General features: G+C 40.5%; 3 protein-coding genes across 6 annotated transcripts; 2 read left to right on the forward strand and 1 right to left on the reverse strand.

The window, feature by feature from the left end:
- Nucleotides 1-5,460: 5,460 nt before the first annotated feature.
- Nucleotides 5,461-61,330, forward strand: znf462 (zinc finger protein 462). 2 transcript variants are annotated; one of them, XM_075455907.1, is made up of 13 exons: nt 5,461-5,748; nt 32,734-32,984; nt 33,218-38,400; nt 38,959-39,093; nt 43,624-44,036; nt 45,193-45,311; nt 46,189-46,386; nt 49,971-50,226; nt 50,353-50,492; nt 52,019-52,242; nt 53,264-53,621; nt 54,292-54,427; nt 57,612-61,330. In XM_075455907.1, exons 2-13 carry the CDS (start codon nt 32,774-32,776, stop codon nt 57,829-57,831), a joined length of 7,593 nt encoding a protein of 2,530 aa, XP_075312022.1. In that variant the 5' UTR covers nt 5,461-5,748; nt 32,734-32,773; the 3' UTR covers nt 57,832-61,330. The 2 variants fall into 2 exon arrangements, with proteins under 2 accessions (XP_075312022.1, XP_075312023.1); XM_075455908.1 differs by lacking the exon at nt 5,461-5,748 and adding an exon at nt 6,634-6,715.
- A 5,325-nt stretch (nt 61,331-66,655) lies between these two features.
- Nucleotides 66,656-75,917, forward strand: rad23b (RAD23 homolog B, nucleotide excision repair protein). 3 transcript variants are annotated; one of them, XM_075456479.1, is made up of 10 exons: nt 66,656-66,859; nt 67,553-67,634; nt 68,061-68,140; nt 69,284-69,465; nt 69,554-69,609; nt 70,084-70,211; nt 71,607-71,733; nt 71,829-71,956; nt 74,080-74,298; nt 74,512-75,917. In XM_075456479.1, the coding sequence occupies exons 1-10, from the start codon at nt 66,794-66,796 to the stop codon at nt 74,623-74,625; spliced, it is 1,182 nt and encodes a 393-aa protein (XP_075312594.1). In that variant the 5' UTR covers nt 66,656-66,793; the 3' UTR covers nt 74,626-75,917. The 3 variants fall into 3 exon arrangements, with proteins under 3 accessions (XP_075312594.1, XP_075312595.1, XP_075312596.1); XM_075456480.1 differs by having other exon boundaries at nt 69,557-69,609; XM_075456481.1 differs by having other exon boundaries at nt 69,311-69,465.
- A 1,933-nt stretch (nt 75,918-77,850) lies between these two features.
- Nucleotides 77,851-82,215, reverse strand: klf4 (Kruppel like factor 4). The gene is made up of 5 exons (XM_075456478.1): nt 81,939-82,215; nt 81,707-81,818; nt 80,052-80,925; nt 79,328-79,498; nt 77,851-78,894 (listed from the first exon to the last, which is right to left on the reverse strand). The coding sequence occupies exons 1-5, from the start codon at nt 81,941-81,943 to the stop codon at nt 78,719-78,721; spliced, it is 1,338 nt and encodes a 445-aa protein (XP_075312593.1). The 5' UTR covers nt 81,944-82,215; the 3' UTR covers nt 77,851-78,718.
- Nucleotides 82,216-144,179: the final 61,964 nt, after the last annotated feature.

Here is a 144,179-nt window from a genome sequence, read left to right on the forward strand (position 1 = left end):
GTAGAGATGCCCTTGGCTGCTGATTGTTGGGGCAAGGTTTTAGTTTTACATTGTGCATCACCTGGCCTTTCCCAATGATGATTGTGAATTAGCCATAGCTTTAATAAACTAAATAAGGTCCAAGGCCTTGGCGTAAGTTATTTCAAAGCTCACATCTATCAAGATATCCAAACTTTTGCTTGGTGCTTGTTTTCTCTTTTTTACCGTAAAACTGTGCTAGTAAAACTGTACAATATGAAAATAACTAGGGCTGGGCGTGTTAACTCATTATTATCGCGTTAACTCGTTGATTATTTAACGCCGATAAATATTTTATCGCGCATTAGTGCAGGTTTTATTATTTATTTTATTATTGTAAAAGTCTGTTGCTCACAGGCTTTTATTTGGTAAAAGTCTGTTGCTGTCTGCTGCCGAACCGGAAAAGAAAGTAATTGGAGGATCCACCAAACATGGAGAAGGGTACAGAACTTTTACTCGGCCATTTTCATTTTAAAGTTCTTCCAGACGGCGGACTCGACAGAACCAAAGTCATCTGTAAACACTGCCAAGTTGAATTGTCTTATCACCGTGGTAGTTCCAGTCTAAAATATCACTTAAAGGCAAAACACACAATGGATAGCAGCAAGTCATTCAAGGAAACAGACAGTGGAGCGAGGCTTCTACATAAAAACTACATAGAAATGCTGATGTTAAAAGTGTGTTGGCACAACAAATGTTATGGCACTTTCATTCATATGGCAGCACATTTAAAATAAAACTAAATGCTAAAAGCTATACACTACTTTTGATTAAATTTTTGGATTTGGATTTGGAAATGCAATTAATCGTGATTAATCAGGGAAATCATGTGATTAATTAGATTCAAAATTTGAATTGTTGCCCAGCCCTAAAAATAACACACTATTTTGCTTGAAATGTTGAGTTCAAAAAGTGGATAATGTGTTAACTCACAGAAACTGAATTTGACCCAAACTTTTTCATGCCAATCTACATGTCTTCTTTGTGATCGATTGGTTTTGTTTGTGTTTTTAAAAGAAAATATGTAATAAAGAGCCAAAAACAGCAGTTTAATCAGACTTTTAATTAAAGGCATTCTCGCACTGTCACAGCAGCAGCCATTTCATGTTCTTTTGTCTCCTGTGTTCCTTCTCTGTAGGCGTGTAGGTGAGACCTCTACTGATGTTTGTTGACCCATACCGGACTCCACTGTGTCTCAATTACAATCTTATGAACTTTTCAAGAGGGTTTTTCTTCATTATATGACATTTTTGCTGTTCTTTACATATGCAAAAAGCTGCAGGCCACTGGTCACCTTCTAAATCTGCATGGCACCCACTCTTCTCCCACTCTCCCACTGCTAAGACCATCTGAATCCCTGACTATGTGTCTGTTTTTAGTCGTGCCGGGTGGAGGTCTGGCACAGTGTGAGGGGGAGGCCGGACCAGTGGGGATGTCCTGTTGCAGTCTGTCCTACACTGTACACTGGACTCCTGGCCATCCCATATTAATCAGATTTGCCGCAGCAGCCATATGTCCAAGCAGCGTGATAAACCCCGGCTGCTACCTGGCACCCTCAGAACGCACTGTCAACACAGTGTGCATGTGTCTACATTACATGCAACGTTCCTCCAGAGACATTCCTCCAAAGATGATGAGACATCAAATATGTTTGAAATGAATATCTGAAGGATTTTTAATTCATTCTGAATTTATTCTCCAAGATGCTTTGGGTTAAAAAAAAAGACAACAGCATGGCATCAGAGGTAAACCTGAAAGAGGAGGAAGTCACTTTTGGGCCAAGTGATCATTTGCCACATTGTTTGGGAAATACATGGGGTTATGTACGTCACTGCAACAGGAGAACTGGCACTATGGAAGTGCATTAACAAAGCCTCATTCCTCTTCCATCTGTCACCTTATGCTTATCAAGACATTATATATTTCATATTCTTACACGTTCAGCTCCAAAGGTGTCATATTGTAGACACTGTTTATATCAGCATTGCACGGCACATCTTTGAGTGTTACTCTTAATGTGGCATAGAGAGCTTGCTGTTAATACAAAAATGTTATTTTTCCATCTATAGCTTTCTATTAGATTGGCCAAAAATATGCATTCCACAATCCATAATTCATAACGGAACCTTGCAAGGGGCAAAACCGACACTTGTCAAACACGATTAACTGCATCTGTATCTTACACAAATTTAATTTTCTTTGTGTGTCCGCCTGAAAATCAGACGACAATCACCAGAGAGCCCGCTCACAAGATTTATGGCTGAGGTCTTTCATGAGGCACAAGCAGAAAAGGACAAAGTTACAGGCATCTAAAAAATATCTTTCTGTCTTAGATCACACAAAACTGCCTTCGTCTTTGTTTGAATAATCAGGGTAGATGTTATTGCCATCTTCTGTCTGTAAACGACAAGGTAAAAAAAAGCATCTCAAGTTGTGTACTGCAATCATTCATTGGGCGAATTATGAGTAAGCATCAAAAAGTAAAGTAATCAGCCTTGAAAAGATAAAATGCAAAATATCAATGTTTCCTAAAGATTACGTCTACAAAAATATGTCCCTGAATTGATAACATCCAATGAAACCGAATTTGAAATGTACTGAATTGTAGAAACATAAAATGTTCCAATTCACACAGTACTATGAGGGAGGCCTGCGATCATTCCAAATTATTAATACAGCCAGAGTCCTACAGAACTATCTTCAGCAACAAAAGGACCAAGAAGTCCTGCAACAGATGGCATTTTCCCTCCACCCTTCCCAATCCCCCGAGGGCCCTCAAATCAACAACATGGAGTCAGTCTGGGATTACATGAAGAAGCGGAAGCCAGTGGGACAGCCAAAATCTTCAGAAGAAATCTGGCAAGTTTTTCAATATGTCTTGAACAAACAACCTGCCAAGCACCTGAGAGCATAGACTCTCAGCCTGGTGGTCTGGACCCCAAAGGCTTTGTGGAGGGAAAAAAAGAAATAACAACATGAAAATAAAACATTTTAGAACGGTGAATGATTTATACATAACATTACCCATGCAAGTGATACTGTTTGTGTTGATAAAGACTTTGTTCGATCTCTTTAGGGCACAGAGTGGACTGCTTACTGCAACCTGATTATTCTGGTAGGGGTTGTGACTTGAAAAGGTTGAGAATCGCTGTCTTAAAGGATTTGGTTTTGATCTAAAGATGAAGAGATGCCACCCCAAATAGTGACCTGCTTTACAGAGAGTTTGTGAACCCTCTAGAATTTTTCTTTATCGCAGACCTAAAACATCAGGTTCAGTTTGGAAGCTCTACATGTGGACAACAATAACCAAATTAAACTAATGAAAAGTCTATTGTACTTTTTTTATTAGTTTAGTGAGGAATTTGGTCCAATTTAACTGTACATAGAAGAGGTAAAAGTATGTCAGCGTCAACCTCAAGTGTGTGGTGTGACACTTGTGCAGCTATAACTGCAACCAATTGTTTTCAACAACTACTGATGAGCCCTGCCCTCCAGCTTGGAGGAAATTTAGCTCAATCCCCCTTCGACAACAGCTTGAAATTTTAGATTAAGGTCAGGAATTTGACGTGGCCTTTCCAAAACATTAACGTTGTTCTTGTTTAACTAGTCTTTGGAATAACTATTTATAGGCTACAGGGTTGTTGCCTTTTGCCGGTATGACTCCAAATTCATTGCTCCATACACGATGAGAAACTGTCCCAGCCCATGTTGCAGAATATGGTCACTTGTTACACCCACCACCAGATGGGATGAATCTCTCCTGCTGGAATGGAGCCTTTTTCCTTTCCCCAAACATGAAACATTTAAAGCAGAAAGTCCTGCTTCGGTCTCGTCTGTCCACATTTTTCCTTCAGACTTTTGGTTTGTCACAGAAAACAAAATGCAAATGGGCAGCATTGAACTGCGACACTCTCCCTGCAGCCCTTCACACGCACACTTTTTCTCAGTGTTCCTCTGACGGTGGACTCGTGAACATTGATATGAGTTGACGTGAGAGAGGCCTTTTGTTCCTTAAAACTTACACTGGCTTCTGTTTCGACTTTGTAGACAAGTACTCAGTTTGGTCTCGGAATCATCTTTGCTTTCAGAACAACAGTCTTGAATTTCCTACATTTGAGCAAAATCTCTTCCCACTTGATTGTTATCCCATTGACTGAAAATACATGAACCTAATATAACTCTTGAACTAACTGCCAATTTCTAGAGGTTCATTTATTTATTGTCGGATCATCATCTTCATGAATGAATGACCAAGTAAAATACTTTGACTAATTTTTTTAATTGGATTCTCATCATGTACTGTTTGTGTGAAAACGTGACGATGTTTTAGGTCAAATGTATGCAAAAAAGGATTACAAATTTTTTTGCTTCACTGTTTGTTTTTGTTTGTTTTTCCTCTCTTGACTTGCAGCTCTTTTTTAACGTAAGAACCCTGGGTGGCATTTTAATCATTTCTACAGATTCTTGAAACCTTGGTACGGCGAAGCTGCAAAAAGAAGAAAACTGATAAAAGGGAGATTTTCAACACGTAATGCGTTCAGTTTTCGAGTCTCAAGACAGTTGGGAGTGTTTCTACATAAACTGTTTCAAAATAAGACGGGTATTTCTCAAGAATGGTCATCCCATCAGTGATATTTTGTGACGATATAATGCTAAATACTACCAAAAAAAGTGACGATTTAAAGACACACATTTCAGTTCAACATGAGCAACACACAAGTATGTTTCAAGCATATGCCATCCTGCTCCCAGATATTACACTGTAGTTGCTCAATCATGCAAGGTAGGTAGGCTACTCTTCTCCTCACTACTCGCCCACCCATCCATGCATGCCCCCTTCTTGCAGCTCAGCCCCCTGGGCACCCACCCCATCCTTTATGCTGACATACATCTGAGCAGGACCCTGCACCTTTTGTGTTGGGCTCCCTCTTTGTTAGCAGCTGCTGGACAGAGCTGCAGCCTGCACTAAGTGTGTAATGACATCAGCCATGTTTTTTTATGAGTGGAGTGAGCACAAAACAAAACGAGGACTGAGCTTTGGGGAAATGTTGCTTTTTTATTTGAAGAAAGACAATAAACCTTTTGGGAACTGTGATCGGGGGTTGTGGAAATTCTCATAAAAAGAGGTGAAAAGGACAGGTCCATTTAATAATATATGTTATTATATATTTATTCTCTTGTTGAAATGTTTGTGAAAACCAATCTATCTATCTATCTATCTATCTATCTATCTATCTATCTATCTATCTATCTATCTGGTTGAGGTGTGAAGCACCATCATCACCACCAAAGTGAACTGCAAATAACCTCATGACGTGGCAGACATAGTGTGCCAGCCTATATAAAATTCACTGCGGCCGCATGTATCTGCTGGTGCTTTGAGCCGCTCATAAGGCTTTGCAGATCATCTGACTTCAGTCTAGATGAAGGATGAGCTTCTCAGGCATAGACGTTGTCCATGCTGCTGATGCTCCCTCGTCTCATCGCAAACTCTTGTGCACCCTCTGGTGCTTGCTAGTCTCCCAAACTTCTTTGTGTAGCCTGCTTTGCAGATTGTCTTCCTTGTCTGTGTGGTTGCTCATTATTCAGAGACAGACGGATCTCAGGTCATCTGCAGCTGCAGCAAAGGAGAAGCAGGAAAGATGGCGATCATCCATTAGACCGACCGGGCGCACGTATGAAATACGAGGACAACTTTTGGGAGGATCGCTTGAGGAGAAGCTTGTACCAGTGAGTTTTTGCCTCTTGCTCTATATTTCCAGTTTTCGTCAAGATTTCGGCTGGGCTTTCAAGGTCTGTGAGAACGTCGGTATGGTAGATCATGGGTTATAATTTGGAGAGCGCCTCGTGAATGACCTGGAAAGAGCTGGCTTCTCGCTTTAGTCCAGGTCCAGACGAGGAAGTCGGGGCGAGAATTTTAGTCGCCGTGACTGGGACCCAAGCAACCCAAAGTCAAGTGGGTCTTCTCGCTTCCCAGTTTATATCCTAACCACACCGCTTCCTCGCTATGTCGCCTCTCGGTTTGTTGTCAAAGTGACACAAGGAAATGGACGCGGCGGCGTTAAAGAGGCTCGCCTGCGTGTTTGAGAAGCAGCGGAGCGGAGTGTTTCGTTATTCCGGCATGTCTGGTCAGGGGAATTACTGGCCACGGCCGTGCGTCCCTTCTCCTGCTGCGCGTGTTGTTGCGCGCTAGCTTCATGGAGAAGCCATTGCACGGATTGCTCTCCTCTCCCAAGCAGACTCCATTAGCGACACAGAGGAGCTGGCATAGCCGCTGATCCAGTCACACACACACACACACACACACTCACACTCACCATGAAAGCCATGTCCAGCGTGAGGAGGCTATACGTGCTCCCCCTCCTCTGCTTCTCTCATTTATTTTGAAAAAGCAACCTTATCTTTTGAGTTGGTTCTCCACGGCGCTGAAGCTCGATATCTTGATGGTCGTGAAATGAATGCAAAAGCGCAGTTTTGGCCGTTAATGTTTTTATTCTGAGCTTGTGTTCAGGGTGCTTATTGCTACATTGTTATCCCCCCCCCCCCCTTGCACTGCTTGGTCGTCTGTTTGCTGTCACTGGTCTCAAGTCAGGTATGACATACTAGTAGGGCTTCACCATAAAATGGAGGAAAGCAGATGAGTCTCCAAGGAGAGCCCTGGAGTCAGGCAGGCAGGATCCCTCACGCCAGAACAAAGGTTGAGTTTGAAAAAAAAATGCTCGGCCACCTCCTCTTCCTCCTCTTCTTCTGCTTCTTTTTCTGCCTTTTCAGCTCGGAAGTTTAGCCTGCCAGAGGAAGCAGAAGAACTCTTAAAAAGTGGGCTTGGACCTTTTAGTGGTGCTTACAAGGTTAACTTCTCGGTTCCAACTCCTTGAGCTTGCTGCTGTAATACACATGAAGAAAAAAAAAAGAGAAGAAAGAAGCAGAGCCTGTAAAAAATGTGCGGGTTGGTTTGAAGGATCTGCAGCTGAGACTTTTTTGGGGAAAATCTTGTGATTGTTGGTTGGCTGAAGGACATGTGGATGAGACAGGAATTTTAATGCAGAGTAGGGCCGTGTTTTGGCCGTGCAGGTAGTTAATGTTCAACGAAGTGGTGTCAGCATAGACACACACTAATCTGCCTGCGTGTGCATGTGTGTGTGTGGGTGAAGAAATAACTGTTGCAGGCAGTTTCTTATAGGAAGTTCTCAAGATGATTCTTGTTTTGGATGAGTTTCTTGGTTCATCCGCTGTTATCTGCACCCTGTAGTGGCTTTAAATCCAAAAAAAATGAAAGTAGTTCTTTATAACTTACTGTTTGGACAGGGGACAGTGGGCATCTGGGCCACACATGTTCGTGTTATTACATGATTACATTAATTTACCTGGTTTTTAAAGTACTTTCAAAGTTATTTAGAATAATGGATTTGGTTATTTGTCATTTATTAACAGGCTCTGTGTTGCAGTGCTCCCTGTGTCCACTGCATAGCCTTAGGTGTCTTCTCACACATACTATCCTAAAGGTGTCCAGGCTGCTAGGAAAGTGAAAGAAGAGTGTTTGCTAGCTGTTGTGTGTGTGTGCAGTTGTGCTCGGCTCTGCAGTTCCCCTGGCCACTGTGTGAAATCTTGCTGACAAGGAGACTGTGAGCTTGACACACTGTGCTGCGACAATGCTGGGGATGAGAAGAGCAATCAAAATGGTGGCGACGCTCCTTCTCCCTGGCGTGGCAGGGCAGACAGGTTCTCAAGGAGGAGCTGATAGAGGACGACCGGGCAGGAATCTGCTACCGTCAACACATTTGTCTGGCAGACGGGTGCAGTGGATCCAGTCTGCTGGATATTGTGCAAATGAGCTCAGTAATTTCCAAGCTGGAAGTGATTGGGATGTTTGAGTTGAGAAAGCTCTTGACTCTCTACACAGGTTGTCTCTGTGATACTGTGTGCTCTCGTTGCACTTCCAGCTCTTGCAGTAACTTTCACAAGTCTTCAACACATTCTTTATCTGTTCTTACAAAACATGCAGGTGGTCCGTAGTGTTTTACCCAGGGGCCCAAGAGTCTCTGAGGTCCACAATTTCTCTGTGCGTCAATTTCTTTTCTTTTAATTAGACAAACTGCAGATCTGTGTGGTAACAGGCCCCACTAATGGGGTGTGAAGCACATTTTCATCAGTTGTCTCCTGCATTTATATGCAGTGTTGAAGCATTGTGTCTTACCTATGATCCTGATCAGTTCGTTAACCAGTTATCTGAAATTAATTAAAAATCACCTCAAAGTGAAATGTATTATATTTATTTTAAGGTTTTTTTCATTGAATATAGCTGGTTTTTAGATAGCTAAAGCACATTAATTGATTAATTGATTTGAAACACACATTAGGTAGAAGTTAGCCTGACACATGTTGCATGGTTAACACATAGCAAACATTAGTCTAAACATCTAGTAGTATAACATGTAGAACAGAATACTGACAGAACATATTTAGGTGTGTAACTACTACATTTACCTTTGTACTACTACTTTTTTGCTGATAACATCTGCATGTATTTACAAAAGTTAAGTTAAAACTGTATTTTTACATTTTGGAATGACTGGAGTAAAACCTCCATCACAGTTTATTACACTTTAAGACAAGAGGGAATTATCAAAACTACCTTGCAGGGCACTGAAATTAAATCACAAAACATTTAAATCTATTTTCGCATCGACCACTGTCGGGTTAATTGTGATTTAATGGTCCAAAAATCTGTGAATATCCAAACATTTACAAACCGCTCAATCTACCCAGTTAAGACGGTTTGAATTGGACTTCTGCGTGAAACATTTAGTGCAGCAGTTGAGCTTTAAGGTGACAGGGTAGAACTGAAGCGTGTCAGATAAAAAAGAAAAAAATTACATAACTGGATTTTTGCAAGAAAAAAAAAAAAGAAGAAGCTTGATAGGGAGGTCAGGGGATCAAACAAGAGAGACCTCTGTGATGGTTTGAATGCTGGAAGGAAGTCGTGGTGAAGCTCGTCACTCACCCTGTTACTCTGTCTCTTGCTCTCACACACACACACACACACACACACACACACACACACACACACACACACACACACACACACACACACCAGCTCCCCCCCACTCCCCCACTCAGCCACACTGGGTGATGCACTGCTCCATTCTTCTCTACCTGGGGCACTGGAGAAGGCCAGGGAGACACACAAAAGCAAATTGAAATGCTCCAGTGAGTGCTTTCTTGACATGATGCATGGCTCATGAGATGCAGCCTGGCCCTGCTGCTACACTTGCAAGTGTGCTGAAACACCCCGATCCAAAGCACTGACCATGACGCTACAGCAGAAACCTCCCCACCGTTTCTTGCATCATACTGCTTTTCCGTCTTTGCATGGTCACAAAACTCAAGTCTGTAAAGTCGTGTTAAAGCTATGACCCATGTTGTTGTTGTTGTTTTTTTTAAGGCTATCTTAGATGTTCTGGGCATTTGATAAACTAAAGTTCACCATCATGTTAGGGTTTAAGTGGAACAAGGAAGTTGCATGGTATTCCAGTTTCTCTCGTCAGTTGCCACGTTACACTGCTGTTAAACTGGTTCCTCCTCTCTGCTTTCCACCAGAACATCAACAGTTGAACACTGCGTTTCCCTTCCTGGAAAAAAAAAAAAAAAAAAAAAAAAAGCTTGTTGCTCAGTGAAGCTTACAGTTGTGTCTCCTTTCAGCATGCATGTAACTGCATGGGACTAGTTTTACTGAAATCAAAGGTATAAAGCAGCATATCGATGAGACAGTTTGCCCAAAAGGATAAATGAGGCCATTTGCACAGTGTCCTCAGGTTTCTGGCCTAAATTCAGGATTTTATATCCTTCGATAATAAGACACAGTGAACCAACTCTGTCAGTCTGAAGCTGCCTGTGGTGGAAAAAAAAAAAAAATCTGAATTCTTTGGAGACGCCCGTTCCTTGGGCAGTGTGGTGCCACCAGACAAGGCCTTCATTGAGCAGGAACAGGAGTGGTCTTGTAGATGGGATCCACACTGACTCGGCCTCCGAAGCAACAGAGCTGTCCAAGGACGATTAAATATTTAACAGCTTGGAAAGGAGGTCTCAGTGGTAAGTTAATATTGATGGGTCTCTCATCTTTCCCTTCTCAAACTTGTTGAGTTGCCTCTAGGGGTCAGTTTGGTGGATCTGGAGAGGAACCTCGCCTCTTCTCTTCTTAGACACTTGGTCGCTTTAAGAGATTGGAAATACAGTTTTTGTTCCAAAACCGTCTCGAGTAAACCATGCTGATTTTGAATTTGGAACTCGTTTTTTTACTGCTTCTTGAGTCCTCTCATGGTCACTCTGAAATACTCAATTCTCACCGTCATGTAACCTCACCCACACACTGTAACTGTAGTAACTGCCATGTCAGGCTTACAAGGAAGTCAGCATTGCAGTGTTGTCTGGCAGTAGTCCACTGAGCACCACTCACACGAGTTTCAGTCCATCTTGCAGCCTTTTCTTGCGCTCTTTAGTGTTTTTCTCTAATAGTGTGAGTGGGGAGTCAGATGCAGCTGATGGCATTTTAATAGTGAAAGGAATAACAGGGAAAATAAATCAGTTTTGATTGAGATGTGTTAAGAGTCTTATGTGAGGAATGGTGAGTGATCACATTTGCTAGTGTGATATGGTGCCCCCAGAGCTGACCTTGTAGTTTGTTCAGTGTTTCTTCTGCTTTCAGATATAATACAGAATTTATTTAAGACAGCAGCATATTGATTTATGTCAGGAAATGGTTTCCTAGGAGAGATGAACTTCAAGGCTGCATGGAATGTAAGGTTTCCTGGAGTAATTGTCCTTGTGGAAAAACACTTCCTGGTTTCTCTCCAAGATCTGTCCTTCACTTGCCTGACTCTCCTCAGTGGGTTTATTTTAGCCTACCAACTTACGTGTTTCAGTTTTGGAAGCTATGACTCAACCCATATGTCTGACTGTGGATATGTTCTCTTTACACTTGTATGTTGTGGGTTTCTGTTTGTTTGTTTGTTTCTTTTTAAAATAGAACAATTTTTCTCTGAATTTGTCTCTTTTAGCTCAAGGGAAGAAACCCTTTGAGAACATCAAACATATCCACCTATTCCTTCCCTTATAAAACTGTATAAATAATCACGCCTGAGGCTATTAATTAAATTGTGCACTTAATCATTTCTGGATAGAATATGTAATCGTGTTTCTGAGGGTTGTCCAAGTTTTTTCCCCTCACGCTTTCCATGCTTTTCTCATCGAAGCATTAAAAATATGATGGGTCACCTATATTTGATGGTATTTACAGACGCTTCCACATATCTTCTGAAAGGTTTTGGATGACGGGATGATTGAAAGCTTCGTATTTAGAGGCACGGTGTGTTCAGCTTTTTGATGCTGTCTTCGTCTTGTGACGAACAGCAAAGCCACACTCATGGGGAGCCATCTTTGCTGTGAACAAAACCACACATCTCACTTCTGCTTTCTGCTGCCTGCTATGACAGTCTGCAGAGGAACCGGCAGGAAGGGAAGCTGCTCGCTCAGGTCTCTTAAAGTTAAACACTTCCATCTGTGTAACAAGATAGCTGAGCTAGCGAGCTCCACTCTGCTGAGCAGGACAGTCAAAGACCTTGAGGAGCACAAAATGGTGGATGGCCATGCCACTGATACTCCAGTGTGATTGGCTGTGTCTCCTTGGACACTGTGTGGCTGCCTGTGTGAAATGGAGTCCTCTGTGCAGAGCGTTGGCCCAGCCTCAGCTCTGATGCAGAAGATAATTCTGTCAGCCCCGAGAGGGAGAGACGACAGAGCAGCCAAGTGAGGTGACTATACTAAAAGAAGGCTTAGCAGCAGACTTTCAGAGGTCTCAAGCTTCTCTGCTTGCTCCCCACCTCTAATCTTTATTCTTGTTAGTAGCAATCATCATTTGGTGCTTTTTGCATTGAATAGACAAGCAGTAGCTGGAAAAAGGATCAGCTAAGACAAAAAAAAGTTTACTTTTGGTTTTGTAGACAGCAATGAAGAGTGATATGTAAGAGCATGTATGATCTAACCTTCATAACCAGGAGTGTCTCACAGAGAGATTCACCAGCCCCCTTGTCTAGTTGCTTTGTGAAAATGTCTGCTTTGAAGGTCACATAAATATCTTTGAGGCTTTGACTGAACGCAGGAGATTAAAAGACTGTCAGCATCACATTTTGCATTTTTCCTTCTTTTTTTTCTTCTTCGGGTGGTGAGTTTTCACCATGACAACCTAAAGACAGTAACCACACAGAAGATGGCCATTAATGCCTACCTACCCCTAATCTGCTTGGTCATTATCATCTGTGCAAAAGAGGCCAAATGTTGCTAGCGAGCGCTCTCTGTTGCAGCCGTCCCCCTTTTTAGAAGGAACAATCTGAGCCCTTTTGCTGAGCACAAAGGCTACCCTTGGAGCAAGGTTATGTGTTTCAAGGTGGCCAGCTTCTTTCTTTCTTTTTCTCTCAGTGCAGCTTTCGAAAGACACATGGAATCAGCGTGCTGGATGTCTTTGAAAAAAAAAATGTCTTGGTTTGCAAAGGAAAAAAAAGAAGAGGAGATTGAGTGCACTGATCTGACTGCATGGGTTATGCCAGGTAACCATCTGTCATAGATAGACAGGCCGACACAGGCACTGTTTGACTTTGCAGTATTTGTGACCCAGACGTTGAATAGAAAACGATCATCTCTTGGATGAGTATTCGGATGAGTATTTAGCAGCCAGTGGCCATGCTCAAGACATTCCTATCTCCCTCCCTCTTCCAGTTTCTCTCTTTGTTTTTTATTTGAGGACTTGCTTGAAGGCCTCAGTCAGCAGAATACTTTCAGGTCCAAAGATCAAAATGGCTCTCCTAGCTGTCCTCCATTACATGTTCACATTGTGTAATGCATTAACTTGGGCCGAGCATGATACTGCTATGGAAATCAGTTTTAAGAACACACCGTGAACTCAGTTGGAAGGTAGTAAACCTGGTCTTCTCTCTCCTTTTCTTTCAGTGCTTAAGGGTTGCTGAGCCTGCTGTCATGAGTTGTTTCTTTTTTACACCCTCTGAATGTGACACTTGTGAAGGTCAGGCAGCAGACAGATCAGCAAGGCAAGTTGGATTGCAGCGCCTGAAATGCTCCGCACCTGTATTTACACGCCCTCTGAGACCCACTGGGATCATGGAGCTTGTGACAACTGTCGGTCTATGCTAAGAATGGAGTTTAGATTGCAGATTTTACATAAAGGTTTAATTAATTGGAATGAAAATCATGTGTGATCTAATTTGGCTTAAACTGATGCCAATCAGATAAAACATAACTTGATTTTTCGTACATGTACAGTTATGAAAATGGACAGTAGGGAGCCAAACGAGACATTTTAAAGATTTTCAACTGGTTTGAAATTAGATCTAAGACCTTCAAAGTGAATCTTCAAACGTAGTGACATCAAGAAAATGCCAAGAAATGGCTAAATGAAGACCATATCTAGATCAGGTCATCTTTCTGTGATGGATGGTCATATGAAGCGGAAGCACTAAAGGAAAAAGTACCAAGAGGCCAACAGCAAAGCTAAAAATAACTGACGGACTGTACAGTAAAGTCTGTCCACAACATGTACTCATCAGGAGTTTTATGTGCTCTGCACACTTCTAAGCTCAACAGCATAAAGGCATCTTCTAGCTGAGAGGCACATTTTCGGTTTGCAAGCATGTGGTTAATGCCAATTACAGGAAATAGGTCTTGTGGTCCGATGGAATTAACAGAACGTTTTGATCTTTGTTTCCAAATGTAAAGGAATGGCACTAACACCACAGGTCAACACCTAGCTGTTAAGTTGGTGGGTAATAAAATATACCCTTGTATTTTGAGGTAGAATCTAATCAGGAAGGTCAAAATTTATTGTGGCTGGAAAGTATGGTCCTAAATCCAGGTTTTCATAGTTTAAGAACCGCTTCAGCTTGTGCAAAGGCAGCTAACCGTTGTCAAAACTGAGAAGTGTCTTAAACCGGATCTAAAAAGGAAAGCATGCCTGTATGGAACGTGGATCTATCCTCGAAGTGTAACATAAAAATAATAATTATGACGATACCTTTAAATTCTATATTAAAAGTGACCTTGTTTAACCTTGTTCATTCAGGGCATAAAAGTGACTTTTGAAGTTAGCCTGCTAACATAAACAAACCTCTGAATTGATTAAAGATGTGTTTTACTGAAAGAGTTGAACTTTTGCCTTGTAAGAGGAACCATGAGTCATTTTTCCTTTCGGAACTTGCATTAATAGAAAGTATTTTACTTGAAGTCAGGCCTAGCAGACGTTTGATGAAGGGGTGCAAGAAGAATGTCTCTAGTCAAGGCTGTGCTTGCTGGTTGCTGGTTGACCTACTTTCCTGGATGCCATATGTCTCCTGAAACAGATTTGTTGCCAGATTAATGTCAGTATTTTTAGTCAGGTGGCTGATAATATTTCAGGACAATGGTGATGATTCCAGCCGGTCTCAAAGACATTTTGGACTGGCCACAGATCGCTGGCTCGTTGTGGACATCACATGGCCTCAGCATTGCTAAGACCAGGATCCAGAGCTGAATAGGTGGTGGTTCGGCTAATCCTTCTCAACATGCACGTTTTTATTCAGCATATCGTAATGACTCCACAGAACAAAAACAGAAGTACTGTTTGCCTTTTGGAAAGATAATTACAATCAAAATAATGAGTTCAAACTTTGTTCAAGGAGTTATGTGATGGAATTGTTGATGTATTTTCTGCCCCGTCGTGCTCTTTTTTTTGTGCATTTTATGCCATTTCCATCATTTTTATTTGATTCCAGCTGTCTTCTGATGAATGTTATGACAAAAAATGTTCATGCTGAACAATACTGATTACTCGCGTCTCCTCTGAAAAGACCTGGCTCATTGATTGGGCAGGTGGGATCGATGTTTCATCTCTGTGTTTTCAGACTTCCTCAAATGAGCAGCACCATGTGATCGCATAATTTAAGGAAGCTCTGGGCTCTGATCACAGGCAGACAGGAATAAGGTCAGCGACCAGCTATCTGGTCTTATCACACACGAGCTGAAATGCTGCCGTAATCAGACAGATATGCTCATCAAGTGTTCATCACTAAGAAGATGAATATCTCTCAGTGTCAGGTGGTTATTTTTCACTTCGTATTATTAACACACTATTATATTAGTGTAGGATTTCAGGATTTTTTGCTTGTTTGAATTCTCATCCATCTTGTGATGCCATCGTGAAATGTCCGATGAGTTCCAAAATCTGTTGTGCGGCTCCCGAAACGCACAGCAAAGTATCTTCAGCAACAAGAAGAAAAAGGAGCTCTGCAACAGATGGTGCTCTGAGCTCACCCCACCCCCACGCTCTCCTGAGTCCAGATCTCAACAACATTGAGTCAGTCTGGGATTATAAAGAGGCAGAAACAATTGAAACATCCTAAATCCACAGAAAAATTTTAAAGGTTGCCAAGTTGCGTAGAGTTACCAGAATGGACTATTGTTGCTTTTTTCTAAGCCAAACTGTAGTCAAACTATTTTCTGATGTTGTTACTTGTATGAATTGAACTGATGAATGAAAACTACTCACAGCAGTAGCTCTAAAAGAATATGCTCAGTCAGTCACTGAAGTTGTTTGGAGTTTTAATATGGGCATTATGTTTAACAGATTGTATGGCAATCTGTTTGGTAAGTGCAAAGCACATAAAAACAACAGAAGAAGAGTCTGAATTCATCTATTTTTCATCAATTAAACTGTGAAAACGTATATCAGCGCTCTCTCAGGGCCTCTTTACACTCTCTACTTTACAAGGTTTCATATGCAGTAGGAGACCACCAGGCTGTGTTGTAGCTGCATCTGCCAATATGTTGTTCTTCTGTCATGGGATGAGGTACAGTATTGGAATAGGAAAGTCAGTCGGGTCAGACCGGTGTTTCTGTTTTGAACAAGTGTTGTTATCTGCTACAGTGCCCACAGATAACAGCCAAACTATGAGCCAGCATAAGTGTAAGCTGCACGCAGATGAATTGCTTCAAACCGGACACTTTTTTTTTTTTTGTCTGGGATTCATTTTAGGACACCCTTCCCTCCTGTACCAAAATAACTTTCTAATCATGTATTAAAAAAGTCTTGCAGATCCTTTTCAAGGAATAATGCTCTGTGCCATATTCAGAACCTATGGGTTTAGTGCCTGCTCTGAGACCTTCAGGTGAGGCTCAGCCTTGATCCAAAACAAGCTGATGCTGGAACTCTGCTTTGTGTATATTTGAGGTTGCAATGATGCTCAGTGACTGTGTGCATGTAATCTCTGTCGACTGTTGTGTTTGCAAGGCAAGGAATTTAGACACATATGGGTGCGTGTTAGTTGACAGTGCAAACGTTACTTACACTTCCCGGCTACCCTTTGGCTGTAGTTTCGAGGCCTGTAACACCCTGTGTCTGTTCACCATAAAATAATAGATTGCATAATACATGTATGGCCTCATCACAGTATTAACAGCACCACCATATTTGAGTTCACTGCTTTATTAATAATCTTGTGAACACAGCACTGGCATGTCATCACCTTTTAAGTTGATGTGACAAACTGTTAGCAAAATGTGGCTTGTTTGCACTTTCAGCAGTTCCATTGGAGTCACATTTCGAGCCGCCTACTAACTGCAAGTCTAATCGTCACTTTCTTTTAACTCTGTTTTTGCTTTCTAACATCTCCTGTGGGAAATATCTGGCTCTTTAACTGCTAAATGCTCCACAGTGTCCACAGACAGACGTTTAAGCTCCATTCAGTCATTCACTCATCTCTGTTAATATGACAACTGCTGAATGTGTTATTGAACACCCCATTCACCAATTTGCAACTGCAATCTCAGAGTAAGAGAAAGAGTAGGCATTTTTGTTCCCAACTCTTGAGCCAAATTAACAAAAAAAAAAACAGTATTCTGAATGGTCTCTGCTGCATTTTGAGCTCATTTTAATGGAAGCACTGCAGCTTTTCCTGTCTGTGAGAAACGCACACAGCAAAGAGGAAGCATTGCAGACAGCGACCTCAGGTGAAGTGAAAGATAACTATACTCATTACTTTAAGTGCAATAAAGTAAGAAGCAAATAGGAGTCACGCCACCTGTTCAGCAAGTTTAAGCATGTAGAAAAGTGATAGAGTTGACTGCTTCGGTCCATTTCCAGTATGTTTTACTCAGCCACGGAGCTCTTCTCAGGTTGATGTAAACATGATATGTTCAAGTAAGAAAAATGACCTGATAAACTGTCCAATTTGTTCTTTGCTTGAACAGATTCAGGAAACATTTAGTATTACATATTCCACATGTGTCTGAGTTGCTATTTGGAGATGATATTACACATTTGTAATGGTGACAGTTTGCATGCACCTGAATGTTACTGTAAAGCAGGGCTCCAGAGTGCGACCAATTTGGTCGCATATGCGACCTATTTTCTCAATGGTGCGCCTGAAAAAAATCTCAGGGTGCACCGGTGCAACCACCCGTTCGAGGAAAAAAAAAAAAAAAAGTCTACGCGACTCTGAAAGTCTCCCTGTGGTTCAACAACAGACACACGTTAGACCCATATCGTGGTCTAAACCAATCAGAGATAGTGAAGGGCGGGACCCCGCTCTGATTGGCCCGTGTACGTGTCCGTTTGAACACGTGCTTGCTGTAGTCAGACAGAGAGGTGATGAACCTCGGCTCGTCAGATAAGCAGTGGATGTAACCGCGGGTGATAAGATGAAAAGAACGATTGACAACTTTTTGGTTAAGTTAAGGCCTGATTCGTCCGAAAATAATCACAACCAATGCTCTGACACGGAGCCATCAACCTCCCACGTTATGTCAGGCCCTGCTCCGGAGCTAGCATCAGATAATGAGCTAGCATCCGAAGCTAACATCAGATAATGAGCCACATACGATCGACTCAGAGCCAGAACCAACTGAAATTAAAAGGGGTAAAGTGTATACACTTCTAAGAGAGTGGCTTGACCAGTTTACCTGGTGAAGATGCAGTAAAGCCGATAATATAATGCACTGCATTTACTTTAAAGTGTGGCAATAGTGCATTTGTGACTGGTTCTAATACATTTCGAATTGAAACGCTGAAAAAGCACAACACATCTATGAAACACATTACCTGCTCAGTGTCCCCTCTCCCCGCTGCCTTTCAGCGGCAGGCAGCAGCTGAAAGCACCTGAACGTTCAGGAATGCGTCAGTGTGTTCGGCCGTATCTTGAGGAGAGGAAGACCGGTGAATATACTGATATAGGCCTATATATTTAACCCAACTACAGGAGTTGGCCATCCGAGGGGCATGTGACTGCAATGGAGGATAGTCCATAAGACATTGAGCCATTAGATGTTCAGTTTGAAGCCCTTAAAACACTTGCAATTTTAATTTAGATTTTCTTTTTATTTAATTTATCTTGAGATGTTTTAATTTTAAATTTCAGGTCAGTGAAGCACTTTAAGCACCAACCACCTTTTTCAGTAAGTTTCAGTAAGTAGTTAGTAAGTTAAGTTCAGTAAGTTTGTAGAATTGTGCTTCAAATAAAGAAATTTATTTTGACCAGATTGCTAGTTAATAGACATATATGGACAGCGATTGTAAAATAAATAAATAAATAAAGTGAACCTGTAAAACTGCAGTGTTAAATGCAATGCGTTTGAAAATTTGGGTGCACCTAACTTTTGTGCTGGTGCACCTAAGAAAAAAAGTTAGGCGCACCAGTGCAACCAGTGTAAAAAGTTAGTCTGGAGCCCTGCTGTAAAGGGAACAGCAGGGACTTCATTTACCGACGAGTTGATCATCAGAAACAAACTTGAAATTCTTTAAAGTGCCTCGAGATGACTTTGGTTGTAGTTTGCACTTTGTCAATAAATTTAATTGAATGGATGGAATGTGTTTTTCACAGATACAGTGCAAGCGCAGATGTACCAAAATGTAAAAACAACTAACACACAGACACCGGATGGTTATTAAGGACACTTGGAATAATGGTTTAGCTGTTGCGAGTGACCAAACGGAAATCAGGAGATGAGATATTTTTCTGTGAGGTAAAGTTGAGTAAGTTTAACAGAAAGAGTGGACTAAAATCCCACACAGATGTGGAAGGAGTGACTCAGTGGTCCTCCAGTCATTTCTGTGGTGGCTCTATTTGCGACTCAGGGCAGCCTTGATGGTGGAGTCACCTTGTCTGTATAACTATGTGCACCTTATGAGTGAGCCTCTCTTCAATCTGTTTTTTTTTTTTTTAAAGTTTTGAATAACATTGTTCGAGTCCTGTGTAGTCTCAAATATAGTCTGTTGTTTTGGTCTCATTGATGATAGAGCAGTAATAGAGAAGGGGTGCACGGGGTCACTCGAATAAGAAAAAATGCTGAATATGAATATGTTTTACAGAAAAGAGGCTACTTAAAATACTTTTGAGAAGCCAGTGCATCCTCATCCCAATTGGCCTCATCCAACAGCTCCAACCAACCAAGGTGTGGACTCCACAAGACCTGAAGGTACCCTGTGGTATCTAGCACCAAGATGTTAGCAGCAGATCCTTTAAGTCCTGTATGTTGAGTTGCGGCAGCTGTGGATCACACTTGTTCCAGTAAATCCCCCCAACACCCTGCTGCAGGTTCATGGTTTGTGGGTCAGTTCTCACCACTGCTGCAACCCATCTTTTTGCAGAAGCACCCTAACCTGACCACAACGAGGTGCTCAGAACTTCCCATTTCCGTCTTTCCCCCATATCCCCCATGTCTTAGCTTCAACTGTTCTTTATATCTGAAATAATAAGGTGCCCATCACCGTTTCTGTAAAGCCAAATGTGCCACCTTCAGCCTGTTTACACAACTTTATTATTTATTCAGTTATTACAATAGTTGCTTGTAATTTTCTATTCATCAGACGGTTCCAGGTAATAGTATTAAGAGCTTCAGATTACTACATATCTTCAACTATTCATCACCTCGTTAGACAACAGTTTAATTGAATATTATCATCAAACTGCTAGACTTCATTAAACAAGTACGCATTAGTACTTAAACTGGACAGATTTGCTCCTTTTTGTGTGACTACTGCAGTTTGTCTACAAAACAACTGTTTATGAAGTTACTGACAAGCTCTTTATATTCACATCTGTCATTCATCTAATGATGCAGTCACCAGGTGTAGGATGAGGAGGAAAAATGAAATCAAGCAAACTCTGTCTTTGAAACTGCAGCCTTGCATCAGCTTTTTCTGTTTTCAAAGTCTTTTAGTTTTATGTGGCAAAGAGAATGATTAAAGGTTAGGTGCCACAATAAATACGTCTTACTGATGCTTGACTTGGCCCGTGCTTGCATCAGGAGATGCTTGATTTCAGGACGATGATTTGACCCTTCACATTCAATTAGTGTACAGAGGTTTTTCATTCGGAGATAAAGGATTTTTTTTTTGTTTCAAATTATCGATGAAAATCCCCCCCTCATTCCTTTTTTCACCATTCATTAAGAAAGAAAGCTGAAAAGATGTACCATTACTGTGTTGGAAAACATGCCACAACAAGGTAATGATGAAAATACGAGAAACAATTGGTTTAAGATGTGTTTTGTAAATGAGTTGCTTGCTTGGAAAGACAACACCACGTAAAGGATCCTTTGAAAGAATGCTTGTTTATTGGGGGTTGAGCTGATCAGCAACCAAAGTCAATCAGAAATCAATAAAGTATAAAGCATTGCCATTTCCATATCCGTGGCCTGTGACTCCCTTTGAAGCATTTGTTAATGTTCATGTATTGTCACTCTTTATGCCAGGAACTGAAAGAGCTGTATTGACTTGTTAGGACGTGTAAAGAAAGTCTTAAAAATTGATATTAGGAGTTGTCAACTGATTTCAGCTCCCAAGCCAATGAATGTCAAACTTTTAAAACTTTACAGTAGCATTCACCTATAGTTTTCTGCCAGTTTGACTCAAGGCATGAAAGGGAAGCTGTCTAAAGCCCAGAAAGCAGGGAAATAACATAAGAGGATATCCTGCTTTCATTTTTGAGTATTTGAATCATCTGGAAAACATGACAGGTGAGGGCAACTGCAGAAGTCAAGACTAAATCCAAGCTAAGGCGAACTCAAATCTGTTCTGCAAAGCACCCGCTGGAAGGTTTAGCTGACTCAGGAGTGGTTGGGCTTTGTTCTACCATGCAAAAACAGGTTTTACATGGGAATGTCATAAGAACGAGACCATGTGTGCCAAAGTTACATACAGCCGTTTTTTTAGAATAAGTGGAGAAATCAAGTTTAAACTAGAAAGCTGCAAGCAGCCTTGAGCGGGACCGAGATGTGCGTACGTTGGGGCATGCGCTGGACGTTGTAGTCGCGCAGCTCTGCCCATACGCACGATACCCTCTGCGTACGTACGAGGACATATTAACCCCAATGTGGAGGGGTTTTTGAAAATTTCTAGGGGGCGCCACTGAGCCATTTTGCTCCGCCCACACACGATACCCTTTACATACGTACGAGGTCGTCAGGGTGGACGTGTGTGCCAAGTTTCATGACCTTGAGATTACGATAAGGCTTTCAAATCACAAACGCCATCACACGATTTTCACCGCCTGGCCACGCCCACACCGTTCAGAGTTTGGAAAAGTTTCTCCATGATTTTTTCCCCCCATGTCTTAAGGGTAACCTGGCCAAGTTTGAAGCTTGTAGCATTAAATCTGGAGTTCGATCATATACGAGGTGTGAAAAAAAACAAAACGTTTCCAACCACCAGCAGGTGGCGCTATAGGTGGATGTCACTATGATAATATGTACGCGTTCAGGCTGGGTCCAGCATTCACCGTATGAAGTTTGGGACAGATTGGATAATGTATGTGGGAGTTATAAGCGACTTCATTTTTTGTGGCGAGTGATGGCGAGTCATCGAACTTTGAGGCGTCGCCACGCCCACACCCTTTAAGTTTTGAAAAAGTTTCCCCATGATTTTTTCCCCCCATGTCATAAGAGTAACCCGGCCAAGTTTTAAGTCTGTAGCATTAAATCTGTAGGACAAGTTCGATCATATGCAAGACGTGGAATCGGGCAAAAATGGCACGAAAATGCATGATGAATGAGTGTACCGAATTTTGTCGTCGCACGCGAAACTAACCCAATGAGTCAATGAGCGACTCCCAAAAATATAAAGTTTAGATTCTTTCATGTTGTCGACTGGCAGGTGGTGCTTGCAAAATTTCAAGAGTTTTCGAGTACCTTTTGCAAAGAATAATAATAAGAAACAGTACAGATACAATAGGGTCCTTGCAGTTTCACTGCTCTGTCCCTAATTAAGCTTTTTGGATACAATCACCAAAGGTCAAGTGAAAATCACCTCGCCCCATTGTAATACATTGGAGTGACAGCATTCTGCTTTAGCATTGTTTGGCAACTTGAAATGCAGTACACATCACACAGATATATTCCACCTAATACCAGCAAAACCTGGATGCAAATGTCAAGCAGTCAGCCACGACAGTGAAACTTGAAAGAGTTCTGAAAATACCTCCCAAATGGCTATGAACTACTTCTAAAAAGCACGAGCTTTCATTTCAGTGTCCCTCCCAGTCCTCTGACATGAAGATCATTGAAAATCTGTGGGTAAACATGATGTGCTTGCAGAGCAGCCTGAAAATATCCCAGTTTAAAGTGACGTCCACGAAACACTGGGTGAGAACTTATAGAGTGAGGGTATGTTCATGCTTGGCAGCAAAGGCGACTGCTCTGTTAGTGTGGTGCATCTGTAAAAGCGTTCAAGAGAGGATATGCAGCCTGCAAGCATATGCTAGACATAAAAAGCATTTGCAAGCTGTTTTATATCCCAAAGGTGTGCTGAGGTTCAAACCTTTGAATACAGCTGTTAAGAAAGAAATGTGAGTAGCAACCCAAAGGTTCTCTTATTTTCTAATAACCTTCCATGTCACCTACACATCCAAATTTGTAGGTGACAAATTTGTACTTAGATTTTCATTAATAATGCAACAGCACACCGTGGGATCAATATCACTACATAAAAGATACAGTTTTCAATCACACTTTTTTATTTTTGATGCTGGCAGGTTTGAAAGAAAGATTATCTGACTTTGCCTTCATCTTATCAGAGGAGGTTCTTATGTTTAGCCCTCCTTTACCTGTGTTTTATCAAACTACCAAAATATATATATAAATATGTGCAAATGCAGTTATACATAACGTTATAAAGTGGTATATATCGGCTACAGTTAATCATTTAGTCGATTCACATGAATTAAGCATCTGGAAAAGCCTCCTCTACCTTAGGAAATTGTGATGGTCATCCTTTTTAATGTTATATAGACCAACCACTTGAGTGTCATTGACGTACTTGTAGCTGTTTCAGACTTAAAGCAGCCACACGTTTGAATTAGACTTTGTCTAATGTGTCCCTACTTGTAACGTACTCCGTTGCAGTGCCATAATGTGTCACATTTCATAACTATGCCTTAAGTGCAATAATGCGTCCAAAAGACAGGTGATAAAAGTGAGGAAAATACTGATGCTGGGTTTACTGAGAAAAGGTAAAAGCTCTATTGTTGGGGTGCCTGTGTAAACCTTCCTATCACAGGACCTGAATAGTAGTTATTTACTCAGAGAGCTGGTATGCCAGTACTTAGAGGCCCCTGGTCACGAACCTGTTTGTTTTCTAGTGGTGGGCAGCAGACGTCTTGTCTCCTGTGGCTGCAGTACCCTTATGATAAAATAATCACAGTGGAGAGCTTAGAATCCATGTCCACAAATGTCAGACTTTTACGTGTTGGGTGGTGCAATCTGCTGCAGAGCCAGTTTTTGATTTTGAAGCCATGTTTGTTAGAAGCTAAAGCCAGACTTTGCTGTTTTGGATATTAACACAGAGTGTTTACTGCCTTAGCGAGGTCCATTTCATGTTGCTGTTGAGAAGATATAGAAACAGCATGACAAGGTTTTCTGAATAAAGAATATCATTCAATAATCAGTGTTCTGTTTTTAGTTTTGGTCATCATGTGAGCCAAATATTTAGATAGGAGATTGGCTGGACTTTGAAAGGTCATGTGTTTAATTTATTTAACCATAAATTTTCTAATTTTTGAAAAATATCCATTTGAATTTGTGCTTAAGTGGATTACTCAGTAGACCTCTGTCAGCTCTGTAAGCTCAGTCCCAAATAGCTCCCTAGATATCTGCACCCAGAAGGTGGATAGTAACAATATCTCTCCTGTAAAGCAGCTTTTCAAGTTTTGTTTTCACTTAAGGCAAGATTTTGTTGAGAACAGAGAGCTGCTGTTTCAAAGCTCTGGTAAATCCATGCTCTGGTTTCACTCAATTCTGTTTTGAAATGTGTTCTGAAAAGTGCAGATTGCCATTCTGTATACATATATGTATGCAATGCTGAACAATTACTGGAGCTAACCAGCATCTCTTTATGTTTTGCTTTCAAGGAGCCAGGTTTTCTTTTCATTATTTCAAGTGGTCTTGAGTAATATTTGTAATATATTTGTGAAACGGCTTAACCCTGCTTTAAAAGTCATTCCAGCATTAGAAATGCACCTAACTCGAGGGATGAACTAGTGTTGTGCCTACACATAACAGACAGCTTAGCCAAGATAACACAGTTTAAGAGGAACAAAATTGTATTTTTGCAACTATATGGTGATTCCTAAACTTGGAGAGCCAAAGAGATAAAAACTTTGGATATTTTTTTTCATGGTCTGCAGTGCTTCCTCGAAATATGTAAGGAAACTAATCAAAGGAAAGCTAGAAAAAGTTTCAGGTCTAAAGAACTATCTCACCTGACTCAGGACCTAAGAGATGGCTCTGGCTCTTGAGTTAATCCATCTGCTATTCACCAAATGCTCATCAGAAATAGCTTCCGTGGAAGAGTGGTTGTCAAGAAGACAACCTTACTCTGACTCTTAAAGAAGGGGAAACCGGGAGAAAAGACTGAGGTATGCCAAATTACCCGAGAACTGGACTGAAAGTCAGCAAATAGGGGTCTTACAGAGAGATGAATCCTCCCCAGAACCGAGACCTCAACATTATTAAAGCAGTGTGGACTCATTTTTACCGAGAACAGAACAAAAGGCAGCCAGATCCAAATAAGTCCTTTAAGGCACCTGGACAACTACTCCTGAAGACTACTTAAAGAAATTACAAGAAAACTTGTCTAAGAGGGTTCAGGCTGTGTTGAAGCATATAGGCGCTCCTACCAAGTATTGACGTACAAATAAATTGTACAAATTGTTTTTTTTTTGCCTTTCATACTCTGTTTCCTTTTATGTTTGCACATGTTTCAAGAAATCTGTGTATCTACTTCCAGCTTTTTCTGCCTATATGTTAAGACTGCGCAGTGCTGCATGTTTTGCTGAATATCAGATCATCTTTCTGAAACATCACGGTAGAAGTAGCCATCTTGATCTCCACTACTCTATCTCCTCTTTGTGCAAGAAGCCAAATTCTCAGAGGGACTGCTCCTCTGCAGATACAATAAGATCTTTCTCTGCTGTCTTCTCCTCTCCTTTTGGGTAAATCTGGTGAATAATGTGGGCTAAAGGAATCAGAACTTGACGTATCATGTGGTTTCTCTTTGTTTTTCTAATAAGTTTCTTTGAACTAAAAATGTATTGATTTTTCGGTGATGTTGTCATCTCATTTCTTCAAAAATCAATTTCCCACGATTCTGCCTACCTGCTGTTATTGCCACTGTATTTTTCCTTTTAAAGGCAGGCTGTCATATTCAATCAGTGGATCATTCATTATTGAGGCCGTGCCAGTTGACATGATGCACATCCTGTCTTGTTTGCCAGATGAATCATCTGTAGCCACAATGCTAGTCTTTTACTAATGTAACATGTTTGTGGACTTTTCTCTCCCGGACGGCATGAGATGGTCGCACTAACCAACAGTTAAGGACAAAACCTCTGTACTACTAATCAGCTTAATGCTGGCTTATTCAAAGGCTCTCTTTCAGACAGAGCAGCTGCTGTCAGCCAGTTTGAGTAGAGGGTGTGACTGCTGGCAGAGCTTGCTGATGCAGAGAGACCGGTTGGTGATTAACAAATGTCAGTAGACTTTGGAATCTAGGGAGCCCAGTCTGATGGCTTTGTCTGTTGTTGCTTACCACTGAAGGTCTTCCAGGTGGCTTCGTTATGCTCTCTCACCGTCTCTCTTTTCCTCCCACCCTTCCCTTCTCTTCAGGCCTGCTCTCCCCTTTTATGCTTCTCTCTGCCCCTTTTTCATCTTCTCCTCAGGGCTCAGAGTTGCAGAGCCCTGAGATAAAGAAGTTCAGACATGCCTCGCATTTTTAGACCCCCTCGTGGAGAGCAGTTGGCAGCTTCTACAAATGCATTAGCTGTATTTTTCTTCACACATTTTTGGTGCACAAGGCTTGCTCTGACCTATTCTTTCTTTCCTTGGAGAGGGGTATCTAGTATTTCTCTGACAGTCTCTTGATGTGTGAGATAATGTTCCCGAGAATTGAAAGGACTAGGCAAAGTCGGGCTGGCGGGAGTAGGAGATGTTTTCTGCTGAGCTGTGTGGGTACACTGTTGTACATCTGGCAGATAGATTTCTGTCAGCAGCTCTACAGCGACAGGCTGCCTGCCTTTGAGGAAGAGGATCAGATCTGTGGGTCCATGTTGTGTGATGGCTGAACACCTAAGCACACATAGTCAGCTCCTAAAATGGCTGCCCTTGAAGCTCAGCTCAGAGGAGGCTCTGAGCAGCTCAGCCGCTGTCTGTTCGGGCCCCAGCTGACTACATGAAAGCAGTTGCACAATCTCACCCATTAACTTGGTGTGGCACTTAGACCGACTGGCTGAAAAGACACAGCCAACTGTAAGGCAGATGGTTGTTGTGTAGGAGTTTTTTTTTTTTTTACCCACTTCATGGGCATTCCTCTCCCCTTCGTTCCAAAAAGGCTTGTCTTGATATCCATGTCAAGGAACCTGGCATAAGGAGGCAACTTTGTTCAAAACAGCAGTGAACTGCCAAGAGAGTCGGGTGGGGCCATGTGGTGAGGCTGTAACCTGACCCCGAATAACAATGGATCCCCTGGTTGCTCAGGGACATGCAAGCAGCTTGGCTCACACTGAGCTCTCCACGAGATGGCCAGTTGGGTGTGGTAAGCAGGGTGGGATTCCCAACCGTCTCTGGTTGGATCTCACTTGCGCTTTCAGTGACGGTGAGAGCAATGAAGTGAAATTGATAGTGATGTTCAAGCAGTATTTCACTCATATCCTTGTTCAGATTAAAGCTAAATTGGTAATTGTAACATCTGATTTTTCAGTTTTGTATAATTGGCCTGATTGTTCTCTCCAGTTAAATGAAATCATACTGGCAATCTTTTCTTCTTTGCTTCATCTTTTTAAGATGAGGAGCCATCTTGTCTCCAAACTGAACGGTTTGAATTAATAACTGAGCCTTTGATTAGTTTGATATACCTCACTTATGTGGGTGCTGATATTGTATGCTAATGCAATATTACTAACTGACCTTTTCTTATCAAATATTTATTGAGGGCTATTATATTTATTTCAAGGACACATGGTGTTAACCTTTATTTCAGTAACTATGCCACAAACAAATCAGTTCGGGGCTCAGTAATTTCAGTTTTTCTTTTCTTAAAGCTGCCAAACCTCACGCAAGAGCTGCATTTTGAGTAGAGCATCGATTTAGCATTGGAACATTTTTTTTTTAATCTGATTCTATGAATTATTCCTCCTGATGCCTACATTAACCACAACTTCTGAGAGATCATTTAAGATGCAAGCGTAATATAGCGTAATATAGCTTGACTAGCTTGTCGGACACCCAGATAAGGAGAGCTCTGGTAACTTACCTCTCTTTATGGCCATTGCTAACATGCACTCACACACCTAGTAGTTTGGCGTTTACATTAATGGCCTTTGGCACGTGCCTTTGTCCTTTCTGCATTTCATACAGTTTAACAGTCACACGTCTACCTATTGTGTCTCTCTGTTGCAGCTTGTTTTAGTAAGCATGTTTATTCGACACCAGGAAGAAACTAATCGTTGTGTTAGTGTGACCAGAACCGGACTTTAGAAATGCATGTAAACATGTTAGTCCAACTGAAATAGTTGGAAATTGAGTTTCTCAAAACCGGACTAACACGTCCAGATAATGTGATTGGCGAATGAATTCCTCTGCATGTATACACTGGGCTTAGGTGCTCTGTACAAGCTCCAAAGCTCAATGAAACCAAAAGTTAGAAAAAGCTAAGATTGTCCAGTGCAGCTTCGTTCTCATTGTGGTGAACGGTTGTGACCGTACCTTTTATTGTCCAGGTTTTAACCAGTCAGCTTTCGACTGATATATGGCGTCATTTTTGTGAGAGAACACATAGTTGGCCTTTTTAAGAACTCAAAGAAAGCAACTCACAATGGCCTGTGCACTGCATGGGTTCCAGTTATTCTTTTTTTTTGCATGGAGTGTAAGCTACAAATATGAACAAGCAATCATAAATCAATAATGGGACTTATTGTTCTCAAATGTATTATAGATTAGATCAAAATGGTAACCAAAGAGTTAAATATTAGCACTGCTACCAAATTTCTCCTCTGTTCCTCAAGTCTTAAAGTCTGGAAATGTTTTCTTCAAAAAGAAACGACTTCATACTCTTTGAATGATATATTACACAGGTACAGGTAGAGACAGACCTTTACATAGAAGCACACACAGACACACACCTCTTGAAATTTGGTAGCCATTGTGGTTTTCATGTGTATGGACAGTTGGTGCAGTCAAGTTGGAGGGGGGCACAGCCCCATATACACATTAAAATGACTAAGTTTACATGATTCTAAATGTATGATGCCACCCTAAAACATAGATTTTTGTTGCTACTAAGGGTAGTTTACAAATGTGAAACTTTGATGGATTAATGATTGATCATATATTTCAGTACTGTGTGTCACCACTGGGAAAACCGATAGCAAGGCCAAGCTCCCTATTCGTCCATGCTTATAATAAACAGTACTCCACAAGACATATTAATACTCAGTGATGCGTTCATATAACCCCCTCGTAAACCTAAATTATGTAACAGTTGAATGATAATAGAAAAATATGTTTTCCATCTCTTGAAGTCAAAAATGATAATTGGAATGGGCATGGAAGGGCTTGTCTAAATGAAAAACCCATAGCGGTGTCCTACGTATTTTATTCACTCTGCATCTGTTGTATGAAAGTAACTTAACATATTTGTAAGATGCTTAGTTTCTTCTCCTGTTGCATTTCAGCTAAATTCTATCATAGTACAAGTGATAGAAAGATTGGATTTAGTCATACAAACGCTTTGTATGCAATAAACAAAATGTGGATATTGAACCATTAATCCTCTTTGAATGCATTCAAACACTTTGCTTCTTAAATAATAGAATACAGTAAGGAATTTTTTTTTTTTAAGAACTGAGGCAGAAACCTCTCTGCTTTCAGCAAATGTTTGTTTCAGTTTGGAACTGGCGCAACCGTGTTTCTTAAATTGCAAGAGTGGAGAGTCACATTTCATTCGTTGCAAATAAAAGATGTCTTCTGTTGATGTAACCCTGACTTCCTTGGCATCCTTAGTTTGAGTAGAGCCAGAGAGTAGAGTGGGGAATGTCACTTGTCAATGACCCTGCCATTACGCTCTCAAGTTGTACAGTAAAGGCAAAAACATGAACAAAATGCACCAAAGAATACAGATGTTGCACGCTCGGGCTTCAGTCAATTTAACTCAAGAAATCACAAGTGGCTTGCAGAGTCCGCAGTGTGTGCGTTTGTGTGTGTGAGTATGTACTTACTTCATTGTTGTTCCAGTCGGTGTATTTTGAGTTTATTTTTCTCCAACTAATTTTGCTTCTCCCCTGAATAAGAACAACTCAAATTAATCCTAAAATAGTATAGATTAAAATGTGTTCAGACCCGCAAGACTTCCATAGTGTTCATAAAACTCATCTTACATTGCATGTTAGGGCTGTAATCATCCTGAAATATACATATATATATATATATATATATATATATAATATATATATATATATATAAAGCACGAGTGGCTGGTACCACAGCAGCCATGTGGTCCTGTGAAATGGCTTTAGATGCTGGTCCCACAACTATCCATATTCTTCACCCATGAGCGCTTGTGGAGGGATGATTGCATGAGAGCATTTTGGTTATGAGGGGGAAACTTGGCAAAACAGCAGAGAAAATGACACCAGGTGAAGTCAGAAGGTACAGCAGTTCCTTTTGAAACTGGGAGAGTTTGGGCGCTGCTATTTGATCTCATCGGATTCCATTTAAACTGCGCAGCCACCTCCCGGCAGATATTCAAGTGTTCCATTCTTCAAATGTCGATGCGCCGTTACTTTTTTTATTTCACGATCTTATGGAAAAGGAGAGAAAAACTTAACTCAGCAGTGGTTTGGATTTCCCATAAAATCAGTTGGTAAATCCCCTCCCTTTCTCAGATTTTTCAGCTAACAGAGCTTTTCTGGCCAAATAACAGTTTCTAAAATTTTTGAGATCTGCCCATCAATTTTCAATTACATTTAAGGCAGAAGACTCTGAGCTGAAAGCTTCAACTTGTGTGTCTCGGGTGATTGCGGTCACAAAGCAAAAGTTTAACATCTGTCCATGGCACATGTTTTCATAGAGCTGTGGCTTCTCCAAATCTTGACTTAAGTGCTGACATTGCAGGTTCTATTTTCTTCCTAAAACTTCTTCATGTTTGTGTATTAACGCTGCAGCCCCACTCCCCCGTCACCTAAGACATTCGAATACTTGATTCTTTGCCCTTTTCATCCAGCAAATGTGGAGTTTTCCGTCTGTGGTTATATTGTTTCCTTTTTCTGTCAAATCTTACAGACTTCCATAGCTTTTCTTCACTACCATTTCCTAATGACAATTCAGACAGTGGAAAGTGCTAGATGGATGCACTTTGATATCTTTTTATAGCCTTCGCCTGCTCTGTGGGCATAAATTTTCTTCATTTTTAGAGCCTCAGTTAGTTGTTGAGTTGCCAGAATCAGCCAAGAAATAATGTAAAATAACATAAACAAAGGTTGAAAATATGAGTGTGTTTATTTGGACATAAATGGGTTTTAAATTTCCCAAAATTAAAGACATGTCACCGCATAATTGAGCCAAAATTCAAACTATTAAATCCAAACGGGGCTTTTTCTATGTCCCAGAATGCAAGTCACTTTCTACCCAACCTATATTGGCCATCTTTAACTCACTGATAACCTCACCCTCATTTTTACCCACAGAAAGTGAGTTTTGTCACCCCTGTGAGCTATGCAGAACTCTCAGTACATAGACCAAGTAGATAGGTAGATCAAATAAAAACCACAATCTGTGAATACAGTTGTATGTAGCGTTAAGTGCTGTAGTCATTTACAGTTACCGCCTCCAAAACGTCTGTTGTCTTTAATTTTCTGCCACCCTAAAAATGGGATGCGTTATGAAAATCATTATGAAAATCTTTTCTTATTCAGATATGATAATTTGCCAGAAAAGTGCCCTCGATTTGCTTGTTATTGTGCTCTAAAGAAAGTGTGAAAAATTCAGATTGAATGGCTTTTGATTTGCAAGTTAAGGTTATAAAACGGGCCCGACGGCTTCCTATTCAACAACTTGTGTGAGCTAAAAATTGGACTTGCAAAAAGAACCAAAAAAAAACAATGACTGCTTAGAAAACCATTGTGAAAGAGCTCTGAAATGATTGGCACTCCATCAGATTCCATTTTTTCTGGCCATGTCCAAACTACAGAGACATCCAAACTAAGCCTTCATTTCTTAGTTGATTCATTCACTCTTCAGTGCAGTTAATACAGTCTGATGGAAAAGCCCGCTCTAAATACTGTGCTGTGGAGCTGCTCTCCAGCTGTTGCTTATCCCAAGGTAATAAAAATGGGACAAATCAACCGATAATCCGCCCTCAGTCCCTCCATTGTTCTTGGAATGATGCTATACTAAAGAATAGAACCTGCAGCATCTGCCGAAACCTCCTCTATGTTGTGCTATGTTGGGCTTTTGGACTTCAGAGACGACTCTTCAGCCATTTTTTACAACATTTTTCTTTTGTTGTTGTTTTTTTTATGGCAACATCACTTGATAATCATTATGTTTCATGGTTTGTTTGAGAGCTATTTCAGTGATATATTTTATTCAGATGTTAAAACCTGTGTGTCAGTCATGTCATTATATTTAAACTGCGTTAAGTACTATCACCATATCATCTCTTTTCATTACTCAAGTCATTTCAAACAGCGCTTCTATGTTCAAGAGATATTTTGGATGGGTTTCTTAAACCTTGAAAATGAGATGCTGCTGTCACAGAATATCTTTTGGTGTCACATGATGAACATTTGGAAGCATAAGAGTTGTTTTTTTTTGTGGCCATTATCTTGCTTATGTGTAAAAGTGTGCCATCATCCAGCTCCTGATCATTCTTTGTTCTCAGCAGGAGTCATCATTTGTAATCACCTAAGAACATCACCAATCTCATTCTTATGAAAGGGCGCGTCTAATTCTCTGAACACGGAAGCGCTTTGGGATGATCCTTCTCAAGAAGTCTTCGGTTTATAAGCTTTACAATCTGTATGCATACAGTGCAATGCAAAGATATTCGATCAAATCTACGATAAATTACGCTAACATGTACTCTTTGAAAAATTGCAGCACGAGTTGATCATATTCTCTTTCTTTTTTTTACAGCTTTCCCTGATTTTCCAGGGATTTCTACACCTTTTCAGTGATGGAGGTGTTGCAGTGTGATGGCTGTGACTTCCGTGCAGAGTCATGTGACGACTTGAAGACCCACATCCAGGAAGTGCACACTGTTTTCCTGCAGCCTGCAGATGCAGATGAGTCTGATTCTCTGAGAGATGAGGAAGAGGACAAGGAGGAAGAAGAGGAATATGAGGATAAGGATGACAAGGATTATACGCTTTCTAAAGCTGGAATGAGTATGCCTACCACATTAATCAGATGTTGCTGTTATTTTGTTGAGGATTAAGAAAGACTTCTTTATCTATTTTAATTCCCTCCTCAAGGCAGAATGATCATATTGAGCCCTATTGAGTAGCAGAAAAAAAACTAAAGATTAATTGTTGTAGACATTGGAAAAGTTTAAATGGTAATGAAATGCTGATGTTTTACTATTCTTTTAAAACATGTCTCATGTGTTTCTCTCTTTTAGGCCCCAACTCAACAGATGGTCCCAACCAAACATCACAAAAGCAGACTGCTGAAACCCATCTTCCATTTTATCAGTGCAAGTTCTGCGTCCGTTACTTCCGATCAAAGGCATTCTTAAGAAACCACACCAAAAAGGTTCATAATGTCACAGAGGAAGATTCAGATGCAAGTATCTCCTCGGAGACAGCTAAGCAGCCCAGCTACACTGTAATAATGCACAATGATCACTCAAAAATGTATTTCTGTCAATATTGCACGTACAAGTCTCCACGCAAACCAAGGATACTGAAACACCAACTGATGTGTCATAACAAAGTTCCCTCGGATGGCGCTGGAGATCCTTCAGAGGACGTTGATACCGAAGAGGAATCTGATTCAGCTTGTGGGCTTGCGAAGGGAACGTTTCCCTGCGAATGGTGTGACTATCAGACTGACCAGAAAGATAGCTGGACAAATCACCTGGTCAAGGAGCACAGCGATAAGGTCAAGATCATTTCCAACATTGAAGAGGCAGAAGGAGAGGCGAGTTCAACCTCACCCAAACCGGATTCTCCCTCTTCTTCCCGAAGCCCAACTAGATCAAAGACGAGTGTCAGTGAAAAGGAGGAATCAGAGGTGAAAGCACCAGAAAGCACCTTGGAAAAGTCAGTCGCAGAGATCTCATCCATTCAGTATGCACAAATAAGTGCAGTAACACCTAACAGTACGGGTTCCTCGATTTTGTCAAAGAGATTTGCCTCGTCTGATGCCACAGAGATAGATCATAACTTACTCAATGAGGAGGACTCAAGGAGCAGCTTAGAGGATGATGATGACGAAGACTTGGGCGACATAGATGATCCCAGCTATACTGGAACCCTGTCCGCAGATGTGAAGCAGCTTTTAACAGACGATGATAATAAATTACTGGAAACTAAAGGAATACCCTTCAGAAAGTACATGAACCGATTTCAGTGCCCCTTCTGCTCCTTCCTCACCATGCACAGGCGGAGCATCTCGCGCCACATTGAAAACATTCACCTCTCTGGCAAAGCCACAGTGTATAAATGTGACGAATGCCCCTTCATTTGCACCAGCCCTCTTAAACTAGGCACACACAAACAGACCCATAATCCCTCAGATTTAGAGACTATGGACCTTACAGGTGATAGTCCAGAGCCGCAGAATGATAATGCTGCAGAGCCAGTTAACGGGGGGAATGTAAGCTCCAGAATAAACGGAAAAAAGACAACCAGCACATCAAATGACCAGCAGAACCCTCATCGCTGCACACTTTGCAGTTTCTCTACCACCACTCTGAAAGGTCTGAGGGTCCACCAGCAGCATAAGCATTCCTACTGTGATGACCTAGATTCCACTGTCTTTGAAACCCAGCTGACAGACCAGCCAGATTCTGAAGTGGAAGCTTCTCCAATCTTTCTACAAAAAACCCAGACACCCATTTTAGGACTTGCCACCAAGAAGTCCTTAGTAACAGGGAAAAGAGCCAGGAAGTCTATTAATGATTTGCCTTTGGATTTGTCCTCAGTCAAAAAGAGAACCAGAATTGATGAAATTGCCAGTAACCTTCAGAGTAAGATAAGCCAAAGCCAACAGGATGCGATTATAAATCTGGATGACATGGACGATGAAGACGCTGGCGAAAATAATGCCAGTGCTGATGAGGGTAGAAACCATGACAACAGCAATCCCGTCTTTGCTTACAACACCCAGCAACTTCATGCAAGAGATGAGGGAGGCAGAATAGGGAAACGAAAAAGCAACCCTAAGTCAAAGCCAAGAAGCATTCCTATATCTCTGACTCTCTCAGACGATAGTGAGAACATCTCAACTGATCCCAATGACAGCGCTGTCCACGATAACATGGACTATTCTGACGGTTCTGGAACTACACGTTTCTACTGTAAACACTGTGATTACCACAACAAATCAGCTCGGAGCGTCAGCACTCATTACCAGAGAATGCACCCTTACATCAAGTTCAGCTTTAAGTACATCCTGGACCCAGAAGACCAGAGTGCAGTCTTCCGCTGCTTGGAGTGCTACATTGAATACACAAATTACAACGATTTGCACCAACACTACATGGATCACCACCCTGAAGCAAGCAATGTGCTCAACTTCAACCAACCACATCTGTTATACATGTGCCGCTTTTGTTCGTACACAAGCCCCAATGTCAGAAGCCTAATGCCCCATTACCAAAGAATGCATCCCACTGTAAAAATCAACAATGCCATGATCTTCTCCAGCTATATTGTTGAGCAAAGTCACAAAACGGGAGAATCGCAAACCCTGAGGGAAATATTAAACTCTGGCCCCAAAAATTTGAACTCGTCCACTTCAATGCCCAGATCCTCCTCAAGTCCTGTGCTGAAAACCGCTCCCAAGTCTCCTGAAGCTAGTGCTGAGGCGGAAACTCTCAAAGAAACAATGAGTAGCAATGTTGTTGTCTATGACTGTGACGTGTGTTCCTTTGCCAGCCCCAACATGCACTCAGTGTTGGTCCACTACCAGAAGAAACACCCAGAGCAAAAGGCGTCTTATTTCCGCATACAGAAAACCATGAAGGTGGTGTCTGTGGATCAGTCACAGGCTGCAGCCAACTCAATCAGCCCCAGTATGTCGTCCACTCCAAAGCAATCAAGTGCCGCACTGTATGGATCAGATGAGGAAATGTACTACTGTAAACACTGCGTGTACAGCAACAGATCAGTTGTTGGCGTGTTGGTCCATTATCAAAAAAGACACCCAGAAGTAAAAGTGACAGCTAAATATATCAAGCATGGCGCTCCAACTCCTGGCTTGATGAAATTAATGGAGGAGTTGCAAATTGCTGCTCCCAAACAGTTTTTGAAGCAGTTTCAAAATAATGGTCACGACGGCTCCAGTAACTCAAGTCCTAAACCAGGAAGTAGTGAGAAAGGTGAGGACGAGCTATTCTTTTGTCAGCACTGTGATTATGGCAACCGCACCGTAAAAGGCGTACTTATCCACTACCAGAAAAAGCATAGGGAAACCAAGGCCAATGCTGACCTGGTCCGTCGTCACACTGCAGTTGTGAGAAGTCAACGTGAGCGTGCACAGATGGTCCAGTCAGGCAGTGCCTCCTCTGGTGTAATCTCAGCTCCTGCCGACCCTGAAAACGATACACCTTTGCGTTCCCTTAAATGCAAACACTGCTCCTATACATCCCCCTATGTCTATGCGCTGAAGAAGCACCTAAAGAAAGAGCACCCGACTGTGAAAGCCACAGCCTTGACCATTTTACACTGGGCTTACCAAGATGGCATACTGGAGGCGGGCTATCACTGTGAATGGTGCATTTACTCTCATGCTGAACCCCAAGGCCTGTTGCTCCACTACCAAAGACGACACCCTGAACATAACGTTGATTATGCATACATGGCCAGCAAGCTGTGGGCTGGGCCTGAAACCACTCAGCAAGGGGGCAGTATGGAAACTAAACATTACAAATGTAGAGACTGTGCCTTTGAGGCTTGTACCATATGGGACATCACCAGTCACTATCAGGCTGTCCACCCTTGGGCTGTCAAAGGGGACGAATCTGTGCTCTTGGACATCATCAAAGGGAGCAGCTCAACTGAAAAGACCCACCAGCAGGGGGCCAAAGAGCTTGCACCTCTGCATTGCCAACCTATTGAGGAGGATGGAGCTCTAGTTATTGCTACCCCACCTCGAGAAAACAATCCCCATCCTTCCTATCCACGCCTTTCCCTCTCTAATAATCCTTATCAGTGTACTGTATGTCTGTCAGAGTACAACAGCCTCCATGGACTCCTCACTCACTATGGCAAGAAGCATCCAGGCATGAAAGTAAAAGCTGCAGATTTTGCACAGGAGGCAGACATCAACCCCAGTTCTGTGTATAAATGCCGTCACTGTCCGTATGTGAACTCCCGCATCCACGGAGTCCTTACTCACTATCAGAAAAGACACCCATTGGTGAAAGTCACTGCGGAAGACTTTGCAGATGATATAGAGCAAATCACTGAGCTGCATGAAGGAGATGACAAGTTCAAAACTCAAAGGCAGGGCTATGGCGCATACAGATGCAAGATGTGCCCATACACACATGGGACGATGGAGAAACTCAAAATCCACTATGAGAAATATCACAATCAGTCTGCTTCTGATATGTTCACGCCTTCTTTGACTAATCTTTTCACCGGTAAAGAAACAGAGCCAATAGCTGAATGCAGTGCCAGTAATATGTCAAAAGTCCACGAGGTGAATGAATTGGATGTTGGTCTCTCTCAATTACCTGTCAATAAGACAGAGAAACATGCTGTATTTAAGTGTCAGCTCTGTAAGTATTTTTGCTCCACCAGGAAAGGCATCGCCCGCCATTACCGTATCAAGCATAACAATGTGCGTGCTCAGCCAGAGGGAAAAAATAACGTCTTCAAATGTGCTCTGTGTTCATACACAAACCCTATACGCAAAGGCCTGGCAGCACACTACCAGAAGCGGCATGATATCGATGCCTATTACACCCATTGTCTGGCTGCCTCTAAGACTTTGACCGAAAAGCCCGCCAAAGTGATGGCGCCACCACCATCAGAAGGGGAAAGTTCAGAAATGAGTGAAGACTTGCGTTTGGCAGTGGAGAGGCGGCAGTGCAATCTTTGTGGCTTCCAGGCCTTCAGCAGGAAGAGCATCGTCTCACACTACATCAAACGCCACCCAGGTGTCTTCCCCAAGAAGCAGCATTCTAGCAAACTTGGTCGCTACTTCACCGTTATTTATGCCAAAGAGCCTGAGAAGGTCGCTGTGAGCCCGTTGGCAGAGGAAGACAAGGAAGTGCTGGAGGTTCCGCCTGAGCCTGAGCTGGACAGAGATGACGACTGGCTGCCGTTCAAGTGTCTGAAATGCTTCCGGTTGTCCTTCAGCACTGGCCAGCTGCTCTCTATGCACTACAACGACCACCACAGCGTAGACTTGAAGAGGGACTTTTTGGTATCGCCCGCACCAGAGGATGAGGACTCTGAGTTATACCAGTGTTCTCACTGCGAGCTAAAGTTCCTGGCTCTTCCCAGTCTGGCTAAACATCTACTGAATCACAATGAGGAGTTTGAGAAGAGGGCCATGAGGCAGGAGAGAAGGAGGCAGCTTCTCAGCAAGCAGAAAGCCTCAGAGCTGCCAGAGAATAAACTTGACAAGGTGAGCGTAAAATATCACGCTGCAATTGGTTTTTAAAAACAAATATACAGGAAGAAGCTCAACTTAACATGACTTTACAAACTTACATTTATTGCGGTCATAACAACGGTCATAATACTCTGCTGAAACTGAAATGAGGAGACAATTAAAGAGACAATTACGTAGCTCAATTTGCCCGTTTACTGTCAGTATTTAAGTAATAGTACTTTATAATGAGGTATTATAATTGGGTTCATTATTAGTTCATTAGAAATATAGTTTATCAAACGTGATATAATTTAGAGAATGGTTACATTTTTTAACTTCATGGTGAAAAGGTAATTCAAGAAAAGATAATAGTGTCTTCTGGCTATGGCCAATACATCCGCTGGTTTACAAAATTCATTGGCATTAATTAAACTTTGCAAGTGCATTACTTTGTTAATGTCCATTAAATGTTGTGGGGTATTTTTAAAAATCAGGGTCTCAATTCTAAAAGATTACATCAGCAAGATTTTAGAAATAGCAAAAAAAGCAATGAATGAAACTGATTCTGTGTGTTTGTTTGTCTGTGATCAGGAAAACCCTGCTAATAAAACCCCCATAGGATTCAGATGCAACTTCTGTGCAGAGATACATCCGACCCTCCGAGCCATCTGCAACCACCTTCGAAAGCACGTCCAATATGGAGAAGTCAAAGAAGGTCATGTCAAGGTAGCGTGAACACAAAACTAAATTTACACACGTCAGGAAATGCTTCAAAATTCTCTTTAATTGAGGTATCTTGAGATCACGAGGTAATTATCTCCGGTATAGGGAGACTCGTTTCTCCTGGTTACAAATGAATTATTTTGTGATCATGAGAAAACAAAAGGGTTTCCATTTATGGTTATCAGACATCAGGAGAGCCACAGAGGGCATACAGATCATCCTGACAACTGTTGCAACCGATTAAAGCTGAAAATGTCAAATGGCATACAGGGATGCTCTGACGTCTTTAGCAGTTGCAACTGACATCGGGTTTTATTCGAGCAGCTCTTTGCTGAAGCACAGACCACTGTAGGAGAAACTGTCTGCTGTAAGAACTACAGCAGAACTCTGCGTATATGCCTCGAGTCTCGAAAAATGATCCAGAAAGCTTAGATCAAATGTGATTAAATTAACCAGAAGTACATTCATGCCATGTCAAGGTATCAAAGGATTCATTTCTTAATATGATGGGATACACTTACTTGTTATCACCAGCAAATGATCTTTGCTATCTTCACATAAAAAAAAAAAAAAAACAACAACTGATGATCTTGAGATAACAGAATTAAAGTAATTAATTGCAAGCAAATTGCTTCGGTATAAATGAAGTACTCACACTGATGCAGTGGTTAGCACTGTCACCTCACAGCATGAAGCCAGAACCTCAGTTAGCGGCTTTATTTTGTGGATTTTGCATGTTTCACCTGTGCCCGTGTGGGATTTTTTTTTGGGGTGATCTGGTTTAATTCCAGTCCAAAAACGTACATATCAGCTCAAAATTGACTGTTTGATTGTGCCTGTGCATGGTTTTCCTTCTTTTTCTTAGTCTCTGTGATGCTCTGACAATCTGCCCTTGGCGTTACTCTTTTCTTTCCGCTTGTTACTTTTCTAACTGTGTTAAAGAAAAAAAAAAAAAAAAAAACACATTTATTTTTTCCATTTTTCTTAGCATATCGTAAAATAACACAATTGCCGGATGTTGGTTAGCTTAGTTTTAAAAAAAGCGGGATAATTGAAGCTGTTTTAGGGGTGCTGGTGAGTTTCTGTAATAGCTAGCATAAGCTAAACTGCTATTCAATTCAATTAAGTTCTGTTCAGTTTAATTTATATTTAGCCTTTTCATAAAAAAACGCACTTAGCTGTTGCACAGCTGTTACTTGTGGCTTCATAGTTAAAGTACACTTCTGACTCTTCTTTTATAATGCCACATGTGACAGAACATCTTCCAGAATTTACACCATGTCCTGTTGTACCAACCTCAGGAATTAAACCCGCACAGGACAACAGAGATGGTTGTATATGTAGAAAGATACAGACATATACAGTTTAATAGATAACCAGCAACCAATGTTTGAAAATATTTGAAGATACGGATGAAATTGTTGATGATGCAGATGAAGTAAGATGCTAATAGTTGGACATAGATAAGCAGAGTTACATGGGAGTGATGTTTTATTACTCAGCCTGACGCTTGGAACTGGAATGACAATCATTTATGAGATCAGGCATGCAGTCAGTATAGTAATAGGATTGACTGGTGCCTTAGCTGCCGCTTACAAATTTGAACTACTCTCAGCTTTCTATCTTAAGCTATGCTAGCAAAATCAAAGAAAAGCACCAGTTTAATTTAGCGGTGGAAAGACCAGGGGCCAAGGTGGTTGGCACCCGAAACATGTATGTGTGAATCCTGCTTTACTCAAAAGGGACAGTTTGAGATTTCTCAACATGGGACTATGCTGCAGAACTTATTCACTTACGTTTTGAGTGGAGTGACAGATTTTTCCAACACTGAGACAAAACAAAAATGTTCCTAATCCATTTTGAGCTAAAGAAAGGCAGTAACTCTCCAGTTAAGAGATGAAGGCCACTGCACTTTGTTTGGATGTAGGCTTAGTCAGTGCAACATGGAGAAATCTTGTCAAAGGGTTACAGTGGTTTGTAAGAGTTCAGACCAGACAGGGGCATGACCAGAGCATATGAGGAAGTGATGCAAGGCCACCTTCACATTTGTGCTCCACCTCATGGTTGATTCCAGTTGTTCTAAGTTTTATTTTGAAAAATGGATCATGGTGTCCTACTGAAAAATGTCTACCACTTGACAAGCATATATATATATTTATATATATATATATAAATATATTGTGTGTCTCAGATGTCATCTGAAATGTGCAATTCTATTTCCTGTTCCCATGTATGTTTAAAAGGCTACAATAAAATTGTCACACCGTATCAAAAAAATGAGACATCACGCAAATGCATGGTTTGCATAATTTCTTTCTTGCGAAAGGAGGATAAACATAAAGTCTTCTGCAGCAGCAGAAGAAAGCAGCACTTCTTCTGTCTCCGTTGCGTCTGCATTATTTTCTGACTCTCATCCCGCCAGCACTGCAGTGATCTGTTTTAATGGACTTTGTTTCTGTTTCCCGTTTTGTTTATTACTGACAGAGGCGTCTGAGTGGACAGTCTGTCAGCGTCCCCCAGAGAAAACAAGCAATGCTGTTGGTTGGCCTGGTGAGCCATAACTTTTAGGGCAGCGGCGGGTAACCATTCGAACATTTGTATTCCACTGAGGCTGCCGGTGAGGCGAAAAGGCCTTAGGATCTAACGCCTCACCCAAATGGAGGCCAGGTTCTTCCATCAAACACACAGACTGTCTTTACGTATCTGAGAGAAGTTTTACTGTCAGCTAAAAGTGAAAAAGGTGAAAGTGTTGCGGTCTCACTTTTGACTCTCTCAAATACTCTGAAATGAGTATGTTTCTGTTTGACTTTTAGATCTATTCATTCTAACAGCTCTTACTCTGCGAGGGTTATGTTTTACCTGTCAGCATTTATGGTCAACAACAATAACTATAAACACATGCAGCGCCTCCACCAGATGGAATGAATCCTTTTACACATGGCGTGGAGTAAAACCAAATGTTGTTTATGGTATCTCAAATGCAGTTTTATTTCAGGAACTGCAATGGCTTCTCACAGAGGTGGATGGAGAGCAGGCTGACAGAGAATTTAGGGACTGGATGGCAAGGTTGGGCCTGTGGATGCCACATCTTATTTACGGCTGCATGAAGTGCAGGGTCAGGTCCTTCCACAGAAAGAATGAGTTTCCTTGAGGCAATAAAAAGTCATGGTGATTGTCTGTGTGCTCGTGATGGCTGCAGTGACCGGCCTGCACTCCTGCACTCTTGCAGATGAGAGAGGTAGAAAGAGATGGAGAGGTTTTGTTGGGCAGCTGAATTGTGTAACTGTCGGTGTATGTGCAAAGATGCGTGTTTTTCACCAAACGCAGTTCCTCGCTGAGAAGAAATGCTTATGGTTTGGCTTAGTGACAGAAATTTGGTGACTATTGTGACATTGTAATAAAGAATTGAACAAAACCTAAATCAGCTGGATTGATTAGTTGGTCACATTTCCTTTGCTTGGCGCAGTCACTTCAATATCAACTGAATCCGGTGTTTGTGTTGATTGTTAAGACAAAGACATCAGACTCAGGTGATTTCAGGTGAGGTTTAAAGGTTACCTTGTATTCACAAGCTGATCTCTACAGAGGAACTGAGACGCCGATGCACTGAGGAAGGGGCAGCTGCAACTAAAACTGAACTGTTAAATACTGAAATGAACCAGAGGTGTTAGACAGATGTTTAACTGTTGCTTATGTCCTATTAACATGATGCGTCCCCACTGATAAGAGTTTGTAAAAGGTTAATGATGTTAATAAAAACAGAATATTGTTTGGTTTTTTTCTGATCATTTAAGCCCTATCTTTGATTTGGAACAGGACAACATGTTTGCGAAACGTACACACACACACACAAAAAAAAAAATCATGTGTAAAAAAAGATCCAGAAAGTTGTTTGCCGTTTGCCCTGTGCTCACTCAAGCTCACTTTATAAGCAGGAAGAAAAAATAAGACTTTCTTGTGTTCTGAATAATCAAACAAGAATAATGATTATTACGTCCTCCCGTCTCGAGAAGCAAGAGGAGGAGAAAACTTATCTCCATATAAATCTTCCACATCTTTGAAGGAGCCATTAATGAAGAGTGATGCGTACAGGTTTAGGAGCAGCATGTGCTGCCATCCAGGTGATGTCTCTCCAGGGAAACAACATTCTGTACATATTCCAGCAGCATGACTCAATAGTCCAGGTAATAAAACTGGGGCTGCTGCACTCCAGGCCTCACCCACTGAAAGCAGTTGTTGCATTAAGGAACAAAAATATGAATTCAAATGGTTTATGCGTTGCTGCAGTTGGTCTTCCTACCTGAGGGATGTGGTTAATGGGTATATATATTTCAAAAGAAAAACATTTGATATGTTGACTTTGTAGTTTTTCTGATTAAAACTGTGATTCAATGATTTGGAAATGTGTAAAAATATTTTTGGTAACAGAGTTGTAAATGGACTGCTGTGGTCTCTTTATTTCAAAGTTCTGCATCCTCACAGCAAAAGGCTTTAACAGACGACATTAACATGAGACTTCTCTTTGATTCGCAGCAGGAAGTCAGCGAGGTCCCCCTGACCCTGCCTTCAAAGACCATAACCAATGGCGACCTGGAGGGGGATGAAGCTGATGGCCTCGAGAGACCTGCCGCATCGACTATGGATTCACCATTTTCCACAGCTTCGGGTGGCGTTGACGTTGCCTTGGAGACACTCGATCCGGACACAGAGGCCATTGAGGGAAGAGCAGCAGCCCTTGTGGCTGCAGCCAGGGCTGTGGTCTCAGAGAGCCAGCTGAAGCAGCGCTTAGAAGCGGGGGGTCACCCATGTGCCCAGTGTGACAGAGTCTTCATGTCCATGCAGGGGCTGAGGTCCCATGAGAGGAGCCACTCAGCCATGGCTCTGTTCAGCAGAGAGGACAAATACAGCTGCCAGTACTGTCAGTTTGTCTCACCCTTCAGACACAAGTAAGTAGGAAGAAGCACCATCACTAAACATCAGTATGTTCTGACTGTCCACATGTTATAGATGTACAAAGCAATCCGCATGGTGTGTTTGTTTAAGTTGAAATTCAGGGATTTAAGTCTAAAAGCATGAAGACATGCCTGAGTGAGATCTCTGTTGGAACCTAATAACTGAACTTATAATAATCTGATTTTAAACAAACAGAGTTTTAGGTTTTTTTTCACCTTATTGAATAATTTACAGACTCCTGCTCTGTGGTCTTTGCGGTGTGTTCAAGTGCAATTTTTTGTTCACAAACACTGGCGACAAGACGAGACCCCGCAGTTTGGTTTGCATTAGCAGCAACTTGGCAGTCGACAGTGGTTCTCATATTGATGAAATGAAATTGCAATTAAAAACAGATGAACAGTATGAAGCATTCCAGTAGGTTCAATATAAAGCCCCGCTAGCACCACATGTTCAACTTTTGCCCGAATATACCTTGTCATTCTTGCACGAGCTGCTCTTCAGATCATGTGGATGTTGAACTCATTTTGTACTGAGCGGGGTTTTACACCTCATTCTGTTTACTCCATCACAATCCCCTCTGAATCTTCAATCATCTCCGAGATATCCTGCTTGCCAGGAGAGAAAGACAAACATTAGAGTGAGACAGACATTTTGGATGTGTGATTTGTTTTATCCATCACAGAGACACAGAGTGAGAGGGAAAGAGAGAATCCTCATCTCCTCTGAGCTCCCAGGTGTAATCCCTCTGTACTGTATGTGCCCTGACCCAGAAAGAAGCTGCATTCCCATGCCACCTAGGAAGCTGGCATTAAAAACATAGCGACTGTCCCCACAGGCACAAACACACTCATTCCCTGCTGGGGATTGTGGGTAGATGAGTTCACCCCACGGCTCCTTGCTCTGTAGTCATTGGAAATGTGTGGCTGTTGTTAGCGAGGTAAACAGAATTGAGCGCTTCAGATGCCACTGAAAAAAACCTTGCTGCTGAGACCATCAAAATGTGTTTCCTCAACTCTATTTTTGTAATTTTCTCTCTTTATCTGTTTGATATTGTCCTCATTTGATCCATTTTTGTCTGTTTTTATCCTCTTATGTCATATTCTCTATTTCTTTTCTTTCTTTTTTTTTAAATGTTTTCTGTCATTGCAGCCTGGACAGACATGTGCAGTCTCACCACGGGCACCACAAGCCCTTCAAGTGCAAGTTCTGTCCCTTTAAATCTGCCTACCTAAGTCGCTTGAAAAGCCACCTGCATAAGGCTCATACAGGTAAAAACAGACAAACTCAGACTTGCATGAAGTCACACCTTACAGCTGTATCCATGACTAACAAGGTGTCCTCAGACTCAAATGACAACCCCCTATTTACCATATCTTTACATAAAGAAATGATTTTAGCTTATCCGGTGCAGAAAACCGCCACCTGGGCATCGATGTACATGCAAATTAAACTAACTTAAAACTGTCAAACCAAATAGGAACTTTTAGAAGCAGCTGCAAGACTTAAGTTATTTAGTTAGCACTTGAGAAGTGGAGCTTCAGTTCTTACTTTGTATTTTTCAAACTGAACCACTTATTGTGGATGTAATGGCTCCACTCCTCGGGATGCTGCCTGCTTTGAGAGCTTAAACAAACACACTCAGCAGAAACAGGAAGCATGGCGCTATAAATCTCTCACGGTTACATTGAAAACATGAGAAAAACACACAGTAGCAAAATATGTGTTGATAAAGTGTAGTCATATGCTGAAGGGGTGTAAATCAATGAGGAAATAAGTTTTTGACTTGAACTTGTTAGAGATCGGCTTGCAGTATTTGTTGCATTTATATAAGACAGAATTCAACACTTTTGACACGCAAATTTCCTGTGCTCGTGAGTTAGTATGTGGGCCCAACTTATAAATGGTGCCTTAAAATATTTTTGTTTGAATTTGAATGAAAATTTAATGGATACTCAAACTAGTTTCTATTTTTTTTATTATTATTATTTCAAAGAGGACCAATAATGACTACATGGTTGCATAAGTTTACAGATGTGTTTGCAGTGGAAGATAAAGTATGTTAATTCAAAACCATTTTCTTTCTGGAGTACAACCATTTATTGAGCTCTGCAAGTCAAGTGACTCATGTTTGTCATCTTCCTTCAGGTGAGCAGTACACATACAAGTGCTTGTCATGTCCCTTCTCCACGATGACCATCAGCCAGCTGAAGGAGCATTCTCTGAGGGACCATGGTGAAGCTCTGACTCTCCCCAAACTCCGAGCTGCTACCCAGGCTGCACATGCTGCCCTCAAGCCCTCCCGCCTGGCCACTAACGCAGAGCAGGCCTGCTTAGCCCAAGATGGTATGAGAGCATCTGTTACATTATGATAAGTTTGACAAGTATGATTTAAAAAAAAAAAACCTAATGAGGTTCTCGTTTTACATTTTGGAAGGGTTGGACAAAAAGACTCATTAGTCTCATTGATGTTCACCGCGTATTTCCTTGTCTTGCTAGTTTATACTTTCACACTACATTTATGTGTAGTAGTATTGTAATTTATCGAATTATTTTACAGCTTTTTATGGTGAGCACGATGGATAATTTGATGAGCCTTTAAAGTACCAGACATTTATTTTCTTAAATGATGTGATTTCCAACTTTTTTGGTCTCTGACATTTTACATTTGACAATATGCCCCAATGACCCAATAAGTCACCAAAGAATAACAATTTAAGAAGATCAAAAACTGAATAAGATTTATGGATCAAAACTTATTCATTTTCGTCTTTTTGTCTCTTGTAATTCCTTTCACCAATCTGCATATTTATCTGATTTCTCTCAATATTAAAGTTTACATTAAGCTTCAGCTACAAAAGTAGCATGCTGCTAATGCTCTTATCCACCTGATGTCTCACATAATGTATCAGTTTTTTTTTAATTCAGCTACATTTTATTGCTTATACTTACCAACTTTTATTTAAGTAGCATATTTCTTGTAGGGCTTGTACTTGTTAAGGAGTATTTTTACACATTTTATCAACCATGCAAACATAAGAATGGTATAGATCTCCTCGTCTTACTCTCAGAGTGGTCAGATTTGACCACTTGAGCCTTTTTAAGTGTTGGTTTTGAGACCTTTCTTGACAGAACATTTTCATTCACAGAGGCATCTCCACTGTAGGTCGCTGTGGCGTTAACCCCCTTGATGTGAATCCATGTTTTAGGTGTTTTCGTGGCTTTGCAGCAGCAGCAGCAGCAGCTTTAGCTCCCAGTCTGTTCTTGGCAGCAGCTGTCACCTTGCTGCTGGAGCTGTGGAATCTTCCCTGGAGCTGAAGCAGGGCAGCATTCCTCAATGCACCATCCACCACTGTCAGCTGTGCACTACCAAGACAAATGAAGCATTCAGAGAGAGCAGAGCTGACATATTGAATGTCTCCCTGCTGTGCCAAAATAGCTACCTTCAGCTGAACGTCTGAAATTCAGACAGAGCAGGTTTTTGTTTCTTGGTGGGGTGTTTGGAAGAGATTACCATTGGATTGCCTCTTATTAGCAGCCATGTTTACCTAAATTTCTGGAAAATGGCATTAATCGTTGCACCGAGGAGACCTATAAGATTTAAACCCAAGGTCTTTAATAGTCAATCTTTGAGCAAAATGACAAGCTAGTCTGTCACTTCTTTTGCTAAATCATCAGTTGTACATATTTCTGTACGAACATGCTAAATAAAGAACACAGAAGTCATCAGAACAGGACATTGTAAGCTTTTAGCTGCAATCGTGTGTCTTAAGTCCAGTCTCCATCCTCACCGAGCTACCTATCAAGCGGTGTTATCCTCCTCCCCTTCAGCTTCTTACACAAGTATTCCACCTCTAATTCATGCAAAACAATAAACTGTTTTAAGACACATCACCGCCAAACTACAGAATTTACCCTCTATCTGCTGCCGTATCTCCATACATCTACACAATGCAGAGAGGATATTAAAAGCATGAATCAACTGTGCGTTGTTTGAGTCATTTGAATGTCTCTGCCTCCTCTGCAGAAGTCAGAAATTGGATTTGAAGATTTTCAAAAAAGTACAAGTTTAAAAGAATTTTCCTCTTACTTGCATGTTTCCGCCCACTCTTGAGTGCTGATTGAGGCATTTTTCAGACGGGTAGATATTCTATTAGTGTCACTCTGGTTTATTTATTGATGTGTTGGAGGCTCAAAGTAGGACGAGAGTATGAGCTCGCTCACTGATACCATAGACCCACGAGAGACAGAGAAGGCGGAAGGGAACAAGTGATGACAGACACAGTTCTGCTTCTTTATATGTGAGTAGTCCATCAGAGGGGCTAGCTTAATCTGCTGATGGCCTTTTATACAAATATGATGTATTTGTATGTATATTCATGCTTTCAACCAATATGCCTCCATCTAGCACAAGTACAACAGTAAAATCCTACAGATACATGCTAGTAGCTTTTGCTAGTGGTTATGTCAAACATCACAATGAAGAGAAAATGTGATCTCAGTGACGTGTAACTGTTGCTGCCACACAGCCCAGCTTGATGGTTTTAGTCTGCAGAGTTTTGGAAAAAAAAAACCTCCAGTGAGCTTGAGTTCTGCAGGCATAGACGTCTAGTTGATGAAAGAGGTCAGATGAGAATGGCCTTGCTGTTTTGGGCTGACAGAGAGGCCACAATATCTCAGATAACATGGTTTTGCGGTCACCGTGGTGATTAGAAAAGCTGCGTTGAATGCAAAACAAGTTGACCATTGATGCAGATGGGCTTCAACATCTGACAACCATCTCAGGTTCCACTCCTGTTAGCTGATGAGGACGATGATTTGCATCCCAGCAGGTCCACACACACACACCACACTCACAAAGGACATTTACCTCCTTTCAATATGCATTTGATCTGGAATCAAGCTCTTTATTCAGCGTTAGAAGTGACTGATGCACAAAGGATTGTTTCAATCGAACCCTTTGTCTTTGTTTTGATGGTAACCGTTTCTAGTCACTATTTAGGACACGATTGGGATCAGAGACAAAGTTGTAGGCCAGTCTTAACATTCTGTTGTGATAAACTGATTCATAAGGTTGTTATAGTGGTTGACCTACCATTTTTGAGCAGATATTCATGTGTTGGAATCATTTTTAATTGAAAGTAGTAAACAAACACTTTTGTCTGCTAATTCGTCACTGGCGTCACAGCTGATCTGAGTATTATTGCTAAGCTTGTGCATGCCTTCGGGGCTTTTTTATTGGTGACCTCCCCTATGTCACAACAGAAAAGTTGTTGGGACATAAATGAGTTCAGTGCACTCCAGTCACTAGAGCTGAATCTGGTGATGGAAAGGGAGATTGTCCGCCTGAATGTGCAGCAGACAAATCTGCAAAAAGTGTTTGAAGCAGACACTTTGTGGAACCCATGTCAAAGTGAATTAGGGTTCTTTTGAGAGAAACACCAAACCATGTCGTGCATTAGTCACGATTCTCCTGTTAAAGCCCTTTGTGAGCTGTCCGTATTTTTGTTTCCGAAGATCTGACCAAACATTTCACACTGACAGAAATAAGAAGGCAGGCAAATCGATTTGAAAGAAGTATATAAAGTAGGCTAATCTCCATCCTGCTGTGCAAAATTTCATCTACTTGACTTTACTGCACTTTAATATCAGGCTGGGAGGACTCTTATTGTATGAAAACTAGTGTGTCAGTGCTATTTACAGTATGTTACCAGATAATACATTATTTGACTTTTAGTAAATATAGTCTGACTACATTGGTTACTTAATGAAAGGGGCAGAAAAAAAAGCATTTCTAAATTATATCTCTTTATCTGAGTTGGAGGAAATTTGTTTAATCTAAGTAGAAGTAACATTAGAGTACCCGTTCACATGTCTCCAAAACACAATGTCACATTGTAATAAGCACAAAATTTCCCTCCTTCTCTCAGATCCATCATACCTTGAGCCAGCGGATGTTCGTCAGCAGCTTAGTCATTACAAGCTGGCCTCCCGCAGTCAAATGTCTTCCAGCTCAAAACCTGGCGGCTCAACAGCGTCTGACGGTCGTCCAGATGGCGTCCTCACATGTGAGTTCTGTGAGTTCAGCTCTGGATACATGCAGAGTCTGCGTCGGCACTACCGGGACCGCCACGGTGGCAAGAAGCTCTTCAAATGCAAAGACTGCTCCTTTTTCACTTGCTACAAGTAAGAGAGTAGTTGATGGAAAACCTCCTGACATTCACTGCAATTTCCTGTATGACACTTATCAGAATATACATGCAGCAAAATAAAAAGACTAATGATGATTTACTGCTTGTAAATCTATCTTAGGCATACCTTCAATATACATGTGGAGGCCGGTCACAACAACAATGCACCCGAGGAGCTTCCTAAAGACCTGCGCTGCCCTCTCTGCCTCTACCACACCAAACACAAGAGCAACATGATTGACCACATTGTTCTGCACCGAGGTACGCTTCATGAAAAATGGAAGCAAACACACAGTAAATTTAACTTTTGAAGGAGTAGTTTAGTAGATATAGCATGTCAATATCTAAATCGGGTCAGTCTATGCCGACTCACCGAGCGCTTTCACATCACGCTCCTCTCCGAGTGTTTTCTTAGCTATTCGTTTTTCAAGTGTGAAGGCAATTCCTTTTAAGCTTCTCCGATTATTATCATTTTTTTTACCAGACTGGCTTGACATTTGTGTTGAACATCCACAAAACAGTGTGAGAAAATCACAACTAACTCTTTGTTAGTAATTTAATGACTGTTTTACAGTAAAAAAAAAGAAAAATATATTTTATCAATGTCAATGTACTGTTTTTATTTTAATTTGAAAGAAACAACTCATTTATTGTTTGTTTCTCTTTTAAGTGTGTACTCTTTTGTCATTCTTGTGCGGTAGGTGGATATTTGCACCATGTTGAATTCACATCTCTGTTAAGTGCATTTGTGAAATGCACTTCAATAGTTCTGCCATAAATTCGAATTTTAACTAAGCTTCTAGATTTTCGCCTTTTGTTTATTATTATTTATTTTCAAAAAGATTACAATTCCTCTTTGTATTTGTCATTGATTCATAGCAGGTATTAGAGTCGGTGCACTATCGCCATTAATATTTTGCCTCCTCATGAATGTAATGCAGTGGACTTCAGTAACAAAATATACACATCAACGGCTTCACTTCATATAACGACTGAAAACATGGGAAACTGCGACTTTTGCATTTCTTCTTGGCCTCAAGTCTCACTGGTTGCTTGGCAACCTTATGATGACGTCAAGACTCCAAGAAGTCATTGCGCTCGGCCCGCCTTTATTCACAGTAATGCGACACATTGCAGCTATTGTTGCTGTTGTATTTTATTTAGACTAGACAACAAGTGGCGTCGGCTCGGTGGCCATTTTGGCAACAGTTGATTCTTCTGTTGATCTTCTTGGACAAACATGAGTTCAGATCGAACTCAGCGAGAAAGCGACTAAGCAATTTTCCTTACATGTTGAAGCCAGAAGCAAGACATTTTTTGATTGTTATCAAGATTGTGCAAGTAATCCAACCATTTCATAATGAAATATTCAAGGATGTGATCCCGATTTTCTGTTGAATGCACTGATATTCAAATTCTGTTGCATTTTAAGAAATGCAAACAATAACTCAGGCACCATGCAGTGTTTTCTGTCTGTGATTTTCTTAAGGTACATGAGAACGCTCTGTAGCTCTAAAACTGAGAGATAACGATCAAAAGCAAGCGAAGAGGAATGGAACCATTTTCATAAGTGGATAAAACTTTGATGGGTTTGCTTATCAAGAGAAAATTGTTTGTGTAGAATGTGTGTAAATGACAAAACCATCAGACGCTAAGTGGAATTGCTTTTCATTTTGTGTATGATTTGCGTGTATGCACCACACGCTTGTGCATCTCCCCCCTCTGCGCTGCTTCCTGTTTTCTCCTCTCTAACAATCCACTTGACTTTCTCCGCTTTCTCCATCAAGAGGAGCGCGTGGCTCCGCTTGAGGTCAGCCGCTCCAAGCTGTCGCGCCACCTTCAGGGCCTGGTGTTCCGATGCTACAAATGCACCTTCACGTGCTCCAGTGACCAGGCCCTGCAGCTGCACCTGCAGAAGCACGATGAGATCAAGCCCTACCAGTGCCAGCTCTGCTACTACGACAGCAGTCGACGGAGCCAGCTGGAGGAGCATCTACGCCTTGAGCACAAGGTCAGTCGGAGTCCACAAATGATGACGTTTTCCGTAGCTACATTTCAACTGAAACCGAGAAGCAGAGTCTTGCTAAATGTGGGTGACATATGAGAACGGGTTCTAATAATCAGTCTGCTCAGCATAATTTTAAACTGTAGTTTCTAAATGGCTTTGCATTTTTCGGGGGGTTTTCTGCTAGATTGTTTTAAGCATTTGAGTAACACATAGTTTTCCATTAATAGCTGAAAATCTTATGTAAAGGAAAGTGTGAAGAGGGTCAATTTACGTGAAAACAACGTATACCGTCCATGTGTAGTTTGACATTAGGAATCTAAATATAAACAATTAAGCAAGTTTAATAAATTGGAAGTGTGAAGTACTTAGGTATTAGTTTAATTCATTTTTTCCTACAGATTAGTATAAATAGAGACCTCTAACATAGAAAAACTTAGATGTCTATTGTAAATATGCTATTCAAAAGGAAGTATAGGAGAGCCGAGTTCCTTCTGGGCGAGGCAGAGGAGTCAAAGAACAGTCATTTTGCTTGGAGAGAATCTAGACTGCTGTTTCTCTGAGTCTGCTGGGAGCATGGGAGGAGCAAATCACTCAGAAACAGTGTGATCATTTGTGACACGATGCAGAAGAAATAAGAGGACTCTCTGCCTTTTATCTTCTTCCTTAAAATACTTTGCGTTTGACATGATTGTATTTCATCATCTATTTCTACAAAATCGTCAACACGTTTCTAATTCAGTCACTTGATTCCTATAAATGAAACCATGAAGATTAGATTTATTTTGGGAAAGTCATGATTGTTGGCAGAGTCAGGCCTTTACCTTCAAAATCCTTCCATAAACCAGCCATTACAACTGTTGTTTGACTTTTAAGTGACACATATTCCAAAAAGAAACATGTGCTGCCTTGGTTTTCGAGAAAAAAGGAAAATTGGCGACCGGAATTGTTTTTAGCTGATACTGTTAAAGCCCCTAAAGCCATAATGATAGCATTAAACTGAACAACACTTGCTGTCTCTGATCAGGTTGTGCGTAACTTTGAGCTGATGGGTCGGGTCAACCTGGACCAGCTGGAGATGATAAAGGGGCAAGGAAGCAGCACAGAAGAGGAAGAGGAGAGAGAAATAATGGAGATGATAGCGGACAGAGAAGCTTCCCTGGAGGAGGAAGAAGATGTGGAGGAGATGGAGGAGATGGAGGATGACGATGAAGCAATGCAAATTATGGAGCACATGGTGGATGACCAGAGAGAGATGGATGGTGAAGACTTGGAGGACAACATCAAAGAGGAGGAGGATGAAGGGGAAGAAGAAGAAGAGCAGGAGGAAGAAGAGGAGGAGGAGGAAGTCAAGGAGGGGGTGGAGGAAAAGCTTCCCATGCAAGGTAAATTCACATCAAGTAACAATATTTTTTGACTCTTCTTTACTCCATAAATGTACAGACATCTTTAACACATCACAACTGTAATAGAAGTTAGTGTAGCTAAGAGGGAAGGGTCATTATCTGGTGGTTCGATGCCCAGCTTCCCTGTGGCTTGCTGTGTGAGTGGTCAGCAAATCTAGGAAAGAGCTAGTTGCAGTCAGCCTATTTACCATTTAATCAACCATTTAATCAAGAGGAGAAGACAAGTTTCCTGCAGGATTCAGTCTCTGTTCTCTCAGGTGAACACGTCTTTGTGTTAGAGCCATCAGCCACCCTACCAGTCCCCTAATAACACCTTTTTGTTGGTTGGAGTAAAAGGTTAGTTGAAAAAAAAGAAAAAAGGCACATGCTTCTAGAGTCTGTGTGCATTTGTGGATAAAAGAAAAAAAAACACATACAAAATCAAACATATCATATCACACATCATACATACATGTGTTTCTGAAAGGTTAGAAAGTGTTACTGGATCTGAGATAAAAGATTAGAATAATGTAGATGATATACAGATCATCTACTATATAGACACTGGTCAACAGAGGATTCCATTTTTTCTTATTCTAAGAAAGAATGCATGCATACCTGTGAGTACTGCATTCTTTCGTTGATCTGTTGTTTGAACCTCTTTTCCCAGAGGTCCTTGCATCTCCCAGCAGCAGTAGCACTGGCTCTGGGCCAAGCAGTGTAGCGAAGCGTCTTCCCTGTGAGTTCTGTGGCCGCTGCTTCACCAACAGCCTCGAATGGGAGCGACACGTCCTTCGACATGGCATGTTAGTATTTTTCTTATTCCCTCTTTCTTCGGTCCTGTTATGTGTGAGCTTGTATACTTTCCCTACACAGTCAGCTCCCCCAAGCCTCCACTTTCGCATGCTCAACTTTGAACAGATTTACTCGTCCTTTTGGCATGGACCTTTTGGTAAATTCCTGAGTTTGTGCTTTCAGACTTTAGTTTTACGACAGAGATTAATTTATCCCTCTTAAGGAAAAGTTTAAGCTACTCAAACAGCATGGCTTTGTAGATCTTGGGAGCTCCAGTCTTGTTCATACATATTTCTATGTGTGGCAGCTAATTAGTAGCCTGGGCGAAAGCCGACTGTTGACTCCGTCAAACAGTCTGGAAAAACCCAAGAGGAATCCGTTTCCATGGAGGGTGGGACCTTACTCAGCAACTTAAATTCATTGGAGTTCCCTTAACCAATCAGTAATGTTTAGAAAGGACGTAGGTTATGCCAGAGCAGAGAATGTCTAATGGAAGAGAACTGCCACTCTCTGAAACTTCCGGTTTCTGAAATGGTGTCTCTGTCCATGTGAGGGCGCTCGCGGGCGAGTCCAGAATGAATGGGGGTCTATGGGGGTTGCACCCTAAAAATCCACTTTTCTCAGGATATAATTTTTTGTCAAGTAATTTGAAAGTTGCATTCAAAAGGGGGGACTAAAAAAATACACTCGGCTGAATATTGCATTTTTGAAGTTCACTTACCGGTATCTGTTCTAAAAAGCCGTTCAAAAATGGTGATGACGTCACAGATTGCGTACGTTCTGCTTTACGGCAAGTTCTGAGTCACTGCAGAGCCCGTCTGGCAATTCAGCACGGTCGCTATGTACCCTAGCCCAGAGCTATATATAGATACTTCTTTCCATAGCTCTGGCCTAGCCAACTTACGGTGGCAATAGCGAAAATTAAAACAAAGTTTAGACAAAGTTTATACCAACAGAGCTCAGTTTGAATGCATGGACACGTTCAGTGAGTTTGATTTTCTTAATAAAACAAAGGACTAATGAATAAATTGACTAAATAAGTAACACTTGTTGCATGTATTATGCAAAATAATAACACAAACTTAAGTAAAGATTCCAAAAGTAGGCCCTTGTTGTTAAACATATATTTATTAATGTCCTAAAATAACCTATTTTACCTAACCTAATCTAACAAACCTAACTAACCCCCTAATCTATCTACTAAACCCCCCCTACTGCCACTGCAATTTACAGTCAAGCTGCAGAATTCAGGCCGTGAAGGAATGGCGGAATAAAAACGATTGTTTAATATTATTGAGCGGGACATTTTCTGTACTTTTTAAGGTCGTAATACTAAACCATGTATATTGAAACGTTGAACACACGAATAAGAGACTCAAATTCCATTTATACCCATGTACTTTCACAATACATATATAACGATCTGAAAACAAAAGTGCCCGCAGGAAGAAATAAGTTACTATACACAAATATTAACTTAAATATTAATAGCGGGAAGGTCCTCCTTAAGATTCTGTTTCATATTCCATTCTGGACATCCACTGCTTTGGCTTCAGCTGCCATCAAGCGGGGTCTCTGGTCGTATTCAGTCGTATGTCCGTCACTGACCAATCAGCATTCATTAGCAGAATGCTAGCGTTTTATGGCCAACAACGACCCAAACTGAAAGAAATTGAAAGGACATAAATACTCATTAATTCGACTTTCGACCTATAATCTATATTGAACTTGCCGAATCTAGAATAAAATATGCGATGTTTCAACGACAAGCAGGTGAAATAAATATATTTAGCCGTTTAGCCCCATAGACCCCCATTCATTCTGGACTCGCCCGCGATCACCCCCAGTGGAATTCTGGTGGGACTGCATACAATGGGGCTTATGGAGAGTGGCGAGGCTCTCCGTAGACGGGCTCTGGCCAGAGTCTGTAAAGCCTGATTCTTACTCGGCGCAACCTCGCTTTGACCCATTCTTACTAGCTGGTCGCAAATGGCGCAAACGGTCACGTGACCCAAAATTCCGCCACGCCCCCCGTCGCAAGCTAAAAAATCCTCGCGCGTCGCAAGGTCGCGCACACAACTTTTTTTCTGACTTCGCGCGAGCTCAACCGGAAACAGCTGACCAAGAGAAAGGAAACATGAACACTGCAGAGACCGCGGTGACCGAGAGGGTGCGCCTCTACAAACATCTGTACGACACGTCTATGAAGTTACACTGGGACAACGTTGTCCTTTGGGACAACGTTTGACAAAGTTCGTCTTGTTGCAAAGGACGAACATTCCACCTTCTCTTCTGTTTTTGCCGCAGCCGCTTAGCTCTGAGATACATATACAGTTCTACACCCAGAGTAAATTCATTCCCCATCAGATGTGCCAGCCTCTGCTGACGTGACACCACAGGTGGCATTGTGTATGCTTTCTTCGTGTGCTTTTCAGCTTGTTTCCTCAACAGTGACGCCCGCTGGTCTGGAGAGAACTGCAAATGTGACGCATACTCGGCGCAAACTGCGCTTATGAGCTGAAGGAACTGTGAAGGGGCTGGCGCTTTCAATGACGTCATTAATGGTTCTCGAGCCAGAACAGTTGCGCGGTTGCGCCGAGTAAGAATCAGGCTTAAAAGGGCTGTGGTTATGCGCCGAGGTTCATGCTTACTCTCGCGAGGCTCTAGCTCGCGAATCACGCTTCCCACATCCGCTTTCATTATACCGGTACCATTTGATAAAGCAAACTTTTCCCAAAGCCAGTTGGAAGGAGAGCTTCGACATCCTTGCCACTAACAATATTGATGAGGCATTCCTCTTGCTCTCGTTTTAATTGTGTAATGCTCTCCAGAGTTGAGACAACTTCATGGATAGCTTCTAGCGTTCTTCCGTCGCCATGTTTATTTCCGCTGCGGTTGAACTACAATTATATGGACTACAATGGACTCCGCGCGTGAGTTCTGCGTCACCACTCGCAACTGTTTGCTGATTGGCAAAACACTGAGCGAACCGAGGTAGGGGGATTTGGCCAGACTATGTGCGGAGCCTAAATCTTTGGGCGGAAGTACGTAGGATGGCGTCGCCAGGCTAGCTAATTAGTCCAAAACTTTAGATTCTTACTCTTATTTGAATAATTTCCACAAAACCCCACGTCGTTTATCATTTGTCTTAAATTTGCTCCTGTCTTTCTACACTCATCCTTCCTTCATCTTCAGGGTGGTTAACAGCAATCGGCTGGACACCAGCTCCACTTCAGCAGTAGAGGCCTCGGCGCCATCTTCCACCGGCTCTTCTGTGTACGGAGACACAAGACTGGACCCGGCCAGCAACAGTAAAGAGGAAGAAAGTCCTGCTGATCTATCTTTGACAAGTCCAAGCCAGTATGAGGAAGACAAAGAAATGCTTGACACCAAAAAGGATGAACAGTTTGGTTGAACTTGTGGCCTCTCAGGATACTGTGTTGAAACTTGGGAGCATCAGTGCTGAAATGAAATCGTCAGAGAGGCTGAAACTTAAAGAAAAGTGACTTTTTTTATGAGTTGGTGCATTAGTAGATTTTAGGTGTTACATATATAAGTATTAGGTTGTGCTGCATAAAACGGCTGAGCTCTTTAAATGGGCAGTCCCCTAGGACAGATCTTAATATATTGGTAACCAATAGTGAACAGAACTCTTTATTGCTGACATTCTGGTCAAATCTACAGTGAAAGATCCCACCTAGATAAAACTAAGCTATTTATAAACAATACTGTCCAAAACGATTAATGAAATTGTGCATTTTGTTATTTGAAGCACCTTTTACTGTACGCTCCACCCTGCTCATCCAAAACAGGGGTTCCGTGAATTCATTTAAAGCAAACAAACAAGGTATGAAAGCATTCATGGCACACTGAAGAGCTACCGGTTCTTACTTTTTGGCGAAATAGAGGACTTTTTTTTTTCCCCATCTTGTGTTAAATGTGTGGGAAAAAATTTCCTTAAGAGTCGCACCTTATCTATTTTAGTAAAGTCACAAGTCATGTTCTCTTCAGTTGTACAGGTTTTGACCATTTGCCCCAGTTTTTGTTGCAAACTGAAATGATTTAGGTCCCGTAAATTATACTACGTATAAGCCTTCAACCTGCGATGCCCGGCTCGTTTTACCTGTGCTGTTTTTGCTGTTCAGTTCACTGATGAAATCATAGAAATCCCTTTTCCCTGTAAGATGTCATGGTGTTCGTAGATCAAGTTTAAGTCAGTAAGACATCAGATGTGTTTAATGTGTCATGACTGTATCTGTATCCGTTCCGGATTAGCCTGGAACTGAACAACAGGTTTTAACAAATGATGGCCGGTTGACCAAGTGACAAAGATTACACTTGTCTTTTCAATGCAAAATGTGTGGTTCCGTACACATTGTTTGGAGGAGGCGGGGTGTCCTGAGCTTACAAAGGTCCAGACAGTATGAACCTCTGGGTGTGATCAGGTTCACGTGATTACACCGTGCACAGGATCGGGCGACATGATGTTCAGACCGAGGTTGACCATCTCGTCTGTGTTTTGAAACCAGTGCGTTAAGTGCCTTACAAATCAACTCAATACAGTCATTCTGTATGGCTTTAATTGCTTTAAGAAACACACAAACTTACTTTGAAGTAACTGGGATTGTGCCCAAATTCTCTCTCAAAAGTTAACAAACCCAATTAAGCATCCAATTGAACCGAGTCTACAGTGGTCTTTGTTTAATCAAGATAAGATCAGATCCAATTCAATTTGTGTTTGTTATAACAGAACAAGCTAAGTGTCGGCGCAATGGAAGGTAATTTAGCATCTAATGCAATGATGGGGAGGCTTAAAACATTGATTTGAAAAAATAGATATATTCTCATCTCATACCTTGTCTGCCAAGCTTTCGGGTTAATCTTTTCTGAGATTGCTGCCTCCTCAGTTATCGATACAGGCGAATGGAATTTTGTTGTTTATGCAGCATAGGACAAAGTGCATCAGTTTTGTAATGAGGGGGTTGCTGTTTGTGGAAAGAAATGCAGCTGTTGATTTTTTTTAAGTGCGTTTTTACAATGTCAGGGGGACAACCAATTAAATTCCTAGCATTATCGGTAAAGTTTGAAGCCACGTCTACAATATCGGCAGAAGTCTCTGCCTTTCAGTCGTCAGCTTTGGTGAATACTATATAACCCGGTGCATGTCATAAACGTATGACTAATGCCATGTTTTGGAGTAGTCAATGATCTTGCTTTGATTTGAAAGGATATGCTGAAAAGACAAGTGTAAACAGGACTGTAGGGTAAAGATGATCAACTTTTAAAAGGTGTCATATTCCTCATCTTCACCCATTGAAATTTTCATTCTGTATTGACAAACTTGTCCGCATTGGTGTGCTTCTATTTTTTTTTTTTCTTTTTTTTTTTTCTTTCAAAGGTATCTTATTGTTGATGTTGACAAAAGGCAGAGATTGTATTTGTTGGAAGTTGCTGCTTGAATGCCCTTAAGCCTTACCAGAAGTGAATAGCAATTAAGTCAAATTTGTGTCCAATTCCTGTAAAACCAATAAGCAACGTCAAACAATCGGAAATAAAATGGCTAGTAGCTCTGACATCAAAGTTGTTGAAGGACACAACTAATGCAATTGTGTTCTCGGTACCAAAATATTTACCAAGCCTGCTGTGTTTGCTGCTGTAATTGTCATTCTCAAGCATTGAACTATTGACGGAAATAGGAAATCTGGGTTTGGCCGTGGAACTTTGACAGTTTTAAGGTTAGAACCCAGATGAACTACATGTTTGCAGCCATGTATAGAAAAAAAACTACTTGTTAAGTGTTTGAACTGTGGTGTTTCAGAAAGGATTATTTAACCTCGTTTTCCTTTAGGTGTGCTCATTTTTTAAAGGAAAAAATGAAATATAAAGAAATGATGATAGCTAACCTTTTGGGGGCTTTTGAGACCCAATCCAACATTATTACGCTGTTGTACAATGTCTGGTCACAATTAAAAAATATCCCTTTTCCGACTGTAATGGGAATGAGCAAAAAGGAATCTCGGTGTGGTTGTACAAAATTAAGCATTAAAAGAAATCTACGCCATTCCCTCGTTACAAACCGACAGGGCTGTTTTTGTGAAGAAGCAAAAAATGGCAAAAGAAGAGACGTGCAAACAACATTTCCTTTGGGAGCGTTTTAGCTGAACTGCTCGCTCCTTCTCTGAGCTTTGCCACCATCTGGGTTTCTAGTCCGCCTACAAATAAAATCCAGTCCGTTAATGTCCAGTCCAAAAAATATGACACTCCACAGACGACAGTATCCATGACAAGAATGAGCATTCGCTCGCTTACCCCAAGTGTACCCACTCGACAATAGGTGAAGATGTTGCAGTCCTGCTCTGCTTGTCAGTCCTTAAAAATACTTTTAAAACCAGTTGGGTTGGTGCTGAGTTTCAAATCTGTTTTTCAGTTTCGAAGGACCAGCTTGTCTCCTCTTGAAAGTAAAACAGTTTGAAAATATTTGTTGTAGAAATAAGCTTTGTGAGGCAGCTTGTCGCCCATGGGTAATGAAGCTGTCACCCCGACATTGTTTGTTGTTCTGTGATCATTTTAATGGAAAATGACTATGAATCCCTCACTGTGTGCAGTCTCTAGACTGTAATATTCCCAGTTTACCCAAAGTTAAGCCCCTGCTGACAACACACTGGATACTTGTATATATGTTTAGTTTGTTTCCAATGCATTTCTCTTTTCAGACTGTCGTCTCCATAGTTTGAAATTAGAAAATCTCCTTCTTGCCTTTTATCCCATATAAATCTGATTACCTGATGGTGGGTTGTGATGTTGCCTAGAATGATTGTTTACAATTTTATTCCATTTATCTCTGGATATTCTGTAAATATTGTAATTCATTGTCTTTTTTTAACTTGATAATAAAGTTATCAGATAACAGCTAATTGTGCTCCTATCTGAGCTGCTTGAATATGTTGTTTAAAATGGTATGAACTTATAAATAGTGGACCACTTCCAGCATTTTTTGTTTGCCATTTATGCGTATTTTAGGCTGGGGCCTGTTATATTGCACCATTAACAGAACACATCAGATGGTGAGGGGTAGGTTAATGGTACAGGCCAAGGTGAACTCTCCTCCCAGTATACAAAAGTACAAAAATGCTTACTAGCAACGCACAACATGACTCAATGTGCCGTAAAAATGCCTCATTACGAGACCTCGTTGAATCAGATTGTCCCACAAGAGACGAAAAAACCCAATTAATGACAATGCAGAATATGAACAAAATGCAAAAAGCTTAATGAGGACTTAAAAAAGCATCTGTAATTAAATCTCCAGGGGATGAACAAAAGCTTGCTCAAATTATGAAAAAAAAAGATTGTAATAACATCTCATAATAATAAATAGATTAAACAACACAAGAACAAAAAAGATTAAAAAAAAAACACATTTTGGATACTTTATAAACAATGATCATATTTTAGTTTGAGTTCTAAATACATTTAGGTCTAATAAAATAATTAATTCTTCTCACAAAGCAGCACAGATTTACCCCTTTGATAGACAGTTATCGAATTCAATTCAATCCATTAATGCTTTATTAAAACACAAAGGGAAATTATACTCCTGTAGTATAAATCATTTGGATCAATCTCCTATTGTCACAGATAGATAACAGAATAGAACATCATAAAAATCATAAAAATGACTTTAGGAAAGCTGAAGTGTTCAGAGATCCCCATGAATGACCTGGGGTGTTGTTTTTGCAGCTTAGCTACAACTTAGCTGATGATATTCTTTCATATATTTTTCCTAACGAATAGTAATCTTCGGATCATTTGAATTCATACTCGTATTCTCTATTTTCAGATAATATTCAGAGATGATTGCATATCACAAGGTTCACATTGACACAAAACAGACTAAAGACCCAACAGGTTCACACATTCCTCGGGTTCCAGCAGACATAGACTCGTAAACACACACTCACACAGACATCTATTTCACATAGTATGGACTTCTGTGTAGACCAACATAGCTCACCATTTCCAACAAAGACATGGGTCACACACAGAAACACATTTACCTTCATCATGTTGTGAGAGCAGACACGAGAAGAACACACCAAACACAGATCTTCACAACATTGTTTGACGTGCAGCATCTTAGGAGTCTTTTAGTAAATCAACACGGGAGCCTTATTGTAACACATACACTTATGTAGATCGGGACATAATCTCTATCAGTTGGATTGAATTCAAAATTAAGTGTATCTACCGCTTAAAAGGCATCTAGTCATAAGCTATGCAATATCCTTTATGACCTTCTTCGGGAAGTTCGGGCACCTTCCACTTTCTCTCGTGCACTTTTGTTTTAAGTTCCACGTAGGCCAACGGTAAAAACCTTTCAATCTTTGAGAATTTAATTAATTAGCCTTTGACCTTTTTCGAGCATTACTTTCAGGTTTGTCTTTGAATGCCCGTCAACTCCCAATTTTGCTTGTGAAAAATCATTTTGAGCTTCGGCCTATGCCAACGATACACTTTCAACCCTTTAGAAAAACTCTGAAGTCAGAAATTAATTAAACTATGAACATCACAAAGGAGTGAACTGAGACAGTTTGTAATTACATAGTTTATTATTGACTATATAAAAATATTAAAAAAGATATTAAAAACTTTGTTTTGCTTAAATTCCCTGAAAATATTATTCTATCGAGCACTTTCCATAAAAACATTTAATTCTCTGTTCAGAGGCTGTTCTGGAGCCTACCCCAGCTGCCACCAGGTAAGAGGAGGGGTTCACCCTGGATGGGTATAGCCAGCCCATCATATGGCCAGGAGAAACAAACAAAACCAACAACAGCTCACCACTATGTTCAATTTAGAATTATCAATCAACCTAAAGTACATGATATACATGCATACAATACTAAGCACCAAACCATCATGCAGCCCTGGTATTTGCCAACAATTGGGAAAAATCGGGCGACAGATTGAGGAGTTTACATGTTAAAGGTCTCATGCAGCCTTTAAAGGTTATTATTTATTATATACAAAGTAAAATATCTTCATGGATATCCATTTATACCAAATAATTTCAAATGTAAGTCACCATGGAGTGCCTGGAACAACCATTAATAGTACGTGCACCTTGTCCACAGGATATAGCTTTGGGTTAAGAAGGCTATCATCTCAGTGGCCTTGGCTCTGCGTTTCTCCCTTCCCCCCTGTTGTTTTTTTCTCTGCACTTCCCTTCACATGTTACATGAACTCTGCTGACCGAGACCCTCAATGTCAGCATAAGCATGTGCATGTCTTTGAGTGTTTATTTAATGTACATGCATGAAATGTTGAAGCTCTTGCACCTTATTTACCACAAGTCAGGGACCAGCAGCTTCATTTAGCTGTGCTTTCAAGTTTTTAGTCCACTGCAGTGGTACTGTTGCTAAAAGCCAAAATATCACACGTCCTCTGCATTTCCTCTCCTGCCTATTTTAGAGTGGGCTGAGTCTTTATTTCACATGTCTAACATCATCTCTTAAAAATATCTCCAAGTCACCAGGGATCAGAGCGTAATCTCTGCGGCTCACCACTTCAGAGGGGGCCGATGGCAGACTGACGACCCCTGGAGACAGGAGCAAGAGGCACAGCCACGGTGGGGAGAGGGAAAAGGAGGACAATGCCACCGCTGCTGTTGCTGTGTGGAGTAACATAAGGAATGCCTGATGAGTGCCCAGGCCATGGCCTGTGAGAGCGGTGCTTCCTCAGTGACAACTGGATGGAGTGGAGAAACAAGGGAGGAAATCAGGATTCAAGAGGTGTGAGAGGAATAGATTGGCAAGGACAGAAAGACAAGAGAGAGATACGGATGGGAAGATTCGTACATGAAGCCACTAAAAGTATGAGAGAGTGGTATGAGAATAAGAGATCCCCTTCCACACTTATCAATCATCTTACAGTCAGAACTGAAGACCACAGCTGTACAGAAGAAAATAAAAACCTCTGAATACCGAGTGCATTTGAGCAAAAGAATAAAAGTGCAAGCCAGATTATTAAAACCACTGTCCTACCTCTTTGTAGGTTATTCTGGTGTCACCAAAAAAGCCCTGACTAAGCAAGACATAGACTCCATAAGACCTTGGAAAATTCCCTTTGTTGTCAGGCACCAGGGCTGCAGATCCTTTAAGTCCTGCTAGTTGTGAGGTGGGCCTCCTTGGATCAGACTTGTATTTCCTTATATGCCACAGATGCTCAGTCAGATCGTGAACTGGGGAATTTTGGGACAAATTCAGCCCTCTAAACTGCACAGTAGAACAGCTCCGCAACTAACTCCTGAGTTTCATGCAGCGTGGCAGGGTGCATTGTTCTCCTAAAGGACACCTCTGCCATCAGGGAATAACGATGCCGGGAAGTGGCGCTCACGGTCTATAACAATACTGAGGTAGGTGATACTTGCCAAATAAAATCCACACGAATGCCAGGAACCAAAGTTTCTTTGCAGAAATTTGATCAGATATATGCCACATGCTTGCTTTCTTTTTCACAGCTCACACACAGACACACACACACAGTGCAAAAGAAAACAGATTTATCAGATCAGGTTAACTTCTTCTATTGCTCCATTTTGCATTATGGTGCCACTGTGACGTTAACTTATCCAACACAGCACGGAAGAACAGCTGACAAGACAGAAATTCAACCACAGCCTCTGTTTGACTGCAAAAGAACTTTAAGCAAATCGTTCTTCTGTGAATTAGCACTTTCACAAATATGGACTTCATGGAAAAGTCAGAAGAAAATTTTGGCGATTAAGATAAACAGAACTTTGGCACCATATTTATGCATTCATTCTACACACCCGCTTTATCCTGTTTAGGGCTGTGGGTAAGCTGGAGCCTATATCCCAGCTATCATCTGACAGGAATTCAGTTTATCCTTAACGGGTTACTGCAGTGGTTATGTCCGGAAATAGCAGAACTTTGAGAAAGGTCCCCTTCTTTTCACCATTTACATGCTCCCCCTAGGACAAATTATCCGAAACCATGGACTCAGTTTTCACTGCTATGCTGATGACACTCAGATGTACATCAGCACAAACCCCTCCTCTCAGCTCCCACCCATGTAACTCAACAACTGCCTGCAGCAAATTAAAGCTTGGTTGACCTCTAACCTTCTCAAACTCAACAGCAGCAAAACGTAGCTCATGGTGGTGGCCCCGGCACCCCTGCTGAAGAAGGTTGGTGATCTGGCCCTGGTCATAGATGGCTGTTCCATCTCTCCATCACCAGAGGTACGGAACCTGGGTGTCATCCTGGACTCCACTCTCTCATTTCGGTCGCACATCAAGAGCATCACTAAATCTGCCTTTTTTCACCTCAGAAACATCTCAAGACTCCGGCCCTCATTATCTGACTCAGTAACAGAGACCCTCATCCACTCATTTATCTCCTCCCGCCTGGACTACTGCAACGGTGTCCTGTCTGGGCTACCCAGTAACCCAGTAAGGCCCTTGACAGGTTGCAGTATGTCCAAAACTCAGCTGCCAGGGTGCTAACTCACACCAAGCCCTGGCAGCACATCACCCCCATCCTAAAGCAACTTCACTGGCTCCCAGTCAAAGCACGCATCACCTATAAAATCCTTCTCTTGATCTACAAATCTCTCCATTCACTTGCACCTAAGTACATCTCTGATCTCCTCCACCCCTACTCCCAGTCGCAGGCTTCTGCGCTCCTAAGACAAGGACCTACTTTCCGTTCCTCGTACCAGACTGAAAACATATGGAGATAGGGCCTTCTGTTCAATTGCCCCTACCCTATGGACCAATCTGCCACTTCACATCCGTTCTGCCCCCTCTCTACTACAGTTCAAAAAGAATCTAAAAACACATCTCTTCTCCATGTCCTACTCTTCTTAAACCCACCCCTCCGGCCCTACCCTTCCCCCCTTCTTTTCTTTTGTTAAAGCGACCTTGGGTACCTTGAAAGGCGCTATATAAGTCCAAGTTATTATTATTACAGTATTATTATTGTTAAAAGAACATCTGTCCGGCTGTGGGAAAATGAGCATGGCTCAGTCAATCTTTGGCTTTGTGTTACAGCACGTAACAACATGAGGAACATTTCACAGGTCTGACAACACCATCAAACATTAACAATCTGTCATACCTGCCAAAGGGGACTGTCACTACTGACCATGCAGGGTGTTCAAACTTTACTTTGGGCTGTTGTTAACGGTCTAACCACTAGGGGCACTACAGCCTCGGTATTAGGCATAGAAGAAGAAAACTGAAAAGTCATGGCGGCTGACAGTTTGTAATGAGCCAACAAAAAACAGTAAAGATTATTGCAAGTTGGATTTACGCAGTTTGAACCAGGTCAGGGTGCAACAACTCAACCGGCAACATGCTGATAACTTTGAAGACTTTACAACAACAGACTTTCAAAATCGACATCGACGAAGAGGAATCGGTGAGAGTTAAAAACACTTATGAGGGGGGTGGAGTGGGAGTTGGGTATGTCCTGGAACGAATAACAGTTTTTGATTATCTCAGTGTGGACGATCGATAGATAGGTTTGCGAAAACACGACCCGTTTATTTGTTATATATCAGTTATTCGGGCTACTGTGGCTTGTTTTTGCTGTTCCGTCCTTAATTGATTAGCGTGATTTTGTTAAACACTGGTCAGAAAAGTGGTTAGTGTTGGCAATGGTTAGCCGGAGCCCACTCAATGTTCAAGATTTTACACTGGCGACTTGTCTAACCCTTCACTTTTACTTTCGATCAACTTACATACAAAAACGTCAGCTAAATATGTAGCTATTATACTTGACTTTACTGTATATTAGAGCACGCGAATACTAATAAAATAAAAAAAGCAAAAAAAAAAAAAAGCATTAATTGTGTGTAAAATTAAGATACTACTACCTTTTTCTTTAATTTGAATCCAGGGCAAAGCAAAAAATCAGACGTATCAGATGTCTGTTTAACTCCAGTTTTATGGTTGTAGCCGTTAGTGCATACTTTGGACTTTATTTGAACTCCTACTCAGGCTATGCAATTAGAAAGTGCTGAGTAAAATTGTGTCAGAAATGCTGATTCATTTAATTGTTATAGAGTTTGGTAGTAAATGTCATGACAAAGTGTCCCGCTTTCTTTTACAGGTGAAAACGTTAAAGGAGAGGATTGAGCAGGAGAAGGGAAAGGACCTTTTTTCAGTTGCAGGGCAGAAACTGATATATGCTGGTATGATATTTGCTCTTACCTGTTAGAAACCTTTAAACCAGCCAGCTCTCTCTGCAACTTTATTTTTATTCATTCGTATAGTTCAAATGGTTCTGAACTAATACACAAGAAGCATTTCTTTTATCAGCAGTTGCTCTGCTGTTCTTTGTTTTACAGTTGGATGAGCAACTAAGCCTTAAGTGGCCTTTGTTGAGACAAATGTTCACGTTTTCCTGACACGTTTTCCTCTTTAATTATGTCAGATTTGAATGTGTTGCACTAGCACTAATAATTGCAAAGAACGGTGTGCTGTTTTTCTTCTCGTGTGGTTTTATACCCAGTAAGGGTGATTTATCAGCTCAGCTAAACTCTATTAAATAACACAGTGACGCTGTCACGGTAGGTGAATCCAGTTAAAAGTTGCCTTGCTTTTGTGTTTCTTCGCAGGTAAAATCCTCAGTGATGACACGACTCTTAAAGAATACAAAATTGATGAGAAGAACTTTGTGGTCGTCATGGTGACAAAGGTACGAGAATAATTGCAGGTTTTGTTTGCAGAATCGTTTTTTTTTTTTCCACTCTTCTTTTACTTCTTTCCACGAGTAGAACATAATGCCCTGTAATACTGAACTTTGATGAGGTTTGCCACCTTCTTTCCACTGCCCACCGCTTACTTCTCTGTTAAGGCTGATGAACAGCATCTCTCTGTGAAAAAATGTTCTTTCTGTCTTTCTTTTTTACTCCTTTATTAGACACCATCATACAGGAATCATCTTTTTTTTTTTTCTCACTGCTGCTTAATAACAGAATTATATCCACATGTTTCTGGACAGTTTCTGGAAGGAGCTCTTTCTGGTTACATCTTAATATGCTGTCCTTGAAAACTTCAGGGATGCATTGTTGTCTTGAGGGGACAGAAGTAAAGGCCTTAGGAAATGATCACACGGACAGATATCTTTGCTTCATGAGTGGCTTTTGTCTGTCATTGCGTGTCCTTGCCTGAGTCATCACTTGACTCGAGCCCTTTCTGTGCTTTGCGAGGACTCCCGATCTATGTTTACTTTGAGGTGCATTTCGACCCAAAGCATCCAGAACTTAATCGGACTGAGGCATGGGTCTTCAGCAAGGTCAACGTTACAGAGTATAGTAGGAAAGTTAGGTCTATTGAAGTTTTTGGGACAGTTTTTGGTCGTCATCTGCGGTCTTTTTTTATTGTTTTTCTTCCTCTGTTGTATTTTCTACGACTAAGTAACCAATGCTTCCTGTTTACACTCTCTCTTGCATCTCAAGTGTACCTGATGCTGTACCAGTCCTCAGGCTTGTTCCTACTGATAGTTGATGCTGCTGGAAACATTGAGTTGCACAGTTGTTTTTGTTGGTAGAAGCTGTATTGTGGGTGTATATTCTTCTGCAGATGCACACTCTCAAAGGCTTCAGAAACACGCACAAAAAAAAAAAACAGTATTTGAGACTATTTTCTAGATATGTGGAGTTCAAGATGGTCGTGTGTTTAATGGCCTTCATCGGTTCAATATAGCTGAGTAATCATAAGAGATATGACCGTCAAAGTAAAGTGTGACCCAGATTCGCCGTTTTACTTATGGTATATTTGGAAAAGACTAGCGGGTGACAGAAGTATAGGTGTATCTTATTTTGAATCTGTTTTACAGCCTAAAACGGCCTCTTCCACCCCACAGCCTTCACCAACCGCTTCAGCTGCCAGCACTACAGATCCCGAAACCCCCCCACCTTCATCATCAAGTGCAGACAAACCGTCAGAGAATCCCCCTACTGACGACAAACCCGAGGAGAAAGAGTCCTCTCCAGCGGAACCGTCTTCCACACCTGTCGGGTAAAGATGAGCAGATGTTTGTCTCTCAATATCTGTCTGATTTCAGCCGGTAGGTGTTGCCTCACCCAAAGCGCTGTTTCTCTTGCAGAAGCTCTGAAGCCTCAACTAACACAAACTTGATCACTGAAGCTGTTTCAACTCTAGGTAAGGCTGCGTCCGTAATGGTCATGATTGTCTCTGTTTTTATTTTTTTTATTATTATTGTCGCTGGGTCTGACACTGGAATTTGAGCATACATTTCAAGAATCAAGAATCTTTGTCACTATGAAGGCATAGTGAAATTTTGCTCAGGAGCTCTTGGCTTGGGATTAGGAAATGTCTAAATAATACAAAAAAAGAATAAAAATAGTAAAAGTAAAAAGTTACAGTGTAATCCTATTGTTTTATGACTGTATTGCACATATTGCAGCATAAGTAAGTCAAACTCAAATAAAAGTGCAGTGTTGTTTATGTTTATGATACGATTTGGCTTAAGTTCTTAATTGTTCCAAATTCCTCTAGAGGTGGCTGATGGAACACCAAAGTACAGCAAAGCAAAACTCGACTCGTTAGTCTTGGTGTTTATGTGTGTGTGTGTGTGTGTGTGTGTGTGTGTGTGTGTTCTATCCTTCTGTTTAGTGACGGGCTCGTCATATGATGCCATGGTGAATGAGATGATGCTCATGGGCTACGAGAGAGAGCAGGTGGTGGCGGCTCTGAGAGCAAGCTTCAACAACCCAGACCGAGCTGTGGAATACCTGCTCTCAGTAAGGGGACTTCAGTCTTTGGTTGAAATGGGTGTGCCTGAGAGCAAATTACAAAACAAAGTTTTCGTGAACAGTTCCTGATCATGTACATACCGGTTGTAATGCTTTTTTGTCGTGTTTTTGGTTTACTGGCTACTTTATTGACAAGTCATTTGACTGTGACATTCATAGCACGGTTATCAAAATATCCCATTCATAAATTCTTCTTAAGAGTAGCACCCAGGTTGTCTACTCAAGTAATCTTAAGATGTTCACACGCCACAAAACTTGAAACTGAAGTTGTTCTGTTTTTATAAATGATTGCCGTATTTTTATTTTATTTAAGTCGCATCGGTCAAAAAATGCGTCATGAAGAGGAAAATAAAATAAATATTTAAGTCGCATTTATTTTTAAATTAATTTCACAAGACCAAGAACAGACATTTGATCTGTAGAGGCAAGTTATTCAGCTGCACAACAGCACACAGAACAACAGGCTGAATAGGTGCTGGGCATGTTAACATAACACATTAATAGTTATTCAGCTACACAATAGCACATGGGGATGTCAAACGTTAGGGGGACCTCTACCATGTTGATAATATTATCCGGTGACACGTTGTGTTCAGTTACCTGCTTTTCGATGAACTCACGGAAACTGTTGACCTCGGCTTGGAAGTCTGCTGGCAGTTTCTGACACGCCGTCGTCCGTGCTCCGATAGAGCCGGTTGCGTTGCATGAAGCGGTAACACCCAGAAGGCCCGTCTGCAAAGTCATTTATATTCATCTCCTTGGCAAGTACCAGGGCGTGGAGACGTAACTGCATCGCCCACGAGCCTCTGCCGGCAGTACGTTGTTCAAGCACCCACCTGTGGACTCGTTCCTCCAGCTCTGGCCATCTCGCTTTCAGCCTGCGATTAGCTTTCTTTGTTTTCTTCGTTGCAGTAAGATTAACCTCCAAACTTTCTCTCTGCTGCTCGATTACCGTTTTCGCCTGCACGTTTCACTACCTGCAGTTTGTAATCTGCAGAATAGGATTTTCTTTTTGGCGGCATTTTGTTTGTGTTCAGTCTTTCTGGGTTGTCTTTAAGTTAATGTTTCAGTGGTACAGGAGCAGCATATAGTTGTCACAAGCCTAGAGTGTCGCGGCTGTAGAGAGAAATGTCTGCTCTCTGGTTCATGTCAGTTAGTATGAATTAACATTTAAAGACATGTTAAATTATATATATATTTTGATATAAGTCACACCTGACTATTAAGTCGCAGGACAAGCCAAACTATGAAAAAAAAAAAAGTGCGACTTATAGTCCGAAAAATACAGTAGTTCGTAACCGTAAAAATGAAGGTACGACAGATAAGCTTGTTCATTCTTTAGTGACATTTTAATTGGATAAAGTCCCGACTTGTCCCCCGCAGGGTATCCCAGGCAGAGATCAGGGCCCTGCAACAGGACCGGATGCAGTGGTGCCTCCAGTGAGTGGAACACCCGTTGCTGGTATTAGTGTCCCTGCCAACACTGGCTCTTCTCCGACTGCAGGGGGAGGTAAATGAGCCACCCTGTTCTCTAAATAACGGACGCCTTCCCGTGCCCCCTTTTCCTGCCATTTGCAGCTTACGCTTTCTGACTCATTCTTTCAGGCAGTCCCTTGAGCTTCCTTAGAAATCAGCCGCAGTTCCACGTCATGCGACAGCTGATCCAGCAGAATGCTGCCCTGCTTCCAGCCTTGCTGCAGGAGATTGGCAGGGAGAACCCAGAGCTGCTGCAGGTGAAGTAGCTCAGTGTTTTTTAAATGACGGCAATACTTCACTTCTAATTAAATACAGTTAACGTTTATACGCTGAAGTTATAGTTCATTTATAGGGACACTTACACGAGTTTAGTTGATCACAAGGGTTAGGACTGTATGAAGATGGCCTCTGAAACAGGAGGATTGCACAGATTTGCTCACTTGATGCTTTCTTTCAATCTAGATCTTTATTACCTCCATTCATTCATGTACAGATGGCCGGCTGAGCAATACATTCATACGTTTTCCTTTTCAGTCCTTTCATTCATTTACCACCTTCACCCTGAGGATGTTAATCCCTTGTTTCGCATTGATCCATCTGAATACAGCCCATACTCTTCAAGATACACTTCTTGCTCGACTTTTTTGTTTGTTTTAGATGATTTTAGATTATTTGTTAAATGTTTGGTTTGGGCAATATGGAGACCAAAAACACAGTAACAATCGTATATGTCAGGAGAGAGTCATGGCCAGCACCTGAATGGAATGAAAAATAAATGCCAAACCAAGTCATCACAGGCTTTACACATTTTGAAAAGATAAAAAATGTTTGGCTTTAAAGATAAAAGATTTAAGAAATCTACATTTTAGCGAGTTCAAGTCTACAAATAATGTTGCTGAGCAAACTACTGTGCATATCTAACATTGAATAGATCAGAGAACTGTCCAGATTTGTACAGCATAACAATCCCCCAGTCCTACAGATCCAAAGAGAACCAGATAGCGTTAGCCTCGTTTTCATTATTTACAGTTCACCTAGCATCGACATGCCTACTCTACAGTAACATGACAACACTTGTCCACATGTGGGTGTAATAACAACGTCTAGACAGCAGAGATGAAGTCCTGGACACAACAACACACTTCCCCGTTCTCTGTTGCAAATCAGTGGGCCCAATTAACAAATCAAATCATCATGGATTGCAAAACCTAAAGCATGGAGTGGGCGCATGGATTGCTTATTCCAGTGCATGTGTTACAAATCTGAGAGCTTGTCCCATAGACTGACAATGAAAATTTCTTCAGCCATGTAGAAAGAGATCAGTAATGATCTGTCTGACTTTGGAGGTGCACTCACTGAAACCAATAACCTATTCATGAACATCATCCCATTTGCTCTTAAACATGACTGCGCAGTTTACACAGTAACTGCATGATTGCAGTGGTTTGCATACTGGCTACAGCACTCACCGGGGCAGAAAAACAAAGTGCTCAGTCTACTATGACTATCTATTTGCCTATTACAACAAACTAAAAGGTGCACTTGGTTGTTTTCAATCACGTGTTTAGTGTTGTTACTGAAAGTTAGAGCCTATTCAAAAGCAGACATGTTTAGGTAGATGGATGTGAAATTGTCCTATAACTAACTTGCCAAACAGCCTAATGGAAGATGCTATACCCAGTAAAATACAAGGAAGATATTACAACACACTTGTCAGAGTCCTGTAGCCCCATAACTGAAAATGGATGTTTACACAGCTGTAGACGCTTAATGGAGAGAGAGAGAGGTCCATCTAGGATATCCTTACTTGAAGCTTTGGGTAGAATAAACCAGTTGCTGTTTATTGGAGTTTGTATCTTTTGCCTCAGACACCGACTTTCAGTTGAATCAATTTACTGTTGAGCAAGCAAAATAAAATAAAAAACCACAGACAGAATCTATATCTGATGGCAAAGCCACATCAGGGTGGCCTTTCTGCTGATTGCGCAGAAATAAGTTACGGCAGACACCGTTGATCTGTTTTTGTACTTTTTCCTCAGACAGCCCGTGCGCTGTACCTGAAGCTGTATTAAGCTAACAAAGAAGAAATAGTGAGTTGTTTAGCTGCTGGGCTTAACTGTTCTCAATCGTCAGGTCTACCCATCACAACCCACAGAGAAACATGTTTGATGCTGCCTCATTCCTGAATATATTACTGTTAGTCAGTTGTGCTACTGCAATTGTTTGAACTGATTGGGATCATTTTGCATTATTGGTTTCGTCCAGCTGTGATCACGCTGATCATCACTATTTTCATGCAGTTTGTCAGCGTTGGCGCCTCCCCTGTTTGGCATTGTTCAAAGGCACAAAGCATTCCTAAGCTGTTCACTTATCACTGTAGGAGATCAGCAGCCACCAAGAGCAATTCATTCAGATGCTGAACGAGCCCAATGCAGAACCAGTGCCAGTAGGTGGTGGAGGTGGTGGAGGTGGGGCAGGAGGAGCTGGAGGAGCTGGTGGGGCAGGAAGAGCTGGTGGAGCTGGAGGAGCTGGAGGAATGGGGGGTGATACTTCTGGCTATATCCAGGTCACACCACAGGAGAAAGAGGCTATCGAGAGGGTGAGGAGGAGCACTTTAACGCTATAAAACTTTCCATATTTGCCTTTAGTGCTGGAGTATGATCCATTGAGTCTGTTTGTCTTGTGATTTTGCTGAAGAAAAAAAAACAATTTGTATTCAAATGAGCAGAGCTTACGTGGTAGTAATTGTGAGCAATAAGTTGTCAGTTCCTTTTTAAAGCTGTTTAACACTTTTCTGCTTGTGTCACCTCAGCTAAAAGCCTTAGGGTTTCCAGAGGGACTTGTTATACAAGCCTACTTCGCTTGCGAGAAGAACGAGAACTTGGCCGCCAACTTCCTTTTACAACAGAACTTTGACGATGATTGAAGGAACTTTCGTCATGGTTTTCACGCTTCTTCCTCTACCTTTTGATTGCAGGTGTTCAGTATTTGTGTACAACAACCCTTTTTATTTGCAACGTATTTTATTCACACTTCCAGATTTCAATTTTCTTGGTAACACTGGATCATTATCAGCTGATTGCTGCTGTACAAAACAGTCGTTGTTTGTTGACAGGTTAAAATGGAGGAATGATTAAAAATCCAATAATTTTGCATCCGAATTCACCTTTGTGCCATTTTTTTTTTTATTATTATTTTCTTTATTCCTGAATTAAGACTAGTATGATTTTGTTTGGTTCTGAAGAGTTGTTTGTTTCTATGTATTGCTTTAAAATTTTGTTCAGTTCAGGGTAAATCTGAGTTTACAGTTTTCGTGCATTCTTAATGGAGATTTTAAAATTAAAGTTGAGCAAAACAAGCAACATGAATGGCATGAGTGGCACAGAATCATGACTATTGGAGAACCTTTAAAACATCTGAACTGATCTAGATACACGACACTATTGTAATGTGTGTAAAAATTCACATTAGTGTGTTAAGACTTGGTTGCAGTGACTTGTTGTTCTTTTTTTGTTTGTTTGTTTTTTTTTACAGAAAAATAAAGTTCTCCAGATAAGTGAAGACCATACCTTTGTAATGTGTGGCTGTGCAGCAGTTTGACTGGATGTACTTTGCCTAAAAGTAACTTAACAGTTTCACGCTGTTGACCAATCGGCTGACCTTTCACCAAATTACCATCTTTCATGCTGATTTAAATGATCTCAGTTTATGGTATTCACTTGATGGAAACAAATGGAAAATTTGATGTAAAAAAAGGAAAATGCACAAACTTGTTGCATTAAACATCTGAAAACCTTGAACAACTGATTATGTCTTAAAATGACTTTGTACAAAATCTGTTACTGATAAGTTATTGGTGTCATCCCAAGGAAACCATATATTTTTTTTCTGCTCTTACATATGGATTGTTTGTAATAAACTGGAAAGAATCTTCCTCTGCCATTTAGAAGTTGGAGGCGGAGCTGAGGAGATCAGAGTGCTTCAAGTGAATAAACCTATAGGGGGCAACACAAGACCGCATCATTTTTGGTATCAAGCTTTGCCTGCCTGAAGATGTGTGACTTTATCTGCAGTAACGTGTCAGTAATATTAGATTGACCTTTGAAGAAAGCTGAAATGATCATATTTGCCCTCATGAGACTTTGAATTCACTTCAAACGTGGGCACTTTGTCATTTGAACCCCTCATTGTAAAGAATAAAAGTGATTCTTTCTCTGGTTTGTATTCCTGAGTAATTAAATGATGTGCTACATGAGGCGTTATCATGCAGCTATATATATTCCAGCGCAAAAAATCAATCAAATATACAGCTGGCCCATTGAAAGTCATACACTCCAATTGAAAAGACTAACAAAGTAGGTCACAATTTGTTCATTTATTCAAAATGATTGAGATCAGGCACAACAAATTTGCTTTATTAGGCCTTAGTACCATGTCTTTAGAGGAAGAAGTTGTGACTCACCATAAAATGCAAATAAAAGCTGAAAGAAATGATTGGCCAATCATTTAAACCATATTACTGTATAAGCAAGGCCTTACCTGAGAAAGATGGCGGTGTATGTAGAATACGTTCCTCCGAAACTCCACAAGGTTACACGCAACGTTTGTGGTGCCATCACAAATGCGCAAGGTTCCCACGCCATGAGCCCTAATGCGCCGCCGTACCATCACAGATGTGGGCTTTGGGACCGCATGCCGACAACCAGTGGGATGATCCCTCTTCTCTTTAGCCCGGCAGACGCAAATCCTGTGATTTCTAAAAAGAATTTCAAATCGTGATGTATCAAACCACAGGACAGATTTCCACTTCACCTCAATCCATCCCAAATGAGCTGGGCTCAAAGAAGGTAGCAGTGTTTCAGGATCTGGATGTCCGTGTTCTTTTTTTCATTGTAAACTTTCAGAATCACGCCTGCTTATAATGCAGATTTACGTGAGCACCCAAAGATCCCAATTATTCAGGGTTCTCAGACTTGTCCTACGTGTACACGTTCTCTAATATTATTATGTTATTGATATTATATGCCTTAGATGATGAAATGATCCATTTATTTCTAATTTCACATTGAAAGTTATTCTTTAGTAGCTGAATCATTTAGCCACACTGTCCCTCATAAGGTGGTAAACTCCTCCCCATATTTACCTCTGAAAACTGAGCCCTACCCAGTCCTGTTTCTGACCTGCTGCCATGTTGACGGTGAAATGAACCAGTGAGATGCTTGAGCAGGATTTTTTTTTTCCTTTAGTGTTTCACAACCTTTCCTGATCTTTGTTGACCCTGATCCAACTTATCTGAAACAGGATGCTGGCAAATGTTCAAAGCTTTCTCCCTACAGACTTTTGAGGTGTTGTTTTCTGACAGTTTAAGTTGAAAATAGGTTTGCAAAAGTTTGCATTTAGGTCTTATTAGCTATGCTACATGTTTAGTGTCCTTTCAGCAGCTCAAGCTTAAACAGTCGGTAAAATAGATAGTTAATGTTGCTGACTGTGCCGTATTTAATAATCAAAAATATTTTTACAGCACTGTGACATGTACATAAGCCATTAACACATTAAGAATCTCGGCACTAAACAAAATAATAAATACTGTTTATAACCTTTTGGCAGAACCCATCGAAGCACTATCTCACTGCAGGATCTTGGTGTTTTTTTATTCATATTGTCCACTTGAGAGCTCCAGCTCAGAGTGGCAGTCAGATCTGGTGTCACCCTTGAATATCAGCCGGTAACTTTGTTATCCTGCCCTTTCTTTCCCCTGACAGGTGGAAAGAGAAACCCGCGGAAACTGGACATTGTGAGACAGTTTTCTTTTGAGAATCTTTTAACGGCAACATTGTGTTTGTTCGCCTGCGGCGGTTCCACGATTATCAGGGAGGATATTGTGTGTGAGGTGACTGTGAGCAACTGCTGCCATTTAAACATGCTCCTTCATTACACTATGAGAGAAGTCTTCGACCACTGTAACTGATGAGAAGGAAACTTTGCTTCACATATATGGCGTTTATTATACAGCTAATGTAATTAACATGTTTGTTTTTTTTGGCTTCGTTTTCAACGACAATAATGGGACTATGACAGGAGAGTATGGGGTCGTCTTGGTTTTCTTATCTCAAATACATTTTATTTCTTTATCATACTGTAAAATACAAAACAATAACAAAGCATTTTTATTTACAAATCTACAAAATTTTGAGATTATATTACATATTTTGGCTATAAACAAAAAAATCTTTGTTCAGAGTTACTCATTCAATACAAAAATATGAATGTCTCATATAAATAATTGCACTTTGCAGCTGCAGTGCATTGAAGATTGCCATCACCATTTAAAAAGTGAAGTGTTCACCTGAAGTCAGATTGTGGAAGAGGTTTCCAAGAAACACAAGAACAACTCTATGGCACGTTTTCAATTCACCCTTTTTATCGGTTTTCCTTAATCTTTGGTACCTTTCAACAATGATAAACCTTCTTTAGAGTAACTGAGCACCGTTCTGTATAAATTAACATTGTACCTGAAATCTGTGGCATTGCAGGTGAAATATGACTATAAATATAGATGTATTTGTTAATACAGTATTTGGAACAGTATGTAGTTAAACAGAGGCTGTGATGGCATGTTGCTGGTAGAAGGCCTCTGGAGATGTTTTGTCTGTTGCTCCTGGTTTCCCTGACATTTCCAGTTAAAAGCTGTTGGCACCTGGTCCTCCAAGTTTTGTCGGTTAAATAAGACAAATTCCAGTTTGGTCCCTTTCATAAAAGTTTACAACCCTGGCCGAGAGGTCTCATTGAGTCACCTGCACAATGTGCAAGAGAAGGCTCTCAAAGGAGTAATGCTCTTTTAGCCATGAACCCCACAGCTTATCTTGTTGCTTGACGCTGACTTGAAGGCAAGTTATGGTTTTAAAAGTGTATATATATATCTATAGATATCCATATATCTATAGATATGTGTGTTCATATAGAGATATTTTCCTGGAGCCTTCAACTTTTGTCATCTTGTCTGGTCCTTCAACCAAGTCTCATAAGTGTCTTTTCATGTGGAGAGCGAGGTGGTCTGATCTAGAAAAGGCCCGGTCACATTTCTGACACTGAAATGGCCGATGACCCGTGTGTTTCCTGTAGTGGCGAGTGAGCTCATCCGAACGTGCAAACTTCCAGCCGCAGCCCTCCCAGTCGCAGTGGTAAGGCTTCTCCCCTTTGATGAAAACACAATACACACAGAGCAGTTAGCACCGGCCCTGAGGTTAAAATGGCCCAGGCTTCCCAACCTCCAAGAGAAAAGAGGTCCATCCTGTCTTGCAGCTCGTGTGTAAAGCCAAAGCTATCAGCCTGGGGTTTGTATTTGGGTAGGGATAAGTATCAACCTGTTTCACTGCACCTGACAAACAACTCCCATCCCCCACCCATCTAACCTCTATTCATGGCTCAATACTTCAGCATGTGTTGTGCTTAATGTGATGTGGCTCTTTTGATTATTAAACAATGAAAACATAAAGCTGAATAGCTCTAGGCAGCTAAATAACTAGGGTTAATGAGAATGAATTGAGCTATGATCTACAGGCTAGTTAGGTAAAAGTCACCAGAAACAATTAGGAAAAATACAGCAAAGAACACAGTAATTTGCATACCTGTGTGTGTGCGGTGATGTGCTTTCAGATGGGAGCTCTTTGTGTATGTTTTCCCACACCCAACGTAGTCACACGTGTGTGTCGCGACTCTCTTCCTCGGCCAGGAACGTCTCCCACGTTTAGGCTTTGGCTCCTCCGGCAAGCAGTCCCCGCCAGAGATCAGGAGGGCCTCTGCGGAGTAATAAGATCAACATCATCTACTTTAACATACTGCCATGTCAATAGAGAATATGGATCAAAGTGTAGTTTGGAAGTTAACTTAAAAGAGCACTTGGTTCAGATAAAAGTCGAAGAAAAACGTACTCTTTATTCATCTATTGTCGTCTACAATGTAATGGCTTGGTAAACATTTATAATAATAGAAATACCTGGTTTTAAACATAGCTGTTATAACCAAAACTAGTGCAAAAGTCTGCAGACTCATAAGAACATTACATAGGTGAAGTTGTATGTTTCCCCTAATGAAAGATGATCTTATGGAACATAAATAATGTATGCGTGTGGTCATGTATTATATAAATTTGGGTTATTTTAAAGGATATCTTTTTTTCAAGGATTACTGGTTTCATAGAAGTGGAACAGCTAAAACTTTATAGTTGAATTTGAAAAGACTGAACACTGACCGCACATCTGTTTTCTTTGACTTATGGACAAAATTATAATAAAGAGCATGTAGAAATAACAAGAAAATCTATAAAATAGCTTTGAATAATGCGAGAATGACCTGGGTACTGCATGGACGACGTCTGAGGGTATGAGGGGTAGCCCTGTGAGGAGCCATGGTGGTATCCCTGCGGAGGTAGCGGGATCTGAGAGAGGGCATGACCAAGCTGGTGCTCCCGGCAGAGAGGATTGTCTGGGGAGAGGGAAGAGGATGAGGATAACCTGCCGCCTGTCACTGACCGCCCTCCACTTGAGAACCCATGTAGATCCAAGTGGCTGGGGCGCTGATGAGGCTGGCCTCCTCGGCCCTGCGAATTGACCCCTGCGAGGTGCAGGTCCATGGGCTGTGAGATGGTGCAGTTACTGGGGTTCTCCTGCTTTATCCTGTGGCATGTAAAGGACGGCGAGGCACGTGAAGGAGCTGAGTCCGACACTGCATTAACACAGGCCTTGCTTACATTGATGCCTTGGCTGTACTCTCCCATATCCATTGTTGTCTTGACGACAAACTTGCCGTGGAGGCTGGTGGCGTGGAGGTATGCAGGGTCCAACTCTGGTCTCATGAGTTCAGCCACAAAGCCTCCAGAGGGCGAAACATCACTAATGTCTGGGATGGTATAGAGCAGATCATTGGCAGAGTCTTGAGGGGAGGGAAGTTGGTAAGATGAGGAGAAGGAACTAGGAGAAGGAGACAGGGCATGAGCAGAGCTACATGCCATGGCGTCCTCCTGCTGTTGTTGCTGCTGCTGCTGCTGTTGCTGTAGAATGGAGTTGGACAAAATAAAGTCGTAGTCTAAGTCCAAGTCTAGCTCTGTTTCTTTCTTGGACATGCTGGTGCTTGTTATGCTGGTGGCAGTGAGGTGGTCTGGGTCAGGGCAGCTGCTTCCTGCTGGCACGATGGATCTCTTAAGAAGGAACAACTCCTCCTTCCATTTCTAGAGGAAAGTTACAGAGACATTAATGACTGCATTGGAATAATCAGCTTGTTTGTGTCATGTTTCTGTTTATAAAACACAGCCAAGAAAATCACACATGGGCCTGTTCTTCTCTCCTACCTTAAAATTGGTGCTTGTTTTTAATAGAAGAGGACGACAGACACAAGTGTGAGTTACAAATTAATTCAAGGAGAGAAGAGTCTGGATTGGTAAATGGAGTGTGATAGTTCTGACAGCTCAGCTACACAGCTTCCTACAGAGTAAAAACCATTGTTGGAACCAGCACTGTCCAAAATGTATTTGTTTTAGCCACTAAATTAATTGGAATACACTAATGGCGACTGAGGTAAGCAAAACTGGTCTTTCGTGAAAATAAAATAGCTCAGAGAGCCATTAAGGGATTCTTGAAATCACTTTGCAGAATTTGATAATTTGATTGAAAAAATAAATAAATAAAAAAAAACTATAACTAACTACCTAAAAATAATAAAAAATAAAAAAAATTCACATTTGGCATCAGTATTCTCTGTCTGTCTGTGGAGTAATGTGTGACATGTGTGTGTTTGTCTCCATGCTCTCTGAAAACCTACTGGAGAAGCCCGTGTAAACTGGTGCACGCCCCAGCAGAGCGTGGTGTCAAGCCTTGACTGTAGTAATAACATGGGAGCTACAATGGAAAACAAGCCCTCTCTAAATAGACTACATACTTCCCCTAACGGATTTTTTTTTTAAGCCCATGGCTATTTGGCACGCAACAAACAAGTGGCAACACGGTACTCACTAGATCGGCAGTTCCTTTAGATCTACTCTTGTCAGTGGGGCTGCTGGCGAACGTGGATATGGATGGCAAAAGCGTTCCACCTAAAGCCATCTCGACGTCATTTGGAGGCTGCCTGAAATTACACAGAAAACATCGTAAATCCTTGCGGAGTCGTCCTGGAGGAGCGAGCGCAGTCTCTTATATTCCAAAAAAGAAATGTTAATCAGTCAGACGTTGTTAGTAGAAGTTTCACCTCATTAGATAGAAACTGTATGTGGAGTCCTTCGGCTTTTCTTCCAATTGGCTGCACTAGTTTTTGGTTAAATAAATCCCACGGTTTAAAGTTTGTGCTCCGCGACGCGCGCTACACTTTGGCTCGTGGACATGCCGCAGTTGATGGGCGCGCCGGTTAAAGCAGCCAGACTGATTGCTTTTCAACGCTAAAACTGTTTTAAAAGGGAAGACAGAGAGACGACGAACAGGGGAATCCCTCCCGCCTGTTGCCGAGCAGGGACCGGCGGCAGTCTGAACTGAGTGAGGAAACCGCGTGAGAGGTATCCTTAAATCACAGGGAAACGCCTTCGTTGCCCGGCAACCAGTTCAGGAAAACATTAGCGGCAGGAGGAGGAGGAGAAGGAGGAGGAGGGAGGGGGAGTAAAAGGAGGGAGAAAGAGAGAGGGAGGCTGAAAGAGGTTTGTTTATATTCATAGCAACAGTACCAATCCTTGCTGCGCTTATTTATGTAAAATGTGGTTTAATAAGCGCATCTTTTCAGTCGCCACACACACACTGACACGGGATTACCGGTTATTATTTCTGTGGGGCCACCTGTGGGCGTGAATGTAACCCAGAGGCCCAAAAGCACCTATTTTACCAGGTTCTTTGGCAATAATGCAAAGTATGTCAGGTAGGCTACTTAGTAGCTTTATTGGGCTACATCAGTGGATTTTAACAAATTAAATTAAATCATCATTATGATGATGCTACGATTTTATGCAATTACAACACATATACTGATATATTCCATTTTTGTACAATAATTCGTGTTATATTTAAAAATTATACATACAGACAAGTGACAAATGAAGGTGAGACAAAACAAAATAGCTTCTAAATTTTAACTTAACATCTCTATTATTGTTAACCTATTATTAACTTAATGACTTATATCATCGCCATTAAACTTCCCCTGTGCATTGCTTCGATTAAAAGTGTGAAGTGGCTGGCCATGAATGGGTAACAGTGTCATAGCTGCTACTGTGAAGAACCAGTACTATTGTTATCATGCTTTTTATTTATTTTTTTACTTTTCTGAAATGCTATGGTTCAATAAGTAATTGAGGTATTATTTAGATCAAGATGTCCAGATTCCTAGAGAAAAAAATGTGAGATCCAGATTCATTCTTTGGAGTCAAAGACATAAACTGAAACGATTATGGGTGTCTCTTTTAATGATGCCATAATTCTGAAATACCCTCAAAAGAATATTTTTGTTATGTATATATGAAAATAAGGCAATATAAATCAGACTATGGATTACATCTTGGACAACGCCCTCTGTAAACCTCAGTTAAAATCTGATGTATATAATGGCTACTGAGGTACAGATTTTGGGCTTAGAGTGGGTAAATAAAAAGCAAAATTAAAAAAACATAATTTTGAAACTTTCCTTAAAATTATCTAGATATTAAGACAATTATTTATTTTTCTTTTGGTTGTAAATTATTTCCAAAATGTTATCTTTACACATGTAAATGAAGCAGTATCTAAAAAAAATGTGCACTGATTGGCATATATAAATATGTATCCATCCATCCATTTTCTATACCCGCTTAATCCGTCGGTCGGGTCGTGGGGGGGCTGGAGCCTATCCCAGCGGTCATCAGGCGAGAGGCGGGGTACACCCTGGACAGGCTGCCAGTCCATCACAGGGCTATAAATATGTATATTAAGTATATTCAGTAGGAAAAAAATGCGATCAAACAGTCATAGATTTTTTCCCCTTTTGGACGTTTTCTTTAGACTAATCTGAAAGTTGTGATATGGAACCAAAACAGTTTAAAATCTCAAACCATCTTGAAAGTACCGTAGGAAGGTCTTGGACCACTCCGTGCCCCTATAACAGTTTATCTTGGCATTGATTCTGCATGTCTCTGGAACTCAACTACAGGGATAGAGCGCCATTTTTCCAAAAGATAGTTCCTCATTTGGTGTTTTGATGATGACACTGGAAAGAGCTGTCTGTCATGTCAGTCCAAAATCTCCCATAGAAGTTGAACTTGAGGTCTGGTGACTGTAAGAACCATAATGATTCACATCATTTCAATGCTGTCCTATGTAGGGGAGTATTGTCATTCTGGAGGAGACCACTCATCTGAGGTGCAATCACACACTTTACACAAAAACTTGAATAATATGTACAGTAATATGAAAGTTGTCGATTACAAAAAAGTCCTACCTCACCTGGGAGCATTAACATGCTCAGTGGTGCGTCTGAATCGAGTACTCGCAGTGTTTGCTCACGGCTTGGGAGCGAACACAAACCCCCTGCTATTCAATATAATTAGACACATTGACTCAAGAGTTCATTGCGAGAGCAAACAAAGGGCTCGCGGCTGATCCTGCTGCATCAGGATCTCGTCTGTTAGGCATGTCAACAAACATGCCGTCATTTCAACAGGACACATTAACTGTCTGCTGGTATCTTCAAGCAGAGGTTGAAATTGCATGAATGCATAGAGCTTTAGTTGGCAAACAAAACCTGTGGGAAAAATCTAGACTGCAATGGAGCAAGAACTAGTCAAAAGAGTGTATCCTGTTGGGCAACTCATGCTCATTGTTTGATATATTAACTGTCTGACCTAATATGAATTTAAACAAAACACACGTCTTAAACATATTTATTCAAATGTGAGGTGAGATGTAATGTCTTTAAACTGGCCGTGGTTGCACTGTGTCTCCTGTTCTTGAAGCCTTGCTTCCTATAGCAGGCAAGAAGACAATGAAAGCTGTGTCATTATAGCCATATTCTTTATAATGGGAGATAATGGTTTCGAAAGTGATCCTGAAAACAAAGGCCTGACTTTGACAACTGAGGATGCTGTGCATTACTATAATGGCAGGTAGTGGAAGGGTAGAGAAAACAGATAAAGGCAGGGAAGATGACACCACTGTGTGCTGCGTTCGTTTCTTGATACAATGAAGTCATGAGGATTTAGTAACTCACACCAAGTGCTTATATGGAAGATGTTAATGCAACACTTACAGTGTGAACTGAATGCAGTGTTGAAAATAGGAAAGAGCAGAACTCTTCCCTCAATGAATCATTTCAACAGCAAAACAGTTTCTGTGATTATGCTAAAGGTTGTAGTGACATAAGGATCGGAAGTGCTGAGACGAAGGTAATGTTATTGTATCACCAAGGATAGGCGATGATAACTAACTCAGTGTTAGGTGTGTAATATTTTCCTCTTATGCATTTCAACAAGTGCCCTGAGGATCTTGTTTTGAGTGCTTATCCGCATGAATAAAGTGTGCCTGTCATGACGCACACCTGAAAAGGTACCATCGTCACAGTAACTCTGCAGCTCAGGTGTTGTTCTTGGCTGTGCTCAAAGTTTTAGCTGAAACAACCATAGTAGAGTTACGCAGGTCTGAGACGTGTTAGAACAGTGTGAATAGCAAGAAATGAACTGAACTTAGTGTTTTAAATTTTCACTTATTGTTTCCATCGCTGTCCCTCAGTCAAGTTCCTCCTCCTGGAAAACACCCAAGTGAATGTGAGTATCAGCGGATCATAACTCAAGATATTGAGGTTTTCTATGCTCTCTTCCAGATGCCATACAGTAATTAAAAAATAGCTTTCATTCTTTCCTTAATTCTTGAAAGCTGAGTCAAACTTTGTTGATTCTCCATGCTGCACTTCCCCCCTCCAACCTCACATTAGCTTTAAAACAATTATACATGTATGTAGAAGTTTCTGTATGTTTTGTCACCCGGCAAGAAGCCAAAAGAGAATGAGGCTCAGATGGCTTTTTGATTATTTACCTTTGAAGAGCTCTGGAAACAGTGCCCTGACTGTAGGTCTACTTGAATTATTTCCTCTGTCACTTGAACAGCTGTGTTTTTGGTTAAGAGTCCCTGAATTAATTAGAAGACTTCACGTTTAACTGTACCCAAGAAAGTAACGTCCAAAAATTATTTCCAAATAAAACGCTCACCTTCTGTCCACCATTAAACTTATTCCAATGACTTAGTACTTGTAAAGCAAGTCTGGGCATGTCAAACTCATAGAATCACCGGGAACCAAAGGTGACATCAAATTGCCTTTTCAGTCAACATTAAACTCGGAAACCAAAAGATATGTGCACATTTGTGGGGAGACAAGCAGAAATTGATCACATTTGACAGAAACATTATTTAAATCATTAAAATAGCCCAATAATATTTAGTCAGTCGACTTAAGAGTAATTTGAACAATGGCTTCAGCTCAAAACATTAATGATTTTCTGTTAAGTTATATTTTGAAACTCAACAGATATTTCATATCAAAATAACATTTTAAATTGCAGTCTCTAATGAGACTTTTTTTGTTTACATTCAATATTGTTTACTGTTTAAAACCTTCTTAGATCAAAAGTTTTGATCCGGTATGACACACAGGGTCACAGTATAAAGCACCTGTTTCTGTGGTCCAGATGTGCACCAGCAAGGAAAGTCTCGTAAAAATCATTGCAGCGGCAGAAATTAGCTCATTCTTCCGCATTTGTTTGCCTACAATGCCAACCCATGGGCTGGTTGACAGTTCAGCCGTGTGATCGTATGTATATGGATGAGGTTTGAGTCAGTGGGGCTTCTTGTTTGGACTATCCCAGCCAAGCCTCTGAAGCTGCACAAAGTCGCGGCGAGGCAACACTGAGTTTCATCACATCGTTTAATTCAGTAGTGTGCTTCCTTTGGCATAGAAAAATGTGGTTGAGGTGTGGAGTAGTGGTGGTCATGTTACAGGTTTGGTGTACAGAAAGAAGCAGAAAACGTAAGAAGCCTAGCGAGAATCAGACTGAGCAGGAAGAGAGAGCTCCTGCCGGGCGGCAAGCTGTCCAGCCTTTGCCTGCCCTGGGATTCCTCAGCAGCCTTAAATATGCCAGTTATTTTTAACTGGCGACGTAACAGGGCCCAGCGCCGCCCCCCTCTGTTAGAATATTTCCTTTCTGTCAGGAGGGGAAATGGAGGAGAGCCACGCTTCCTGGTCACATGATGTAGCCCAGACAGCCAAATAAGAGACATACAACAGGGGAAGTTGGGAAAAGCGAATGGGGGAGCTTGGTAGGCTGCTTCATACTCCCACCAGCACACACATTCATGCAGCGCCTCCCTTCTCCAAAGTTTAACCCCCTCCGCTGGCCAGATGAGGCAGTTTGTTTTAATCAGATGCTCAGACGTCAGAAGCCAGAGGGACTGGAGCAGTGATTGGTGTTCGTGAGCTGCGGAGGAAATGAGAGTGTGGGTACAGCACATCAGCAGACAGAGGGGTGTGGAAGAGGCCTTGTGACGTCAGGCCACAGACCCACCAGGATTAGAAGCCTCTAAAAAGAAAAGGCCCTGGATGGGTTGCCAGAGCTGGAGAGAGTGTGTTTCTCTGTCTCTCTAACATGGGAGAATCAGGGACTTACCATGAGCTCACCTTGTTGACATACAGAGAACTTGGACTGCTTCTTGTCTCTGTCTGAGACCTAAAATCAGCACCAGCTACATATCATAGGCTGTAATGTTTGACAGATTTGTTGCCCATTGTCGTATATCAGTTAATAGATTAGTATCAAGACTATTGTAGCCTTAATTCAGCGCAATGCTTGTTGAATTTACACAGAAAATGTCCATGATTGTTATTTTATCTACCGCTTGAAAAGTCATATACCGTATACAGTTCAGGATGGACATTTCCGCTTTGTGTTATGGTATCTTCAATTTTCAGTTAAATTAAAAAGATTAAAAAGATTAAATTAAAAAGAATCATTGTACAACATTCTGTGAATCTGTTAACTAGGGCCTGGGACCACCAAGTCACATGAAGTAGAAGCTGCCACAACACCAATGTCACCATCTATAGTCAAGTAAGCAAATTGATTGATTCCAAGAAAGAAATCCCTCCTCCAAAATACCTGCAAGCTTAACGTAAGTTTGTGGCCAACCACATGGACAAGTTGGAAACCTTATGAAGGAATGTTTTCTAGTCAGATCAGGCAAAGATCAAGATCAACAGTACGGGGCTGAATGCCTCACCTCAGAGTAAAGGTGAGACGCTCAATTCTGTCAGCTCTACAGTCTTTCTTTTATGGCTCTTCTCCACTGCTGTTTGCATGCTTTTCGATTTGTGTTGATTTTGTTCTTCTTACGACACCTTATACCTCAAGTGTTCGCACATCTATGTTTGAGTCACTGAGCTACTGTCTAACACACTCCACACAGTTACATGGTTATAATAAGTAACGTGCCTTTCATCATCTATTGTTCTTACTTCCATATATGTCATAGCCTGGGAGCAGGATTGTGACTGTGTAAGGAGGACTGCTGTAGCTCTGGTTGTGGAGTAGATGCCATTGAACTTCAGTAATAGCCGTCCTATACCTGACCCAAACTCTATCTGAAATATATCTACCATGTTTAAATGTCTAGTATGTGCCAGGGAACCAACAAATTTGAGTGGACTTTACAAGTACTAAAAAAAAGAGCTGTAAAAAAACTACCAAAAGGGTCTGATTAAGGACATTTAACCCAACATCAGTTGTGTTTTTTTGTTTTAAAGATTAACATTGTACAGTTATCAAAAAGAACAATTCAAGACATCACAGAAAGCCGATTGTGCCGATTTAAAAGTAAAAGTTAAGCTTGCTGTGTCAAAATGACCAAGCATCCCTGATGGTACAAGAATTAAGCTGGTGCCAAAGTTTGTCATTCATATAGTGACTCATACAGAGTATGTTATCCATCCATCCATTTTCTATACCCGCTTAATCCAATTTAGCGTAGCGGCGGGGCTGGAGCCTATCCCAGCTGTCATTGGGCGAGAGGCAGGGTACACCTTGGACAGGTCGCCAGTCCCTCACAGGGCAGAGTATGTTATGAACCGATAATTTTTAGTGTATGAGCCTGCATCATGTCATCGCTGTACAGAAAAACTTGGAAATAACCAGCATCCGTTACTCTCTGAGAGAACTGTGGCATTGACACAGAGGCAACTGACAGTTTGCTGATCCTCTTGCATCCAATGCCTCACGCTGTCACATTTTTGCAACGCAACCAAATCTTTTTGGTTAGATCTATTTGTTCCTCAGTCATTTTGAAATGTGAGATGCAGCATGATAGAAGATGTGGTGTTCAGCAACAGAGATAGGCTGCCTATATTCTGTCGTTTACTGACCTTTGAGCTTGCATACCACTACATGTGGAATTTTAAGCACATGTGATTTAGCTGAGGGCTAAATACTTAAGTGCATAAGTTTTATGTTAAACTACAGTATCAAACTGCCCGCATGTCCTCAGCTGATGATCTCCAGATGGGTTCAACACTGAATGAGGTTTGGAAATGAAGTGCTTAGCATTATAATATCCTGAAATTCATGTGGTAATTGCTGTCAGATCTCAGGGTAGCAGGCCTCTGCGTTCCTGGGAAGGTGTGGACTCTCCTGTTTTCCCTGTGGGAGTGGTTGGGAATGTGTGACCTTTCCATGGATCAGTGTTTTTCAGGCCCTGGATTGACTCTCTGGAAACCTACAGTTGGTCTAACCATTCAGGGATCTAAAATGACAACAATAATCCTGAACATCAGCACATAGGCACTGCAGGATGATCCATATTTTGTAGGGGAGAAGAAACAGTCTTGTTGGGAAACTCCCGTCACAAAAACCAGGGAACTCCTAATAAATTTGCCCTGCAATAAGTGAGGAGAAGCATAAACGTCACTGCTATTTCTCCAAAACTCCCTATGGTATGCAGTTTAATATCCATACATAAATCTGAAAGCTACACGGCTACCAAAGTTGAGAAAATAGTGTCATAGTTAAGAACTAGAGATGGGGAAAATTACAGTAAGAAAAATAATTGCCTCTTGCTCAAAAATAATTTTGAGCATTGAGGCCATTTTCCTACATCCATGCATTTTCTCTGTATACACTAACCCCAGAAACAGTAAAACGTCTGTGGCAACGCTTTTGAGGCAAGCAGCCAAATCAAATCAGAAATGGCACATTGTGGTAACCTTAATCAAACTACAAATCATTTTAGTGTAGACTGATCGGCCCTGCTGGAATGCCGCAGAGAGAACAATACTTGACAGGCCCAATTTAAGTGATGGCTTCTCCAGTCTGACGTTTTATTGACATCATGCTGAGTCTAATTGAGGAGGGGGGTTTCAGTAACTCAAACCAGATGGGCCACCAGCTCATGAACTAACAGCCACCCCCTCTCCAACCTCCTCCACAGGCTCTCTCTCTCTGTCTTTTGCACCTAAAAAGCAATTTTGGCTCATTGAAATGCTTAACTATAAACTCAAGTGTCATTAAACTGACTTATATATATTGTTTGTTCAGATTTGATGCCATGCCATTCATCATAAAGACACTTGAAGCTGGCATGGGAAAGTAACTTGTGATCGTTTGTCTCTGCTTGTTTCACTGCATGGATTTTATAGCCTATCAGATTTTCTTTTTGGAACAGCCTGAATAGAGTAATGAGTACTCTTGAGGGCATCATTTGACATATTGAGAACAATGATTATTTGCTTCTTTTATTTTTTTTGGAAAGTGGGATGAAAATATTAATACCACAATTGTTCTTTTGAACAAATATATTATAAAAGTTAGCAGCTCTATCTTAGAGTCTGTGTCATTTCAGAAAACTGCTGAAAACAATGGAAAAAGACTTCAAACAATGTGGACACTTAACTTTGAACATAAACCATCTGATTGTTTGACTTTCTATTCTGTACATTACTTTTTTTTGGTTGCCACATAAACCATAGACTAGTCATGCAGACAATTCATACTTTATTTGACAATAGCACATAGCAATTTAGCATCTAGCTAACTATGCTGTATGTGTTCACTATCTCGTTAGCTAAATATGCTGTCATCATCTCACAAATGCATCTTCTCTGTGTGCCAGTGCATGATGAAAAGCCCGGCTCTGTAACTTTTCTTTCCTTAAGTTCTTAGGAGCCAAGTGATGATCCTGTATGGTGGCCAGGCACATTCTCAAAGAAAGGATGTTACATACGTTCTGCTCAGTGGACTGATGCTCTGAAGTCATGTTGACGGCACTTACCATTGTACAGTAAATATTTTTATACATTTTCATGAGAGACAACTGGGATTAACTTATAAAAATGCTGTTGGTTAACATGGCATTTAAACAGTTCTTGGTCCTCCTATTATGCACTGTTACTGGTGTGACACTTTATTTTGTATCACTGTATAACTTAGTCCACATCTGCATATTAAGAAGGAAAAGAAAATCTATGTCTGTGTTGCTCACTCCCTCTGTGCATTCGTAATTTCATCTCTAAAACTTATTTATCATTCTTTGTTAAATCAATTCAAAATCTAAGAGACCTGTGCTATGAGCATTCATGCGGTGCAATGGTTTCTGTCTCTCTGTAGTTACACCGAGTTGGTGATGGGGTTTCTATGTCGCTCCTTCAAACAATGACATCTGAATATCGAAGTTAGGGGATAAATAAATGTTGAGCAAAAGTCACTATAACTGAAATGATTGCAATACAAATATACCTAAGAATAGGCGGTAGGCTATGTACAACCAATAAACTCAGTCTATTCATGAATTTGCAGAGCTTTGAAAACAGAAAATAGTAGCAGACAGAATACATTTTATAGTGCTAGCATTGTGAGCATACCTCATACACCTATTACATTTCATATTTTTACTCCACCAAAGCTTTATATTTGAGCAGTCGCATAACATGTAAATACAGAAGCTGTGGCATAGGCTACACCATAGCTGTGTGCTCTGCATTGATCTGTTATTCAAGCTTGCATTGCCTTTAACTGGTTTAGCTAGTTAACAGTGAACCTAATAATGTCAGCTAAAATAAGGCATTTCATTTTAGGCTGGTGTAAGAATTGTTAATTAACACTCAGAACACGTGCTCCCACTTTTTCAGATCTGAGTGAGCTGTTTATTAGTTTTGAAACCTAATATAACACTACTGATATATATATTCTTTTAATTTAGCCATATTTGGCTGTAAGGTTACAAACATATTTTAAATTTACTATTTCACACATGCTTATTAGTAGAAGCTTTATGTCCGTAGCAGAGTTTCAACTGTCAGATTCCCAGCAATCTCAGGTATTTTTGGTGCATGTGTACAGGGGCAGCTAGAAATAAAATCCAGACTTGATTCAGAACATTTTCTGAACTTCAAGCATGAAAACACATTCATGTTTTGTGTCTATTTCCTGGGAACTGATGTCATGGCAAACCAGGTACTATATGTTAACTTGTGCCCTTTAGAGTTGCTAGTGAAGTTTGCAGTCTTTAGAGAAAGCTGGGATAGCTTGATTTCTTACATTTCTCACCATTTTGCTGAGCATGTTTTGGTGCAAACATGACAGAGACTTGCAGCAAGACTGGAAATAAGTATATTTACCGGTATTTCCCTGAGCCTAACATAATGTGTCAGAGCCATACCATTATACCCATGCACACACACTATTACAGTGAGAGAGCTACTACACAAGCTGTTCATTAGACACATGGATTTAATGAGTCTGAAAAGAAAACTGGCTGTTAGAAGTGAACTAAATTAGTAGGTTCACATGGATTTCTTTAGAACCCAAATGGGAAATTTGCCACATCAGCAAAGCCCTCGTCATTTGTGGACATTTTTGAAACGACATCAGAGACTTTGTGATTTCATACCAACTCTGGTCAATAGTGCACTTTGAAGCCATTAAAGTAAATTCACCAGCTGCTAATGACATTCATGACACAACATGTAGACTATAGAACTGTAATCATGTAGACTTCAGAAAACATTGAGAAGTTCTGAAGAATTAAATTAGGGTTTCCCTGGCACAACCTTGCACATAAATGGCCATAAACATGACAAAAGCATGGTAACCATTAAAGTTTGGCCATCGTTCTGAATAGTGCCTTTTTTCTACCCACAGATTTTATTGATCTTTGTTGGGAAAGATTGCTTAGCGGAGAAAAAAAAAATCAACTTTATTATTTATGAAACATTTACAAAAACCACTGGAACAAAAGCAACTTATAGGATCACAAACCTTGGTCTTGGTGACTTCCTGTATTGTGTTTTTCAGCAGCTTCCTGTGGAACACTCATGTGTGCATGTTACCAGTAGAGACAAAGTTTTGACGTACAGTGAGTGTTCTCTGCAGCAGGACAAATATTTAAAAGCTTTTTTGCTCCAAAAGTCCCAGTAAAGGCAGATAATTATATGGCCTTCTTAATACATTTCAGTTTAGGGTGCCCAATAAATGGCTGACACAATATTATAGTTTGTATAACTGTCCTCAAATATATCTAACTGTTTTAGTACTTTAGTGTAATCCGCCTAACGTGGTTTTCCAACAATACCTCTAGCCACCACACTTTTTAAGAGAACCGTGTGACTCACTCAGCGGTTCTTTCAAACTATGTGACCTCGTTGCCCTGCATTGGTTTATAGACCTTACAGCCAGAGTGGATGCTGTCCAGCTTGTTGATGGTGAGAGAGAGCGGTGCGTGGATTTATTCCACTACCCCATTATGCCAAGCTACAGTATGTATGCCTGCTCACATACATCGCAGACATGAGCTAGTTACATCTGTGCCAGGGAAAATCTGATGCAGGGTACTGTGCTGTCCATATTATGGAACTGCACAAAACGTCCAAAAGACGTGGCCATGCACACACCATGTAAGCATATGCACACACACGCTTGTACACACTTTGACTATGCGTGTTGAAGGAAAAATACAACTTTTTGTTTGTCTTGGAGGCCTTAGCATCAGTGTTGCCACATTCAAATACAGCAAGAGAAAGTCATTTTGCTATTTCAAGCAGAGCCATGTATTTTCTTGTTAAACGGGTAAGAGGCTCCTTACCGCATAGAGCAAACAAGTGCGTGAGCTGGCTCCACAGTCTGCAGCATGACGTGAAGAGAGGAACAATCAACAGTTTGTGTACCTGTTGTGAAGGAGGTGTTATTACGGCTGAATGGTTTGTGTGCTCACACATACCCAAGAGTTATGACTATCCTCATTTTGGATATGTGTGTCTTAAAGGGACATATGAATAGAAGACCAGTGAACTATATACCTTGAAAGATTATAGTGTCAGTTTCACCACCATGGAGAGGATTTAAAGCTTATATAGGAGCCACTCACCTCTGACTTCGGGACTTTCCCCAAGGAATTTAAACACAACTTTGAAATGAAAAAGTTTGCATTAGTTAAAAGACAATTAGTTTGTTAACCCTGTAAGACCCATTACTTTGCTATGGTGGAGAGCTCAAGAATAATGTTTTCTGTTCTGCTGGACTGTCTATTAGTTAACATGAAAACAACCATGCTGGATTTCATTAAACTTAAAGTATCAACAATGGAAGGACAAATACAGCTTTATTATGGATTCAGCTTACTTTTTATTAATAGGGCATTGATCTTTGGCATTGTATTTCAGTTCTTAAGTATTGATAGTTATGTTGTGATCTGAGAGCTCAGGCCATCACCCGCTCTGGTCTGAGACACACTCATAGATCACAATGCGAACATGGCAGCTCTAACACGCTGGTGTTAGCTTTATATGACAGTTTCCCATTTTAACCATCGGAATTTGGCATGCTAGCATGCTAACATTTCTAACTTAATACCAGTGAGGCAGCCAGCTTTAATGGCACTTCTCTGATGCTCTCATACCACACATCAACTTTCTCACACGGTGAAAAATAAATTCAGAATTGATTATTTGTGAAAAAAAGAGGCGTAAACTGAACGGACAGACACAACAGAGCAGCATCAGTTAGTTATTCTGACCAATCAACAGGAAAAAAGGACATAAAGTAGTTTATTCCCATACATTAAACAGAGTGACCTAGACATCTGGACAAATACTACATCATTCTCTGCGTTTGTTTACTCTGACAAGTGTCTGTGTCTTGACCAAATCCAAAGGCTAAGTAGTTTATGAATGCTAGAAATAAAAAACAAAAACAAAGGGGCAGATCCCCCAAATCCCTTTTGCCAATTATGTACTAAGTTTGCTAACCAGTTTGATAAATAACCTGGCCTGCATATGTGTTTCAACAAAATAAAAACTAGAGCAGTCACAGAATACACCCGTCTACCAAGTCTGAAAGAAAAACAAAAATCTGGATCTGGATCCCAATCAACATTAAAACGGTCACGATAACAACTATGATGGTCTTTGTAAATATAAAGACAAATAATCAAATTTGAGCCAAAACTGAAAACATCTGAGACTGCTGACAGGTTAACATCCTTCTTCAACGGATCTACCACATACGGACTTACAAAAACATATTTTGGCTGAAACACAACAGCTTTTCCCGTATTACTCCACATAACTACTGATATTTTGTAAGCAGGCCTGTTCACTTACATTTTACCATCAAACATATTTAGATATTCTGGTTAGACTGTAAGCTCCTGTGCAACCTGCAGGATCATGTATGTAAAGTGTTTGATTTAGTGTTTACAATGCTATAATAAGGTAAGACGGTCCAAAATTGTGAAAACGAGAAAATCAGAAGGAAAACATAATGTTGGTAGTGGGGTACAACAAGACAAGACAAGACAAGACATTCAACCATGAAAGATCTTCTGTTGTTTTGTCAAAAGATCACAGTTGAGAAAGATCAGACAATCTAGAGAACTCAGTTTTATAGCACCCACCACAGTAAAACCTTTTCACTTTAAAGAAAAGTCCGGAACCTCGGCGTGCTGATAGACTCAGACCTGACCTTCAACAACCATATCAAATCAGTCACCAAATCAGCCTTTTATCAACTTAAGAACATATCCAGAATTAAGGGTTTCATGTCCCAAACAGATCAGGAGAGGCTGATTCATGCTTTCATCTCCAGCAGACTTGACTACTGTAATGGTCTTCTGACTGGACTCCCCCAAAAGAGTCTCAAACAGCTGCAGCTCATTCAGAACGCTGCAGCCCGAGTTTTAACCAGAACAAAGAGATCACATCACATCACCCCAGTTCTCAAGTCTTTACATTGGCTCCCGGTCAGATACAGAATAGATTTTAAAGTTCTGCTGCTCGTCTACAAATCACGGAATGGTTTAGGTCCAGAATACATGAATGACATGCTAGCAGAGTATAAACCCAGCAGAGCTCTGAGATCTGCTGACTCAGGTCAGATAGTGGAGCCCAGAGTTCAAACTAGACACGGTGAAGCAGCTTTTAGCTGTTATGCTGGACACAACTGGAACAAACTACCAGCAGAACTGAAATCAGCCACAACTGTAAGCATTTTTAAATCCAGGTTAAAAACATTTCTCTTTCGGTGTGCTTATGGTTGAGTTTATATTTTTCTTATTCCCCTCTTCTTTGATTGCTTTAATTTTTCTTTAAATTGCTTGTTTTTATGCTGCTTTATGCTGTTCTTTTAAATGCCTTGTCTTTATGTAAAGCACATTGAGTTGCCTGTGGTATGAAATGCGCTATATAAATAAAGATGCCTTGCCTTGCCTTGCCTTTATGTGTCCAGGAGTCACAAAAACATATAATCAGTGTTTCTCTACAAAAGCTCCAGAAACATGGATGTGCATATGCCTCATCAACCAGAAAATGTTCCTCTAATAGACCAAAGATTGATATCAAGGAGAAACCATTGTTCCTTCGTTTAGCTGTTCCAGTCTCGGGTACAGTAAGTAATGTGCAAAACAGATGTTTAAGGTTTTTTTTTCATTTTTATTTTCTATTAAGGGCTGCTCTGTGGTGTGGCGCCTCACAGTAAGAGGGTTCCTGGTTCGAATCCCAGCTGGGGCCTTTCTTAGTGGAGTTTGCATGTTCTCACTGTGTTTGTTCTCTGCAGGTATTTCAAAAGCATGTATTTTAGGTTGATTGGTGACTCTAAATTGTCCCTTGGAGCTAGTGTGGGCGTGGATGGTTGTTTGTCTCGTTTGTCTCTGTGTGGCCCTGTGATGGACTGGCGACCTGTCTGGGTGTACCCTGCCTCTCGCCCAATGAATGCGAGAGGCAGGGTAACCCTAACCCTGTAACCCTAAATTGGATTAAACAGGTATAGAAAATAGATGGGTGGATATATTTGTACCTTTAAAGAACTTCAACTAGTTTGTTAACATTTTAGCACTGAAACTACCTTGTCAGGGATAGGAATTGATAATGGTTTAGAGTAAGAAAAAAACTTTCAAGACTGGTGACATGTTCAATCCAACTGTTCTACTACAGTTTTGTAATACATCCTCCAGCAGATAATCTAGAGGAGAGAGACTGTGGTCATTTCACATTTCTGTAAAACACGACCATGCTCCTTTTATGAAGGGTGAATGGACTGAAAATAGCCATTCAAAAAGCATAATAGCTTTCTTTTTCTCTTTCTTCTTTACTGTTTCTTGCCTGCCCATCCTGTTTCATTTTTAATTTTTTTCATGCAGTGCGTTTAAGTGCACGCATGCCATCAACACATCCAGCACCACTTTCCTTGCGTTCCATAACAGAGGAATCCAGATTGTGAAACTGTCTGTCAAACCAGTTTTTTTTCTCCTCACCGTTTAAATAGCTCACCACAAAGTTGCAGAGGGAGGACGGACCCTCCCGTCCCTATGACTCATTCTGATATGTGCGTAAGCAGTTGCTACAGACCATCGAGTAGTATTCCATTACTCTCACCATTATTATTGCCTATAGCGTCATCATTGTTGCCGTTGTTGTAGTACTAGTCCTCTGTGCCAAGTTATTGAAATGACAACTATGTTCAAAAACAGAGAACAACGCACAGTAGCAGTCGCAGACGCTTAGATTATTACGTAGATAATGCATGTCCGTGGAAATATTCAGCAAATGAGTTTCTTTTCTCTTTTGTGGTGCAGTGTTTTTATTATCATCATTATAGTTATCATTAAATGAGAATGGGAGGAAAAGCCTGAAGCTGAGACAATAAAAGAAGCAAGCATAGATCTGGACAGGCAGCCGAAGAACATAAAGACAAGAGAGGGATAAGGAGAGTGTGAGTGAGATTCTGAATGCAAGCAGCAGGTGTGAAGAAAGTAGTAACTCAACTCTGGGTCAAAGAAAGATCTTTGTCGAGGGGGATTTTCCATTGAGTTTGGAGTCTCTATAGTATTATGTCACCATTACAACTCCATTAAACCATAATGTGGGTGTTACCTAACTTTTAATGTCACATTCGACTCTGCCAGCTATTACAGTTGGCCTCATAAAGTATCACATTTCTCATTCTATCAGCTTGTCTATATGGTCACATACAAGTTGATTAAAGTTTAAAATGAAAAAGAATGTGAAAATTTGACTTAGGCATGGATCAAAGTGTGGCACCGTCCACTGTTGGGACATGTTCAGTGAGCACGGAGAAACCATGGGTAATTGTGAGAGAGAAGCTAGGGCACCAGGCCAGAGGGTAAATATTCCCTTGACGATAAAGTGCGTGCTGATCGTGGTGTACACACTCTCTGCCCACAGATAGGAGCAGCCTTGTATCTTGAACTGTGCACACTGGCTGTGTAACAGTGACGGAACAGAAAAAAAAACTGTAGCACAGTCAGGTTATAGAGTGTGCTGATCAAGCATCTCCAGTGAGTTTAGAAAGTAATAGGAATTCATCATTTGGAAAACTGATACAATATGAATTGCTTAAGCTTTTACAGGTTTTCTTAGTTATTAATTTTTTGAGTATATGATATGCCTTCCTGCTTGATGTGGGATGTCAGTTGCCCAGAGTTTGGGTTCTCATTGAATTGAATTGAGCAGAATTGAAATTAGTTTTTTTTTCAAACATTACGGTGTCGCTGTGGGTGGGAATGACCTTGGTTGTAATTTCTAAATGGTGACAGGTCTGGACTGCAGGCAAGCCAGTTTAGACTAATTTATGATGGGGCCATTGTGTTTTTAAAACATTCCGTATGTGGTTTAGCATTGTGTTGATGGAAGAAGCAAGGCCTGCTGTAAAAAAAAGATGCTAACTGCATTTCAGCATGCTTTCACAGACTGAGAGAGTGCCCAATTCAACAAGTCCTCCAATTGGAACAATCATATAGGTCGTTTGTTCATACCACTTCGGAGTCACGTTCCATCAATAACACGGCAAGACACATTTGAAAATGATCATGTGGTATCGTCTAAATTCATTCATTTTAGAACATGACCATCGCCTTCATGGATGCCCACTTTTACAATTCTCATGCAGTTGCTCTCAGAACCACTGAAGTTCGTATAGTCTTCAAAGGTAATTAGAGATTATTTAATTTTGCATGAACAAATGCCCTATGGAGATGTCATTAGGCAGAGGACAATCTTGCATCTTCAAGAAGAAGTTCAGTTGCCCTTATTCAAGCTCTTTTGATTACCATGACCTGGATGTCTGAGAATCTTCATCAACAGACGTGTACTTTGTTCTTAGGATCCCAGTAAAAGGGGTCCTTTGAGTCTGAAAATGTGGCAAAGAAACCAAACAAGCCCTCCACTTACACAGTAAATATTAAGATAAGTGTTAAAGGATTTGTCATTTCTTAACTAACTGCTGTAATGGCTTTTTTTCTGTTCACTTTTCATAACTGGTCTTATTCAAGCCCCTTTTCAAAAGTCGTCCTTCTTTAGAGGACCATAGTCTGAGCCACAAAATGTGAGAAACAGAGACAGTTTTTGTCGCTAACGGGAGCAATTTGATGCTTATCAGCATTTCAATGCGCCACTGGGACTCCACTTGATGCGGTGGCATGCTGCAGAGCAAAATGTTCTAATTTCTGAGATAGGAAACATTAAAGTTGACCACTGAATGTTGGCCTCATCTCATAGTTTAATGAGACAGAGCTGCTGAATGCAGATGCAAAATGCACCTGAGCAGATTCTAAAAGAGACCTTTTGTGACATAGTCCCCTTCACTGTCTAAACAAATCTAATAAATGTGCTCAGAGCCAAGGCCCATTTCTAAAATACACACAAGCACGTAAGTATTGGCAGCTAATTGGCTAGCATAGCGTTACGGTACAAGGGCAGCATGGTCATTAAAAAGACATTTCCTGTTTGAGTTTGCTGATGCTTTGATTGATAAGCACAAAGACACAGTTTTATATCGCCAGAGATTGAGGGTAAAGACTGAGCTGTGGGAAGGTATCATAATGTAACATTTGTCCATCTGGGACTATTTTAGTCAGACCTAAATAAAATGGTGCAACAGAGATTTATGCTCTCAATGAGGCCCAAAGCACACACTATAGGCTGCAGTATACTAAACCGGGCAACGTGACATCTTGATTTGCAAAAAAACCTGCCACAACGTAACCTCACACCTTATGTCCCTACATCACAGCCTGGAGCTTGAGCCTAAATCGACGGAGAGTAACAAGGCATGATGTCGGAAAAGGGATGAATACCTCACAACATTGTGCTATCAAACTGTAGTTACGCAACAATCCCAGCGCCACCCATGCTGGCGAGGCTGCGGAGGAAGCGCCGAGGACAGATAGATCCCCCTTTCCCTCTCGGGGGGCCGGGTGGAGAGACAGGCCAGAGCTCAGATCTGATTTCGCAGGAAGGAAGGGAGAAGGGAGGGGAGCACTGGATAAGAGTGCTGCCGTTGCTTTATTTCATCCTTTCTCCCTCTTTACTGTGACCCAGGTCTGTGTTATGAATGGCATAGAGGTGGAGTTACCGCGCACACAAAGCCAAGCCAGGTCTAATCTTGTTACTATTCTGTTCAGCCACAATGCAGGGCTCCTTTTACGAGGGCCACAGCTCAGATAAGTGAAGTTCAACAGGGACTAAATGAAGGAAAAGTTATGAAACACCATGAGCCACTGCTGCCACTTGAGGCTGATTGAGGTGTTTTCCTGATTGGCCTCAGTGCCTTAAGACATATTCAACATTCCTAAATTCAACTCAAAGCTCTTTGGTCATTACTATTCTCTCTACACTTTCCTTTGCTGTAATTTACTGCTTTTCTTCTTCAGGTGACTTTGAAGCACTCGCCCGGGCCAAGGAGCGCTTCAGTCTAGCTATAAAAAGACAATTACTACAACAGGAAGCCTCTGTCAGCTGGGGGGATACACACAGGGAGGAATGCACACACGCCCATTCGCCTGTCTGGTTACACGTATACATACACAAGTACCTTCAAGATATCTGTACACCTTATGATGTTTTACAAACCCACCTCAGACAGCATCCGCGCAAAGTCTCTTCCCCTCCCTCATTCTTCTGCTGTGATGGGACACTTCATCACCAGACAACACAGAATTTCCCCACCCAGTAGAGGACATGGACACTGTGCCAGAGATCTGACATAGAGCTGGCAGAGGAAGAGGACCCACACCCTCTTGGCTAGCAGTCAACCACTGCAGACCTCACTACCTGTCTGTCTCGGCTGTCAGTGTAACAGTCTGAAACCCTTCACCATGTGAACGGGTTGTATGTTAAAACCTTCAACCTTCAAACCTTCAAGTTTTCATAAGTAACTTTCATGCTTTGTTTTCAGTAGAAAGTCAACTAAATCCATATCATTTGTAATGATTACTTAAGCATTATATTGCCGTATTATCAGTGTCTTTGTTAGTATTTGTTACACTGGAACATCCCATATCATGAATCCAAAAAGGCAGATGGTTGTAGACAAAATGTCTGTCACCTCTTAACTTTTATTTAATGTTTGAATTAGCGAAGAATAGCAAAGTTACAGTGTGTGATTATTCCTACATGGTTCTTCCAGTTAGGATTTGAACTCCCAAAACACAATTAACCTTTAACCTCAACCTCAGGATCATTGTTTCATTTCATATCTTAAGTGCAGGACTTGAGCCAAAACCGTGAAAGCCTGATATCACATATCACAGTCCAAATACCCACAGACTGCTCTGTATCAGTAAATCTGCATTTTCACCGAAGCATGTCAGTTTCAGTGTTATCCATTACTGAACACGTAACCAAGAGCGTAAATGCAGAAACTGCAAAGAGCTTCATTTTCAAGAGTTTCTCATATCATCTTTTATCGTCCTGCTGTGCAGCATTTCTCAAACATTTTCTTTCTTCATCTCTGACTTCACGTTACTAAAGCTGGGCTTATAAAAGTAAATTACATGTCTATAAAAAAAACCCTCCTGGCTTTGTTGGGCCTTATATGAAGTTGCGTCATTCCAGCAAAACAAACCCTAAAAAAAATGAACAAACATGTGGTCACTGTACTGTCAGCTAAGCAGCGGTAGGTATCAAGTTATAAAAGATACCGATTAGAAAAATGTTTATCATATCACTTTAGTTCATTGCTACTTTCTAGCTTGTTTATTTAAATTTGTTTCCACTTTTTAGCTGTAATAGACTATAATAGAGGTACAATTCGGTTCTACTGAGTAGGAAATTGTACTTTAGAGTATTAATTTGTTTGTCAAGAATGTATTTCAACAAAAAAAACACCAAATAAACTGGAAGTGTCACAGCTTTTTCATATAATTAAGATAAAAGAGAGTCCCATTACATTACATTCATTAATAAATGAGTGTGGAAGGTCTACCCCCACTTAGTTTGTTAACCAATTCTCACTTCCATGGCTGGTTGGCACAGCTCTGTGAATAAAAGCAGGACTGTCATAGTCATGTTTTGTCTGTATACCTGGTCTTAGCCGACCTGACAGCAACTGATAGGTGGTTCTCTCGTGGACATCCACAACTCATTGTTATTGTGCATTGTCTGCATCGGATTTGTGCTATTTCTTAAAGTTTTTATTTTCTAAATGACTAATCCAGTTCTAACAAAGGTGCCAACTATCATCAAATTACAAAGCTAAGTGAGCTAATACACAAGCACCCATACATGCAAAGTGTGGCTGTTAGATGAGAAACAAGTTGTTATTCTGATTCAAGGAAGAAAATGTGCAAGAAAGAAGCCACCACTGTGAGAGAATGGTTTCATCCTTTTGGGCAATGTTTCAGCACACCTAGCACTGTAAAACACCCTTTACCACCCACACTAATTCCCCATGGGACTTTTTTTCTTTACAGAGAATAAAGTCTTTACCCAGGTAAACATGTTTTGAGCGCATGGAGTTTCTGGGACAACTAAAACAAGAAGACCCTGACTAGAATATCAGACTGCAAGTAAAGGGAACGGAAACCTAAGTTTTTCCTCATTAAAAGTTAAACATAGAATCAGTCTTGGAATATAATAGCCACACCTTGTATTCCTCAATGAGCAAGTACACAGGTGAGGTCGTGATTTCAGCATGAACTCCATGGCAACATCCCACTCCTGGATATCTGTGTCTCTCATTCTTAGACTGTCCTACTTTCACCCACATATGAGTCATCGCCACCTCTTATCTGATAAAGACTTTTTTTCCTTTCCTTTATTATGACAAAACATGTTTGCCTGACACTATTGATATTTTCACATATCCTACCCCTTCCATCATACATTTTATTTCATATGCTGTCAGTCCCATGTAACTATGGATCTCTACAACTGCTATCACAACGTGAAATTATGATCAGCTGAATCTGCTGATATGCCCTTATCGTTTCTGGACTGCGTGGGAGGTTTGTCTAGCAATTTGCTGCCACAAGGAGGCCATACAAAGTCCAAGACACCAGTTTTACCTCTCTAAAAAGACAAGAACAGGAAAAACAAGCTTGAAGTAAAACCTACAGTTCCTCTCTTGTGTCACTTAGTGAAGGGAAACGACTGAGATTAGTTTACACATGCTATCACGCGTGCTGTTTAAAGTGTTCTGAAGTTTCTTTGAGCTGAATAATTTAGTTGGCTACAGCTTGTTGGCAGATTTGTTTCATGACTAGTATGCCATTCAGCTGGACAAACATACTCATCTTACAGTGTGAAAAAGAAAAATGAATATATTTCCCACTTCTGTTGACTCCTCTTTTATTACTTTCGTTCTTTAGCCGTGCTTGAGTCAGCACAAGAGTTAGCCCTGTTTCTTGGGACTCCCCTCCTCCTTAAAACGTGCCTATGTGGTGTTTGTTCATGAACGCAACTTCGTAGTCAAGTGAAGGGGAAAATGGCCCCCATGATGGTACAGTTGTCTGGTAAAAACAACATTTTCTTTTTTCCAAACCATTGTTTCTAACCCTACCAAAGTATTTTTTTCTGATTTCTAACTCCAACCAAATTATATCAATTAATATCTAGTCAAAAGATAATGATATCTGGGCTAAGATGCTTTGTTTTTTATGTAGCAGTGTGTCAGGGTAGAATGAATATGAAAAACTTAATAAAAAGCTAAATTGTCAATGGATTTCAGACTCTTCCAAGGCCTATATGTATTCTGGGTCTTTGTCTCATTATAAAATGTTTATATGGATGCAACCACAGTCAAATCATGTGTGGCTATTAGTACTTGGTCTACTAATGAGATCCAGAAAGCCTGTGGAACCAGCAATGTGATCCCCTGCCAACAGATTCTGCATATTAATATGCAGATGTCTGCAGAGCTTAAGTGATCGCTAGGAAATGTTTCATTCAGGCACGGGGAACTAAGATGGTGAATATCACAAAAAAGGGCTTGTCAGGATTGTCAGAGTTGTATGTTGATGTTGAATTGATTTTCCACAGATGCCTGCACCGTCTCATTTCAGATACCTCTGTTCGTAGATGTCTATGTTGTACATAGTCTGCACTTACTTGCGATGTGAGTGAATTTCAACAGAATAGTAACCACACATACTATAAAAGTGCATAAAAAACAAAAAAAAAAACTGCACAACACATGTAACATCACTGTCTGACAATGATCTGCCATTGTTGGTTAACTGACTAGCACAAGCGTCGCCATCCGCACCGACACTTTTTCTCATCTCGTTGTCTGAAAACTGGTGGGTGGTCCCTTCCCCTCTGCTACAAAGCCATGCAACGTTCCCAGAGCATGAGGAGTATATAGCTTTCAACATTCAGTATTTCTGTCTGTATGAATACACATTCCAAGAACTCATAGAGCACCCCTTATAGTCATTCTTCACCGTGTAAATGCACATATGCACTCAAGTCTAAGTATGCAGTGGGTGATATAGTGTTGGCATGGAGCCCGAAGTCACTTTTTAATGCTCAGACTTTGCCTTTTCAATGTGCAGGGAAGTACTGAAAGGTAATGCAATACTGTAAAGAAGTTCCTCAACAGCTAAAGTTAAAGCACAGCCAAAATTTTCTTTGTTGGTGGCATAAGTGTTGCGGGACTCTTTACCCCAGGAACCGATTAAAAAAGAGGAGAAGTTTGTTTAAAAAAGAGATGAGTGTACCATGGGGAATGTTGTCAAAGTGTGCCTCAAACAGCAGCTGGATATGCAAAATGTGAAAAGAAAAAAAAAAAAAGCATCATACAAGGTTAAGATTTTTACGCAGGAATTTAGCTTCTGCGACAAGACATAAAATTTAAGTTCCTTTGTTTTATCCCTTTATCTCCGTTCTAACCTCCTTATGCTGACAGAAAAAATCCTCACCCAGCAAAATACTGATATGGATCACTACTACGCACAATGACTGTCATGTTAAGGGGGTACTCAGGGCATGAAGATATGATTCGAAGGGTTCCCGAAGAAGCAAACTGTGATGAGTAGGAGTGAAAACATCTTGGGATGTTAGCTCATGGAACCACTGCGGTCAGACAGCATGACTATTGTATCTTGCCAGAGATGCTGCATTTTCACATATCTCAACAAATGACATGGTCAATACAACCTATAAAGAAAATGAATCAAATAGGATAAATGGAGCATTAGGAAACAAAGGCGTCACTTTGCACAAGCATAGTCTCACAAAGTGAATGGCTACACTCTTTTCTTATCTCCAAGTTCAGTCTCGTTCACCATTTCCACCTCTAAGTCACTTATCTAATCCGCTTTCCTTCCTTCATTTCTCTTTCTTCCTCCTCCCCCTCCACTTCCCTCTACCCCTCTTGCTCAGTCCCCTTCTCCTCAAGTACAAACGTAATAGTGAGTGTCCATCCAAAACTCTTACTGCAGAAAACCCCAGAGGACGCCGCATACTTTCACCCTGCCCTAACATGCACACACACACATGCACTCGAGTACAAATACACATACCCCTCTCAGCTGGCTGTCTAATCACCACACCCATCAGCTTGACATCAGACTGTGATGTCATCATGGGACCAACGCTGGCATGCTGTAGAGCGCAACCTCATCGTCAGCATCATCATCCTTTGGCAGTGGCAGACGAGCCTCGGATGGGACGCAGCTGGACTGTAAGAATTCCTTCATCCCTTGCACACGCCTGTGTGTGCGTGTTTGTGTGTGTGTAGGGGGAGAGGCGAGGCTGAAAGACGCAAATGCTCAATCTAAGCCAGACGGAGCTTGGATTTCTTTAGCCACTTGGCTGTGTTTCTAAAGCACTCTCTGGGCAGATTCATAAAATGTTTGTCAATATTTCAGCTGTGAGGTAAATATCACAGGGTTACAGAGGAAAAGGACAGAGGAATGTGAAGCGGCTGAGAATACAGAGATGAATATAATTACAGATGGAACTGGGTAGGATGGGGGGGTGGCAAGGTGATACATGACAAGTATCACAGTTTGGTTTCAACTTCATGAGTGCTGTGTGTACTTTGTTTAACTCTTTTTTTTTTTCATCGTGTCACTCAGCCTTGTTTATTGGGTTTCCCATCCACACCAGTGGACCTCTATTTTATTCCATTAGACTTCGCCCCCTTAATCACGAGGCTTCTTGTTATTAGTTTTCACCTGTAAAAACATCCCCAGAACACAGAAAGTAGAAGTTTCACAACTGTGAGTCAAAATAGAGACCTTTGAACTCTATGGATAAGCAACACTCAGGAAAATCTGGAAATACAATAGGCCTCCTTGTTCTATTCGCCAGACCACAGAATGTTTTTTTTTTTTTATCCACTCAAAATAGTAAACTAGAGAGTTATTAGCAGTGTTCTAACAATAAGTCACAAATGTTATTTAACCTGATCAAGAGATTAAAGATATAAGTAGAAAAGAAAAAATGTTGCTTTACAAGGGCCAGATACATAAAACTTTGAGTAGTTTTATGTCCACAACTGTACACACAAAGGCAGAAATGTGCATACACATCATTCTCCTACACACGGAGGAGCAGCCTGACAGGTAGACTGCAGGGTTTTGCTTTCAAGTTAAAATATGTAATAATGAGTTGCTAATGTTGCTGAAACCTTGTTCCAGAGTTCCAGTTCTTTCCAGACATTTTCAGTCTTTTGCTCAGGTAGTAAACTGTGCTTAGCTAAAAAAAAAAAAAAGCCACTGTCATTCCATTGTAGAAAAAGTCAAACAAAACAAAGTAGATTTTCAGGTTCACCAATCCCATGCCCCTGTTCACTGAGGAAACTGCTGTGTAGAAGGTCAACAGTATCATGTTTCTTGGTGTTTACCTTGCAGATGACTTGGCTGCTACTGTCAACACTTTAGCCATAAAGAGGAGGCATATCTCCCCGTCAAAGACCTCTCCACCATCTTGAGTGGAACCAATGAAATCAGTCGTGACTTATCGACTCACTTCCTGGTTTGGCACCTGCAAGTCTGCCGAACAGCAGCAGCTAAGCAGGATAGTGAAGACTGCAGGCATAATTGTTTGTGCCTCTCTGCCCTCCCTTCTGAAGATTTATTATGGGTGCTGTGCCAGTTTCACTGAAGAGCACTACCGCCCATCAGACAATCTGTTTAACTTCCTGTAACCAGGCAAGAGGTACATACAACAACATCTTTGCTAAATCCTGCAAAATGCTTCTTTTCACAAGCATTGAACATTATTGATAACATTTCATATTTTTCCTGGACATGGATACATAAGGGTAAAGACAATTGAAGTATTTTGATTGTGATGAGTTCCACACTGCAATGTTTGTTTTCTCTCCACTGGAGACTCTACTGCAGTTCCAGTCATGGTGTTGACTAATGGTGTGTCCTCTGAAATGTAAAAGAAAGAAATAAACCTATGGAAATGTTGACAAAGTTGAAAAGAAGACCTTTTTTTCACGTATGGGCATTTTAGAGGGGAAAAATAATGCAACTGTCTTGATTACCAGGAACCGATTCTGGGTTAAGAACAGTGAAATAACAGAATTGTACTGAACTGAATTTTTTGGGACTTAAATTGGCTCCTGATCTTTTAATTCATCTGTTCATGAAAACTTATCATGAGGAACCGCAACACACTGGCGCCTGAGCACAGTGTGTATCTCCTGGAAACAACCGCAGTGTTGCAACACACCTGGAGCCCATCCCAGGGATGGAGAGACACACAGAAACAGAGACAGATGGAGGAGCCTGCAACCCCAAAGTCTGTGACAGAACCTCCTGATCTTTATTTTCAGATTTTTCAGATTTCAGATTAATTGCTTCATTCAGAGCAATTCATGCAACATTTGGGTAACTCCATCTCTCCTGCTGGCTGTCAAGTGTTAGTGCTAAAATCAAGCTGTCATTCTGTGTAGATCACCTCCAGATGTTGTCATGTGTAGCCCACTTTTACCAAGGAAAATACTCTTCATGTAGGCACTCTATGTGAACAGTAAACTGTGTTTTTCTGTTGTTTTTGGCAGTTCTTTGAGCTTACCTGGCCCTGCAGAAATCTACAAAAATAGTTACTTGAGAAGATGCTGCATATGTTACTGAATAACTTAAGCCCCCTTCTCAGCAACAGGCTCTAGGCCAATGGCTTTTAACCCACTTAAGGGTGTAGAGGACTAAAGTATGTAAATCCGATGCAAATCTGGTGATCTGAAATATTCACTTTCTGCTGGAGAACCCTGCGGCTGCCAAAGGGAAAATATTGCATTTACTGTACAGTTTTCAGCTGAGTTGGACAGAGGAAATCATGGGTGACAAATGTTTCACATTAGGGCGAGAGAGCAGACTGGAAGAATCAACATTTGATCAATAGAGCTGGGCAGCTTGCCAAACCATGTCATTAACCGCATATTAATTCTGGCAGCAGACAGTGAGCCATATTATGATCAGGATGGTTTCTAGAGGAGTGTTTACCAAAACAAGACGCACAGCTCTGCTTTAGTGGTTTCACAGAGCTATGCAGTGACGTAGGAAACCTGGCTATATTACTGACTTTGTGCACATATGTAGAGATATGAGGTCATGGCAGTCTTGTAAGTGTACTTTCTCACCAAAATGTGTTATGTTGTGGACTGACTCCCAGAGAAAATTACAGCCCAGTCTTCTACTATTTTTCTAAGATAGCTTGGGAGAAAATGTTAAACTGAAAAACTTACATTATACTCCAGCAGTGGCGACGGGACTCTTTAGAAGAAAAGCACAGTTGAAGAGGAGATATAATTTACTTGAAATCTCAGGCTAAAACTTACCATAAACTTAAAGGCACCTTGTGGACCTAAGATCAGCAATGTATTAAATATCGTCCACACAATCCCCACCTTCCTCTGCTGCTGATATCTGATTCTTCTCACTCCAAATATAAGACATGTGTCAAAATGTTCCTCTCCTAATTGACACCTAATCACATTTTCTGAACACACAGATGTCTGGGGGGTCTGTCCAACTTGTCTCTCCTGAGGGTGTCATGTTTGCTCTGTCTTGATGCGACCTCTGTCTCACAAATGCTCCAAACAGTCCTTATTGACTTTTATTTTCCACGAGTTTCCATTTTTTTACCATTTTCAAATGAAAACACTTTGTTGCAGCTAGAATATCATCTCACTTTTACTAGATTTGAAAGTTCTGCACCCTGATATAATTACTTATTTCCTCCTTCATCCAATTTCTCCCAAAGTCTGAGAGATTTCTGCTTGGCTTTAAACTTGGACGTTTAGAAATCGCCACAAAATTGAACAAGGACCTTTTGAGAACTGCAATCTAATGAGAAAAACTTTGGAGCATCGAGAGCGATAGGCTAGAGATGAGGTGAGAGTTCATGCTGATACTTATTACAGACTGATTAAGATGAACGATGAACTCTGACCTCCCCAAAATCTAAACCACTTGTGGCCGAAAGACAACACTAATAAAACTGATCCTATTAGTCTTCATGCCAGTTGAAACTGTAAAAAGCCTTCTTTGTCAGACATTTTTCTCCTTTGTTGTTGCAAAGTTTTTGCAGCCTATATGTCATTTTAATAGCTTTGAGCATATATCTGACTTCACCTCAAGCAGGTTTAATCATAAACAAAGAGTAAAACTGTATTTGATGTGCTGATAAAATTCCAAACTCTTAAATGCAATATTCATATTCAGAGGAAACGAGCTGTAAAAGTCAATATATTTCATCTTGCCGAATTCCTCAGACCCAGTAACTTACAAGTAATTATTTTAATTGATGGAGTCCATTTGGAATAAAAGTGTCTGAAAACCAAATGGTGACAAGTTAATTGGATCTTTATTAACTTTATGATGAAAAAAAAAATAGAAAGACAATGAATCTAAAAGTATAAACAGCCACGTATATTCAAGCTGACTTTTTAAAATGTCAAAAATAAATAAGGGACGTTAATTAAAGCCATACTTTCCATCAACCTTTTTCATATTGTAAAAAGCAAACTTCTTAGTCACTGGCTTCAACTTTCACCACCACTGCATCTCTGACATCAGTGCTCACTAAACCATTGAGAAGAATTTGGCAGCTCATATCTGGCTCTAATTAGGAATTCTGTCAGTGCTGCTCTTAACCGAGAGGCACAGAGAAGAGCTGGAGAGCTGGGGAGGTGGGTAATTTTGCAATCATAGATATGCCTTATTCATCACTAAATAAAACCTTTCACTTTATGTTTTGATTTGCCTTTCATATGAACTGCTCCTATCATGCAGCACTACCCTAAAGGGCTCATGGAGTGAGTACAGCAAGTTTCTCAATGCAAATATTTTCACATTTATGACCAGTGACAGTTGTACATTTCCCACCACATTAGGGTTATGTGAAGGAAACAGCCAGTGGTTTTTCACATTGCACAAGCATGGTGGAAAGTGAGGGTGTTGCGGTTGGGCTGGTAGACGGGTGGATGTGGCCTCTGGTGACCTGAGTTTAATTCCCAGCTCAAAAGTTTTCTACTGTGAGAGAAACTTGAGTTTCATGAAACTTGTTTCTTACACAGTGTTTTCAAAATCTTAACCTTGCTTTTAACCGGAAATATAACTTCTCAAGCTTGAACATAGTCGCAACCAAACCCTTTTATTTGTCCAACCATAACCCTACTCTTATCCCTGATGCTATAATTTTTGTTGCTGGGAAGTAATCTTCACATGATTTATGTCAACAACATGCAATCACTGGCATTTCTGACTTGTTCTCATTTCACTTTATTGGATCATGTGCACATCATCCGAATAGTTGGAGTGTAGTAAACAGCCCTCTTCACATTTTGCAGACACAACTTTTCTCTGGTTTGTTAATAATGTTGAAATTATAAATCACCTACCAAAGTGAAAACACTGTATATACTATTTAGTTTTATATGATCATTTGCTTCAGGAGGAGTAAGCAGTAATGGACTCATGATATATATCATGATAAAATAAAAGCAACCCGTATAAACGGTAAAATTCACTTTATCTTTGGATACCCAAAAGAGTATCTATCGATTCTTGTGTGGTTGGTCTAACTCTTCACTGAACTACACGAATGATGAAGGGCACACACCCAATTAAATGTCACAAAGCTATTCATTTGCCCCTTGCAGCTTGCAACATTTCTACAGTCACCATCACTGTGGATGAATATAGCATTCATATGATGTTGTTGGCATACATACCCCTCAGCATCTGCAACGATGGAGAGATTAAACAGTCACAGAGTTGCTCTTGTGTTTTCAACGCCTTCTTTATGAAAAGTCAGAGGCAAAAGAGGAGGTACAAATCCCAAGGAGAAAATACAGTCGGTGAACAGTTTGAAAGTTAAATACCATTTCAGTAACGTTTACAGATGCAATATATAATCTTAGGAAACTTCAAATAAGTGTCAAATAAGAGGAGAAACATCACACACTAAAAGAAACTGCATCCAAAACAAAACCTGGGCAAATGTCCTCGGTGTTTTGTTTTTTTTTCTTTTCAGTGAATAAAGAAAAAAAAGAATAAAGAAGATCGCCTACTCTTATTAATGGCTTATTATCAGCTTAATAAGTAGCCTTTTTTTGTTCTGATATAACCTCCATCTGACATGGATGGTGTGTGTGTACACAGGTTGTAGACGTGCGGCTTTGGAGGCTTTAAAATAGCAGTTCATAAACCAATGAGTGAAATCAAGACAGCTTTCATCTTTTATTTACAATCTATGATTGGGACCATAACAAAAGTTTACAAGTTAAGCATCAATGTTTGAGCATTGTCACTGTGATCCTGTTGACATTTGCATTTTGTGCTTAAGCCTTAGAGAAGCAGGATCCCAAGCGCAGACCATCTTATTCACTTAATCATCCTGAAAAAATAAAACCTTTATAGAACAGAAGCTTTATTATAGTCTTGATATCCAAAGTTTGCGAGCCAAAAATAATTGTTAGCACTGTCAAAGGAAACTGAATTAATTCTGGTTATGTCCAAACTATCAGCTGCAAAAACATCAGAAACATTAAGATACACTTTTAGAACATAATTTAACAGTGAAAATGTTTCTATCTTAAGAAAAACAGTGTACGTTTGTCTCAAAATACCGCTGTACAGACTCTCGTCAGGGTGATGATGTTGACAATACATGCCGGATCAATTAGAGATATGGCACAACAAAATCACACTGTCCAGGGTTGTCTTTTTCTCCCCTTTTCTCAGACATTTTTTTTGTTTTTTATTTGTTTTGAAAACCACAGAATGCTATTAAATCATGGGAGAATAGCTACATGCAGGCTGGAGAGGCAAAGCAGCCCCACACTTTAGTAGACACACAATTTAGGCACTGAATGGTTCCTAAAGGCTTACAATGAGATCAGGTATTAGTCTACAGCTGTTAAGAAAATATGAAAAACACACCAACCATATGCACACATGTAGACACACACAAATATCTACATGTAGGCACTGATGTCGGCATGTATACATAATTGTATGATTTTGCCAGTTATAATAATACTATAATTAACAATAGCAGAAAATTGCAGATAATATTGCTTTTTGTTTAGGATTTCTATCGAAAACACTTTACAGGATCAGTGACTTGCCCACAAACACTCGGCCTAAGCGAAGTTATGATTGCTATCATGATGTAATGTGCTAAGTACCTCCAAATTTTCTCCCTTGACAGAGAAAGATTGATGGTGGCCAGTCAGATGGATCCCTAAGGAATCCTTTGAAAACCCTGCAACAATGTTGATTTAACAAAGATTCATTGTGACGTTTATAAACTGAGTTTTCCAATAAGATTGTGAAAACTATTTTACTGCCATTGAAGGAAAACATTCCTAATTTCAAATAAGCTGCAACAGTTCAGAGCAATGCACACCATCTGAACTGGTTACACTGCATTAGACACAATGTCTCCGGCTAAATAAATTAGCATTTGCAAACAATGATTTTCTATGAGGCCTTTAACCACAAGAATTTCACAAACTCCTGCTATCAATCCTGGTTAAATACCAAATTCCAGACAGCACACATATAATCGTGGGCCAACATAAAGTCCCAGCTGGGTTTGTAGTTAATTGTTCCATAAAACAATGGTTTAAATGTTGCTTTATCTGAAAAGCTGAAACTGAGAGATCACAGGAATCAGTCATTTTGTCACATGTTCATATGCCACCACTGCCTGATCCAAGTGGTGATCTGAGTCAACACAAGCTTTTAAATCAGCCATCAGATCTATTAATTGTTCATTTGGACTTTTGCTGTGGTTTACTGGCATTCTTAGAAATGGATCGAGTCTCTCCAGCAGAGAGAAACATGTTTTCAATAACAACGCTGCAACAATTTGACAGTCATCATGGTTGCCATTCGCCACATCTGAAATCAGCACATTCTTGGCTCCGTGCGTCACCTTGACGCAGCTCAGAGGAGCCATACCTCTTGTGAAATGAACGTATGCTACTCTTATAATATGCCTGCCAAGGTCAAAGGTTAAAAAGTCTCATTAGACAAATAATACTCTCATTGACCTGAGGCAATCACTGGAGATGCTATATTGTTGCGAGTGAAAAGGAGCTTGATTTGTCATTTGGCCAGTGAAATGAGCTCATCAGTACTACATGAGGCAACATCTGGGGTGTAATGAGCAACTCCAGAATTTCTCTCATAATGTCCTTTTACATACATAACTTAAATCCCCAGAAAAAAACTTGTATTTCAATATACTACTTTTGGGATGACAATCATTATTTAACTGTCAAAACACCAACTGGATTATGTGTTCATGTGGAAGATTTAGGTTTTAGGGACTTTTAATATTCAATCCAGATCATTCAGATCATGATCTTGGTCTGTCTCTGGAGATCGGTGTCTTATTAAGACTTAAGAAGAAGAAAAACAAGAAAAAGGAAAAGAAATAGAAAAAAATAACCGCGTGAATGCTTGCCAAAATACTCCCAAAGATCCGTATTCAGTAAGATATATTCATCAACCATGCTGACACTGTCAGGCTGAAAAAAAACAAATACAAACTAAAACTCTATAGTCTACAAGTTATTTTATAGTTTATGAATAACTGGACATATGTTGGGTCATTTCAAATGCAATTTTTACAGTATTCAGGAGTATTTTTAAGTAAGTAAATGATCTGGAAAAGAAAATTTCACGTGAAACTAGGGAAAAACATTGTTCTTTGTTCATCCACTGCACCAAATTTTACATTTTCCTCTCTTATTTTCCTTTTGTCTATGTGATGAGTTCAACATCCATCTATTTTCTCACTATGTGATGACTCACCAAACTGTTGCATACCGCTGATTTGTTCACATACAAGGAAGGCAAGTGCTCACACATTTTCCAACAAGACCTCCCACTGAGAAGGCACCCTATAGGGGGTTAAATGGGGGTTAAATCAAGACCAACACATGACAACTTCTTCTTCACTTCTGCATTACTTTTAGTTACTAACACAACAGCACTAATGATAAAAATGCATTTGTCATTTCCTGGTTGAGTTAAGGCAATAACATCAGCAGGTTTTTTTTTTTGTTTTGTTTTTTTTTTTCAAATTGAAATATCATAGTAAGGGCTGGAAAATATATTCTTTGTTAGCCACACAGTTGATCTCATGACCACTGGAAGTCACATACTTTACAAACTGAAATATCGACCTTTTCAGCCTGCCTGAGCCAACGCCCCATAGTGACGTATTTGGTTTCACAATTTCATATGCGTACATCACGATTATGATAATGTGACGTGGACACGTGCCTACACATTTGCTGCCATCTCAAAATTTTCCACATTGAATCACGACGCGCCTATTTTTTGAGAAATGCATTTATAACATATTTTCTTGTGTGACCGGGCTGCTGAATAAGCTCAAACCATTTGTATGACACAGAGTGAGAATTCTTTTGGAAGTACAGTCTTTAAATGCGACAACGGACCATATTTCTAACAAAATTCCATTAAGAGAAGCAAACAAAGAAGGGACGGTATTTAATTTGGATACTATAAAAACACATGTTCCCTTTCGTTCCCCTGCCAGGTCATAAAACTATAACTTATTGTTGTGATGAAAATGAAAAAGATCTTTCAGCTGGACTTTAGGATTCCATGCTTGCTGCAGAGTTTTGTAAGCAAACCGAGGGACGCACTGTGTTCAACCAGAGAGTAAACGCAAATCAATCATGACACAGTGGTGGATGTTTTTGCTGCTGTTCTTTCATGACAACGGGTAATTCATTAAGCTATGATATTGAGGAAAAATAATTGGATGGGTGGTGTTTTCTGTCTTGAATAAAGTCGGTTAATGACAAAGATATGTATGATTTGAAAACTGCAACATATGATAGTTGACTTGGAAAGATGTCACTTCCAATTTTCAATACTTTTGAGCCAAACACATGTTGGGTGGATTGAAAACGTCAGTCTATGTAATTCATCTGAATTGAAAGCTATTAGTTTACGTCACAAGACATGAATTTTTAAACAGGACATCAGCCTTACTCGTCTTTTACTTTTGCATCAAATGAGATTCAAAAGGATTTAAGGGCTTAAAGAGAAAGTTTGTTAAGAAATCGACACTTCTAAATCCCTTATTGGAGCAAACTGTCAATGGAAACTAAATGCTGCATCACCCAATCAAAGCACATGTTTTTATTAAAGTGATAAGCCTCAGAGACTTCCAACAGCTTGACAATGATTAGATTCAGACTGAAGAAGGTTGCAAACTAAGTCAAGGAGATCCTCACCGCACCCTGCCTCAGCAGGCGAGCTGCCTGCTGTCTCGTGGACAAAGCTATGCTCGCTATTTTCCATCACTCCTTCTCGTTCCAGCTTTAATTTCAGGAAAACATGTTTATTTAAAACTTCCCTCTCACACCTCTTTCTGTTTGTCTTTAGAACTCTTTCACCTCACTTTCTTTGTTTCTTCCTCCATCACTTTCACTTTGTTTATCCTCTCCAGAATGTCCTGGGGTTCTGCAGTCTTTCTTTAGTGTCCATATGCTCTTAGAATTAAATAAGGGGGGAGAGAGGTGGGCAGCTGAACCCTCCTCCTGAGAAAGCATCTGCTTCTCTCTCTCCTCTTGTTCGCCATCTCTATCTCTCTAACAAACAGCTCTGACCTCAGACTGCTGGACACATATGAGGAGCGATATGATATAAAACAAAAAATATGCAGCCCAGTGACATTCAGGTGGGGACATGACAGAGATCCAATAAATCACAAACATTTACAGATAATTGAAATAGCCACATACCTGTGCTGTAATCTGAAAGAAACAATATTTCAATATGTTCAGTATTCCTGTCTGATACCGTGTCTATTCAAATTTGTAAATGTAAGTAAAAGTAAAAGCACAGGTTTCCCATAACAAGTCTAAATTTCCTTTACTTCACCTGTTATGTTATTCAGAGCTTTGTGGTGGAAAACTGAAAAGATCTGACACATGTTGTTGGTAATGATGGTTTCTGAAAGAACCAATTTAATCATGGAACAGTTTGGGACAAGTTATCAAATGTCCATATATGAAACACTCTAAGGGTTTTAGCCAAATAAGTTTGTTTTTATCTTTATAATAACAGACTGTGGTACATGTTCCCCTGCTGTGCCACAACTTTTCTTCTGTTCCTTCTTCCCAATGTTAACTACATTATTGAAACTACATTAAGTTCACATGTCGTGCCTTTATAAACATCAGACAAATCTTAAATAAATGGTTAAAAACACCACAATGTATGCAGAAGAACAACACATAAGATAAAAGCAAGTTTACTGAGGTCACTTTTTACAACCACAACTTAGTCACAATTTGACAAAGTCAAAGGTAATTATAACTCCTACTGCCTGATTTATTTCTAAAGATTTATGACCTTAAAGTGTGGTTGATGCCTTTGGTGACATGATACTGTAGCATACTTTAGAGCAGTGGTAAAAGATAACATTTGGACAGTATTTCAATGACAAATGTGTGCCAAATATAAAAAAAAGTCAAACAGGAACTATTAAATATGTTATTTATGTACAATGAAGTAATAAAAATACTGTGAGTCCCTATTGTTTTTCCCATATTTGTATTCATTGAGTATATCTACCTGAAGGTTGCTAACCAATGCCAAATCTATAGAAATGTTTTGTTAACAAACCCCCCCCCCCTGTAAAGCTGCACAGGTCAGTAGAACTATATGCTCTGACTGACCCCTAAAAGTATAAACGCTGCAGTGATAAAAATCACTTCCTTATTCATTCATTCACTACTTCTTCCAGTAACTTGTTTGACTTTGCGGTTTTACATCAATTCATGAAAAAGTTGCGTGTCATGGGTCAATCGTTCATGATGGTGCAAAGGATGTGAACCCAAATCATAATTTGTTCCAACACTAATGTTATATCACAATCACAGGGGGATGATTCTTGTCGGAGCGCTTCCTTTTCACTGCAAACTGATACTGCTGTTTTTCTAACACATCGTGTTAGACAGTTAAACGTAAAATGAAAAGGTCAAGTTTTTGCACCATCTATCCAGACACCAAGCGGATCTAAAGTGGCTGCAGCATATGCCAAGAGTATTTCTACATCAAGAGACACAAAAACTTTGCAGTTAGAGAAGGAGCTTTTAGACAATAATTAGATATCATGCACTAGGATTAAAAGAAAATCAAAAGTGCATTTTTATTTTTTTTGCAGTTATTTTTTTATTTTATGAAGTGAAGGGTTATTCAAAGGTAATTTTTCATCTGTTCAATGTAATGCCTTTTTCAGTCCACTGTTTCAATTAAATACAGATTGTGTTTATATCTTAAGAGAGCAAGGGTTTCATTATTGGGGTTTGTAAAAAATAATATTTTCCTTTGTGATTAGACTTGCCTAGAAAGGATTTTTAAAAAAGCTTAGCTTAGCATGAGCATGATACATTTCTTCAAAACCACAAACTAGTCCATCAATATTCTTTGATTTCAATTGGTGAATTTTAGCTTATTTGTGTCAGATTTTGTGATTTTCTGACACAGCCAGGCTAGCTGTCTCCCCACTTCCGTTGTTGCTAAGCTAAGCTAATTGACTCGAATGCAACAGCTTCAAGTTAAATGTTTAGACATGAGTAGTATCAATCGTGTGATATAGTATGAAGGAATGAGCATTTTTCCAAAATGCCAAGCTTTTCATTAAACAACCATAAGAGCCAATATTTATATTCTAGTAACAATTTATATAGTTTATATAGCAAGTGGAAAGTCATTGTACACCATTTGTAATAAGCCTGCTTCCATGAGAGAAACGCTTAATGTGGCACTGTTAAATGCAGTCTATCCATTCATCCATTTTCAAAACCCGATTAATCCAATTCAGGGTCGTAGGAGCTCAGATTGGGCAAGAGGCAAGCCCTGCACAGGCCGCCAGTCCGTCGCAGGGTCAACACAGAGACGAACAAGACAAACAACCATGCACTCTCGCACTCACTCCAAGGGTTGATTTAGTTCCAATGATTACCCCAACATGCATGTTTTTGGACAGTGGGAAGGAAACCGGAGTACCCGCAGAGAACCATTCGCAGGGAGAAGATGCAAACACAAACAGCCCCCAACCGGGATTCGAACCAGGAACCCTTTTGCTGTGACAGTGCTGACCGCCCCACCACTTTACAGCCCAAATGAACTCTAACATTGCAAAATATAATAGAAAAGTTTCTCACGGCTTGTAAAAGCGTGCTTTTGCTCATTTCCATCTCAGATGTGATTGTTTTCACACTGTGTAAACACCTCTTCACTGATCAACTCTAGTTTCCAGATTTTCATCAATAAACACAAAGCAGCTGAAGTGTTCAACACTCATATGTCCATAAATTACCAATGAACCCAGTAACACACCCTGAGCAGTTATTTTTCCGTGAGCTGTTCCAGAATATGACTGATAAAAATTTAATATCTCCAAACAATGCTTTGAAACACCGCATAAAATACATCGGCCCTGTGTTGCCCGTGAAAGGCCAAGCAGCTGTTTTAAAAGAGCCGAGTGACATTCTGCCCCTAAAACACAGGCGACATATAACGCATGTCTCAGCGGGTGCAATAAATACTGTTATAAAATTATGTTAGTGTCACTGTTTCCAAATTTCATGCAGGGAGAGAAGTGAAGTGAGGTCCAGACAAGGCTTCTTTTTTTTTAAATGTGATGTAAAACATTTAAACGAGTCTTATTACTGTATATGCGGTGTTTAACAGGGAATATTTAATCTAATTCAGTTCTTTTGAGTTTGATGTTTCCAATCTTTTGGCAATATCAAATATTTCATCCTGCATGCGACTTCTGCTAAAAGTGTAAAAATATGAATGCTCCTATAATTTATTTTTCTTCTGAAAATATTTGCTGATTTCATACTTAAGCTTCTGCCAGACCAGATTATTATCATTTTTAATTATATGAAAGTGACTTCTATTCTATTGTATTACAATAGAAATGAAACCCGTACTTTTCCATGATTATGCACTTACCTCTTAACTACTTTTCACTCTGTCTTGCTGACTATGTCATTAAAGCTGCCTAAAATACAGCTCAGCTCTTGCATTTCTTGTGTATAAAATTATGTCTCCAACCACTCCAACATGTCTGCTCTGCCCTGTTCACACGAACATGGACTAAATCTGCAGGGCACCCTCCCTCCTCTGCTGACTCAGACCAGAACAAGGGGTGGGGAGTCTTCTTTTTGGCATCAGGGCACTAATGCGGATCTGGAAATGCTGGGCATCACGCCATGTGATCATGGCGTCAAACTTGTTTCCTGCATGTAAATGCATAGCAGCATGCTTTATATCAGTAAGATCACACAAAGGGCTGCCCTGAATACCAGGGCGTGCAAAAGGAGCATGCCTCTGTGTTGCTGATGATTCATGTGTACTACTTTATATTATTATATCCCTTTCAGGTTTGGGTGCAACCTGTCCATGCCTGACTTCCATGTGCGACCTCAAATTGAAGGGTTTTGTCGATTTCATTAAAAAAAAATAAAGCTGCTTCATTCAGCTGCAAACCCCATACTATTGCATCATTGAGAAACAGATGTTTGTGACATTTTGGATCCAAACGCTCTTCCTTTTTTTTTTGCGCTTGACTCACTCCATCTCATGTAAATACTTTTCCTGAAATAATCTCCTTGTTTGGAATAAGTGCAGATTCTGGAGCACTTACAGGGTTTTTCTCATTAAATGTACAGCGAAGATGTATGTAAACAGCTATGGTTTGTGCCTCGCTATAAGAAACAAAGGGAGACGGGGGGAAACAAGTCGTAATGATAAAATCATGCTGTCCGTTTGGCAGCCAACACCGGAACAGTTCAGGGGGAATTGACGCAAACTGAGTAAGCATATTTGCTTGCTCTCTCTCAAGTGCCATCAGCATGCTTTGTTGTGTACAGAAGAAGAGGCTGCTAGATATCCACATGGTCTAAGTTCCAACTTGATATGTGGCAAGTCATCCGTCTATTTTAAGTGTTTTCGTGTTCCACCGTGTTTCTCTATTCTTTACAGTTAAAAGGTGAGGTCCAGTGGCAAAGCAAGGCATGCGTTCTCACAAGGAATGCACGACACTGGGTTTTGTTGTGAGAATGCTACCAGATTTCTCCAGGGCTAATTACAGGCCAGAGGGGGTAAAAGCTGAACCAAACAGCTTAAAACACATCAGAGAGAAGAATTTCTCTTCCCCTTCAAAGCTTTGTGAGTGTATGTATCCTCAAACCACAAGCTGCTGATATACAGTGCCGGTGGAAGGAGCTATATTAAGTGAAATATAAGCTAAATAATGACTGTCAGATTGTCTCTGCACATGTCTCAGCATGTAAATGCAACATCTGCTTTGTCTGTATTACAAGCAAAGGAAGAGTAAATCCTGGGTGGGAGTCATATTTAGTATGCTTTCAGGAACGATTAAAACATAAAGTGCATTTTCAAATGACATGTGGTTTACTTTGTGTGCCTCTGTCAGTGTGCATATGATTTGTGTTTTATGATCAAGAGCACCTCACAACTGTTTTTTTTGGCATTCAACTCACTCTCACTCCCAACTCATCACATAGGAACGCTTTGTCAAGGCCCTTTGGGGTCACACTGTAATGCACTGGCTATGTTCAGGTTTAATGTTATTTCATGACAAACCATTGTCTTCTAACAGTGACTTTAAACAAAAGCATACGGGAAACCAAATTACAAACCAATAGCCTCATATAGCATTCACAATGTATAGATATTAATACATACGTGGTAATAGGTTTGCTTTAAATTGTCCTGTACAAAAAAACAGTCAGTGTAAAACATTATGATCCCATGATTTCTGTGCCTTTAGTATGACACTACTTCATTGAACATGTGGAAAAGGGAACCTATTACATGTTTTCATGTAAAGCTTCTGTAAGTGGACATGATAAGCGGGTAACAGAGGCAGGGCAGATCATTTCCACATATCATCGCAATCATCAAACTTGCAGCCCACAGAATTTCATGCACCTCTTTCTGGTAAATTTTTTTCATATATGTAAGAGTACTCCCCAAAGATTGGAATAAAGCACTGAGTAAAATGAAAGTTTTCCAGTTTATGTTATCAAAATCATGCTAAATCTGATGAATTCTGAGGCAATTGGTTTCAGCTTACATTGAATGGTTACCCATTCATATATCAGAATCATATCTCACAGGCATCTTTCTCTTTAAATGAACCCAACACTTAAGCACATTATGCATTTGGAAGAATTAAAAATCATCGCTAAGATAGTTGGCTGCACAGCCAGCTGTCAGGTTTGTTATGACTAACCTACTGGAAGAGCAATCCTCCTTATCGGGTTGATAGTGAAAGTGTTATGATTTGCATGAGACATGTTCCACCCAGACAATACAATTTCCAGGAAGATGATGTGTTCCGGTACTTTTCAAGAAATATGTGTAACGCTTGTGTGTGCTTCTCATCCCTTGGCAGCACTTATATTCTGAAACCTTTATCCCCACCCTACCCATCCTCCACTTCTCTTTCACACAAATAAAGTCAGTGCACACGCAGGTCAAGCAGACGTTTGGAAATCCAAGCTACTGATGCTTACCTTGGGAAATGTCAGAGTTTGGGCAGAATATATCGAGCCACCTACTCCCACACCTGCTGCTTTGTGTTACTTTCTTTCAGAGCATCCTTTCTGATCACCAATACTGGAACAAGTAGGATGATTAGCTTGATGACTCTTAAGTGCACCACGTTCATAGGCGCCATATAAAAATAATGAATTCGAATATAAAGATATTTAGAAAAGTATACATTTGCTTGTAAAAAATAAATACAGCCCCAGGGATAAATAGGTAACAAGAGCATTACTGGATCCAGAGATATGTGACACCTGCAAGGAGAATTCACTCTTTTCCACAGGAAACACAGGATGCAATCTTGGCCTCTTACAGTCAGCACACTAACCAGTCACACCAGTCTAAGGCTTGGGTTACCACCATCCTCTTTTCTCTTTGTGCATGTCTGCATTCAACAGGGAGAAAGATATTATTTGAGGCCTTGAGGCGGGATTAACGTCTTTTTCACACCATTGGCTTGGTGTAATTCTCAAAACAATCTATGAATCAAATAGGAAGGGACCTAAACCCTTCGTTGTCAACTTAAATTCTGTGAATAATATAAGACAACACGGTATAAAGATATGCTGGGAGTTCATGCTCACATGAGTAAATATGCATGCAAACATGTGTGTGTGAAGTGGGAGAGGTTGTGCATGCTGTGTACTCAGGCCTGGGAAACAAACCTAATCTGAATGATCCACTTTCTCAGAACATAAATTTCTGACATAATTAAAAACTTCACAGAACATCAGCAAAGGAGCGCCTGATGGCAGGACCATGTTTCATCTGTTTGCAATGTTTGGCCAAATAAATAGAGGGTATCCGCTTTCCCACAAGCCCACTAATTGAACGAGCAGACTTTTTTTTAGCGCCACTTTGAATCATATCAGTATAGCTTAGATAAGGCTAGCTACGTGTTGATTTGTTCAGCATGAAGAAACCACAGAACTCGAGGAGTCTGAAATACTTGGCCTTTTAATTTTAATCAGATTGGTTTCCAGTAAAAATATTTGTGCAATCAATCGTTTCCCCCTAGAGAGAAAGACAAACAATCATCACACCATGGGTCATTAGGCAAAGTGGGCACACGCCTCAGTGTGCCTGTGCCCAGATAGCCAGTTAAGTGCAGTATAGTAATGTTTTGATCAACATTAACAAGTCTACTTTGATAGGTATAAAGCAGCTGGTTACCACAGTGGAAAGAGGATCTCATTACAGTAACAGAACATAATAACTGACGGCACCAAATCGCAGTCTGGGAGACAATGACTTCAAGTCGAGTTTATACAAAACAGGAATTGGCCTCTGATTAAAATACTGGCAAAAAAAGGGCATCAAGTATTACAGCACTTCACTGCTAACACCACTGGGAGTAAAAATAACCAGGCTGGGAGGAGTACACTCAGTGTGATTTTAGGCAGAGGAAATACGGTGGAGGGAATGAAGGCAGAGCAGCAATGGAATGAAGGTCAGGTAGCACCTGTTTAAGATCAGTGGCCAACAGCAGGAATATGAATCAAACCATCTGTGTGCAGCTCTGCCCATCAGATTATTGCTTGGCATGCAGTGTGTGTGTGGTGCGTGTGTGTGTGTGTGTCTGGAAAGAAAAAGAAAAATACACGAGAACGCTCCACACAGGAGAAGCACGGAGCATTTCTCTGCCAGTGGAAATGTCTGTTTGGGTTTAACCTCTCATCACATCTGAGGCATACTGATATCTGCAAAACACACAATCAGTTAGCTGTTGTGGTTTAGCCAACTAAACATTGTGTATACTTAAGTTTGGCATTTGGTTGCAAAACAGGGGGTTTCTGAAATGTGTCCCTGTGTAAATTCTTCTCTATATATATCTCACCATGTTCTAGCTATGTTGTTATCTCTATCTTTTTTTTTCCTGAAAAACCTCAAATATTTATGTTGCTTGATGGTGAAAGCGTACATAAATACCCAAATAGTTACAATTAAGTGTTGCTGCCCAGAGTGATATCATATGGGAGGTGTGCATTAAGATATCAGCTGGCAAAGAGTTTGTTAACATTTTCAAAGAATGTAGCTGAGGTGTAGTTTGCTTATCAGTCTGACTAAGCTCCTCCTGATCCAATGAATGGAAGCGAAGAGTCTTATACTCTCTGCTCCCTAAATTCAAATAACCACACCTACTTTTAAGCCATCCAATCAAATGTGAAGAATCTGATTTCAAATAGTCTCAACCGTCCTCTGATTATGCACTTATTCTGGAGACTATCTAGACATTGACATGGTTTGAGCAATAAAGTTGAGACTTTATTGCTTTTAATTTGATCATTTTTTCAGAATTGATTTGAATTTTTAAGATATTTTTGTAGGACTAAAGTCAAATGTGTTGCCTCTTCTTGAGGTGTATGAATAGTTTGTACGTTGTGGCAAACCTTCTATAGGTTTGTCACAATGTGTGTTTTTCACCTGGCTTTTTATGTTGTGAAGGTTTGTTTTTTTTTACAATGGAAAATATCCTGCAATCATCTACCATTGTTGTTTTCTGTGGAACTTCAGGTAGCATTACTTTACCTTTTTCTCTGAATGTACAGCACCGACCGCAACAAAGATGACAGGGAGCAGAACAACAAAATGGATCCTTCTTTTGAGGGCAAAAGGAGGATAACTATTGTCCACACCTCTACAATGTACCGTAGATCGGTTGCATATCTATGCATGGGAAGCTTTGTGCAGCTGACCAAAAATGTAGTATGAATAGAATTGCGTGAGCATCTGTAAAGATGCCAATAGATTTGCACTTGATGATGCCACGGCTTTAGGGTGGCCTGTTTTGCCTGTGTCAAGTAGTACTTGGAATCAACTCTGGATCTTTTTACTGAAGAAATGATAAAGGGATAAAGCATGTCTTTATATGACTTAAACTTTCCAAATACATGTGGTCCATTTGAGATTATGGCCAGACATGTTAAAGAGAAATTCCTAAACTCTTCCTCCAATTGGAATGGTGAATATGCCCAGAGTGAAGCTGAGAGTGTGGCATGGTGGTGTGGTGGTTAGTATTGTTGCTTTACAGCAAGAATGTTGCAGATTCACATCTCAACAAGTTTGCATGCTCTCCCTGTGCCTGAATGAGTCATAAAAAAAAGATGTGTCTCAGGTTGGTTGGTGTTTCTAAATTGACCCTAAGGATGAATGTGAGCTTGGCTGCTAGTCTTGTGTCTGTGTTAGCCCTGTCCAGGGTGTACCCTGTCTCTCACCCAATAGACTACAGCCCCCCCTTTAACCCTGAACAGGATGAAGCAGGAATAGATAGCAAAGCTGAGAGTCTGCACTTAAAGCTCATATTCATCATATAACCGTAACTTGAATAGTTTCTGTCACTTGGCTGCATTGAGTTTAATTGAGTATGGCTTGAAAAAGAAATGAAGCATTCTGTTAGGTACCGCTTCCAGTAATTCAGAACTAAGTTCAAACCTTTTTTACATGACGGGGTCCACTTGGATGAGAGGTTAAAGGATAGAGCCCCGAGGTTCACTCTGTATTTCTTTTTAAAATGCGTGTTCTCTACCAAACCCCTGAGCCGAAAAATGAAGTCTGTAATTTCTATCTTCAACATGATGATGAAATATTTGGAGTTTATTGCAGTCTCATGGCTCTCTTGAGGTTAAAAAATGCCAATAATTTGTTTGTGTATCCACTAACAGAAACAAGAGGACATTGCGTACTGAAGCTTCACCATCCTTGCTAAAACAAATGTAAGAACAAGAGATATAAAAGTACCCTTCAGTGGCCTGTGTTTGTGTGTGTGTGCCAGAGGGCCAGCAAAACATTAGTGCCATCGCACACAATGCTTCAAGTTTCTTGTTGTGTCATTCAATCCACTGTTCCCTATTTTAGGTAATCCCTTCTTAGATTATCCCCCCCAGACATCCCATATATAACAGCTGCTGTTTACCTCTGTCATAAGGTAGCAAACTGCCTAGATGAGACCCTGACAGTCAATATGTGGCAAACTGTGAGTAAGCATGCGCAGGGTATCATCTTCTGTTTGCACCTCTGTCCTCCGCCCCCCCCCCCCCCCCCCCCCCCCCCATCTATCTCTTTTCTTTGGACACCTCCACCAACAGCTGCACAGTGGAGCTGCTGACGTCCTCAGGGGTAATCGTGTTGTAAATGTGAGGTTTGGGGTGGTAAATTAAGAGCTATAAGCCGAAGGGAGCCAGGGAGTGAACAAGAACTATGGGAGGAGGAGTGAAACCTGACACCAGCCACCACCTCTATTATAAGAATCTTCACCAGCACCACATCTGTCCTAAGTATATAGCTTGTGGTCTGCTTTCAGTTTCAGTTTTTCTGCCCTTTCTTTTTATCCCTCACTCACTTTTCTGATGGAAGGAAAATTACATTTAACAAATAGAATCACATGGGGGAAGTCAGCTATAATATGGTGTGAAAACATTTACTGTCATTGAGATTAATGAGTCTGAAAGCATTCCACTCCTGCTAAAAACAGCCAAATCAACAAAACAAAATTCAAAAAACTTTGTTGGCATTTCTAAAATTATGTCACCTCAGAAATGACCTTTAGTCACTTCTACTTTTGATCTGTTCACCTAATTGTTGCAACTTAATTTCACTCAAGATCAAACATATTAAGATTAAGGTGGTACTACAAGAATCCAAAACCAACAGACGTAATCCTCTGGGGACCACGAACGCACATATGCATGAATTCTAAGAATTCATGTGATAATCGTGGACATATTTCAAACAGTGAGTGTGTTTATATACACACAGGTATCCCAGCTTTGATCCATTTTCATGGGAAACTTTGTTATTCATATCATTCATATAGTTCTCAACAGTGAACTCCAGTTAGTACATCCAGGTTTCTGAATCCCATGATGAGACCTTTTTACAGATTTCTGAAAGCATAATGATCCCATGTGCAAGATACAACCAGGACATACTAAAACCATGATACAGGTTCACATGTTGACACAGTTATGTATCTTTTCAAAGGCACTAAAGTAACGTATCTCCTCGCCTTCTGGAGCCCTTGTTGTCAGGTACCTTGGTAACCCATCTACATTGGGTCTACATGTGCTGCTTGAGGTGAAATTGTTAACTGAAGCATTCTGTTAAAAAAAGACATTGAAACTCTGACTGCTTTGTATGAAAACCTTTAGACATAACCTGTTAGTGTATGACCAGAATGTCAGTAGGGGTCTTTGTCATATTAAAAAAAAAAGAACAACCAGACATCCAGACTCTTATATGCTTTCAGGCTTTGCTTCATGGTTTTTTTCTGGACATAAATAGAAGGAACATATAAACATCAGAACTTATTTTTTAACTTGTGTTAATGTCCATGGTCCCCAAGTTTTTTAGTAGGTCGCAAGTCTCCCTGTTGACATCCAACAATCTTCAATTTAGATAATATTCACTTTATAATCTCCTAATTCCATGGCAAGGGGGGGTGACTCAGGGAACACCATTCAACATGACTGTCTAGATGGAACAGTGACGTGGGTGCATATACTCTGTATGTCTGGCTAGTAATAGCAAATTAATACTAATAAATCCATTGTTGCTGAGGAGTGTCCACTCATCTTATCCAGTATAAGATATAAACAATCTTATACAATTTCGCTATGCTCTAAATGAACAGTTTTCTTAAAGTAACAGCATTTGAAACTCTATTAATTGGATTTATGAGCACGTGCAACTTACAGACTGGGCACAGGTACGGAGCCCAGAATTGTGTGCTACTCTGATAGCTTTAAAGGTCCATTAAGGCAAATGAACTGGAAACTTGTTCAGGCTATTCCTCTGGTTTTTATCTGCTGGAACAGGCAAAGATCCTTGCAACTGTAACCATCTGGGACTAGGCCATATTAACCATTAACAGGGATCTTGAATCTTAATAAAAATGATCTTTGCATCATAGACTTCATCATTTAAGATTTTGGAGGCCTCTACTCACTGCAGTAAAGATATGGCTGAGTATGAGGGTGAGTAGGTCCAGCTTGCGGTGTACTCACATGTTTCAAAAAGGTCTGCATTTTTTATGACTCATGATAAAGAGCTTCATTTCATCCCTTTCTTTCTGCGTGTTAGATACACAGCTCAGCTCCTCTCGGTGTCGCAGTCAGGGAGACATGCAGACGGTTCCCGGTTCCTTGTGGTTCCTCCATCAGCTCTGAATCTGAGTGGGTGGCTGACAAACTGGTTGACTGGCATTCCCCCAGAGACACGAGGAATGACAAAAACTTAGAAAAACAAAGGCAGACCAAAACCCCAATTGACTTGCACAATAAAATCCTAATTAGCTACTGGCAATAATGATAATAAAAATATAGTCTAGACATGCTGTATTGAATAAAAAGTGGGGATTTTACGAGTTTGTAATACGCAGTTTAAAAAAGACGTTTCACGATATTGTCTACAATGCCAGTGACAGCTTATATTATCTTGTTTTATGAATAATAAAAAAGCTTTGCAGTTCTCTTGTTTGCTGATGTAAGGGGAAAGTATGCTGGTGGGTGTGAGTGAAGTCTGGGTCAGACTTGCACGCTGGAAACAGCTCAGCGTTTCATTAGCTTGCCTCCACTGTTGCTTCATTGTTATTGAAGTGGCTGTTCATTTGAGTTAACTCTAATGACGAGCCAGCACAGAATTCAGGACCGTAGTATTCCCTTCAACAGTTAGCTTGTGTGTGAGTTTGTGTCCATGCATGTTATTTTTGTACATGCCCTTATCCTGAGCTGCACGGTTAATGGGGAATAATTCAGGATTTTGTTAAATAAGCTTTCTTGCTTGCTTGCTTTTTAAAGAATGGAGAATTTCTATCTGTCCAAAGGTGAAAATACATGCTGATGGCCAACAGTAATGAGGCAGCGTACTACTTAAAATATTATGTTACATCTCTTTAAATCATGTGAGAAAGAATGTACAAGAAAATTACAAGAAATATGTATCCTGGACTGTCGCCTGGCCAAGTCAAACTGACAGGAAGAAAGCTAATGAGCATAGCTCCCAAAAGTAGAAACTATTGTTTTGGTAGAATTATTTCCTACCTGTATCTAGATGCTGGAATTTAGGCCCTTCATTTACAAACTTGGCCAAAATTAGTGGTTCTTTTAAAGATTTCCCACAAAGTGCTTTTGTTGCACTCATAAAGTTTACTTGGTTTTTAAATGGAAGAAGAAAGTTGAAAGTTAAAAGCAAACGGTACAAGGAAAAATGCCATTTTGTTCAAAAATATGCAGCAATAAATATTAGGAGAAAAATACTTTCTTTTTAGTCAGAATAGCCATTCAACTCATCTGAGAGGTCACAGGGAAACTTACATGAAGGGTCATCCAGGTGGATTGTAGCTACGTAAACGTTATTTAGCTTCTTTGGAAATTCAGTGTATCCATGTTTGTAACAACGTCAGAGACCAAATCCTTTGTTGTAACTTACTCCCACTTTGTTTTATTGTGTAGAGACAGTGTGGCAATGCTGGTTGGTGCCACAGCGGATACCCATAAAACAAGTCATGCTCTAACTTTGTTTCTCATGCACAGCTGTAACAAATGTGGCAAAAAGTCTTGCACCCTATTTTCAATCCGTACAGTTATTGTGCACTATAGGAGATCCACTGATGGAAATGTAGACTGAACTTTTGGAATGGTTGAAATGCAAAAACATCTCTTTTCATAGACCTCTGGTAAGGAGCTTTTCCTCATGTGTGCCCCGTGCGGGTTCCCTTCAGCTCTGTTTGATCTTTTTCTGGAATCAAATGTAATGATTGTGGGTAGCTTTGGAAATCTGGAAACACACTTACTGTGTCTCGCTGCAGAGCTTCTCAGCACAGCTCTCAAGTTTAGGCCGTTTGTTGCTTTTCAGTTTATTTAGAATATTTGATAGTTTTGATGAGATAAATTGAGCAGGCATTTTCTCACTAATTCAGATTTAACAAGAGAAGGCTTTGACATTGGGAAAAATCTATAGTTATACGAAAGTCATGTGAAAAAAAAGCTAAAACCAGCAGGTGGTTAAAATATGTTACAAATACACTGGAACGCATTACAAGACATATTAGTTTTACAATGAATGCTGTAAAAATCGTGGGGCATCTAAAGCTTTTTTAACATAATTTGGGGAGGGACTTGTAAACCTGGCAGGCTAGAAAAATGGAGCTTTCATACATGTATTAGGTCTGTTTGAGACAAAATCTTTTCCATAACCTATCTAAGTTATTTTTGTGCTTTGGTGAAACCAAAAGTGGAAATTGGAAATGGAGGTAAGTCTAGAAAAATGAAACAAAACTTAATTTTTTAATAAAGTAACAAATCATAGAGATGGAACTCAAACCCAAGTCACCTGTTTGAAAGTCAGAGACATGGCTGGAGAATTTGTATGTTATCGTCTGTTTTTTTTTCCCTGGTTGTAGAGCATTATCAACGGGATAATATCATGTTTTTTTTAGTGTTTTTTTTTTTAAGCCTCTGTTCAGAGGTACAGTCAGTAAAGAAACTTCTTATTGCAAGTTGGACTATAATAGTCAATGGAATGAAAGAACTTGTCCTTGATGTGGTAATGAGCCCATTTGTTAGAGTTGGGAGACCATGTCTTTGTGTTTTTTTTAAATAGCTTTATGAGGCAATATGGCTATATATAAATATCTCTTTACCACAAGACATATGGAGGTTTGGGAGTTTTTTTTTTTTTCCATTTGACTATACATTTCAAAGCCAAGATGTAGTTTGTTAGTTCTTTTAACCTCACAGTGTGAATATCAATTATTTAAGCACACCAACCCAATCCATTCATTTCTTTGCTGTTCTGGTCAAACAGATCCATGACAGTCCTACTTTTGCTGATCTCATTCGCTCTGTTAAAGCTCTTGCAAAATGAATATAGCACATTTTGTGTCAGCTGGGTCACACCAGTGTAAACAGAAAAGTTGAAAGCTGTGTTTCTTTTCATTCAAGTGTTGTTCGTGTTTTCTGTGATATAAAGTATATTTCAACTATTCTAACACTTGCTGTATCTAGAATGCAATGCCCCTAACTTCCATATCCAGTCTAATGAGTTAGGGGAATATCAGCCCATAAATCATCCACTTTTTCAGTTCAAATACTTTCCCTTGGTTTACCCTCTTTGCCATCATTTGGCACTATAATGGCAATTTTCCAGGCCAAGACACATAACCTAATATTACCCTCAATGGCAGACTAATACGTTGCATTGCAGTTCTACCATTGTTGTATACATATACACAAATGAATGGGTGAATAAAAAAATATTACAATGCACTTTATAGAATTAGAAATGTTAAGAATATAACTGAAGATGATTTGTAAGTTATTTTTTCATTTTGGTTTAGGATATTTTCTCTCTGTATTTGTCCATGTCAGTGAACTTAGAACTATTTCAATTTCTGTGTTGTTCTTACGTCTTTACAGAGGTTTTATTCTTACTTTTATGTACAAAACATTTATTATGATGACGCACAAGCAAGGCATGACTTGACACATGCAAACAAGGTCCAAAATAAGAGTTTATAATTTCAGCTAAACAGAGAGTCTGTTATGGCTGACTCAGTTGCTGAGAGAAGACGCTGACTGCTGATATTTCTGTTTGTTTAAAGTTTTTACTTACAGTGAAACAACGTTAATTTTGGTCTGCGGGATGTTGGTGGTCGGGGATTGCAGAGCGGTGTGAAGAACAGATGGTCTGAGTAAAACCTGCTCGAAAAACACAGAGCTGCTTAGGACAGTGCAGCTTCCTTTCTACTCTGATTGTGAAAGTCCACCATTGTTGTTTCGTCAAAAGAAAGTGACAGATCACAGCTGTGATGAGAGAAGATATTTATTTTGAGCTTTCATTTGATTCCGCGTATTCAACACAATATGGTAATCACGGAAGCGAACAAACCAAAGATGCTATACTTGTTCAGCAATCAGTGAACACAAGAGAAAGAGCGAGAGCCCCATTCCCAGCTATAACGCACACATGGGAGCGTGTTCCCACTAGTATCTTAAAATAGTCACAGAGGGCTTTTCAATTATACAGGCCACGCTGTAAGAAGGGGCCCAATCATAAAACCAGAGTGTTTACCTCCTCTCTAAATCTTATTATACTTTGATTAAGGGGGCAGAAGGCGGCTGGGAAGCTGGGATGGAAAAGCCAGGGGGGTTGATACTGAGCAAAAGAGTGTATGAAGCACAATGGGAGCTGTAATTGTCAGCCATCTGCGACCTGAGGCCAGCAGAGTATCCGCCATGATGTTAGACCAATCCTGTAATATTAGAAGTACAGAAAGGGAACATGAGTGGGGTCATTAAAGAGGCAAAGTTAGGTCAAGGTGTGTAAAACTTAAGTTTGTGTCAGTATACCTAAACAGGTACTCCACCACTTTACATGTCAAAATCACTTAATTTGTCATAAGAAGCAGAAACATATGAACAATGTCTTCTGATAAATCTGTGTTACTCGTGCGTTATCTCGGCTTGTTCTTGGAGAGTACACAATTTCAATTGGAAAAAAATATAAAGAGGGAGTTGAGGGTGGACACTAACCAGACAGATAAACAAAATTTGCTATCAAGTTGCAATGCTGGAAGAGTAAAATCCAGGGGGATTTTCATCATCTGTCTTTTTAAGGTTCCTGAACTTTATTACAAAATCACTTGAGTATTCTTGTTCAGGAATTGCACTAGATTTTAGGAAAACAGGCACTCTTGCTTAACTGAAGTTAGAAGATTATGTCTTGTGTCTGATTCTTAGTAGAACCACAAAGCCTGAACGTGGACGTCATCGTGTTGAAATTTCTGGTTCAATTGTTTAAACAATAGAGCAAAGGTTTGTCCTCTTCCATGATGACAAGGAGGATTCCCTCTTTGTCATCATGGAAAATATTGGGCCACCATTCACGCACATATTGCGTGTGGAATTGCGCATGTGTTATTTTACGAGTTTTTTGGAGACAACGGCTGCGCACAAGGGTGTGGATTCTAGTTTTCCTTGGTTCCATTGTCAATTGCTGCTTTGAGGAACCAGCTCGACCAGTTTGGACACATCTGCCTCTCAATAAATTGCAACATAAAGAATATGTTTTACAGCACATCTTGCGATTCATGATCCACCACAGACAAACATGAAACGCTGATAGGCTGATTTTTTCTCAACTGGAAAAAAAAAAGAGGACATTTTTATCCACTCTTCACTGCTGTTGCAGAAAGCTGGTGGAGACGTAAAAAAGACCTGCCTAGTGCTGGAGGACGGCCGGGTTTTTATTTGCATACGTGCCTTTACTGGGATACATGGAAATACAATTTACTTTCCTTTTTGTCTGTTATTGTGCACAAACTTAATGGACAATAAATCATCTCGACGATCAGTTTTATAGAAGTAGTATAAACAATGAAATGTGAGGCGTGAGTCATACGTTTTACACCCAGAAAGTATGAGAATAAAACGATTAACATTTTGAGTTGGAATTGTTGAATTTGCGTCCAACAAAATTTAAGAAAAAAAAGAAGAAGAAGAAGTCAAATTTAAAAAAAAAGGCTTTTGGATAAAAGCCTTAGCTATATAAATCATTTATGCTTATTTGAAGGTAAATTAGATTTTTGTTGATCTTTAATTCAACAGGTCAACCTCAGCATAAACACCCCCATCTGATCTTTTTCTGCTTGGCTGGATGCTCAGGGGATTATGTTTTTTAACGAGCTTCGCCTCACAGGAGGCAGATCATCCCCATCAATATTTCAACGTATATATTAACATTATCCAAATTGATTATTTGCCCTGCCGTCCTCAAGTGTTGTTTATCAAAGGAAAGGTCACTTGATGTTTTTGGCTGTCCAACAGGGTATCTTCCTGAGGACTCCATAGGAGGACACGGTGTAATATTGATCAATGGTTTAGCTTAGCTTGGATTTGTCATCAATAATGATTCAAGTAAATGTTTATACATCCCCTCGGGGAAGCAGTAAAGAGGAACAAGTTGCATGTGTGCTTGAGAAAAGAAGTGGGTTTGAGGTGAAAAAGCAAAAATTAGTCAGCAAAGATGGTAAAGTTCACATCAGTGAAAAACCAGTAAGAGCAGTAAGTCTTGAGCTATGATTCATTAAAAAGAAAAAAAAAAAAAAAGACAGCAAAATGTCTCACCCCTGCAGCTGTGCTAATCTGCTCCTACGTGTGGTTTGGGCTGGTGTCCTGCAGGGTTTTGGGGGTTTAGGGCAGTAAAACTAACTAAGACATGTTTAAACTCCAAGAAAAATTACACATAAGATGAGCTGGCAACAAAATGTTCAGCCTTCTTTTTTAACACGGCAGCACGCCTGAGACGAGCCTTTTGTCTGATAAAGCAGGAATGCATTTTAGAGGCACTTTTGATGATGAAAATGGAAAACAACATTGAGTTTTTTTCTATTATCTTTATTTCTAATCCTCTCTCTCTCTCCTCTTCTTTTATTCTTGGACTGCAAACTGTTGTAATTCACTTACTGAGTCAGAGTTGGTATAATATTTGATTCAATTTGAGAAAAGAATGTAAACTATTCATCTTGGCCTGGTTAAAGATTTTTTAATATTTGCCACGTAGGAGAAAGTAAGATGGTGTTACAGAGTGAAACAGGAGGATACATTTGCTACATTTTCATCCATTTTAAAAGATTCAGAGAAACAACAAGTCTTTTCAAGCTTATCACTGAACCAAACCAATCCAAAACAAAATATTTCAATCAAGGTGAGTAAGACGTTTTCTCACACGGATAGAAACAGTGAGTATGGTACAACTGAACACATGGGATTGGGTTCAGTTATGTTCAGGAACCATGGTGCTATACTGCAAATAATTTGCTTGTTGATCTGAGAGGCAACAATGCTCTTTTAGCTGTTTAATCCTGAGCTCACGAATGTAGTTTTGAATTTTCAATCCTAAATGACAGACGAGAGTAAATATGTAGTAATAGCAGAAATAACTAGAAAGATTACATGACTTTTTAGCAGATTATCAGGATGACCTCCATGGCTAAATAAGACGAGAAAAACCCCCAAATGAATGATCCACACTTTGATTTAATTTTTAATTGTACTGACTGAGGTTGGATTAACACTACATTCCACCGGCCTGCACCTTCTGCGCAGGTTGTGTCATGCGGCATGTGTTGATAAAGACACACAGTGTATTTTGATCTGAAGCCATGATGATGTTTATTTTTGCCGTCTTCTGCTCGGTGCTGTATGATGGAAAAGTGGTGCACAGCTCTCAGCTTATACTTTTACCGACATCTTAAAATGAAACTCACACTGTCCATAAATAGGAAATGTTTATGTTGCTACTTGTCCAGGTTTCCATACTTTTATAGAGACAGGTAGAAGTTGTAAATTACACATAAGTTCAGGGGTTAAAAAAAAAGAAAGCATTCACTCAGCCCTTTACAAGTTAAAATGATCAGCCAAAAGATCTTGACCACCCTTGGTACCTTGTCTGGTACCAAGATTTAAGCTATGAAGTTGTGGTTTTTGTGGCTTGTGCTTGCTTCTCATAGATGTCATCATCACGTCAGATAGGTATCTGTGGAGTTTGGAGGCAAGGGGGTGTTCTTTAGCATTGTTTTCAGGGCCCACTGCTGTCCTGCTGGTGAGTGACTGGTCTTCCAAAATGTTTAGGTAGGTGACAAGTTTCAAAGCAACATCCACGTTACCCCTCCGAATGATAGATGGGTCATTGCATCTCCTAAGCCAGAGCCACCCACCATGTGTCATGATGCTTTAACATACAAACCGTTTTGATTATTGTGGATAATGATGATAATGATGTTCGCTAGACACCTTCATGCACACGCACATATGCACGCACACACATGCACACACACACTAACATATACTCACTTTTAAATTTAGCTCTGTTCTATATTGTATTTTTTTCTTGATTTTATGCCTTTTAAGATAGCTTGTTTTGTCTTGTTTATTGTTGTGGCTTGTAATTTTTTATTATTTCTTTTTCTTCTATGAGGTGAGATATACTTATAAACCTCTCTGGGTTTTTTTAATCTCACCTGCACATCTGGTTTGCTGTATTTAAGCTGTTTGTTTGTTATATTTGTGCAAATAAATAAATCAAAAATCAAATTAATCTGGTGCAGACATGCCGGCCTATAGAGGCTAAAATGAATTAATCTGCATAATACGGTAGAACACCGTTTTAAAACCCAGACCAGATCCAAAGTCATTATGAGATTCAAAAAGCATTAAAGGGCGCTTACCACACAGAAGAAAACTATTTCACAATCACACCCTGAGTAGGTTTAAAATCCAACCCTCCCCGCCTTTCATAAACGTAAACAAGCCTATGGTTTGCAGCTCATTCATGAATCTACTACTTTGGAGTTCCTGCTTCAAAGTGCAATTCTACAAACCAAGGGACGCACGCCCTTGTTCTCTTTTCACTGTCTCAGCTCTGCACCCATTCATGGCGTGTGTAGCGTACGCTCCACCCAAACAGTATCTCCATGGTGACACACACTGTACATAGATCATAGATCGACCTTCAAGGTGTGCGTCTGACTTTTTTTTTTTTCCCACTCTACCTAAGCGCCCTTTGAACTGTGACAACGGTTAAACGACGAAGTCAGCAGATAAGGGGCCTCCCTCTTGACGACCTCCGGTCGCCCCGGCAACATTCCTGAGTCGACAAACATTGAGCCTGCATACCAGAGGAACTCCCAGGCAGTATAAAAGGTTTCCCTTATGTGTTGTTGTTGTTGTTGCTATAGTAGTGACTGCCGGCAATGGAATGTATCCAGGTGAAAGTAGGTACACCTTCGTCTACCTGTCACGCTCCATTTGAAATGTAGAAAGTAACAGAACACAGTCATTATATCAACACACCTGAGACACGTGAAAACTGACATCTCTGGCTTCCCAAGAAACAAAACATTACGGTCTGGCATGTCCCCACTTAGTATCTTCACACGCTAGTTTGTGAGCATAAAACTTTGACTTAATAACTGAATACATGATACCACTGAAATCATCAGCTATCTCCTCAGGTCCATGAAAAATGTAATGCAATGTTTATCGGAATAATTTGCAGCATCAGAGCAGCAAGGATACAACGAAGAAATAAAGGCTGAGTTATACTTCTTTTAACTGCCCTTGCGCTTGCGTCTTGCGCGTATGTTAATGGCTCGAGACGTTTATGCTTCATTTTGCTTTGTCGGCGGTTGCGTGTGCTGCGTGGCGATTCACCGCCAGGACAGTAGGTGGAGTAGCGGGTTTTTTCAATGACAAGCCTACTACGATGAAAGGAAATTCACCGCCAGGACCTCTTCGAGTGGATTCATGCTTCTTCTTCATGTAAATAGCCGGTATTTTGTCAGATTTTCAACACCTTGGGGGTCTAAACGACTACTTTCTCACCTGAAAATGTTTCAAATGTTGCTAAAGTTATATATTTACAGAGTTTATAGCTTAAGGGAAATCAGCTTTTCAGGCTGGCTGATTTGGGCTCGGACAGGAGTGAAGTGCACTGTGTGTAAACGCTCTGCTGTCAGATCGATGAGTATGCCGTTTTCAAGAAGTAGGCGGTTTCGAACACAGCCAGTGGCTTGTGCTTGCGTCTTGCGTAAAGTTTAGAAAATTGAGGTGACACACGCAAGCACGCAAGGGGGGGCTTGCAACCGCGCAAGGGCTTGCGTTGCGTCTTGCGTCTTGCGTTGCGTCTTGCGTTACCGACTATAAACCAGGCTATAAAAAATGGATCTCAAACACAACCCTGAAAGAAGTAATTTTTTCTGTGTGTGTGTGTGTGTGTGTGTGTGTGTGTGTGTGTGTGTGCATACTTTGTCATGGTCACAGGGGAGGCGAGAGCTTTGCAGCCGATCAGTGCAAACACAAACCAGAGCCATCTGCAAGCTTGGATCCCCTCCAACACTAACACTAGCACACACATATGCACGCACACAAGCATATCCACACATACTTAACATGATATCATGTACTGGGTGTCAGTGGCTGTAGCACCTCATGTTTTGAGGTGAATGTATATGGTTTGGAGCCAAGGCAGATGTTCTATGACAACCTAAAGGGGTTTATGGCAACAGTTCCTATTCAAAACTCTGACTTGCTAAACAATTAACATTTCAAATTAGATCACTGTGACTTCTATTAAATAAGTGTTTGTAATGGACTGACATCACACAGATTGTGACTTAGATTGGTCCGGTCTTAGATCGTAGTTTCACTGTTGTTGAGTAATGTTGAGAAAACAAGTGAAGCATGTTGTTATGAAACAGTGACTGATGCTGTGTAGCAGCGGGCCAAAGTGAAAATGCCTCTTCCCGTGCCAAAGATTTGTATTGAAAACCACAGATCCATGGCACAGAAACCACATGGGCCTTCCTCTCGCACAACACAGGAAAAAGTGTGTGTTGTGCTGTAGGGCCAACATGCTTTAATAAGGATACATTTGGTTTCAATCCTGCTAACTGTCACTGTAATTTTTACCATAAAGAATCAGACACTAAAATAAACTACCTGGAACAAGTTGCTAAAGCACTTAATGGACATTTGATGATTTCACGTGTTAGACTCAGTGAATGAGCAGTATCTTGAATCTAAACTGGAGTTTTACCTCCACCATCCTCTCTTTCTTTGTTTTCTTTCAATCCTAATGGAAATGTTTTGAAGAGGACATCCTTAACTAATTTGGTCTCAGAGGTTGTCCTCTTGATCCATGTTGCTTGGATACAACAAAAAACAGCTGTGGGTTTCCAGCTGTATATACTGTACAGTTACCCATCCATCAAACCGGTCCCCTTTCCTCTGAAACTCCACAACTTCCCTTTGAACTCATCATCATGGATTGAGAAAGAAAAACATATTTGATAGTCGCACTGTGCGAGTAAATCCTCATCATGGCAGTGTGCTGTCATGGTGCACATGGAATATTAGCAAGTGCGTGTCCACGTTGTACTGGATTGCCCTCAGCTTTAGCACTGACATCAATTAAGTGAGAGACTTTATATATATATTTGAATATCTATATATATATATATATATATAAGGCAGAGTTGACTTTCAGTTTCATTAAGTTAAAAGTAAAAGGCACCCAACCCGGTGATCTGCAGGGTTTTTCTAAGCTCTAGCTCATTTGGGGAATTCCGTCAAACTTTACAAACAAACAGGTTTCATAAAGAGGTGTTCGTGAGTTTGCATCTTTTGTTCGCAACATTACACAGTAAATGAATGCTTTTTCATCACAGGCCAGTGCTCATGCGCAGAGATGCAGTTAATTTGTTTCACCAAAGCTTGATTTTTACCATTTACGATGTAAAACGAACTTCTTCGACCAATCAGAAAAGAGGTCTGTGAAACAGCCAACAGCAACATGGAAGAGCCCCGCAGTCATTCATTCAAAACACAGCGCTGTTTGACACAATAGGGCTCGGGCATGTGACGTCACTACGTGAGCGGCGGCCATACTGGAGGCGCAAAACTGCTTTGTTTACATTGTTTTCCACTGCGCGCAGGACGTACTCCCGCCTGGTCTTGGAGCTTTCTTCGTTGGTTTATCTATCTTACTTATTGTCTATGGTCACACGTTGCTGTGTCGTGGGGTGCAATAGCGCAAGCCGTGACAGGAAACGGGGGGGAAATCGTAAATGGTTTATCTTTTTACCGGTTTCCTGCTTGGAGGCGAACCCGCGGAGACCAAGTATCCGAGATAACAAAGTGTCGTCGACTAGCATGGATCGCTGCTGTAAGACGACCAAGCATAACTTTCCACTCAATCCCGGTGTTGATGAGAGTGTGTTCTCTGCATTTTCATTCTGGTAAGTTACAGACTTTTGTGTGCTGGGACTTTTGTGTGCTGAGGTAAAAATCCCCCAAGAACCCCTGACTGCACAAGAGGACACTGTCAGTTGGAAGCAAGGGATGTCTCAATGGGTTAAAAGCGGAGGACAAATTTCGTATGTATGCATGTATACATGACAATAAATCTGATCTTAATCTTAATCTAATGTGGAAAATACAAGGAAAATTGCCCATCTCCGAATTCACGTGGAAAGGGCGATTGGAACTGTCAGAAACAATACACCTTTTTGTCAGTAAAAGTATCTATCAACATAGTTTTGCCATGCGAAGGTGAAGACAAAACATTCTTTGACAAGATTGTGTCTGTATGTTGTACTCTGACCACCATGAGCAGGAGTGTTGTGCAAAGTTGAAGTCGTCTGAAATAAATATGCTTTGAGATACAGCCAAGTGTGTCACGTGTTTCATTATTTATTTACAAGTAGAGTAACATGACAAAAGTGTAAAGTGTCATTAGAATTGAAACAGTTGCAAGGTATAAGCACTGACACCACATACTATATACGCAATTATGTCCGAAAGGGTGAACTTCGGCAGTAAATCTTCGTCGACACTCCATTCCTTGCTCGGTATTTCATAAGGGTCCAGTCCGTTTATAACGCCAATCTTCTGTATGTACCGATCTCTGGCTTCCTTCTGTAATGTATTCCGGTATATCCCACATCCTTTCTTCAATTTTAACATGCGTTTCTCTCACTTTTCTCTCACTGTTTTTTCCTTGATCTCTGTCTTGCCTCAGGGTTTGTTTACGATAGATTGTGCCTCCAATATGGCGACCATATACCAGAATGCAACGCGTGTGCCCGAGCCCTATAAACAAAAATTATGACCTAGTACATAATGAATGGAAAAAGTCGGAGTGTGGCAATGATCATTTTTGCCAGGCAGTTCATAGTCTGTAATCTATTTCGTTCGGTGGTGAAGCTTATCAGTCTTTACAAACCAGTTAACCCTCCGCTGCAGCTATTAGCAGCTGTAGGAGCTGTTTCTGTAAATTACTTTGAAATCCCAGGAAAGCTCTTAGATTGTTGAAAATGAAAAAAAATAAATAAAGGCAACCAGCTCATCTTCACTTGTGAACTCCAGGGGGGTATTCCTAGAAGCTGGTTTAGCGGAAAGCCTGGCTTATTTCGCTACTTCTGGCTAAATTTAGCGAGAGTTCCGTTCCATAAAGGTGGCTTATTTGAACTCCCGCTGAGTAACCATGGTAGTTTATGCTGCTGAACTAGCCTGCTCCCGGGCAGGCTAAAGTTGAAGCTTAGCTTAGCTGCAACTCAAAAAATGTCCGAACGGCTGAAACGGACTCCGGAAAGAAATGTTCACCTAGAATTCTGCGCTCCCGCAACTCATGTCTTGTCTAAAAAATGAAGCAAAAACTGTGGTTATCATATCACCACTTTCACTGTCTCGAAAAATCAATCAGTCGGTGCCAGTGCAACTAAAGAAACGCAACTATACACACGTATTGAACATGAAATTAAATGAGAGAGAACATGGTATTCATTAAAACTAATCAATACCTAACAAACATCCGATCTACACCCACGTAGGACCAGACTCAGAAAAATGGGGGACAGGTAATAATGTTAATGATACAAATTATTTGTACAGTCAAGGACTGTACAAACAAGATATTAGATAAAACGCAGGAATTAAAACATCTTACCATATTAAAAATATGACCTCTGTCCTTTCAGGCTACTGCTCCACATTTAACAGTAGCCAATAATGTAAAACAACCTACTGGCTGAAGTATTTGCACTAAGTTCATCATCTCCCTCAGGCTTCCCTAATGTTATCGGTGCACTACACCGTACCCATGTACGCATCCAAGGCAAGGCAATGTGTAGAGCACAATTCGTACACAAGGCAATTCAAAGTGCTTTACAGCTACATAAAACCACAAGAAGGCAATAAAATCATTCCAAAAAACAAAAAAATCATTAATTAATTAATTTAAAAGTGAAGAGTGCAGATAAAATACTTTCAGGTGTCATATGCACATCTAAATAGAACTTTCAGTCTGGATTTAAACATTGTCACATTGTCCAGGCCCCTGCTGGACCCGTGGAGGCTGACTATGTAAACCGAACATTTTTCCATATCCTAAATGTACAGGTACACTTGGGGATAATTGTCCATAGACTCTGAACTGGATTTCTCATTTTGAAAAATACCACATCAACCCCTTTGAGTAATGCTGAGCAATGTTACATTTATGCCCTGTGAAACCAAGTACCTCATCATTGACTCCTATCCTCCCTGCATACAGATGATCTGTGATGGAGGTCATTTCATTTCCAACATTGAGGCTAAATGGCCGGGATCAGTTCATGATTCTAGGATCTTCCGAGCATCCTCACTGGCACAGAGGTTTGCACAAGGCGCAAGAATTTTACTTACCTGAAGGAGTGTACTTTTGAAGTAAGGTGTAGCATAGGCAGAATTTTGGTAATGTAATGAGAGGTCAGGTGTAGAGGTCATCTTAAGGAATTTAAAGTGCTCGTCATACTTTATTATAGATAGCCATATAAGGCACATATTGCATCAAATTGCCTAAAGTCTTAACACATGTATATCCATCCAACATTTCTCTTATTCTGCAGGAGAGTTCAATGGTGTCCTGCTTGGGGACAGAGGCTATGCATGCTGGCCGTACCTCCTCACGCCATATCCTGATCCAGGAACAAGGGCATGCACATGCACATGCACATGCACATGCTACAAGGGCACGGATAGAAATGACCTTTGGCCAAATTAAATACAGGTTCATTGCATAAATTTCTCAGGCACCATGGCTGACTTCTGACAGAGCCATCTTAAATTAATAGTATACTTCATATTTTATACATTTTGTCTTGTGGACAACTTTTCAGGCTCAAGTCTTTTCTTCGTTGAGTTCCAGTGCTTGAAAGGACTCAGTTTCTCCTGACACAGTGAGGGACCTGTACAGGGACACATATTTCCTTTGATCCTTATTGTTGGGACCTTTGAGTTAGAACTTCTTTTCATAATTTAGCATTGACACAGTAGCAGTTTAAGTCAGAGCAAGTGTAAGAAGGCTAAATGGATAGAGATGATTTATAACTTTCCACACGTTTAGGTCATGGCACCCTAGCCTGGCGACGCCACCCTACGTACTTCCGCCCAAAGATTTTGGCTCCGCACATAGTCTGGCCAAATCCCCCTACCTCGGTTCGCTCAGTGTTTTGCCAATCAGCAAACAGTTGCGAGTGGTGACGCAGAACTCACGCGCGGAGTCCATTGTAGTCCATATAATTGTAGTCCATATAATTGTAGTTCAACCGCAGCGGAAATAAACATGGCGACGGAAGAACGCCAGAAGCTATCCATGAAGTTGTCTCAACTCTGGAGAGCATTACACAATTAAAACAAGAGCAAGAGGAATGCCTCATCAATTTTGTTAGTGGCAAGGATGTCGTAGCTCTCCTTCCAACTGGCTTTGGGAAAAGTTTGCTTTATCAAATGGTACCGGTAGCCTATAATGAAAGCGGATGTGGGAAGCGTGATTCGCGAGCTAGAGCCTCGCGAGAGTAAGCATGAACCTCGGCGCATAACCTATGTCCTTTCTAAACATTACTGATTGGTTAAGGGAACTCCAATGAATTTAAGTTGCTGAGTAAGGTCCCACCCTCCATGGAAACGGATTCCTCTTTGGTTTTTCCAGACTGTTTGACGGAGTCAACAGTCGGCTTTCGCCCAGGCTAATGGCACCCCACTGTGAATATAAATGTATAAACACATTT

Source organism: Odontesthes bonariensis, chromosome 22 (genome assembly GCF_027942865.1).
Source record: "Odontesthes bonariensis isolate fOdoBon6 chromosome 22, fOdoBon6.hap1, whole genome shotgun sequence".
NCBI classification, from domain to species: domain Eukaryota; kingdom Metazoa; phylum Chordata; class Actinopteri; order Atheriniformes; family Atherinopsidae; genus Odontesthes; species Odontesthes bonariensis.

Bases quoted from the DNA above. Each gene is read 5' to 3' on its own strand.
- rad23b (XM_075456479.1), top strand. From the start codon at position 66,794: ATGCTGATAACTTTGAAGACTTTACAACAACAGACTTTCAAAATCGAC. The intron at 68,141-69,283 runs GTACGAGAATAA...TCTGTTTTACAG, and splicing joins TGGTCGTCATGGTGACAAAG to CCTAAAACGGCCTCTTCCAC. The intron at 71,734-71,828 runs GTAAATGAGCCA...TCATTCTTTCAG, and splicing joins TTCTCCGACTGCAGGGGGAG to GCAGTCCCTTGAGCTTCCTT.
- znf462 (XM_075455907.1), top strand. From the start codon at position 32,774: ATGGAGGTGTTGCAGTGTGATGGCTGTGACTTCCGTGCAGAGTCATGT. The intron at 45,312-46,188 runs GTAAAAACAGAC...ATCTTCCTTCAG, and splicing joins CCTGCATAAGGCTCATACAG to GTGAGCAGTACACATACAAG. The intron at 50,227-50,352 runs GTAAGAGAGTAG...AATCTATCTTAG, and splicing joins TCCTTTTTCACTTGCTACAA to GCATACCTTCAATATACATG.
- klf4 (XM_075456478.1), bottom strand. The intron at 80,926-81,706 runs GTGAGTACCGTG...ACTTTCCTCTAG, and splicing joins CTAAAGGAACTGCCGATCTA to AAATGGAAGGAGGAGTTGTT. The intron at 79,499-80,051 runs GTCATTCTCGCA...ATTACTCCGCAG, and splicing joins GTCGTCCATGCAGTACCCAG to AGGCCCTCCTGATCTCTGGC.